At 28.4% G+C, this 144,179-nt stretch overlaps 7 protein-coding genes across 12 annotated transcripts in view; 2 read left to right on the top strand and 5 right to left on the bottom strand.

Moving 5' to 3' along the window:
• The first annotated feature begins 9,603 nt into the window (after window positions 1–9,603).
• On the top strand, window positions 9,604–10,038 carry LOC114129856 (uncharacterized). Its single transcript, XM_027994704.1, has one exon. The coding sequence runs from the start codon at window positions 9,604–9,606 to the stop codon at window positions 10,036–10,038; it is 435 nt and encodes a 144-aa protein (XP_027850505.1).
• Window positions 10,039–11,516: 1,478 nt separating this feature from the next.
• On the bottom strand, window positions 11,517–29,456 carry LOC114129840 (uncharacterized). The gene is made up of 14 exons (XM_050209555.1): window positions 29,388–29,456; window positions 28,505–28,552; window positions 27,804–27,848; window positions 25,710–25,814; window positions 25,427–25,471; window positions 25,224–25,271; window positions 24,467–24,514; window positions 21,371–21,406; window positions 21,135–21,182; window positions 20,691–20,726; window positions 19,498–19,529; window positions 19,399–19,419; window positions 11,944–11,976; window positions 11,517–11,865 (listed from the first exon to the last, which is right to left on the bottom strand). Exons 1-14 carry the CDS (start codon window positions 29,398–29,400, stop codon window positions 11,833–11,835), a joined length of 591 nt encoding a protein of 196 aa, XP_050065512.1. The 5' UTR covers window positions 29,401–29,456; the 3' UTR covers window positions 11,517–11,832.
• A 606-nt stretch (window positions 29,457–30,062) lies between these two features.
• On the bottom strand, window positions 30,063–55,220 carry LOC126549078 (uncharacterized). 5 transcript variants are annotated; one of them, XM_050197484.1, is made up of 13 exons: window positions 55,089–55,186; window positions 54,777–54,821; window positions 49,027–49,077; window positions 39,030–39,068; window positions 37,732–37,758; window positions 37,173–37,205; window positions 35,454–35,501; window positions 34,686–34,730; window positions 34,155–34,184; window positions 33,548–33,577; window positions 32,941–32,970; window positions 32,336–32,365; window positions 30,063–30,954 (listed from the first exon to the last, which is right to left on the bottom strand). In XM_050197484.1, the coding sequence occupies exons 3-13, from the start codon at window positions 49,037–49,039 to the stop codon at window positions 30,926–30,928; spliced, it is 354 nt and encodes a 117-aa protein (XP_050053441.1). In that variant the 5' UTR covers window positions 49,040–49,077; window positions 54,777–54,821; window positions 55,089–55,186; the 3' UTR covers window positions 30,063–30,925. The 5 variants fall into 5 exon arrangements, with proteins under 5 accessions (XP_050053441.1, XP_050053440.1, XP_050053444.1 ...); XM_050197483.1 differs by lacking the exon at window positions 30,063–30,954 and having other exon boundaries at window positions 32,283–32,365; XM_050197487.1 differs by lacking the exons at window positions 30,063–30,954; window positions 34,155–34,184 and having other exon boundaries at window positions 32,283–32,365; window positions 55,089–55,220.
• Window positions 55,221–68,228: 13,008 nt separating this feature from the next.
• LOC114129855 (uncharacterized) lies at window positions 68,229–77,443 on the bottom strand. Of its 2 annotated transcripts, none has more exons than XM_027994703.2 (7): window positions 77,071–77,443; window positions 70,913–71,036; window positions 69,326–69,352; window positions 69,063–69,247; window positions 68,859–68,969; window positions 68,595–68,779; window positions 68,229–68,515 (listed from the first exon to the last, which is right to left on the bottom strand). In XM_027994703.2, exons 1-7 carry the CDS (start codon window positions 77,317–77,319, stop codon window positions 68,437–68,439), a joined length of 960 nt encoding a protein of 319 aa, XP_027850504.2. In that variant the 5' UTR covers window positions 77,320–77,443; the 3' UTR covers window positions 68,229–68,436. The 2 variants fall into 2 exon arrangements, with proteins under 2 accessions (XP_027850504.2, XP_027850502.2); XM_027994701.2 differs by having other exon boundaries at window positions 77,056–77,442.
• Window positions 77,444–79,317: 1,874 nt separating this feature from the next.
• On the bottom strand, window positions 79,318–83,946 carry LOC114129846 (platelet-derived growth factor C-like). The gene is given in 6 exon segments (XM_027994693.2): window positions 79,318–81,019; window positions 81,109–81,216; window positions 81,308–81,492; window positions 81,569–81,595; window positions 81,728–81,851; window positions 83,824–83,946. Coding segments are annotated over 6 exon segments (681 nt in total). The 5' UTR covers window positions 83,923–83,946; the 3' UTR covers window positions 79,318–80,881.
• Window positions 83,947–86,931: 2,985 nt separating this feature from the next.
• Window positions 86,932–93,560, bottom strand: LOC114129845 (uncharacterized). The gene is made up of 7 exons (XM_027994692.2): window positions 93,094–93,560; window positions 89,170–89,284; window positions 88,718–88,744; window positions 87,972–88,159; window positions 87,800–87,910; window positions 87,543–87,721; window positions 86,932–87,468 (listed from the first exon to the last, which is right to left on the bottom strand). The coding sequence occupies exons 1-7, from the start codon at window positions 93,394–93,396 to the stop codon at window positions 87,390–87,392; spliced, it is 1,002 nt and encodes a 333-aa protein (XP_027850493.1). The 5' UTR covers window positions 93,397–93,560; the 3' UTR covers window positions 86,932–87,389.
• An 8,326-nt stretch (window positions 93,561–101,886) lies between these two features.
• The window catches only part of LOC114129834 (cyclic AMP response element-binding protein A-like), a 42,934-nt gene continuing 641 nt past the window's right edge, over window positions 101,887–144,179 (top strand). Inside the window, exons 1-8 of the mRNA XM_027994678.2 lie at window positions 101,887–102,608; window positions 136,189–136,378; window positions 138,149–138,363; window positions 141,502–141,616; window positions 141,976–142,310; window positions 142,441–142,629; window positions 143,128–143,194; window positions 143,554–144,179. The exon at window positions 143,554–144,179 is cut by the window's right edge and continues 641 nt beyond it. Of these exons, the coding sequence (XP_027850479.2) occupies window positions 102,498–102,608; window positions 136,189–136,378; window positions 138,149–138,363; window positions 141,502–141,616; window positions 141,976–142,310; window positions 142,441–142,629; window positions 143,128–143,151 (1,179 nt within the window). The 5' untranslated portion in view covers window positions 101,887–102,497 and the 3' untranslated portion in view covers window positions 143,152–143,194; window positions 143,554–144,179. The remainder of the gene's footprint in view (window positions 102,609–136,188; window positions 136,379–138,148; window positions 138,364–141,501; window positions 141,617–141,975; window positions 142,311–142,440; window positions 142,630–143,127; window positions 143,195–143,553) is intronic.

The raw sequence follows: 144,179 nt of genomic DNA on the forward strand, positions 1-144,179 counted from the left end.
TTAATTTAATACCTATGTCAGTAATATGGAATAACATTCAAATTACCACGTGAATTTAAACATTATTAAATATTATCATTAAGTTAATAAAATTGAATATTCTGATCTGAAGTGTCACTAAAAAAATATATTAATTATAATAATAATTACTTAATATAAATTATAAATGTATACTACTATCTATTACTATTTTTGAAATTAAGAAAGTTTAGTTTTCTTTATTAGTCTTGTTTCTCGCCATTTTAATACAGTACAAAAAAAATGTATAAATAATATGGTACCTAAATGGCTAAATGTAAACGTACGTCAAAAATTCTCTTTTGTGGTTTCGTTTTACCTCTTTTTAACTTATTTTTGTTTTTATAGTACAGTTTCAATTTATTAAATAGCGATAGAAATATAGATAGGTGCAAACAATTTTTTATTGCTCAATTGTTCGTTATATGCTCTGTCTTAAGTTAGTAAGTAAATATCTGCAAAAAACAAACAATTGTAGTAGGTGTACAAATTAAATAAACATTTTTAAAATTAATTAATCCTTCGTCAAAGAATTACGATCATCATGATGAAATTTATTTTTCTCGTCTTTATGTGTTGTTTTCATCGACTTATTATCTTTATTATATATTATTATTTAGGTTTTGTACGGTATAAATAAACTGGGAAATATATTTTAAAAGATGAGATAAAATTAAATTGCTCAAAACTTTAGATTGCAAATTTAGATTACTGTGATCAGTATGAGACATGTGTTTGGTGTCACAGTATTAAAAGTATTAAATATTAACCTATTCACCCTAAAAGAACATGAAATTAACAAAAACAAATTACCAAACTAAATCCAACAATTTTTAAAAATGGGTATGAATATACCATTTTAAGAAAAAATAAATCAAATATTCGTTGGAAGTATTCAAAAGTGACGTGTACGGGGAAAGTTACTACAAACCTTTATGAACTTATATTAACGGAAAGAATGGTATACCTAGATTCTCTCTTAAAATTTAGAATGTCAGACACCAAACAATTTCGTATATTTCTTATTGGTTTTTCACTATTTTTGGTAATAAACACGGAATAATATTATACAATAGTAAAATAAATGATAATTCATATTATTCAACATCGTAAAGAAGAATAATTTTCAAATAAAACCATAAATACGTCAAAAATTGATAGCGAAATATGTGCTATCGGTGGGCCAAGAATTATACTTTTAGAGTACCTATTATTATTTACTACAAAATTTTGGGTGAGGCGCCGCCTCACTTGCCTCACCCTCAAAACCGCTAATGCAGTTTACTCAAAGAAATATCAAATGTAGTCTCTAAAATATTCAAATTTTCATACTACACACATGTCACAGATAGTACAAAATCGGTCAAATCTAAATTAATGCTCTATAAACTAGTACCAATGCATATGGTATTCTTTAAACAATAACACATAATATAAATTGAATAACAATATGTATAATAAATATATTATTTCATGACTGTGAACAAAATTAAATTATTATTAATTTATTTATTTATTAATTTATTCTAACATATCATTAACATATTATTATTAAATATTATATTTTACCTTAGTGCTGTAATATCTTATCGATATAAAGGAACTACGAAAACAAATATTTTTAAATATTAACTTTATTAAAACATTATACGATTAATTTTTGATAAATTTTGGTTTTTATGTTTAGCTTCAGGAAAAACACCTTCAAAGTATTTCTGGCATTAAATAATTTCTCCTTGAGGTTTTCATTATGTTGTAATAGGAAATTAATCGTTCTACATCTGCAGAATGAAGTTTAGCAGCAAATATTCTGGCCTGTAATAATAAAAATAATAAAGAATTTAGAACTAATTAAGAATTATGAAATTAATAATATACCAGTGAAGTACTAAGTGACTTCCAGCTTTCATTTTTTAACACAACTTTTAAAATATTTATTGAAATATGGCCTTTAAGTTCTTCAACCGTGCAAGCCTCTTGATACGATGCAACAAAATCTATTAACTGATTATCTGGGCAAATCAATCTGTGATAATTTTTAATTAAGTTCATCAGGAGTAACAAATTCACTAAACTGTCTTAAAGGTTTTAAATTTGATAATGTAGAAGTATCTAAGCGTTCATTGAAGTAAGTCAAAATGTGTATAGGTAATTGCGTCATGACGAATAGCTATAAAAGAACGACTATCAGACACATACAAATTATGATTTTAATTGTTTTAGTTCTCTTGTTCTTATTCCAGATTGATGAAAAGAAGTTGATATTGATGAACATAGTTGTAAACATTTTTTTAGTTCAATAACATTTGTAGTTAGTGTTTCCCAAGCTAGAGCAGAACGATGGACAGCACACCACATTTTTAAAAAGGGAATTTCAATAGAGTTATCTTCCCTGTCTTTTTCAAATAACGCCTAAAGACCCTTTTTTGACCAATATTAACATTAGCACCATCTGTGACGAAGGATGAAATCATTGACAGCATTTTATTCCATTCAAAGAATTTACACAATGCAATCTTAATTGCATTAAAATGTCCTTTGCATCTTTAATTTCTGGTTCTTCAAAACCAATAAATAACATTTTTGGATCACCATTTTCATTAGTTATTTTAACTAGAATATGAATGTTATCTTTTTGATTTCGATTTAAAGATCCATCAACTCTTAAAGAAATCGCGAGACATTTGTCTAATTTATTTTTAAGATCACTAACATCAGCCTAAACAATACATTTTAAAAACTCTGTGTAATTTGTTGGATTGACATATTGTAAATCGCCTTCTTTCGGAACAAAAGATTAAAATTCTTTAGCTAGATCTAACTTTTCACGTTTTTAAGTCTACTATTTCTTGAGATGGCCTCGACCAAGCACTTAATTTGCCCCACTTAGCATCATTAAATATTGTACACATAAAACGACCAATTTTATTAGCTAACTTTTGGTTTTGTTGAGATATACATTTGTCCATTGGAGCAATTTTTTAAATTTTATCTGAGGTTAATTTAGATAGTTGAAATTCTTTAAGACATTCAATATGCTCAACTGACTGAAAAAAAAGCATAGTGCCTTAAAGTTATACCTATTAATTAATAATACATATATTATATATATTATATCTAGTTATATAAACAATCGATGATCAATGATATATATTTAAATAAACTATAATTTACTATAAACACACTATATAACTATACATGTTTTTAAATAAAGTGGAACCTTTATAAAAAACCAATTTGAAGATTCTTTAAAAAAAAAATTGCTGTAATACAAATTTTGTTAAAAAGAAATAATATTATTTTTATTTATAAAACTCATTTTTAGTGTACAAAATACGTGGAAATAATAATACATATTAGAAAATAAATAAGAATAAATTGAAATTACCTAATTAGTATATTACCTACCTAAGTATGAAAATTATAGTTTTATTTTTCTTTGTGGTCGAAGAACTTTTTGATACCTATTCTATATTACTGTTGTTGAAAAACTTTTGTACCATTTAGACTATAAAAATGGTAACCTATTCAAATAAGTCTGATTAACAAGTGTATACTTCATAAAATTATAAATATGTAACAAATCTTTTTTTAATTTGTTATTGCAGAAAATAATAAAATTAATTCGTTAAAATGTTAAATAGACGTTTTTGAATGAAAAATGTATGATTCCATAAAACATATTGTTATACTACAGAGTTTCGTTAAAGTGTGGTATCACTATAATTGAGAAAAATAAGGTAGTACTTACCATTTAATTTTATTAAAAATGTATCCATTTTGGAAACACGTAGAAATAAAACAACTAAACAACTAAACTCGAAAGAACGTAAGAGCGTGACCGTAAAAACGTACAAAGTTACTAAGTACAAAAACAGTAAGCACAATAAATTACTAAAATACGTCAACTATAGTACTGTCTAGTACTCTAGTGTGTCTGGTACTGGTTGCTGGTTATATTGGTAAAATTGAGTTTAAATAATAATAATATTAAAGTACCAACGACGGATATTGCAGCAGTGTTGGTGTTCCATGTGGGTTGTTCCCATGATTGAAATATACAAGGTTATTGCATATATACCCCTTCTCTACCAAATATTTGATGATAATAACAAAAATGGCAACGTAAAGGGAGCCAATCATAATCGAGTATATATGCGCGGTATTTTCCAATTTCTATGATAAGAAAAATTGATATAATTGTAATTTGTAATAGGTATCCCTATACGCAGCCATTTTGTATCTGATGATAACAATTTTTGTCGATGTGCAATTACCTTGTATATTTCAACCATGGTTATTCCTACATAAACACTAGTAAATATTTTTGTTCTTATATACATTATACACCACTGTTGAAGCCTAATATAACGTTTAATGTTAATTCGACAGACCGATATTACGGCAATTATACGTTATCTTATTATTATTTTATATCATTATCTATATTATATTCTCACGGTCAGGTCAGTTTAACGACGGACCTAAATTGTATCTACAGTTAGTAGCGTCATAGCTAGTAAAGCGTTCAATTATATTATTATGTGTATTATTTATATAAATCTCAATTTTAATTAATAATTCAAATATTTGTGTTTTACGCGTAAATAATAAAATATACTTTTACCGAAGTACGGGTTATTAGTGATTTAAACACCCTCTTTGGCCCCAACAACCACAGAATATTATATACTGCCATTCACTACAACTAAGCTGATAATAATAAAAATAACTTGTTCCCAATAACAATAATTAAAAATAACTATAATAAGAAAATAAGACGTAACAACACAAAATATTGTTTACAGTGTATCTGTGTAGAATGTAGATAATAATATTAAAATGTGGTTTGGAAAAAAACCATTGAAATATTTTTTAAAAATGTGAAGATATAAAATTATACATAGTGTTATTATAAATGTTTAATTAGAATAACACACTTTTAAATTTCGAACTACACACTGCACTTTTCATACTACACAAAGTGTGTCGTACTACATACAATTTTAGGGACTGATCAAATGTCATGGCCGCTTCGGTTTTTTTTTTGTCACCTCCTTTAACCGCTTCAATCAATTGTTTTTTTTGTTTTTGAAATCACCAAAGACTTTTATCTTTTTAAATTATACGCACTCATCAAAATATCTTTACTTAACAAACAATCAAACGATCCTAAAATAAAACTACATTCGGCTATCAACTTGTTAACATACGATAATAGATGATTCAGAAATAACAATTTAATTTTTTCGATAGTAATTCTATAATTATTGAAAATAGTAAGCTAAATTTTTACACGATTCTACAGCAAATTGTTAACGAAAAGATTATAATAAATATATTTAGTAAATAAACTACGAATTACCGAGTGTTGAACGAATGAAACTTTTAATTGTCATGTGATAGTGGCCAGTTTTCCAATAATTTAATTTTGAATTTTCGAGTGTAAATAAATTAATACTACAGTAAACTCTGAATAATTTGAAATGTTAGATAATTCGAAGTTAAAAACAATTACTTTTTCAACAAACAATTAATGTTCAAGATAACGAGCATTAACTTCGAATTATCTAACATTTCAAATTATTGAGAGTTTACTGTAGTGAGATTTGTTGCTTATTTATTCTTGGCCAACGAGCTTTATTATAAGTTAAATATCTTTAATTAAAGCGAATTTAAATTATTTTATATATTATAATTATATCAAATCATAATTATTAAATTACAATATTTTTTGATAAATAGTTTTAAATTATTTGTATAATATATTATATTCTTGTATTTTGTTATAATTACATTTCAAAAAATAAAGCGAGTAAGTGGATACCACTCTGCTGTACATTAGGTGCCGTGTAGATTACTATTATATATATATTATAGGAATATTAAATTTGAATCCAATTATAATTATGATTGTATACGAAAAACGATTCTGAACGAAGATGATTTGTCAGCCAAGGATATAATTTAAAGTGGTTGGTGAAAAAGGTGGTTTATGTTTTAATCGCTTGAATACACCAAAATGTAAGTTCTTTTATAATTATTGTAAGCTAAACTTATGAAAAATCTTGTATTAAATGTTCAACTCTTAGCTACTTATGCAAAATTTTTTATGAATTATACCTACAAAATAATTTACAAATATTCATGATTTTGACAAATTTTTGTCAATATTTGAACTTCAAATACTAATAAAAAAATTGTTCATATAGTTTTTCAAATATTTTTATTGGGCCAAAAAATTTTTATCGACACTTCAAAAAAATTTTTTCAGAAAATTGAAAATTTCCGTTGTCTATAAATAGCTCAAAAAAGTCAAAATAATTTGAAAATTAAATCATATAAAAAAAATTCCAATCTAAATAACTGGTGAAATTACGACTTATATTTTTTGAACAATAACAAATATTTAATATCGTTTGAGGATAAATCGTTATCGTTACGATATTTCGTAAAAATTTAAAACTCAAAGGCACTTAAAATTTTTCCTATAATGATGCTTCGAGTTTTCTCTGTAGATACTCAAAGGAATACTTATGGAATACTTAGTGTTGTATTTTTAATCCTTAGTTATTAACACAAACAATTTTATGATTTTTAAACTTCAGAATTACTTTCAAATTTTCGTGTTTTCTACAGATTTCGTAAAAATTTGAACTATAAACGCTTATAAAAAAAAATATTGACTAACGATTTAAAATTTTTTTTTAGCTACAAGAAGAACAACTCATGAGGAACCTTGTATTATATTTCCAAGTTTTTTTGGTCATCCAAAATTATTTATCGACACTTCAAAAAAAAATCTCATAAAAATCGAAAATTTCAGTGGTCTATAAATATCTCAAAAAAAGTCAAATTTTTTTAAAAATTTAACTGTATATAGATAACACTAACATAAACATTTGGTGAAAAGTTCATGTATTTACAGTGATTAGTTTTTGAATTACAACCACATAAAAAAATAAATGTAGTCGAAAACTGGTTTTGCGTGAAAATTCCCGTTTTTCCGTCACTTTTTTTTGTTTTCTCGATTTTTTTGAAAACTGAAAAGGATATACACTTTTCTATCGGAAACCACTCCCAAAGTTTGAAATTGAAGCATTATTTTGACTAGTTATGCTGTATACAGAAACAAAAAAAAAACACACATCTTTGTAAAATCAATACATTCATCTCTAGGTTCAGAATCTACTCCCCCGACGAGACCCACCTTGACACAGGGGGGGGAGGTCTTTCGGGCCTTTAACTAAGTCTTACTAAGTGGTCCCAATCTTATCTAGGCCTACTCACAGAGCCTTACCTTAATTGGTTGGGCAGACCTGGTCCACCTGCAAGCGCTTGCAAACGGACATAGGTGAAGGCAACACCGATACTAAATCCCCCTGGCGGTAGGGGTAAAACGCGCAGGAGAGGTAGCTCAAGCACTAATGCATCAAATGGTGGCAGAGAAATCAGTCGACTTTTTCATAGTATCTGAATACAACAAGGGAGACTCCATCTGGCAAGTTGACGCCAACAACAAAGCGGCAATCGTTAACGCCAAAGATGCAGCCATCATCAGCTCTTGGACCAGCGAGGCTGGATTCAGGTGGGTCTCAGCAGCCGGGATAAGAATTTATTCCTGCTCAGTAGGCAGTCCCTCGCCGACTTTTAAGACTTCCTTCTCAGGTTAGAAAGAAGTATCAGGCCTGCTACAGAGGGCATCCTGCTCGCAGGTGACTTCAACGTGAAGCATTCAGACTGGGGTTCAAGTACAAACGATCGCAGAGGCGAAGCGCTATCTGATATGATTCATGCACTTGGCCTCCTCGTCTGTAACTAGGGTAACGATCCTACATTCAAGTCCTGCTCCATCATTGACGTCACTTTCTATTCCCCTGGGGTGGCAGGTGCTGTCTCCGATTGGGAACTCTTGGATATAGAGCCCCTTAGCGACCACAGCTACATCCAATACAATATCCACACAGACCATGCCTCCGCTCCCACCATCCCTCCACCCTCGTTCAAGGGAAAGTTTAATCGTAAGAAGCTGGAAGAAGCACTCTCTTCGGAGCAACTGTCCGGGATCTCGGAAACAACAAGTGCCGAGGAGTGTGCTACCTTCCTAACCTCCAAGTGTCACGAGGTCAGTATGACTAAGTCGGTTTTCGGCAGAAAATCGGTTTACTGATGGTCACCCGAAATCAACGCTCTTAGAAAAACGCCAACCATGCGCGAAGGGTGTTCCAAAGAAAGAATAAACGCATGGGTCCCTTAGCTACATCGACGGAAGAAATAGCCACCAAAGAAGCCAAGCTGGATTTGGTCAAGGCAATTAAAGCGTCTAAGGACAGGGCATGGAAAGTGCTCTGTGACCAAGTCGAAAGCGATCCTTTCCTTTGGGGCACTCCCTACAAACTAGTTATGGGTAAACTCAAGCGGCATCAGCCTATCCCTGGCCTGGACTCTCCTGATGTTGTCAGTCGCATTGTCAACGCACTCTTCCCAACCCATCCATCTCGGCCACACGGCTCCTGGTCAAACATACCCGAATCAGACTTCGCAGATGCTTCCATCACGGCCGATGAGGTGCAGCTGGCAGCAAATCACACCGAGAACAATATCGCACCCGGACCAGATGGTATCCGAATGAGGCCTTTAAGTTCTTGGCCGCCAAACGTCCGGAATTATTAACCAGCGTTTACAACCAATGCATCAAAGAGGGTCTCTTCCCGGCCGCCTGGAAGAGGGCTCGGCTCGTACTTCTAAAGAAGGGAGACAAAACCTCTACAAGACCCATCATCCTACCGACCACTCTGTCTGCTGGATAGCGTGGCAAAACTATTCGAGAAGATCATCGACCACCGGATTAGAAACCACTTAGACATCACCAATGGTCTCAACTACCGCCAGTTTGGCTTTCGCAGCGGTAAATTCACCACCGATGCCGTGAGCCTGCTTATGTCCATAGCGCAGGGCAGCTGCAGCGGTCAAAAGAATATGACAGGGGTTCTCACCTTAGACATAAAAAATGCATTCAACTCAGCACCCCGGGCAAAATTACTTGATGCTCTCCGCGATAAGGACACGCCTGCGTACTTATGCAAAATGGTTGATAGCTATTTGTCTGAGCGATCCATCACGTACATCATCACAGGAGGTCAGTTGATCACGGAGCTGTCCATTGGTGTTCCGCAGGGATCGGTTCTCGGACCCACCTTGTGGAACGTTCTCTATTACGATCTCCAGAACGTCAGACTAACACGCTCAGTCACCCTCATTGCTTTCGCCGACGACATAGCCCTTGTGGCCAAAGCCAACGAAAACTACACCATCGAGAGTGACCTGAAGGTAGCAGCCAAACGGTCCTGCGACTGGCTGAAGGAAGCAGGACTTCAAATTGCGGCTCAGAAATCCGAAGCACTGGTCATCACAACCAGAAGAACTCACACCGCTGTGAACGTTGTTGTAGAATGTTTCATCGTGAAAGCCAACTAGAGAATTAGATACCTGGGTGTTCAAATTGACTCCAAGCTTGGCTTTACTGAGCAAGCAAACAATGCCTCAGAAAAAGCCAGCATGGCATGCTAGAAGCTCAGCAGTATCATGCCAAACATAAGTGCTGCCACGTCCAGAAAGAGGAGGCTACTTGGGAACGTAGTTCACTCACTCCTACTCTTCGGCGCCCCAATCTGGGCTGATCGCATGAGCGCCAAGGGTACAGCAGAGATGGCTAAGGTTCAGCGGAAAACGGTACTCAGGGTGGCGTCCGCATACTGCACCGTCGTCTCGACGAACGCGGCACTCGTTGTAGCATCCATGCCGCCGATCGACTTACTCGCCAAAGAACGCCTCTTCATTTACTCAAACAAGGTCGACCCAGAAGCCAGAGGTAAGGCCAGAGATGGCACCCTCGAGTCATGGCAAACGTGGTGGAATAAGCCTGGCCCAGGTAGATGGACTTATCACCTAATCCCGTCCATCGCCCAATGGTTGAACAGGAAGCACGATGACGTCGACTTCCACCTCACCAATTCTTAACCGGCCACGGATGTTGCCCTGAGTACCTGCACAGGTTTGGGAAGTTAGACTCTCCCGAGTGTTGGTACTGTGGTCATGCTGTAGACGATGCACTGCACACCATCTTCGACTGCGACGCATGGGAAACTAAACCAGCCAGAGTCAACATCATGTGCAGAACCACTGTCACTCCAGAAAACATCATCCCAATTATACTGTCAAGAAAAAGCTCCTGAGACACAGTCACAGCCTTCATCCATGAAGTCTTGAAGAAGAAGGAGGATGAAGAGAGACGGAGACAAGCGGCCCAAATCAACTAACGATACGTAGTTAAGTTTACTCTGTTGTAGGCGAAGGCCAACCACTGGGTGGTTAGAGGCCCCCACATTTGTACTACAGTCATTGTGTTATACATTAATATAATGTCGATTGTTATTGCAAAATAATCGATGGTGGCTAAGGGGTGAAATGACTGACGTCGGTGCCACCCTTAGTCTCCGATACCACATGTAAAAAAAAAAAAAGGTTCAGAATCTAAAAAATACTGATACTAATACAAATGACTTAACTAAATTATATTTATAAGCTATACGCATAGATAACGACACATTGTGTTGCCTATCATTGAGGCCGTGAAATTATCATCTGTTAATATGATAAAAAGCTGAACACGAACCAACAATAGTTATTTAATGATTGTTAATATGTCTGACAACATATTATATAAACAATATGATAGGTAATAAATTGATAAATAAATATAGCATGACAAATTAATTTTTTAATTTATAGTTTAGGCAGTATATGTTATTTTTAAGTTTTATTTATTGCAATATTATATTTTTCTGTGCTAAAATAAAATCAAAAATAAAGGTTATTTATAAGGCCCTTTTTTTATAATAAAAGTGAATTAAACTTTTTACATAAAAAATGTCTTTTATATATTTATTTATTATAAAGTTAAATTCAAATATACTCGTAATATTAATTATGCTTAAAAGTTTTAGTTAAAGCACTGTTGAGCTCGGTTTAGACTATCGATACAGACTAGAGCATATTATATTAATTAGCAAACGATTGTCTCCTGCGATAACATTACTAACGTCCAAACGTCTTCAATGCATATTGTGATTTGACTGGGCGATAACGTCTTACTTCTATATTCTAGTACAAAAATACCTTTTAGTATACATCGTGCTTCAAGTGTAGTTAATAATTACAAAAAAAATTAATTGTAAATGTCTACATACATCAGTAACTGTTAAAATTCGCCTATTATGGTCATACACATTACCGTATGTATATATACGCTTATCATTACATTTTGTTGACTATGATTTTGTAAAAAATATGTTTCTCATAAAATTTAAATTATTCAATATCATTTTGACCCAGCATCTGTATTGGTGACCTAGGAAAAAAAGAATATAGGATATCGTTAGAATGAATGTAACGAATCAAATCAACGGTTCACGCAAGTCTAAACAAATACTACGCGATTCGTGTTAAATAATTGAATTGAATTTTAATTTATTGTCTTTAAAAAGTAACATATTAAATATAATAAAATACTGGTAGTTATTATATACCATTACAATAAATATTATTATTATAAAATAAAAATGAAAATTGAAAGGTATGTATTTTAGTATTTATCGTACAACTAAATGTATTATATAATTAAATAAATATTAAGATAATTTTTCTCAAAGAAAATTTGGTACACATAATTATTTTTTGGTATTTATTATTATAACAAAAAAAAAAAAAATTAAAATTATAGATGTTGGATAGAATTAATTCTCTTTAGCTAAACTAAGGTTTAACTAACTGCTGTTCTGCTGTCATCTACATACAAATACAATTATTATTCTCTACAAATAATATCATTCTTTTGTAATGTGATTATATTTATTTTATACTTACCGCCTTTGAGTCAGTTACTTTATCGTCTACAACTTGTAACGGAATTTATAACACGTAGTGTATATGTTATAAATTAAGTACGTTTATTTAAATAATCACAAATAATAATAATAATAATAAGTGTTTTTCTACAGTATTTTCTTTTTATTCATATAGTCATTTTAGACTTACATTGAATCAATTAATACAGATATACATATAAAATTTAATTAATACAGATATAATTATACATATATATAAACGTTATAATAAATAGTAACACACTGACTCAGCGGCATTAACACAGGCGAACTGTATTCCAACTGGAGACAGAGTTATCAGACACTGTATACGGAGGCGTTAATACGGTCTTACCGTATTCCAGCCGTATACAGATGGACACGACAATACAAACAAGTATATATATTAACAATAGGACTTACGGTCACCAACTCACGCAGCGGCATTAATACGGCCGTACCGTATTCCTACTGCAGTAAGTGGTGTCTGGCTGGTAGGTCTCCTCTTCCTGTCCTCCTTGGTCGGACTCCCGGGCAGTGGGCGTTGGATGGACGGCGGGCGGTATCCGGCTGGCAGATGCTTGAGTTTGCTGTACGTTCGGCACACGACTGTCTCCGCGGTAGCGTCAGTTTGCCGACACGAGAATGATACGAGTATAGCGGCGTTAATACGAACGTATCGTATTCCGACTATACTCGGGAATATCAGTCCTCGTCCCGGCGTCTTCGGCTCGGCGGATGAATTCGATTTTTCGGCTGTGCCCGGGGGCTACTTATGCCATGCGACCTCGACCGTAACATCGCAGAATACTGCTTGGGCATAACATGTTTTTTATGTATTTCACCTTCCAGTTTTCAACGTTTCGTGAGTTAAATCACCACCGGTAATTTAACTAGTGTTCAAGAAATATTTGCATTATAAATATTTTTAATAATTACATTTAAATTTATTAAATGTTCATCGGCCACGCTCGGATTATTAGCATGATTCTCACCAACGCGCTCTGTTGGTAGTGTGTGTGTGTGCGCCTACGACTGTCGACGGTACGACAGCCTCACCGCTACCGACTGATAGCGCGCACGCTATATTCAGGAAATAACGATGTCTCGTTACATTGTCCCCTTTTTATTTTAGACTTTTTTGTTTTGTTGAAAAAATTTTTATTTGAAATGAAATAAATAAAGATAAAATAAAATAACTTATCGACCTGACTTAAATGAGGTGTCTTTCCTCCATATTAAAATAATAAACATGTAACTAATTCTTCTTTTTACAAATATTCATTTTTCGGGCCATGTTCCTTCGAATTCTCCAATCCTCTCTCTTGCGCTTCCGACCGCTAAGTTGTGGAGATGTGTCCTGGAGTGGTGTACCTATAATCTCGTTAACTTCCTCTGGAGCTATGTTCAACTCGAGACCTTCTTCTGGATCTGGAATTTTAACACATCTCATTGTAGGTGGGAAGTTGATAGTGGATCCGGCCTGATACTGAGTAACTTCAGCTTCCAGTTCACGCCGATACTCCGCCATTGCCCTCTCATACTGTACATCGACTGGTATTCCTGGTGCGTCGAGCTTATTGATTTTTTCTGTATGTAGTTGAGATATGTCTTCATATAAGTAGTCTTCACCGAACAACTCGCGGTATCGGGTTTCCAATAACTCGTCAAGTGATCGGATCGACTCAGAGCTACATATTTGTGTGTCGTTAGTGTCAAGGGTATCGTTAGTGGCCATGTTAGGTCCGTTCTAAAAAAGAATGTTGATAATAATATAAATGATACATGTTATTTACCACAGTTAGAACTACCACCGACACAACACGAAACGATTAGAGTTAGTTAGTTTTGTGATTTTTTAAGTTCTCCTACATCCTTCCCTGGATCAGGTGGTATGTAAAGTTTGATATTTTTGAAATTATGTATGACTTGATTTCCGGTTTTATCTGCGATCACGACCGTGTTGTTTTTTCTGACTTCCTTAATAACATATGGTCCATGATACAACAGGAAAAATTTATGTATTTCTTTATCCTGTGCTGACGACAGTCGATGTTCTCGAACTAACACTTGCTGTCCTGCTTGATATGATGGAAAACGTTTTCCTTTATCTTTGGCATGAGTCCTTTGTTGTGCCTGTTTTCGAAGTCTATTTCTTGCTAGTTTGATTATACCTTCCACATCTGGTTCGAGTGTCTGAGTGGGTAGTTGAATCAGTTTGTCAATGGATAGGCTGCACTTTTTTCCTGTCATAATTTGCATAGGAGTAAACCCCGTTGATTGATGCGTAGTGTTATTTAACCAGAACTCTATATTGTCTAGCCATTTTACCCACGTAGTGTGTTTTTTATGGCAATAGGCCCGTAGAATACGTCCTATTTCTCGGTTTGCTCGTTCCACTGGGTTACTTTCAGGATGATATGTAGTAGTGTAGGCAGCTTGAATACCCAATTGCTGTAATTGATCTATCCATTTATGTCCACTAAATTGAGTACCGTTGTCGGTCAATATTCTCTTTATTGGACCGTACGTTGGTAAATAATCGTGAATTAATTTGTTAATAATGGTGTCCGTAGTGGCTCTGCGTAGTGCGTAGATTTTAATATGCTTTGAAAATGTATCGATGAGTGCTAGAATATATTTCATGCCTAACTGTCCTCTTGGTAATGGTCCCATTAGGTCAAGTGATATGATATCTCGTGGTTCTTCAGGTTCTGACGACACTGTCGGTCCCCTAGCCCTTTGCGTGTTGATCTTACTCTTCTGACAAAGTTCGCAAGATCTAGTAAACTTCTTTATTGCTCTGTACATATTGTTCAATCGGTAATTACTTCTGAGTACGTGATAAGTCTTGTATGCTCCAGCATGCCCAAAATGTTCATGAGTTTCTCTAATGATCTGGTCTCTCATTTCATCTGGAATCATCACTCGGTATGCGTTATCTTTTCCAACGGAGAACAAGAGACCTTTGTATATTGTGAAATATTCGCTCGGTTTACTTCGTATCCTGTGAATTATTTTATTTAATTTGGTATCTCGATATTGCAACTCTTCTAGTCGTGTAAACTGTTTTTGTAAGTCTTTACTGTATTCATAAAGCATAAGTTTATTAATGGTAATGTTAGTGAAACTTTGTTGATGAATGTCTTGTTCGTTTTGTGGGTACCTTGTGAGTGTATCGGCCACAATGTTTTCTTTACCTGGGATGTAGATTACTTCGAGGTCGTATTCTTGTAATACGATTGCCCACCTGGTAAGTCGAGCATTCAATAGTTGGCACTGACTTAAGAAAATAAGGGCTTTGTGGTCCGTCAGTACCTTGGTAGAGTATCCCAAAATGTAATTTCTAAATTTTTTACACGCGTATACAATCGCTAATAACTCCAACTCCGTAGTATGGTAATTCCTTTCTGCTGCATTCAGCGTTCTACTTATAAATCCTAAGGTCTGGTGTCTTCCATCCTTATTGATCTGGTACAGCTCGGCGCCGATTGCAGTGCATGATGCATCAGTGTTTAGATAAAAACACTCTCGAAAATCTGGATACCGGATTATTATGTCTTCTAAGAATAATTGTTTTATTTCTGTGAATGCCATATGATATTGCTGGTTCCAACTCCAAGTAGTCCCCTTCTTTAATAACTCGCTTAGCTTTGATGTTCGCTTTGACAGATCACGTATGTATTTTCGATAAAAGTTAATGAACCCCAAAAAGGCTTGCAGTTGTTTGCGATTTTTTGGTGGTTGAAAGTTCTGTATTGTCTGTATTTTTTCCGGGTCCATTTTTATACCATCTCTGGATATAATATGTCCTAAAAATAATACTTGTGACCTAAAAAAATGTGATTTTGACATATTGACAGTTACATTATAATCACTAAACCTCTGGAAAATTTGTGTTAAATGTTGTATGTGTTCTTCAAAGTTTTTTGACATAATGTGAATGTCATCCACATATATCGCGATGAAGCTGAGTAGTTCCGGTCCCAAAACCTTGTCAAGTATTTTTTGGAATTCGGCAATAGAGTTTACAAGTCCGAATGGTAATACTTTGTATTGATAATTCCTACCTCGGTACAAAAATGCGGTAACCTCCCTGCACTCTCGTCGGAGCGGACACTGCCAGTATCCAGCTGTAAGATCAATTGAGCTGAGGTAGCGGGCACCTTCGAATTTCATTAAGATTTCTTCTATGTTCATAGGGCATTCGCGATCTGGTATTATGCGTTGGTTAATTTTTCTTGCGTCAATACAGATGCGTATGTCTCCGTTTTTCTTCTCAACTCCTACTATTGGTGAGGACCACGGCGATGTAGATTTTTCAATGATGTCTAGGTCCAACATCCGCTGTATCTCCTTATCCATTTTTGCTAAACGTGTCATCGGTATAGAGTACGGCCTCTGGTATATAGGTTCTCCTTCCTTAACCTTGATTTGACATTGATATTCTTTGATTTTTCCTGGGTTGTTCGAAAATATGTGTTTGTAATTTTCTAGAAGTTGTGTGAACCGTTGTCTTTGCTGATCGTTCAAATTTTGTTCGTCTTCTTCCTCGTTACTTATTAGTTGTATTGTATGCATCTGTTGGTCTTCAGTAATGACCTTCGGGTCTGTATCTGCGAACGAAGTAGTGTAGATGACTTTATTAACGTCCCATACTATTGTCTGATCATTAAAGTTTATTTGTGCATTATATTGTTGTAAGACATCTGCACCAATGATACCTTTCTCATTCAGGTTCTCAACTTGTACAAAATTTGCATATATCGTTGCTGATCCAATTTTACATGCGCAGAAAATTTGCTTTGATACTTTACAAATCTTTTTCCCTACTGCATTGCTTATCTGTACTCCGTTTACTGGTAATACTGGCACACGACTGTTGTTCTGAATAATCTTGTCGATGATTTCCTTTGTTAACACGCTGATTGTCGCACCCGTATCTACTAATAGTTGTACCGGTTCGCCTTCGATTCTGCATTGTATGTACGGACTGACTGTTTTACCATTTATAGGTATATTGTTTACTGCGTGCGTTATTTCATTACTTCTTTCGTTTGTTTTTTCTGGTACTTCTTCGGTTACCTCTACATTAACTTGATTGATTTGTTGGTTATTCTCTCGTGATGAGTATTGATTATCTTTTCTATTACTCCATTTGTTATTTTGTGGTCTATAATTTGTACCACCGTTTTGACGGTTACTTTCTTTTTGATCATTATTCTGTTGCTGTTTATTGCTATCTTGACTGGTGTTGCTCTCTTGGTGGCTCCAGTCACTTTGGGTGTTATTTAGATATCTGTCTTTATACGACCTGTCATGCTCTTCTTCTCCTAAAACTTTCATTGCTGCAAGGATTGTCCTGTCTGGTAATGACACTAATATGGCTCGGAGGTATCCAGGATAGTGTTTGGCAATATGTTTGACTATCTCCGGCTCCGATAATCGTGGAACTTCTAGGTGTCTGAGTTTTGTCGCCCACGTCGCAAAATGTTCTCTATAACTTACATTCTTTGGTATTTGATTTATATTTAGGCACTGGCTCCATACTTGGATCTGGATGTCCCTCGACCAGTATTCATCCATGAACGCATGTTTAAAATCGTCATAGTTACTGAGTTGAAATCTCACTGTGGAAAACCAACTGAACGCTGCACTTTTTAGACAGTCTCCGACGACGATGATTTTCTCGCCGATGTAAGTTTGTTTAATCGCAAAATATTCTTCCAATCTGTTAAGGAAATCCTTTGGGTGTTGGTCTCGATGGTTTCCGAAAAATGTTGGCTTAGAAATTTCCATGTTGTGTAATATTTCTGTTCTTTGTACCTGTGCACTGTATGCTGGTTTCGTATTGATATTCATTGTTTCTATCTGTTCTGATTCTATTAGTTTTTCTTTATAATTTTCTTCAATTGTCTTTATTTTATTCTCACAGCTTTCTTCAAGCTTTTTGATTATGTTGTTACAATTTTCTTCAATTGTTTTTATTTTATTCTCACAGCTTTCTTCAAGTTTTTTGATTATGTTGTTGCAATTTGTTTCAATTTTTTCTGTTTTTTCATCACAAAATTCTTTAATTTTTTCAATTTCCTTTTTGAACTTCCTAAGCATATTTTCCATTGCTTCTAGTCGGTCTGTTACGTCATCTTCATTTTGTTTCTTTTTTCTCGGACCCATTTTCACGATGTAGTTTTTTCTTGATCTCGGGGTTGTGTGGTGGAGACGACGTCACAACGATATAGTATTTTTCGTGTCTCGTCGAGCCTCGCTTGTTGGGCGCCAGTTGTAACGGAATTTATAACACGTAGTGTATATGTTATAAATTAAGTACGTTTATTTAAATAATCACAAATAATAATAATAATAATAAGTGTTTTTCTACAGTATTTTCTTTTTATTCATATAGTCATTTTAGACTTACATTGAATCAATTAATACAGATATACATATAAAATTTAATTAATACAGATATAATTATACATATATATAAACGTTATAATAAATAGTAACACACTGACTCAGCGGCATTAACACAGGCGAACTGTATTCCAACTGGAGACAGAGTTATCAGACACTGTATACGGAGGCGTTAATACGGTCTTACCGTATTCCAGCCGTATACAGATGGACACGACAATACAAACAAGTATATATATATTAACAATAGGACTTACGGTCACCAACTCACGCAGCGGCATTAATACGGCCGTACCGTATTCCTACTGCAGTAAGTGGTGTCTGGCTGGTAGGTCTCCTCTTCCTGTCCTCCTTGGTCGGACTCCCGGGCAGTGGGCGTTGGATGGACGGCGGGCGGTATCCGGCTGGCAGATGCTTGAGTTTGCTGTACGTTCGGCACACGACTGTCTCCGCGGTAGCGTCAGTTTGCCGACACGAGAATGATACGAGTATAGCGGCGTTAATACGAACGTATCGTATTCCGACTATACTCGGGAATATCAGTCCTCGTCCCGGCGTCTTCGGCTCGGCGGATGAATTCGATTTTTCGGCTGTGCCCGGGGGCTACTTATGCCATGCGACCTCGACCGTAACATCGCAGAATACTGCTTGGGCATAACATGTTTTTTATGTATTTCACCTTCCAGTTTTCAACGTTTCGTGAGTTAAATCACCACCGGTAATTTAACTAGTGTTCAAGAAATATTTGCATTATAAATATTTTTAATAATTACATTTAAATTTATTAAATGTTCATCGGCCACGCTCGGATTATTAGCATGATTCTCACCAACGCGCTCTGTTGGTAGTGTGTGTGTGTGCGCCTACGACTGTCGACGGTACGACAGCCTCACCGCTACCGACTGATAGCGCGCACGCTATATTCAGGAAATAACGATGTCTCGTTACAAACTAGAATTAAAAATATATGTATAATACATACGAATTACGTGTTTTCATCCGTATTATACCAACTTGTTGTCAGTGATGGAAATGTAAATAACTGCTGTTCGTCTGTCACCTGTATACAAATACAATTATTATTCTCTGCGAATAATATCATTCTTTTGTAATGTGATTATATTTATTTTATACTTACCGCCTCTGAGTCAGTTTTTATATTCTGTTCACCTAGAATTAAAAATATATGTATATATTATAAATTTATGTATTACGTGTTTTCATCTGTAATAGGTACAATATAAAGAATAAAAACCTAATAAAGAATTGACAAATAGCTATAAAAGATAAAATGCTCAACGTCTAATTTTAATCAAAAGTAATAAATTTCATTTTGACTTGATAACGTCTTATAGATCGATGAACTGCATTCATGAAAATGTATCAAGTTATACTCGTTCGGCTCCGGCTCTATTCGGCTATGTTAATGAGCTTTCCACAACGATAACAATAAATAGTGATGTTAATTCACATTAAACATGCAAAATTTGAATAGATAAATTGTAAAACTGTTTTCAATCACACCATGGTAGATGAACCTGATGAACTTATGGATCTCACGGATCTTCCACTCATAGGCGCCAGGATTTGAAAATATTATGGGGGGCTCACTATTTTATAAACACTTGTACTGAAGTTTCACATAAATTATTTCGTATTAGAGCTACACTACAGCAAAGTTATGGAGGGGCTGTAGCCCCCGAGCCCCCTGTATTCGGCGCCCCTGCTTCCACTGCCTTTAAGGAAATCGACTTTCCAGACAGCCCAACTTTTTTATAATAGGTTAGGTTTGCTGTCTCGGAATTATGAGTCGTAATATCATTAATTTTACATTCAAATATCATAGAATAATACTAAGAAATATTATTTGTTATATTATGATCGGTTTCAAACCAACTAGGTAGTATTTATAATAATAAATCAACCGCAAAAATATGAACACCTGATGGTAGTTTTTTTAGACTTCCAGTGTTCCAGTGACATACTCTTGTCTCTTAATAATATATTATAGTATTTTCAAAATATTGATGACTTTTTGTCTATGTTAGTGAATCTCGTGTTGTTATTTAAGCGAACTTGCCTTTGTTTGGCCTTAATTTTTGACATATTTTTAGTAATGAGTATGAGATGAGTCATATTTTTTTATACCCTATGCTTTAGTTTTATAAATGGTCAAATTATAATTATTTACAGATAGTATGAGTTAAAATATTTTTAATAATGATATTGATATATGGTGCATAACATATTAACCATAGCATCTGAAAGATAACTAGACCAATTTAATGTATAATAAATGTAGATATAATCAATAATAAATATTATACATACACCATTTAATATTACCCGGTGGTAAATTTTCTGCTCCTAAAATAAAAATAAAAAATAAAAATTTAATTAGTGATAAAAATGTTAGGTTATGTTTTGTTACAATATATATACAATTATTTACAGTTATCTTCAGGTACTTATACCAGTATCGTGGAAAAAAAGAGGTAGGTACCTATCACTTGTGAATAAATATAAATCCAGCTTTATTAAAAAAAAAATGTGGTTATAAAAGAGAAAAATTGATCCACACACATCTCTTGTAAATAGTATTCAATTTCGCTGTCAAAGAAAGGAAATATAGATAACCGTTTTAGATCTCTATCTCCCATAAAATATATTTTTTTTTAATCATATGTGCACAGTAAGTAAAGTAATCCAACTTCGTGAAAACATATCTCTTGAATTTTAAATCTAAATTAATATTCCTGTGACACAAACACATACCTTCGTTAAACTTATTTAATATATAAGTCTCATAATAGAGAATAAAAGCTGAAAAAAATAATTGCACCTATTATTTTATAATATTTTCATAGAAAGGTTTACTATAAATATTATGATAACTAAAAATATATAGTATAATATAGCTTAAACTCCATTATTGTAATAATCCAATAATCCGTATAATTTCTAAAATTCTGCTTTCGGTATTTATAGTGCGAGTAATTAAACATACTTACAAGGTTCTCTTTTTACATTTTCGGCTTTTTCGTTTACTGAAAAATATTAATTAATAATTTAAAATTATCAAAGTCTGAAATTAAGCGCTAATCTAAATTATTGTATGAAAGAACGTAGCTATTGAGCTATAACTAAGTCTTTATAGGTGCATGTTTAATTGATTTTTATTCGTGTAAAAGTAATATTGGTTATAGCATGCTATTCAGTCGCATTGCCAGCGCACTTATTAAATCGTGTTTGCATTCCGTCTTTCCACCCTTATTACTATGTGAATTTAATGGTATTTATGTAGATTGTACATGGGCGCCCATAAGTAAAATTTTAGGGGGGGGGAAATAAAAAATTCTCAAATGTAAAGATAATAATTATATTATGGTAATATTTATTGAGTTATAAGTTTTTAACATTTTTTGTCCAGGGGGATGGGGCAAGTGTCCTATCTTGCCCCTCCCAATGGGCGCCCATGAGATTGTATATTTAGTAATTGATTTAACTATTAGTTTTATGATAGAAATATAAGTCTTAATATATAGTTTATTCCGAATTTGAACTTTAAAATTAATTAAAAACAAAACCATGTTTATATTATATTTTTAATTAAAATGTTCTGAAGAAGTCAATATTTTAAAATTGTAGTAGAAAGTAAGTAATAAGTGTACTATAAATTAATGATAGAACAAATATATGTGATTATTAAAGTAACTGCATTTATCCATTTTTGAATTAAACAAAATAATAAAATGAATTATATTAAATATTTATATTGCGTAAAAATAACCAATTTTTTTTCGATTTTATTGCAAAGTACCCTTCATAATAGATTAAATTATAAGCAAAGTGACGAATGAATTGATTTTACAATGGAGTATATTTTTTTTGTTCAATGAAAAATTGAATTTATTTTGTACTTGAAAGAGGTAAACATAAATAAGCTCAAGTATTTTTTAAATAATTTCAATTTCTGACATTTTAACTCTTTTTGAGCTATTTGTAGACAAAATAACGTTGTCATTTCATTTTTTATAAATATTGATTTTTTTAAAATCTTTAATATTTAAAAAAGCAAATAAACATCTACCATCTTGAAAGCATATGTATATTATTTATAGCAGAATTGTAGCAATGACACATAATTGTAAAACCAATACATTCATTGCCCTACTCAGAATCTAAAACTGAAACGTACTAGTGAATCGTTTCACATTCAGCACAGCTGTAAAGAAAAAAAAATTATGTTAACAAATTGAATGAACACAAACCAGTTTGAAAGAAATTTTATAGTTTTTAGTAAGCTTATTGTTTATTTTAAAAAAAATTAAATAAACATATTTGTATTTTGTTCAGGTTGTAAATGCATTGTAAGATATTCAAATTTTTTTTAATTTGCGTTATTGAATTAGTTGTATTTGTCTTACCGCATATAATATACTTAGAAAATGGTTGATAATCGGATAAAACTTTGTGATATTGAATTAATTTAACAACAATCAAATTATTAAATTGTACATAATCTGTATTTAAAAATTATTTTACTGACGATACTTTAATTTTTAATCGACGTCATGAATTCTATGAGTACATGAAATGTTACATTTAAAAAAGTTTATTACTTACCTAAAAAAGTAAATTCCGAAAAAAAACAATAAACTCTTATATTTATTCTTAATGTATTATTAATAGGATTTTTACTCAAATTCTAAAATTGACATTAGAAAATTTGTACATTTTCTATTTTAGACGTTTTATAATGAAATAAGACCACATATTACTTATGTGACATAAGTATATAAGTTAAGTCTTATCTACTTATTTTGCTGTTTTTGAGATAAAAACATTAGCTGTAATGGGTTAAAAAATTTGATTTTAATTTTAAATAGCACTATTTTAAATAAGGACCTATATTAAGTTAAAATACAGAAAATTAAATTTACTTAAAATTGTTTTACCTATATATTACATTTAAGATTAAAAAATAAAATACAATTTAAGTAGTATTCCTTATTATATATTGAAATATGTCTATGAAGGATTATTGACTTCTTCCTGACATGTTTATCCAAGCCTTTCTCAAAAAAATTATTGAATATACAACGTAAAACATATACATCATAAGAAAGACATTTCTGGTATGTTAAAAATTGAAATAGGTATAAAAAATATTCACATTAACGAATTATTGTGTGCAAAAATATCAATCAAAGCTACTACTACATAGAATTTCTTTCAACTTCGTTAAAAATATATTTATTATTACTGTAAAAATCCAAGGTTAGTATAAATACTTACTAACACATACTGAAATTTAAAAATAACCGATTATGAAATATAATTAACTTTTAATCATTGATATATCAATGAATATTTTAAAATAAATAATAGAGGAATGCATGAAAAAATCCATATCTACTATGATTTTCAACAAAATTAGTTAATAATTAATATACATATATGAAACAAAAAAATAATAATAATAATAAATAATATATCACTTTGTTAAAAAAGAAACAAGCAATCGTTAATTTCTAATTTTATTTTTCCATTTTTTGGAAACAACAATTATTTGCATTTAGCATTACATTATATTCTGAAATATGAATGAACTGATTTTATAACGATGGGAGCATTTTTTATTTTTTATAATGTGTCTATTTAAGAGATAATCATACTCAATAAAATGTCTCGATATTTATCAAAAAAAATTTATAAATAAATGATAGTTATAAATATAATAATTATAATATAATTTTCAAAATATTTTACCAATTTTTGAACTAAATATAGATAATATTTTTATGTCTATAAAAATGTTATTACAATTACAAAATATCAAATTTCAGTTCAAGTTTTGATTAAGTTCGTTAAAATGTTTACAAAATGTTTTGCAAATGACAATGTATAAAGTGAATTTCTAATTTTTATCAATCAAAAGTATCAATGTGAGAGTTCTATTTTCGGAAAACATAAATTTTTACCACTTAGATGGTTAGTGAAAATGAATCCATCTGGTTCACACTCAACACCAAAATAATTTTGAAGATAAATAAATCTTAATTTAATTTTATATTTATAAATACATTAAAACCATTTAAAATTACCTTTAAAAAATGTATCTATTATTTCATCTTTATAATCGATTGGCAAACCTAAATTAAAATATGTCATTATTAGTAATGGTTAAATTCTTAAATTAAACCAGTATAAATATAGAGATAAGATAGAATTTATTACATCAGTTATGGTATAACTATTAAATTTCTATAATTCTAAATGTATTACTTTTAATCTCAATGAAGTATTATTGTATTAATATAGTCAATAGATGCAATTTAACTTTAAAACATTATTTTTTTATAATCTGTAATTATTGACAATTTAAAAAAAAGGAATAGATATTAGTGTTTTATCTATGGTATTTATTGGGTTAAAAATAAATAATTTTTTATACGACTGAATACACAAACTTATACTATGTAAGCTTCATAAATAATTTCACCCTCTTATTTTCTTTATTATTTTAAAAGACTTTAAGCGAAATTGTCAAAAAAAAAAAAAAAATTAGGACACACATCTTTTTTTGGAATAATCTACTATTTTCCAGTAGACAAAAACTTTTAGTTTTTCACTAATACACTGCAGTAATATGGGGTGATTAGGGTCTTTGAGGGGAATCGGGTCAAAAACTTTTTTTTTATTATACTCTTGATCATAGAAATTTATGTATTCATAGTAATCAATTTTAGTTTTCACTATTTTATTAACCGGAACATTTTCTGTACAAATTATACTACACGAGATTTTACAAAACTAGTTTTATCAATAGTAAAACATATAATAAAACCATTAAATGCTTACTTTCAAAATTTATTTTATTATTTATAATAAAAGTAGTTATAGTCGTTGCTAAAAAAAAATATGCATAATCATTGTTATAACAATATTATTTTGTTTTCCGACTCATTTTTAATTTCATGTATAAAATAAGCAGTTTTCTAGGCATAAAGATTATTTATTGTACAAAAAAACTTTTAAATCTATATTATTTTATAGTATCTTACTTGAGTTTAATTTACACCAATTCTTTACATTTAGTTCGTAATTATCTATAAAATAACAAAAAACTAATGAATATAGCTTAACACATAACCAGATAATTATAAATAATAAACACTGGATGATTCAAATTTGTAAATAAAATATTTAAAAAAATCAAATATAAATAAATTTATTTTATGATTGGAATGATGGATATTATATAATGCATATCGGTTACATTAAATTATGTTTTATAATAAAAGTGAGTTTAAATTAATTAATTAATCATACAACTATTATAAATACCTTCTTCTTGTCCAATATTGACATTTTGTGTTTTTTCATCAACTTCCATTGTATTGGAGCTATTATTATTTTCATGTATTTTCAACGAGTTAGTTACATCTTCAGCTTGAATCAAAATAAAATACAATGCATACTCATTATTAGATAATTATAATTTTATTAACAGGCTAAAATGCAGTAACGTGGAAGATCTGTAGTAGCTATTTGTTACTATAAAAATAAAAAATTGATAAATATCCTAGAAATAATTGTAAATGAATTATTTATTTTCAATTTGAAGAGATAAAATTGTATTAATTATTATAAATAATATTGTGTTGATCACACCAAACAAATTTTAAAATTGAAGTTTTCTGGTTGTTGTAGCCATTAAATTATTTATGATTAACTATATGTGTCTAGGATGTTTAGAAGTGTATCTGAGCGCACGGCAGTGCGCCAGGCCAAGTTACAGCAATGCCAGTGTATCTTTACACGAACCAATTCGCTCTTTTTTTCTAACCCATATATCTCTGTTTCCTCTTAAGATAAACTTTTGAAATTTAAAACACAGATTAACCTCTAGTAGCTTAGGACGCTGTAAGAAAATGAGCCCTTAATATTGTGCCATTTCAAGATGGCAGGATTTCAAAATTTGCAATATTGTTACTGACTCACTGACTCATCATCAAAATTATAAGACACTTCCCGTATAGCTAGAAACGTGAAATTTGGCACACAGGTAGATTTTACAGTGTAACTAAAGGGAAAAATCTAAAAATTAAATTTTTTTCAAAATTAATGTCTCTCCAGAGTGTATTTTTCTTAACACGTTCAATGCCGCGGCCTATTCGCCGTACGTTACCGCGTCGCCGCAACAAATTTCCGCCCGGTCGACTATTCTAGTATATTATGTTATTTGTCATATATTCCTGTTACACCCTGTATATCATTTTAGAACCTAAACATATATTTTCTTATACTTTATAACTAATAAGATTATTTAATATATTATACTATTTTATTGTAGTTTAATTTTATATTGACGATAAACTGCTGCAGAGATACATATATAATATCATTGAAAAAATTATATAAATATATTTGCTTATAACTTATAAATAATATTTTAATTAAAATCTTCTAGATTGTGTATTTTTAAACGTATGAAGTGGCGCGCTTAAGGCTTAACACGCATAAACGTTTACTTTCAAAGAGCGTTACAATATGGTAATAAGCAATTGTTTGTAGTTGATTTATACAGATATATATATATATATTTATAAAACATAATCATGTTTTCGTTCATTTATTTTATTCAAATACAAAATATAATATAATTATACAAATACAGAATATTTTAATAATATTCGTCGGTTTGCGAACGATAATCTTACAAGGGAAAATCTACGACTAATAAAAAAAAAAAAATTTAAAAAAATTAAAAAAATAAAACAGTAAAAAACTAAATAAATAATAACAACACGTCGTCCACGACGCTGAAGCCCTCAAAAAAAAAAAATGATATCCCCAACAAAAACATAACAGTGAAAAAAGGCCAAGTTCCAGACTCCCCCCAAAAAAGTCGGCCTATCAAAGTAGTGAAATCTACATTATGGCCAAGTCTGCTATTTTTTAATTCATAATCTCAATGCACTCCTACATTAAGGAGCAACACTTTTCTTTTTTTTTTGTATTGTTTAACACTTGGTCAGTTTCTGAATGAGGAATAAAACATCATTATTGAATGTGCTCGCTTATGACTTACGAGGATGATGGGGAGAAGAAGACTCGGAAAAAAGTAAAAGATTTAGACTTCTTCTCAAAAAAGACAGCGAATCATATTAAGTAGTGGTATCTACATTGCGGCCATGTCTAGTTTATTCCTCATTCAGAAACTGACCAAGTGTTAAACAATACAAAAAAAAAGAGAATTGTGCTCCTTAATGTAGGAGTGCATTGAGATTATGAATTAAAAAATAGCAGACTTGGCCATAATATAGATTTCACTACTTTGATAGGCCGACTTTTTTGGGGGGGAATCTGGAACTTGCCCTTTTTTCACTGTTATGTTTTTGTTGGGGATTTAATATAATAGAATTCAATAATACATACTTTTTGGTTGTTGAAGTAGATAATTTTGATAATGTACGTGATAATCTAAAAAATGAATGATAATTTACTATTTTGATAGATACTTATCAGATATTTATCATTTATATTTTTTGACCTAAAGCTTAAAGTAAAAAATGTAATAATATCATACAATATTAGTGTTTACAACAATATTTAAATTTTAAATATTACATTATATTTGGTACTAAAAACGTGTTTAATTGGTTGTAATGTTGTAAATAAATAAATGTCAGTGCTGCTTTATAAATTATTATTATTAAAAGTATATTTTAGAGACTAATAAAATGTATTTACATATACTTAAAATATCAAGTTAATAAGTTAATATTTTCTTAATGTTTTGTTTCCGTCAAAATAAATAACTGTTTTTTTGAATTTTAGTCAAATTGTATCACAAACACAAACGTATTTAATTATCTACCATGTATAGTGATTCGACAACCATAATCGACGTCGTTCATAACGGTATTATAGTTTATACCAACAATGAGTATTATTTATCATATTATATGTACAATAATGAAATAATTCATAAAATTATATTATTATAACAATCATTTAACATAATACATAATCAATAGAGGTTTATAAAAGTCAATAAAAACATTAAAACTTTAGTTTAAAACTAAAATTTAAAATGTTTTTGAAAATTAAAATTCATAAACGTAAATAATACTTACCGTGTATATTATCATAAAAATAAAAGTAATAATGTAAACCATTTTTTACTATAAAAAACAATAATTTAATACTTGAATTACTTTACGTTAGCTATTTTATAGTAAATATACAATCATATAGATTCAACATAAAAGAATTATTTATAACAAAACTACAGTGATCGCTGATTATAGTGTTCACTGGTTACAAGAATGAACTGCTGGTACTCATTACAAATCAGAAGCGATAAGAAATTACTGAAGATAATTTTTAGTCATTGTATTTTTATTTATTATAATATTAAAATATAATCTTCTATACACATAAATGAAGGATGGAATCAACATGCAGCCAAAAATACTGAACCGATTGATTTGAAATTTTCAGTAAATGTACTTATTATTATGCTTAGGCACACTAAGAAAGGATTTTTTGAAATTCGCATTTTGAAGGGTAAAAAGAGCATAAAATCGACATACATTTTGAGATTTCCGATGGAAATTTTTGTTGATACATTTAGGGTTGCTATTAGTTTCAATAATAATAATTATCTGTTTGTCTGTTCTTTGTTTGTTGCCATGGAAATAATTATGCCAAACCATCAATAGGTTGGGCCGATTACTTTTTAACTTAGCCTAACTTCTGCCCATAGGTCTAATATACCTCTGTACCAAATTTTTCGTCCAGCCGTTTAGGAATGCATAAAGAACAAACTAACAGAAATCCAAAGAATATGTTTACGTCGTTTTGTTGCAGTTTGAGACTTTTAAGAGGTAAGATTTTTAACGGGCTATTGAGTGCATGAGTTCATCAAAAAATCTATAGAACCGGATGAACTAATGAAAAAAAAATAAGGATAGGGTAATAACTATACGCATAGCTAGTTAAAATATAACTACTTACAATTTAACTTCATTGAAACGAACTCTTCTAAAAATAAATTTTAAAACAAGTATTAATTATAGAAGTAATATATTTTAAAACTTAAAATTTACCTACGTGCTTTCACTAATGATTATTACTAATACACTGTATTTCAGCAAACAGTTTAGAATAATATTGAGAAATATTTAAAATTTAAAGACTTTTAAAAGATTAAGAACCTATTATAAGAACAGTCGATAAATAAATCAATTATTTAGGTATGTTTAAAAAATAAAAAGTCTTCAAAAACAACCTCAATGATAAAATAATCAAATTATTAGTTTTAATGTTCCAATATAATTTGTTGAATAAAAATACAATAAATGTTTATCAAAATATATTTAATAATTATAATTATAATACTATTCTACACAAATCAATAGGTATATAAATATATATATATATTATAATATTATATTTTATATAATATATATAGGTATAACTTACTCAAGCATTCTAAAATTATATAATAATAAATACAAGTATTATAATTCTAAAAATAATTGAGCACAAAATTAAATATAAGTAAAATTTAAAATACTTCAAAAGTAACGCATACAATTCATTCCTGAAGATATGCACTGTTACATTATATTGCAAAACTACTGATCACTAAATAATTTTCAATCATGGGTAGAAATAAATTAAAAAATTCCCAAAACGTAATTTATTAGAGAAAATATTTCAGACTGTTCTTAGTACAATTACCGGTCATAAAAAGTATCAAATAATAATATGCATAATATAACAGGAATTTAAATCACATGATGAATTTAATTATTTTATAGAATGATTTTTAAGCATATATTTTATAACTTATGTGTACTTTTTTATATTGTATTGTAAAGAACGATCATCATAGACCATAGTATAGGTCACTATGTTATTCGTTATTTTTTTGTATAGCCTATAAAATATAGTTAATAGTGTAAAAAACTTAAGTACGATCATAAAAAAGCAATATATATTATATATATTTTAAATTTTACAAAGAATATGACATTTACACTTACAATCATCTATACTTAATACGCTTCAAGCGCATGATCGTTACTAGTGTTGGGAATAGATACCTAACTAAAATATTATCCAGATAAAGATAATAGATTATTGAGGGGAATTTATCTAGAAATTCCAAAAGTATCTAGATAAAGATAGTAGATAAATATAATTTTATCTAGATAAAAAAATAGATAAAATTGTTTTTGCTGTTTTTTTATACTTGCATACAGTGGCATAGCCAGAAATCTTTTAATGGGGGATCACTAGATTAAATACCATATAATATTTAGCATTTCTTATAATATAGTACAGTACCTAGTACACAGATCAGAAAATGCCAGACCCCTTCGCAACCTTATAAATAGGTCACTGGAATGATGAATTCGATTATAACGATTTATCAATAAATATTTTTCTTTATAATTAATCTTCTCTTTTAAAAAATCAAAAATGTTGGTACGCATATTACCTACATCATTAATTTTATGATTTTAAATTGATGCTTTTACTTAAATTTAATAAATATACTTACTTTTAAATGAACCTATCACATAAGAACTTATTAGTAAATTTAAAAAAACAATATTAATATAACTCTTTTAAATATTAAATATTAATTTGGCAGTGTACACATTTTGCAATTAACTTTGTTACAATATTTGACACAATGTCATAAAATTTGCGTCAAATAAGTAATGGTTGGATAAATTATTAATTGAGGAATGTTTTATTCCCTCAAATCCATCCGCTTCTATTGGTGGTGCACGAGCTTCATAGAGTTGTCCTGGGTCGTCTGTAGATACTTCAGCTAAATCGATAGCTGTTGATACATTTCTGGATTTTTTAGAATCATCCATACATGTTTTAGTTAAAAATCGTTTCATACTTAAATATTGCTGGTCAAAAACCGAAATAAGGATATAGCTAATAGGTAAACAAACAAGAACAGGAGAAAACCACAAATGATGACAGTTATTGTCCACGTTGTATACTCGTATACTTAACTGCGGCATTGTGGTAGTGTTTGTCGTTCTGATAATTAAAACTTTGAAGTAGGTATATCATATTATTATAATATTAACTGTAGTGTATTTGTGTATATTACCTAACAATAATGTATAGATGGATATAATTGGTTCATCACACACACACACACACACATATATATATGTATACATAATCATATATTATAAGACTATATTTTATAACTGCAGTAGTAAGGTAGTTGCACTACTGGCACTACTGCACTAGTGCGTCAAAGTCTGAGGGTATTGTACGAAATACCCGTATATATGTTTATGGGTAATTCCACGGGATAAACAATGGAATAATATTATTATAGGTACGTATTGTAAACGTATATATATATATATATATATATATATATATAGATAAACATAAACTGGTATACGCAGAAATACGAAATATTTACGAAATATTTATAATCTTTATTATAATAATAGTAATTATATCATCATGTTTTTCTGTCGCTGCGGTCAGAAATAACTAATAAGTAATAACCTACAGGAACATTAAAATAAATAATAAACATAAATAACACAATAGCCAACGACCATTTATTTTAATTACTGACTATCAAGATTCAGGATATATTTTATACTTTGAGAATGCTTTAAATTTGTACCACAAAATAGAATTATTATAGAATGGTTTGTACTATGAACCTTCTGTTACAGTATACTATTATGGTTTTTGATAATTATCTAGATAAGTCCCAACACTGATCTTTATGCCTGGTAATTCTATCAATCAATATGTATTATATATATATAATTATATTGATAATCTTAAAGTTATTTTTAAAATCATATTTAAGTTAATTAAATATATATATATACCTAACTCATTTTAACATTATCAGTAAACTCAAAATATAAAAATATTAGATTTTAAACTCATATTACCTAAACTTGTCGGGTCTTTTTTTATAGCAGCTACATAAAAACATAATATAATGTAAGTTATTAGAATATTATGGTATATCAATAATTGAAATGTATAAATAATCAATTCCAAAAAAATAAGTTTTAATTATCAAAAAATTTGATTTTTAAATATAATGAAATAAATAATAATAATCCAATCTAAAATATTAAAAATTTTATTATTAAGACATACAACGGAGTTACATATTCCTTTAGTTCTTATTATTTAATAAATTAGGCAATAAATTGTATCTTCTTTTTACATTGTATGTATACAAAAAGCGTATAGTTGTATATTGTACTGTTTATTGTTAATACTTCACTTATTGTTATTTCCCATTTTAAATTATGGATTACATATGAAAATAAAATATTTTCGTAATCTTGTAGAGTTCTGCTATGTACGATGTATACATTTTACACTACTTACTATCTAGGTAGTAGGTACTAATGTATGGTTTTGTAATTTATGAACAAATTTTTAAAATCATATTTAAGTTAATTAAATATATATATACCTAACTCATTTTAACATTATCAGTAAACTCAAAATATAAAAATATTAGATTTTAAACTCATATTACCTGAACTTGTCGGGTCTTTTTTCATAGCAGCTACATAAAAACATAATATAATGTAAGTTATTAGAATATTATGGTATATCAATAATTGAAATGTATAAATAATCAATTCCAAAAAAATAAGTTTTAATTATCAAAAAATTTGATTTTTAAATATAATGAAATAAATAATAATAATCCAATCTAAAATATTAAAAATTTTATTATTAAGTTATACAACGGAGTTACATATTCCTTTAGTTCTTATTATTTAATAAATTAGGCAATAAATTGTATCTTCTTTTTACATTGTATGTATACAAAAAGCGTATAGTTGTATATTGTACTGTTTATTGTTAATACTTCACTTATTGTTATTTCCCATTTTAAATTATGGATTACATATGAAAATAAAATATTTTCGTAATCTTGTAGAGTTCTGCTATGTACGATGTATACATTTTACACTACTTACTATCTAGGTAGTAGGTACTAATGTATGGTTTTGTAATTTATGAACAAATTTTTAAAATCATATTTAAGTTAATTAAATATATATATATACCTAACTCATTTTAACATTATCAGTAAACTCAAAATATAAAAATATTAGATTTTAAACTCATATTACCTGAACTTGTCGGGTCTTTTTTCATAGCAGCTACATAAAAACATAATATAATGTAAGTTATTAGAATATTATGGTATATCAATAATTGAAATGTATAAATAATCAATTCCAAAAAAATAAGTTTTAATTATCAAAAAATTTGATTTTTAAATATAATGAAATAAATAATAATAATCCAATCTAAAATATTAAAAATTTTATTATTAAGTTATACAACGGAGTTACATATTCCTTTAGTTCTTATTATTTAATAAATTAGGCAATAAATTGTATCTTCTTTTTACATTGTATGTATACAAAAAGCGTATAGTTGTATATTGTACTGTTTATTGTTAATACTTCACTTATAGTTATTTCCCATTTTAAATTATGGATTACATATGAAAATAAAATATTTTCGTAATCTTATAGAGTTCTGCTATGTACGATGTATACATTTTACACTACTTACTATCTAGGTAGTAGGTACTAATGTATGGTTTTGTAATTTATGAACAAATTTTTAAAATCATATTTAAGTTAATTAAATATATATATATACCTAACTCATTTTAACATTATCAGTAAACTCAAAATATAAAAATATTAGATTTTAAACTCATATTACCTGAACTTGTCGGGTCTTTATTTTTAGCAGCTACATAAAAACATAATATAATGTAAGTTATTAGAATATTATGGTATATCAATAATTGAAATGTATAAATAATCAATTCCAAAAAAATAAGTTTTAATTATCAAAAACTTTGATTTTTAAATATAATGAAATAAATAATAATAATCCAATCTAAAATATTAAAAATTTTATTATTAAGACATACAACGGAGTTACATATTCCTTTAGTTCTTATTATTTAATAAATTAGGCAATAAATTGTATCTTCTTTTTACATTGTATGTATACAAAAAGCGTATAGTTGTATATTGTACTGTTTATTGTTAATACTTCACTTATAGTTATTTCCCATTTTAAATTATGGATTACATATGAAAATAAAATATTTTCGTAATCTTATAGAGTTCTGCTATGTACGATGTATACATTTTACACTACTTACTATCTAGGTAGTAGGTACTAATGTATGGTTTTGTAATTTATGAACAAATTATGGTAACCTGATTTAATAATGTTATATACCTGCAAATATATTATAACACCAGGATTGTGGATTCTCTAATTCAGCTAGAATTAAATAAAAAATATCATAAATAATTTGAAGTATTCAATGATACGTAAAATATTTTATGTTGTTAAAATAATATGTACTTATATAAAGATTTTTTCCTGTTTTTGTATTTTTGTATACAATAAATTATTTTATCATATTTCAAATATTTTATATTTTTATACTTAAAATACTCAGAACTTCCCAGATAATGTCTAGAAGTAATGAATAGAGAGTATAGAACAAAATGGGTGATACTGTCATTATAATTTCTCGTCTAAGCTCGAATATTCTAATTTCGTTTACCAGTTTATTGTTGGAGCTAATATTGTATGGACTTAGGTACTAGATATTTGAGATTACAGATATTAGGTGGGAGAACGTCATAGACAAAACTTTTCCTAAGGAGATACACATTCTGAATAACATGAAGGTAGGATTTTGTCCAATTGACTGATGGTACCAGGCACATTCAATTTTTCATGGCGGATCAGTGGAATGAGATAGAAATTACTGTACTTTTAGAATGGAAGGACTGTAAGCATAATATGACATCATAGTATACATACAACACTATAAAGTGTACCTAATACTTACTGTAAGACTATAAAATTATATCATTTTGTTAATTCTATTACGATCATATTCTATTTTATTCTATTTATTGTGTATTGTAATTCATTTTTTTTTTTCATTAATATTAAATATAAATTTATGGACCTTTTATTAAAAAAACATACTTTGATATATTGGAGTTAACATGGCACATTCGTAGCGATACGCCCAATCTAAAACAAATTTGTACAATGATTATTTTAGGTAGTATTATAATGATTCGTTATATGAATCGAAAGTTATAGTTTTACATGGATAAGTGTTTTTTGTTTATGTGTATGTGTGTGTATGAGCTTCTGTTACAATTATAAATAATTAACTAAATACAACTAGAAAAAAAAGTATATTTACACAACACATTTCCATTAAATGCTTACTTAATTTTGCCTAATACTTGAAATTATATATTTTGAATTTTTTTTAAACTACTCATTTGAGTTTTACCTTATACATCTAACTTTATACAAACGTGAAATAATTTATCATTATGAATTTAACTATTTTGTTGAAATTAAAAACAATATAACTTAAAATTATCCTTTAAATATTCCAAAATTACCTAGTTAAATAACTGGTATCTTATACATTACATCATAATTATAATCTGAGCGCACTGTAGTGCGCCAAGCCAAGTTCCAGCAATGACAGTGTATCTTAACACGAACCATGAAAACGTGTGACATGTGTGAAGTGGCGCGCTTGGCAAGCATAAACTTATTCTTTCAAATAGCGTTACAATATAAATATGGTAATAAGAAATTATTTGAAGTTGACTTATACATATATTTATAAAACATTATAATGTTAAATTTATTTTATTCAAATACAAAATATAATATAACTATTCAAATACAGAACATTTTAATAATATTCGTCGGTTTACGGACGAAAATTTCACGTGATAACGTCATAAGAAAACATTGATAAAAAATTGTATACTTTTATGAATAGAATGGAATTAATATAACTACATAATCATTATTTTACATAATATAAATAATTATAAAATTATTACATTATTTCGGAATTATCGAAATAGTCACGACCGTATCGTAATCGCAAAAAAACAACACTTCGTCCGCGATACCGAAGCCCGGAAAAATAAATGATATCCCCAACAAAAACCAAACGGTGAATAAAGGGCAAGTTCTAAACTGCTCCCTCCCAAAAAAGTTGGCATATCAAATCAGTGAAATCTACATTGTGGCCATGTGTGCTATTTTTTAATTCATAACGTCACTGCATTCCTACAGTAAAGGGCAACACTCCTCTTTTATTTGTATTGTTTATCTTTTGACCAGTTTATGAATGAAGCTTAAAACATCATTATCGAATGTACTCACTTATTACTAACGTGGGTGATTTGAAGATAAGAACTCAGAAAAAAGAAAAAAGTTTAGATTTCTTCTCAAAATTCACAGCGGCCAAGTCTAGTTTATGCCACATTCAGAAACTGGCCAAGTGTTAAACAATACAAATTGCTCTTTAATGTAGATTGTAGGAGTGCAGTGACGTTATGAATTAAAAAATAGCACAGTTAGCCACAATGTAGATTTCATTACCTTAATAGGCTAACTTTTTTAGGAGGGAACAGTTTAGAACTTGGCCTTTTTTCACCATTTGGTAATTGTTGGGTTATTTGGTTTATTTATACCTCAACCAATTCACATCATTATACTGAAGTTAAACACTAAACAGTATTGGTTTATATAACAACAAAAAACTATAATAATATGATATAAATAATACAGGTTACAAAATTGTATAATAATTAATAAAATAACTGAGCAAAAGTTAGTTCATATAACTGTATAATGAGTAGGTAGTCATGTAATTAAACTTACTATTTTCAGATTCCTTAAATAAACATTTTTGTGCTAGAAAATACGGGAAAATTATGTGATGTAATTAATTTATCACTAAATTATTGATTACATTATAGCAGATATTGCCATATAAATTAAAAACATATTATCAAATTGTATCGAAATTAAATTTTTATTAATCTAAGTAATCTAACTGAATAAAAAAACTTAGACATAGTTTGTAGTAAATACACTAATCATAGCCGGACATAATAAATGAATTCACTTATTACATAGTTTGTTGTAATTTAAAATATTTAAATAGTAAAGAATTTGAATACTTCCCACTATTAAGTTTTAGGTACTTTAAATATCATTTTGATCAGTAACACATTAGTATTTCCAAAATATTTATGTTAAATAAAGTTATTTTTACTTCAAACCAATTTGTATCAATTTACCGTTAGATCGACAGTATTCAATTACAAATAACAACAAACAGTCATACAATTATATAATATTTTATTAATTTATGTTATTTTATGACAATTGTATGATCAACGTATTGTATTGTTAACAGAAAAATAAAGTTATTTACCATCATTTAATTCTGAACATGCTCGTGCTGAAAAAAGTTGGATAGATTTGTTTAAAAATATTTATAAAATTTAAAATTAGATTTCAGTGTAGTATAATTAGTTTTAAAAATATAATAACTAAATTAATTAGTATTCGGTTTAATTAACACACAGTGCCAAATCTAGTACATTTAACGTCCGAGGCTAACCAAAATTTAGCGCCCTTACAATATAGTCTTAGTGTGAGGATTGTTAACAATTAAGAGCGCACTTATACCAACGGACGCATGAAACTCTGCCAGTGAAAAAAATCAAGTGGTAGTATAAAATTAATATGATATATTATTAAAAAAAAAATTACAGTATTATATAATGTCATATCGTTCACATTAAATATTTGAATCATAGTAAAAAAATCACAATCAATAATCGTTATACCCAATAATCCAAAAATGTATAGTTAAGTATGTCATATATGTAAACTAAAATGATGTGATATAATTTATAAATATTCTTAATCTTGTATTACTCCATTAGTGTATCTATTTATAGCATCCTGTAAAACTATCGTTTTTATTATTTTTTATTTCGAATTTCGAAACTGGCGGAGTTTACATTAGACCTTTTAATATCTTTTTATCTTGACCGGTATTTTGGTGGAGTTTACAATTGCCTATACAAACAGCACCCGGTGCAAGGATACTCACTTACAGGATTACATATTCAAAAACCTCAACTTGGCTCTCGGGTGCTAATGTTTTTTCACTAACCCACATTAAAAAAAATTATAAGACTTTTTCCACAAAACGAGCACATTGAAGATGGGTTGAAAAAAGCACATTGAAGATGGAAAGAGATGGGTTGTGTAAAAATCTGCTGCCGGAACTATAAGAATGCCACCAGGGGCGATCTCCCCCATAAATACGTCACTGCTCCCATCGATCTGGCACTGTTAACATAATACATAAATTCACCTCTCATATTTTATGTAATTTAAAAAAATAAATAATGACAGAGACTTTAAATATTCTCTAATTAAGTTCATAACCTATTTTCGTAATCATTTGCAATACACAATTCAATTTTCTAATTCAAGAGATTAAATAAGTCAAATCATTTTCACTTAAATTAAATAAGATCATTCTATGGTAAATTCGACAGTACCTACTGATTTATAAGATAATAACAAGTAGTAATTGAAAATATTTTATGCTTTAAACCATATACTATTATATTATTACAATAGTTAATACACCTAAGCAAGAATTAATTAAACTTATTCACTAATGTATTGTTAACGGGAAAATAAAAAACTTACCATCATCTGGTACAGGCTTTTCTGATAAACATTTTTTTTCTAGAAAATATTATTAAAACTATGAGGTAGAATATAATCATAGATGATACACGTATAACAGGTATGCCAAACACAAATTATCAACTGTACCAAATATATTGAATAGTTTACTATGTGTCCATGTGGTTAACATTCATATAAAAAAAAAAAATTTCTATAACATATTATTAATATAATATATACAGGTGATTCTTTTAATAATTAAACACTCATTATTTCAGTGTTATTATTATTATTTTTTTTTTTAAATTCGTTTTAAATGTTTTTCTAAAACTATACGACTTTTTTAATTTTTTTCGATTTTATGTTTAATAGAAAAAACACTATGGACTTTTAACTTTCAAATAAAAACCTATATTTAAAATATTATAAAATAATAGGTTTTTTTTATGAATTTATATATATTTTTTTTTTATTTAACATTTAGCGTGTTATAGTTGCTCAAATTTAGGTGGTTTGAGGTTTTTAGATGTTAGTTACAGAGATTATTATGGTTGTGAGGCATTGGTTATAAGTCATATCACATTATTACTTCAAATACCAGTTGATACCAGATGTTATTATTTATCGTATGGTATTTAACAAATATTACAATGCAATACAATAATTATTTACATTTAAAATTTATAAGAATAGAATAAAATAATAATATTTAGTATAATATAATTAGTAAAAACATATAATAACAAAGTAACTTCTATATGGTAGAACGATTTTCTAAAGGAGGATGTCAAGTTTGAAGTGATCTCGCCCAGGTTAGAGCAGCATTAATTGAAATGCATTGCATGTCGTTTATAAATTTATTGAAAGCTCGGATTGGGCAATATTTTATGATATGTTTCATTTTTTTCGAGGTAGGTGGACTCAGTCGCAACTCGCAAGCAGGTGTCTTTTTTCCCCCGCCTTTTTTTCCATGTATAACCGTTACACGAGGGCTGTACTGTTTGCACATTGCTTGACCCCCATGCAGCATGGTTTATCAATAAAATATTTACAGCTTTGTATTTGGGCTCGCACGGGTATGTGGGTGTGTATGTGTACCACAACCCCATGATACCTCACAATATTTAACAAGTTGTCGAAGCCTCAATGGGGATAGTTAGGGCAGAGCCCGCTCTATCCCCTCGCAAACAATGTTTATTTTATTTTAATTTTTGGTTTTTGGTTTTTGGTATCTTCTCGGGCATGTAATAACATGTAATATGATTAAACTTTTTAGCTGTGTTAATTATCAGTTTAGAGAAACGATAGTAATTTTCGTTGGTATGAGATATCCAGCATACGCTGTCATCGAGAGTTTTCGTAAAGGCGTGAATTTGCTTTTACTGCGTGCTTTCTCGCAGTGCACCCTAGAAACGAGTCGATAACCTGTTTTCAACCCAGTTAAAGTATATGGAATCTTAGACAGCAGAGTACCTATGTCTTCAGTATCTTTCGTTGATTTCAAGAAACAACAACAACAACAATAGTCTTTTTCAGGATTCCGTGACAAGGGATTCCAACCGCGTTATGCTAATAAACATAGAACTATAGAAGGCATAAAAAAAAAAGCAAAATCCAAAGTACTGGGAATATTTCTTTTAGTTCAAAATACGTATAGGTGTATTACTTGTACACGGTGCACACGAATTGCGGGGCACCGCCGTTTTCGACCAAAAATGTACCCTTCCCTTTTCGGCCGATTCACTTTTCGACCAAATTTAAAAAAGGTCGATTCCCTTTTCGACCAAAAATGTACCCTTCCCTTTTCGGCCGATTCACTTTTCGACCAAATTTTAAAAAGACTGATTCCCTTTTCGGCCAAAACAAAAATTTATATAATATATTATGTAAAAAAAAATAAAATAATTGCTGCCGCATATAGTTTTTTACAGGTTGCATAAAATATTGTAAAATAATATTATATAGAACATTTTTAAAATATAACAATATTAATACATTAACATTATTTTTATGTTAATATGTCACAATATGTACCATATTATATAAAAAAATTTAAAAATAGTACAAACATTTTGTCAATAATTAGTAAGTATAATAGTAGTGTGTATAATATAAATATAAAAAATAAACTAATAGGTATAGAATTGTTGTAAAATTATGGCAAATATCTATATCAACATTACTTTTATATTTATATATCACAATATGTTTAATATTATTATATAAAATAATAAAATAATAATAATAATAATAATAGGTAATTTTGTCAAAAGATATTATACTATTATTATAAATATTTGTACTGAATAGTACCAAGAAATTTTAATTCCATTTGCAAAACCTTCAAAACTTTAATAAATTAAATTAAATTAACCTTTAGTGTGTGTGTATAATTAATATCGTTTTGTAAATAATTTCGTCGGGAATTATATTTTTACTAATATATTGTGTTTACCAATCTACAGATTACAGTCACATAGATAAGCACCAAACTGAAATGAGTGTATGTGTGTCAGCTGGTGACAAATATAAGGCTATACCTGTATATAAGTATATGTAGTAACTGCAAGACCGATCGTTATACGTATTTTAGAGACACTATCTGACTATCATTTATAGCCACGATAAAATATCAATAACTGATTAAATTCTCACATTACTCGTTTAATTTTTGGAAAATCGATGCTCGTGTAATAGTTATAATATAGTGCCGTGCGTGTATCATATTCGTTTCATCGTTTTTATAAGTTTTTTACGTTCATAATAATATTATATTTTACTTAATATGGCTGAATTTATTGAAAGTATTCGCGGAAAACCATTATTAGTTTTGAATAGTTACAAATTTAGTATCGGATCAGTAAACAAAAAAAATAATTCAACACGTTGGCGATGTATTCAAAGAGATTGTAATGCTAAAGTGTTTACAGAAAATAAAATTGTCGTACATGATCATCGTGAAAATTTATTACATAACCATAATCCATATGATCGTAATACAATATCGAGGCAAATTGTTAGCTCAGCGTGTAAACGGAAAGCAGTCGATGCACCTTCAGTTAGACCAAAAACAATTATTTTAAAAGAAGTTGGTGAAAATATTGAATCTATACAGTTTACTACAGCAGACATTAAAAGGATAAGAAAGAATGTATACGAGGCTCGGCGCAAAGTATTGCCAGCGTGTCCCACGAGTTTAGAAGAAGTACATTTATCATTGGAAAAAATGCACTTAAAAACTAAGCAAGGTGAGCCTTTTTTATTAGTGAATGACAAAGAAAATAATATCATTATATTTTCATGTACCTCAAACATTTTATTCCTAAAAGAAATCGAGACATTATACATGGACGGGACATTTAAATATTCGGCTCGTTTTTTTACACAAATGTTCACTATCCATGGTCTTAAAAACGGAAATTATATTCCATTATTTTTTTGTTTACTTCCAAACAAGACTACCGAAACATATAGTCATACATTTCGCTTGATATTACAGAAATGCACTTCTTTAGGAGTAACATTATTGCCGCAGTATATAACAATAGACTTTGAAAAAGCTATAATTAACGCAGTTTATGAAATTTGGCCACAAACTCAAATTATTGGGTGTAGATTCCACTTAACTCAGGCTTGGTATCGCCAAATCCAAAAAGTAGGACTAGCTACCGAATATCAAGACCGATCTTCGGAAATAGGAAAATGGTTGCGCCACACTTTTGGATTGCTTTTTCTAGAACCAAATAATGTCTTAGATTGTTTTCTTCAAAACTTTATGGCTGATCGTCCTATAGATGATAAAGTCATCAAATATGCTGATTATCTCGTTGACAACTATTTAACAGCAGATTGTGACTATCCTCCAGAGATATGGGCATCAGCAAGTTCTAGTTTACAACGCACTACAAATACCTGTGAGTCCTTTCATGCAAATTTCAATCGAAGCTTTTATAAAGAATCTCCATCAATATTTAATTTGGTTGCGGTTTTAATTGATGAGGTGCAAACTGAAACATATATCAAACTTAGAAGTGTTCACTTGCCAAACGTAACTCAAGATCGATCAATCCGAGAGAGAAAATCCAAAAATGAAAAATATATAATAGATTATCAAAACGGACAACTTGACAGGTATAGTAAATTATTTATTAAAATTTCTAGACTTAAAAATAAATATATCACTAAAATATTGTAATCACATTTTTAGGTATGATTTTGTTAAGTTAGTTTCAAATAATTATTTTAAAATGCAATGAATCAGAGCTAACAAAAATAAGACAATGACAGAACATAATAATTTTATTATATTGACCTTATGTCATTTATTATTTGTGATTTATAAATTATTTTAAACATTTTGTACAACCTATTCTTTTCATAATTTTCTATAAGTATTACATAAAGTATATAACATTAATTATTGTTAATAATATTTGCCATAATTTTACAACAATTCCATATCTATTAATTTATTTTTTATATTTATATTATACACACTACTATTACCTATACTTACTAATTATTGATAAAATGTTTGTACTATTTTTAAATTTTTTTATTTAATATTGTACATATTGTGACATATTAATATAAAAATAATGTTAATGTATTAATATTGTTATATTTAAAAAATTGTCTATATATTATTTTACAATATTTTATGCAACATGTAAAAAACTATATGCGGCAGCAATTATTTTATTTTTTTTTACATATATATTATATAAATTTTTGTTTTGGCCGAAAAGGGAATCAGTCTTTTTAAAATTTGGTCGAAAAGTGAATCGGCCGAAAAGAGAAGGGTACATTTTTGGTCGAAAAGGGAATCGACCTTTTTTAAATTTGGTCGAAAAGTGAATCGGCCGAAAAGGGAAGGGTACGTATTTGGTCGAAAACGGCGGTACCAAAACAGGCAGACGAACCTTTTTGAACGAATTGCGTCCCGGACGCAATTCGTGTTACCTTTTAAGTTAACATTTTTTTTTGAGATTTTCAGTGGTTTCCAAATTAATTTAAATTTTTTTTTTTTTTAAAAAAAAAAAACAAAAATAATTGTAATTATTTATTTATCATTAACATGATAATGTTAAATGAAAACTTATTTTTAGTGGTTTGTACTTTTGGGCCGGAGCTATACATGGCGTATTTGCCGCGTTTCAAACGTTGCGTATTCCGAGGCGTGCCGTGTGTAGTTATAGCTTTATAGATATTTTCGATAAAAATATTAGAGACCATACGAACTTTCCATTTCCCAATCGATAAGTAACTATGGATTACAACCGAGACACTATATTATAAGATAATATAGTATACACTTTACAGCATACCTAATGTATAATGTTAACACCACTGTAGAGATTAGATAAAATTAGATATAACAAATAAAATTAGTGACACCAGAATTCAATTTACCAAATATACCATCCTCTAAAATACTTGTTAGCGACGCGACAATGATTACTTATCGCTGTTACCTAATCGCCGCACGACGGCACCTTTTAATCGCATCTCCCGTCTTCCCCATACTCCACTCCATCCTTTATGTTTTAATTGTTTCATTATTATAATATTATTATACTACACATGTATATTTATTCTCTTTGTTTCCTATTATATTTTTTAACACTTTCAACGCCGCCCGTGATTTCGACAATTATACCACGACGCCGCGTTGTTCATCGCTTGAGGCGTTTACATGATACAGTATATTACAACAGTTATTAAAATTTGTAAATGATAATATTAGTAGAAAAATTCATAATATATCTATTATCTAATATACACTCTGTATACGTTCATAATATGAAATATTAAGTTATTAATAAAGTATTAATAATGTACATTATACACTATACATTGTTCTGGGAAGGCCGTCAAAAACAACGATTATCAGTATCTAAAAATAACGAAAACTCAAACCAATTATAGATTTAAATTTAGAGTTTATTGTCTACAGCCTATGTACATTTCAGAGTTTATTAAAATAAAATCGATTAAATTATGGCGAATACAAACGTATATGTTTCTGACGCGTAAACGCGTCACTGGCCCAATGGAATAAACTCTGTTGACGCGTATACGCGTCATCGGCGTTGAAAGTGTTAATTATTGGTCGACTTTGCCGTTGTTTATTATCATATGGTATTTCTTATTAATTTCTTCTTCTTATTATTATTATTATTTTACGGCCAACACCCTTTTTAGATTCTAAACGGAGTGATGAATGTATTGATTTTACTATGATGTATGTTTTTTTTTTTTTGTGTGTCTGTGTACAGCATAACTTTTCGAAATAATGCTTCAGTTTCAAACTTTGGGGGTGGTTTCCGATGGAAAAGTGAATATCCTTGGTGCATTATAAAGGTAAAAAGTAAAAATTTTCCAACAGTTTTCAAAAAAATCGAGAAAAACAAAAAAAAAAATGATGGAAAAACGAGAATTTTTACGCAAATCCAGTTTTCGACCGAATCGATTTTTTTATATGGTTGTAATTCAAAAACTAATCACTGTAAATACTTGAAATTTTCACCAAATGTTTATGTTAGTGTTATCTATATACAGTTAAATTTTCAAAAATCTTTGACTTTTTTTGAGTTATTTATAGACCACTGAAATTTTCGATTTTTATAACAATTTTTTTTGAAGTGTCGGTAAAAAAATGTTGGATGACCAAAAAGACTTGAAAATTTAATACAAGAATCCTTATGAGTTGTTCTTATTGTGGTTAAAAAAAAAAATTAAAAATCGTTTGTCACAATTTTTTTTTATAAGCGTTTATAGTTCAAATTTTTACGAAATCTGTCGAAAACGCGAAAATTTGCAAGTAATTTTGAAGTTGAAAAATCATAAAATTTTTTGTGTTAATAACTAAGAATTAAAAATACAACAATAAGTTTTCCATAGATTTTTCTTCAAGTAGCTATAGAGAAAACTCGAAGCATCATTACAGGAAAAATTTTAAGTGCGTTTAAATTTTAAATTTTTACGAAATCGCTTAACGATAACGATTTACCCTCAAACGATTTTAAATATTTGTTATTATTCAAAAAGTATAAGTCGTAGATACTTGAAAATTTTACCAGTTATTGAGATTGGCATTTTCTTTACATGATTTAATTTTCAAAATATTTTGAGTTTTTTTGAGCTATTTATAGACAACTCAAATTTTCAATTTTTCTGAAAAATATTTTTGAAGTGTCGATAAAATTTTTTTAGCCCAATCAAAATACTTGAAAATTTTATACAAAGTTCCTCATATGTTATTCTTATAGTGATTAAAACATTTTAAGAAAACATAGGCACAATTTTGTTTTATTAGCATTTGAAGTTCAAATTTTGACAAAAACTTGTCAAAATCATGAATACCTATTTGCAAATTGTTTTGTAGTTCAAAATTCATAAAATTATTTATATTTAATATTTATATCTAACGTTAAATATTCTAGACTGACAAATCATCTCCGTTCATAATTGTTTTTCGTATACAATGATACCTATCATTGCATTCAAATTTAACTTACCCTAGTCCGAGGTTCACCCCACCCCCTTATGTACAAGTGTACAACAGAACGGTACCCACTTGCCGACTTTTTTATCATTACTTATACGTTGTTACGTATATTTTTGTTTTATTATCAGGCGTAAGAACAAATAATACAGATGGTCTTCCGACCCGTGAACATGCCACATATAATTGACTATGGGAAAAACATGGATTTTCTAGATTCAGAACAAAAACTTCCAAAAATTGGCCCTGTGATTTTTTAACGGTCATGGTGAATGCAAGATGGGTCGGAAATTGAAGTCGTTTAAACTCAAACGGCATATCGGTTGGGATTATCGGGATCTTCGGAATGAGAACTTCCTCACCGTCGAATTTTCCTTCGAGTACCGTTGAGTAAATCACTTAGTTCAATTTACTTACCCCCAAAACACGTTCCGTTCCATTCCATCCTGGCTGTGATTGGCTGTTTTATGCCTCGAAGCATGATTACTATGGAGCCATTCTTTAGTCGTAAATTGTGCGTGGTAAGCCAGGCACATTCAAAGAGTGTAAAAATTGATTTGGATAATTGGTGGCTTCATCTTCATTTGTTACACAGTCAATATATTTGAATGAATGCAATTTACCAACGATCTCGTTCTAAATTACGTAGTTTAAGTTATCTACATATTTATACTTAGCCACCAAAATTACTCGATCACTCAACCATTCATTATTTTTGTAGTAAGTAATGATGTTTGGGAATACTTTGTTTATGAGTTCGACTTTCGATGAGACAAAGTTACAGAAATTAGTAGGAATGAAATCAATTCCCTCGATTTGTCAACAGGCACTCTACCATAACCGATAGTCAGCAATTACCTAGAGAATTCTTCAGCGGATGTATAGTTCAGCAATGCAACTCTCATATTTGTTTTCAGCTGAAGTTTCTTCATATGGCACCATAGATTAAATTATTTGAGGCAAGCGTTTATTTCATCGGTAGCAATTAATTTTGTAATTACTAACAGTGTTTGACGAAAATCGCCAGACAATAAAATCATTGCGCCTCCAAAACATCTCAAGTAATTTTATAGAAATTTCAATGTTCGGTTAAGTAATGCACGTTCTAAACCATTGTGCATTCGTTCTAGATGATGATTTTCGATGCTGATAAAACGTTGTCCATTGCGGAGTGTTTTGCAATATTACATGTTAGTTCTTCAATCGTTTGAAGATTTAACGGTAGTTTTAATGCTAAATGAGCCATACGGCATTCTTCTAATTATATGGCTTCTATTTCAGAAGAAGCAACTGCAACCGCAATGTTGGATCTCGCACGAATAATGGCTAAAACTACTGACATAAAGAATATCATAATAGTTCCAAAAGGGGCATCCAGAAAATATAAACTACAATTTCCATCATCAATTTTCTTCATTAATATATCGTACAATTATTTTTGTTGAGGATTCATCAGAGCTGCATTCGATTGAACTACTTAATCTAATTCCAGATGATCATATCACATTCCCGTTCAAATTCTCAATTCAATGCGTCATTCATTTCATTATTTGGTTCTGGCATTCATAAAATGACTAATTAACTACCACACATGAGCTAACACATGTTTATGATCAAGAGCAAAGCACGATTATGTATTTCCTCATTCATTTCAAGGTCACTTGTTGGTTTGCTCGACGATTTCGCATTGCAAACCAAGCCGTTTCACGGGCTGCCTCGCTTTGCTCTTGTGATTCCGAAGAATGGAGTCGATCCACACTAATGTGGCGCTCTTCAGTCTTCACGTGCAATCAATCGCCATGGAAACATTATAATTGGTATTGTAACTAATAACAACCAAACTAAAATATCAAATAACTACAATTTTCATCGTAAATCTCAAAATGCCTGTTTGTGCACCTCCCGGGGGCATAATACATACTTGTACATTACATAAATAATCTGATCTGATATCATACGTTTTTAATTATCATAGAATAAAACCGCAGCAAATTTGAATCGGCCAATCAGAGAACAACGGTCGTGTAGCAATGTACAGTATGTTAATATGCCTTCTGGGGTTGGACTTATTCCTTTAAAAAGTATACTATATCCTTCACCTAGTTCTAAGCTACCTTCCTGCCAATTTTCAGCCAAAGCGGTTCAGCCGTTCTAGAATTATAAAATATAGTATCACAACATTCTTTTATACATATAGAAGATATTATTAAGTGCAGACCACAATGAAATCAACCACGGGCCACAGATTTGACATCTCTACTGTTTACAATATTGATGTTAAAAATATTTTAAAGTTTAAAATTTCAAGAAGTTATTCTTATTTTTGAAGTTATTTCAGTGAATTGATAGCTTACAAAATCTAATCCAAATAAACTAACATCCACATGCCACATACATACTTAACATAACGATATAAATCAAATAATTTCTTTATACTTCAATCGTTTAATTCACCAAATAATTGTAGGTATGTAATTGTTTAAGAAAATCAAAGAATTGTTAACTTACTTTTTTTTAACATTCTATTTTCAAAATCCTTGAAATCATGACTTATGAAGACTTACAAATAACAAAAATAATATGACAATGCATTATTTGTGTGAATAACTTCTCAATTTAGTTTATAATTGGTAACAATATCTATCAGTCTTAATCTATTGATTTATTGTTATACCTTATGAGTTATGATTATGACTTATATAATATTATGTTAATTACCCGAATTCATATTAAATGTCGAATTTCAATATTACAATATTTTATTGTAAGATACCTCAATGGAATTATAGATTTATTTTAGATTTAGACTTTCCAAGATATAAAAATATATTTTATGTGTATCAGATAGGTTCTATTATTTAAAATATAACTGTTAAACAACACTTTTAAACCTAGTAAATTTGTTGCTTGTAACCTAATTTTACAATTACCCACAGAATAAAACCCATTTCGAATTTGAATATAACTGTTCACAATACAAAGGATTCAACATTTTATTATCTAATACAATCTTCAATAATATTTATAACAATTGTAATTTTTGTATACTATGCCGATGTACTCAGTAGTGAATTGACAAGATCATAAGAAATCATAAGAGATCATACGAAATGACTAACGTCTGTAAATCAAATAGAATACTGTATCCTAAATTTACCCTGAACTATATTTTAATTTTCAGTATAAGTAGTTTTATGGGAAGAAACCGAATTGGTTCTCGATTGAAAAAGGTATTTTATAAGGTTGAACCAAGTTGGTTCTCGTTTGTGTTCAGCTCAAATAAATACAATTTTTATTTTATTTTTAATAATTGGTAAAAAATGTAAATTAGATAATATAAAATATAAATGTTTCAAAACCATTCAGTCTTAAATAATAGTAGGTGTAAAATGGGGCTTCTGGAACCTGAGCTTCTGAGCCGCTGAGCCTTGCTGAGCCGCCGCCATAGCTGAGCCGCCGCCGTAGCTGAGCCGCCGCCGCCCCCACCCCCGCCGCCGCCGTCGTCCCCGTCCCCGCCGCTACCATGGTTATCATATTACCGTACTATATTACCGTGCACATATTACCGTACTATATTACCATACTATATTACCGTACACATATTAATGTATATTCAACAGTTATCATACACAGAACTATTTTATCATACATTCAACAGATAACGCTATCTATCCTTGTTGTTATCACATATTACCGGCATATTACCATTTGAAAAATTATAGTATAACAAGCATGTAGAGTCTTGTCTGCATTACAAACAATAGTATTATTCAATAATCTAACATGTTCTGACATGCATACTTTAAACCTGTAGAAGAAATCCCTACCATAAAATATACATGTGAGGGTTTCAAAATCTGAAATGAAATCAGTCTATCACCACTCTTCGTTCGATTAAGTGCGTTGTTTTGTGATTAAATTTTTGAATATGGCTGGTTCGATTGAAAACATGCGTGCTGTTTACCAGAAGAATGTTTTTACATATGTGCCTCCGTCACCACCGGCTAACCTAATCGATTGCAGTAATTTTTTCCTTGATTTTTCATCTCGCAAGTTTTTAAACATCGGACTCGATCCGACAGATGAATTCAACACCGTGATTCACATTATAACACCATCACGTTTTGTAAATATTTCCGCCGATTTTCTCAAACGTATTTTCCGACTTATGGGAAACATTTTATCATTTATACTTGAACAACCACAAAAGTATAAGCGTAATTTATTTTTGGATTCCGATTCAATTACAATATCTAGTATGGTGTACCAAGAAGAGAATATGCTCATTATAGAGTCTAAAATTCAAGACGGATGTCGCATACTGTTAAATCGTAACGATTTATTAAAGTTACAAGATTTAGAGTGGTCAATTTTCGAGATCATCGAGAGAAAAACCAAAATCGTTAAACCGCTCGTAATACAGCAAATTAATCAAATCGCATCATACTTAAAAACAAATACCAAGGTTGAAACTAGAACGCTTGAAGATATGACAATTTGCGTGAAAAGCATTAACAACATTTGCATTGCAACACATGTAAATGACTACAATTTCACAAGTCAGCTTCAATTACATGCAGCTGAACATATCGCACAAAGATGGTTGGACGAATTAGAAAAAGATGAGGTAAGAAAAAAATTTTGTATAAAATTTGTTTAGTATTTGTGTAAAATAAAAACAACTCAGTTATTTTTAAAAAAAAAAAAAAGTTTTCTTTTTATTTATTAATAATAATGTAATAAAAATATTTACAAAGTAAAAATAATATATTTACAAGGTATAAAAAAATAATTACAAGTAGAAATAATATACATATTTATGTATAAAAATTACAGTTTTCTAACATCACCGCTAAACGGGTTATAAGTTATAATCTGATCATGTAAAATTAAACAATAAGCTGCAGTTTTCTCAGGAATAACCGTATCCGTTTCAAATTCTACTCGTAGGTCTATGGTCGATGCTTTTACGTTATCATTCTGATGCGATAAATCGACAACGACGATTGGAACATATGTTTGAAAAACATTTTTTGATAACAATGGTTCAGAATAATCTCTCTCGTAATACGATTTTTGAAAGTCTGTATAGGCTTGATACAGTAAGCTGATGGTATTGTTTTTAAAATCAGCACGAAAGTCTTCATATGGAAACACTTCAGAATTTAAGTGTACCTTAAGATTTTTTAGTTGGCAGTGGTCAAAGCGCCCAGCGTCGTTTTCTATATTTTTTTTTGTAGCCACTTGTTAGTTTTTCGACGTTTATTATCTTGATTAGATTTTGAATTTTTAAAAATCCAGTGTTGAGTAGCCCATGTTTCTGTGTCTACAATAGACATCTCTTTAATCATATATTTGTTATTCGCTCCAAGAATGCATTGAATGTCAATGATGCCTGTAGACATTATGACTTGTCTTTAAAATAAGTTTCAATAGTATTGAGTTGACTATGTATAGCAGGTAATGTTTTTTTCAAATCGTTTACAGCTTCTAGAATAGTTTGTAATGTAACTTCAGCTTTTATCATATGCTCTGTTATATCTAAACACGTTAATTCCAACTTTTCTGTTTGTTCTTCTTGTAATTGAATAGATGTATGATTTTCTTCAATTAAATGTTCAATTTTATTTAATTTATCCGAATATGATTTAATCGAATGTTCAAGATTTGAATTAATTTTTTTTATTTCACCAGACTGAGAACTACCGAACACGTTCATAGTAGAAACTCAACTAAAGTTATTTTCTAGTGTCACTTATATTTATCCAACTATTATGTGTATTGTCAAACCCCAGCCATTTTACAAATATCTGTGTCGCCTTCCTACGAATAATTTTTTCGATTAAATATTCGTTTGGGTAATTTGTTTTACATATTTCCTCAGAGTAAAAACAGCCAGCAATTGGTTTTCCTGTATGATCTTGTAATTGATATGTAATAGGCATGGTTTGATTAATTTTGATAATTTTGAATATTTCCGCAGACCAACTTGGTAAATAACCTTTTGTAAATACACTTTTATATGTACTTATACGAACGTAATCACCAATTTTTAAACTATTTTTTCTATTAATAATTTTGCGTGTTTTTATTTCAACTGATGTTGGATCTAAATCAGCTTGTGTCGGAGTCATCCTTATTGTTCTATGTTTTGTATTATTATACTCATTAATCAATGAAGGTAAAATAGAAATCCAATTGTATGAACCTCGTGCAGTAAACTCTCTAAACATTTTTTCTTTTAATGTACGGTTGAAGCGTTCTACAATACACGCTTTCATGGTTCGAATTTATCGAATGTTGTATTATAAAATTCTTTTCCGTTATCAAGCTGTAGTAGTTTTGGTGAACGTTTGAGTAGTATTTTCGACATTGCATTTGAAACTTCTTTAGCAGTTTTTGATTTTAATGCTATCGCCCATGCAAATTTCGTAAAACAGTCTATGACGCATAGAATATATTTGTAACCTTTATTTTTTTTCGAATATGGTATCATTTCAACCAGATCAGCTTGCCATAGATCATTTTTTCCGTATACATTAACTATACGTCTTATGTAATTTTTTCTAGCAGGTTTGTGTAGTTCAAATGCGATATCTCGCTTAGACATTTGGTATACGTTTTATGTAACCAGCTTCGCGTAATTCTTCGAAAATTGATAGTATTTCGTTGGAAACACCTGTATTGCCAGCAGCTTTTGATGCTAATAGTAGTTTTAAACGGGAAACCAATTCATTCGGATCGTTCCAATATTGAAGTGTATGTTTCTGTAATTGTACAGATAGTCCACTACCAGATGGAAATAATGTTGTGATTATATCTCTGTATTTATTACCACCTTTTTTAATTTGTTTGCTGTTTGACGTTAAATGAGCTGATGTTTGAATTAATATAGATTTATATGTTTTTAAATCGTTTTCGGTATATAATTTCGGGGCTTTTGAAAATATTAAACTACAGAGACCCTGTGTTAACGGGTATGTAGTATCATCAACAATTATCGTATTTCCAACAAGTTTGATTTCTTTTTTACCTAAACGTACCGTTTTATTAGGCTGTAATTTAGGACCATACGTCTTGTCTATGCTGTATGAATCTAACAATTCATCTATTTGATAAAAATGTAAATCTTCAGTGTTGTCTATAGTTTTATCCAAAGTAGATTTTTGTATTTCGTTTAACGGATCGATAATCGGTTTAAATGTTTCTGTTACTATCGATTGAATATCGGTTTTTCCTTGTTTTAATGCAGTATATTTTCGTTTAATATTTTCTTTTGCTTTTATCAATTCTTCGAGTACTTCACCACTGGCGTCCATGATCGTGAATGAGATGTTTTTTAAAAAACGTAAGTTTATATAATAACAAACGTGTCGAAGCCGTGACGATAACGCCCATTATCGCGTTCACACTCTTTGTTTATTACGATAAAGTTGAACCTCCCCTTACGCCAACACGATGTACAGAAATCTTTAAATTCTGTATATGACATGTCACCAGAGCAATGCTCCATGTAAACATGTTTTAAATTAGTTTCATCTTGTTTAAATAAAACGATAAGGTTAGCGTTATCATGCAAAAGTTGTTTTGTATGATAAAATAGTTCTGTGTATGATAACTGTTGAATATACATTAATATGTGTACGGTAATATAGTATGGTAATATAGTACGGTAATATGTGTACGGTAATATGTGCACGGTAATATAGTACAGTAATATAGTACGGTAATATGATAACCATGGTAGCGGCGGGGACGGGGACGACGGCGGCGGCGGGGGTGGGGACGACTGTGGCGGCGGGGGTGGGGGCGGCGGCGGCTCAGCTACGGCGGCGGCTCAGCAAGGCTCAGCGGCTCAGAAGCTCAGGTTCCAGAAGCCCCATTTTACACCTACTAATAATACATCGTAATTTATACTCGTAGGTATACATAAAAATTTGTTTTCGCTCCTACCCGTATTTAAATTTATATTTTTTAATGTTTATTGATTGTGAGTATAGAGTTTAAATTTAGTGCAAATAACAAATTAAATAATTGTTGCTTATAATTTTTAACCGAGTCTGCTTTAAAGTCGATAATCTTAAGCCAATAAGATTATGACAGAAGATGTGCGTATAACTAATCGGGAACCAATACCACTTACCATTATAATACACATTTTTCAAACGAGAACCAATTGCGCATGTCAGCATGTGGGGTTGGGGCCCAGTTACCATTTCGGTAGCAGCCGTTTTATGTAATATTTATGTTATACTTACAAATTCTGTTTAGAAATGCAGTATAATTTAAACGAACAAAAGTACCTAAAACAAAATGTATTATTAATAATTTATATAATATATATATATTTATTTGTACTGAATGAAAATACTATTGCATATAGATTAATAAGAAAGTATTAATCATGGGAATTTTAAAATATTTAATCTTATATTTTTTTATAATTAATTTAAATTCAATATAGTCAAATTGTAAATCTTAACACCTATTAATAAACAGTCTTTCTTCAAATGTTTAGAATTTAAAACTTAAACTAGTTGTAGCAATAATGAATACAATTCAAAATTTACTTTCGTATCCAATTTTATTTAGACTCTCTGTGAACAAATTGCATTGTATTTAGTAGTAGTGTTTTTTTTTTAAAGTTTCAGCAATAATTTAAAATATTAAAGTAGTCTTAATATCAAGGTCATCTTCAGGTAAAGAAGGTATTCGTAAAATAAACTACTAATCATAATTTCCAATAATATAAAATATAAAAAAAATATTACAGCGTATATTACCTACATATATTAGCTAGTAATTTTCAATGTTTAAAATAAACCTTACCAATACATTCTGAAAAAAAAGAATGTGAAAAAAATCTGATATATTATAATTATTCTAAAATATATTTTTCTGGTTTTTTTCTTATTCTGAAATGTTTGTTTTCGGATGGTACACTATTTGGATTACCAATTAAATATCCTTTGTGTTGTTTTCTGTTGAACTACTTATTTATATAATACCCATATAATATTATTAACTTAAAATGGGTAAGTTAAATAATTAGAAGTTACATTATATTATAATATGTGAAGTAAAAATTATAAAATTACAAGGATATTTAATTTTTTTCCCAAATTTTAGCACATTAGTTAAAACCCTTCACTATAATATTTCGTTATGTTACCATTGTTTTTTTTCTGACCACTTCAAACTTTTCCATCTTTTGGAAATTTTGGAATATTAGTACATTTATTTTTTACATTTTATTATGATTCTGTTTAATTTGATTTATTATTTTCAACCAATAGATAATTGGAGTAGAGTCTTTGTAAAATCATTAGTTAAATATAAATGGTAAGACTTCAAGTATTTGTTGTTCTGCTGAATTACGAAGATGCATTTTTTCTTCTAAATCTAAAACTATTTGACTGTAAATAGGTAATCATTTTTTGATTACGTAGAAATATAAACTTTGGATAAAATTATTTTATTGACCAATGCTCAACTTCTTTTATAATTATTGCAAGCAAAGCTTATGGTAAACTTTGTATTATATTTTTAATTCTTAGCTCCTTATATAAATTTTTTATACATTTTTACCTAAAAAGTTATTTGCAAATGTTCCTGATTCTGATGATATTTTGTTAATATTTGAATTATTTTGAACTTCAAATGACAATTCCTAACGGGAACGGTCTATTATACTACATCATCGATATGTTTCTATGAATTTTTTTTTTAAGAATATTCAAGTATTCATAGTTAACTTCTCATATTCGTCTAACATCATAAAAACAAAATCCATTTTGTCAAAATTTGGGATTTTTTTAAAAATTCCAGTTTTTCTTTATCATTTTATTTGTTTTTCTCGACTATAAGAATAAGTGCTTGGTAATTTTAAGTTTGACCCTTATAAAGTACAAACTAAACCCAATTTGATATTCGAAATCACCCCCAATCTTAAAAAATCGAAATATTTTAACGACACTAATAGTGAATTTTTCTATAACAAAAAACAATCATAATAAAATTAATATATTCATTGTAACACTTAGAGATTAAAATTTATATAATGTTTTTATTTATCACAAAATTATTATAATCCGAAGATGATTATGAAAGAGCCTCTTTCAAAGAAGTGTACTCGTAGTAGGTAATTGCTATTTGCTATTGTAGTTCACAAATAATTTATGCTTGTAAGGTCCTTTTAAATAAATTTATTTCTTATAGAGTACCTAGTACTTACGTCAATATAAATAAAACAAATTTTATAATTTAAATTTTATTTTGATGAAGACTTAAGTATTAAATGAAACATTAATTAACAAATATACAATCATAATTTGATATTTACCATCTCGTTCATCTGGTTTTAAAAAAATAATTTTTAACATTATTTGATAAATGAGAGGTAACGAAAATAATAGTCACACAACTAAGATTAATATTTTTGATAAATGTTACATAAATTAATAAATTTAATTTTAATATTAAATTTTAGTTATAAGTATATTTACCAGCATGAATAGTATCTATATTTATTAAAACTGTTATACCTATTAGTATTAATTTAATTTTATATGAATTCATATTAATATTTCAACGTTTCAACGTAATGTGGACTGTTGAATTTCAATAGAGGTATGTTACAAAAAATGAATATCAGAAAATTAAGTTTTTTGGAAACTTATATAATTTGTAGTAGGTTGTTAAATTCACTGTTATATCTGTGAGAAATAACTGATAAAATTGTTTTTATTTTTTGAATATAGTACGTGTTTAATTTTCATTGCCTTCTATAATATTAAGAAAAAACAAGTTTACTCAGTTGTTAAATTTATGTGTGTAATGTTTTTAAGTGAAACTATACCTATTATTTGCTATAGAATATTGAAAACCATACAACACACTATGCTGTATATTATATGTAACTGTTAATATAAAACGCGTAAAAGGATCAAAGTATTGACCTGCTATAGGACAATGCCATATTTATTACTTTTTTGTCTTAAAAATAATACATGCATTTATCATTAATTCGAGTTTTATATTTATTTGAATCATGTATGATTCAAATGAGAATTTAGCTAATGAAATCCAAATTATTGTCTCCAGTAAAGATTTGATACATGATTTAAAAAGTGTACTTTTTAAAGCATGTATTAAATTGCTTGCACTTTCAATGTTTATAGTTAAATTAAGTGTTTAATAGAATTATATGTATAATGTACATAATATTGTTATTATATATTGATTATGTCACAATAATGCATAATATGTTACATTTTAATTTAATAGTAAAACGTTGTATAGGTACTCGTATGATCAACAGATAATCTTAACATGTCTATAAAAGTAAAATTTGTCTATTATTGAATTTTGAGTTAATTAATACTAAGTTTTTCTAAGAAAATTTACGAGAAACCTTGATTTAAAATTTCAACCGTTTTTGTCAAGACTTATAAAAGAAAAACAAAACGTGATCAAGTGGATACCACTTTGCTGTAGGTACATTGGGTATAGCCGTTTTCGACCAAAAACATACCCTTCCCTTTTCGGCCGATTCACTTTTCGACCAAATTTTAAAAAGATCGATTCCCTTTGCCACCAAAATCTTACCCTTCCCGTTTCGACCAAATTTAAAAAAGATTAATTCCCTTTTCGATCAAAACAAAAATTTATATAATACCTACCTACATAAAAATAAATAAAATAATTGCTGCTTTATAATTTTTTATAAGTTGCATAAAATTGTGTAAAATAGGTAATATATTATATACTTAGAGCATTTTTAAAATATAAGAATTAATATATATGTTAATATGCCACAGTATATGTGCAATGTTATACAAAAAATTTAAAAAATAGTATAGAATTTAATTTTAGCTTTTTCAATTTACCTTACAATTGCATCTGGAGAATTATTATTAGAAAAAATACAATTCTTAACATAATTATTTACAGAACGATATTAATAATACACCCACAATAAAAATTATCACTATTATTTCATATATTTAAGTTAGTTTTGAAGGTTCTGCAAATCAAATTCAAATTTCTTGATACTATTCATTACAAATATGTACAATAATAGTATGTTGTATCTTTTGACAATATTACCTATTATTATTATTTTATTATTTTATATAATATTGTACATATTGTGACATAGTAATATAAAATAATGTTGATATAGATAGTCTTAAATTTTAAATCATTTTCTGTATTTTATTTTATAATATTTTATGCAACTTATACTTTTAATAATTTTTCAAAATTACATAATTATATAATTGCCATAATTTTACAAAAATGTTTGTTCTGGCTGAAAAGGGAAGGGTAAGATTTTGGTCAAAAACGGTCTCACCCCTGTACATTAGCAAGAAATTCGTTCACCCATACCGGTGTGTGATTTCGATGCTGGTTTAAGGTTACTATTGTGATACTGATTATTTTATATTTTATACCGATCGCACTAAAAATTCGTTGCAGTGATCGGGATGTCCCTTCCAAGGCTCCAAATCAAATTATCACATACTGTCGTTCCCGCGCATCTTTAATGTTACAAACACGGAATAATTTAATATAAATGATTTTAATTAATAATTTGATAAAATGATTGTTAACAATTGTGAATAATTATTTTTATGGTTGAAAATTAATTGATCATTCGTCTTATGTTACTGTTTGTTATTTTTTTAATAATTTAAAATGGTTACTCATAAAGAATTGGATTCTTTAAAACTCCAATTAGTTTAAGATTTTATGTTAAATAAGAATAAACTTGGTTCTTACGTTGTACAAGGGTTCAATACACTTAAAAGTTAAAAGAACACTCTTTGATAAGTATTTTTACAATACATGTTTTTGCTTTAGTTTAGACCCGAATAACAACATTTATTTTCAATACCTATATACTTACGTTCGTATCCCATTTCGTCACCATTTCATTTCGCCGCGGTACCATTTCGCCGCCAAATTAATGCCACTTTGCCACTGACCCATTTTGCCGCAAATTTTTCAAATAATTTTTTTCGTTTTCCACCACAGTATCGTTAACTTAATTTTTTAGTGTCTCATTTTTCTTTTTCATCTCTTTCTAAAGTAAATAAAATTATTTACAAATTATTATATTATGGCCTCACCAATTTCAAAAACACTACTCTATTAAATTCTATAATATTTTAAGTGCATTATAATGCATATTTATTGTTAATATCAAATATTTAATACATTAACCGCCATATGGATATGACCACAGGCAGTTTTATGGCGGTTCACGTGACACGTGTTAAAATCGGCACATGACCCTAAATGAACTACCTAAATATATTAATTAACTTAATTAATTTATAAACTTAATTAACTAATTGTATTTCAGCATATCCTATCTCCTCTATGTGTGTTTCTATTTCTTGCTCCAGCCTTTTATTTTCGTCCATCAAATTTTGGTTTATGGACTCCAATGTGTGTAGCTTCTGATAAAATATTTTCAAAGTTATTTTTAAGTATATTAACTTCTTCTAAAATGTTCTTTGTATAAAACCTACTAATTATTTTTCAATTTAAATGATAAAACTTACAAAACTTACTTGCATTGTCGACTCCAACAGAACAACAATGGACAAATAGCCCTGTTTATAAAATTCTGATTCGGACACATCAGATACAGTTTTTTTATGAACTTTTAAAAATTGTTCATATGAACTCGGAAATTCATCCATCTTGCCCATATTTTAAAATGAAATAAAATATATAACAGTAACTGTATGTATTTTAAAGAAACGCTGTGAGGTGTTAACTCAACGGAGAACAGATAAAATGTGAAAAACCAATAAAACTATAAATGTAGGAAATGGATTAATGGGTACCTTTATCTTTTTTACCTATGTGAAACATGTCATGTTCATCATTCAATCAATTATATTTTATAGTGATGTGTAGGTATACATATAACTATATAACCATGTAATACAGATAACAAAAATTATATAAATTTGGAAAACCCAATGCTTTATGTTTTATACATATTTAAGAAGATATAATATTGTATAATTTGTTAATTTATTTAAGTTTATTATTTGTTAACTATACATAATACATATGAATGTATTCAATATAATTTATATTTATACATCAGATTTACAAGTAAATTACAAAATAAATATTTTTTAAAACAATATGGTGTATCTTAATTACTATAGCAAATGATTATATTAAACAGAAAACATTTATTCATTTCAAAACAAAGTAAATCAACAATTTTTATGTATTTAGAAAAATAATTCATAAATACAGATACAAATGTATAATTTATGTACTTGGATTCAGGATTTAGAGCCAAATCTAAAGTAGTTAAAGGTCTATTCGCACATTTCTTTTTTAGATTCTGAACGGAGTGATGAATGTATTGATTTTACAATGATGTATGTTTTTTTTTTTTTTGTTTTTTTTGTGTCTGTGTAGCATTACTAGTCGAAATAATGCTCCAATTTCAAACTATGGGGGTGGTTTCCGATGTAAAAGTGAATATCCTTGGTGCGTTATAGAGGTAAAAAGTTAACATTTTCCAACAGTTTTCAAAAAAATTGATAAAAACAAAAAAAAAAATGACGGAAAAACGCCAATTTTTACGCAAAACCCGTTTTCGATCAAATCGATTTTTTTTTATGGTTGTAATTCAAAAACTAATCACTGAAAATACTTGAAATTTTCACCAAATGTTAATGTCAGTAGTATCTGTATATAGTTAAATTTTCGAAAAATTTTGACTTTTTTTGAGTTATTTATAGACCACTGAAATTTTCGATTTTTTTGAGAAATTTTTTTGTAAGGTGTCGATAAAAAATTTTTGGATGACCAAAAAAATTTTAAAAATTTAATACAAGGTTCCTTATGAGTTGTTTTTATTGTGGCTAAAAAAAATTAAAAATCGTTAGTCACAATTTTTTTTTATTAGCGTTTATAGTTCAAATTTTTACGAAATCTGTCGAAAACGCTAAAATTTGCAAGTAATTTTGAAGTTGAAAAATCATAAAATTTTTTGTGTTCATAACTAAGGATTAAAATTATAACACTAAGTTTTCCATAAGTTTTCCTTCAAGTAGCTATAGAGAAAACTCATAACATCATTATAGGAAAACTTTTATGTGCGTTTGAATTTTAAATTTTTACGAAATAGCGTAATGACAACGATTTGTCCCAAACGATTTTAAATATTTGTTATTATTCAAAAAGTATAAGTCGTAGATACTTGAAAATTTTACCAGTTATTTAGATTGGAATTTTCTTTACACGATTTAATTTTCAAAATATTTTGAGTTTTTTTGAGCTATTTATAGACAACTGAAATTTTCAATTTTTCTGAAAATTTTTTTTTGAAGTGTCGATAACATTTTTTTGGCCTTATAAAAATACTTGAAAATTTTATACAAAGTTTCTCATATGTTATTCTTATAGTGATTAAAAAATTATAAGAATACATAGGCACTTTTTTTTTTTTATTAGCATTTGAAGTTAAAATTTTGACAAAAATTCGTCAAAATTGTGAATATTTGCAAATTATTTTGTAGGTATAATTCATAAAAATGTTTGTATAGGTAGCTAAGAGTTGAAAATTTAATACAAGATTTTTCATAAGTTTAGCTTACAATAATTATAAAAGAACTTAAGTTTTGGTGTATTCAGGCCATTAAAACATAAACCACCTTTTTCACCAACCACTGGAAATTATATCCTAGGCTGACAAATCATCTTCGTTCAGAATCGTTTTTCGTATACAATGATACCTATCATTGCATTCAAATTTAACCTACCCTAGTCCGAAGTCAACCCCGCCCCCTAATGTACAGCAGAACGGTACCCACTTGCCCACTTTTTTTTTTTAGTTATACATTGTTACAATACCCCTATCATTTAAAGTTTTTATTTCATTAAAAAAAAATAATTACAAATCAATCTGTGTATACAAAAAAAAAAAAAAAATAGAATAAGTACCTAAGTCATTTTGATTACACAAATAAAGTGACACAACACAAACCTACATCAGACTGATATTACAATGTTTTGTGCATCGAAGAAGTGAGTCCTGTATTGTTAATCTGATGCGAGGCTATTTGAGCCAGTTGTTAATAGTGCCTACCTGACTTTCCATTTATAAATATTAGGTATTTTGGGATATATTTTTTGTATAATGTATAATTTGCATTTTATATCAAAACTATCTTGTGTGTGAATAGACCAAATAATGGACATTAATTCAATACTAAATTATCAAAGGCAATAAACACATTAGTTATCAATAATTTTACTAGAGTTTGAACAAATTTCCGTAGTGCAAATTTTTGCAGGATTTGGGTAAGGTCATAACTAATAAAAAATATTAACACTTAACATGTCCACTACCCTAGATAAATTAATAAAAATTAAATGAACATTGAACATACTTTATATTATGTATTCTAGATTACAACATATTCTTAGGGCTATGGATGTCTTAAAAAATTATTCATTTTTACACTTTTTTTGAAATTATGTTGATTTTTAATTAATACTTTATGATACAAAAATCTTTTAATATTGCATAAAAAATGACACTATCATATTAAAAAAAAATTTTCAATTTGCCAATTTAGGTTAATAAAAACTCCATAGCCCTAATTATGAAAAATAGTAAATCAATAACTTAACTTAATTATTTAAACATATAATTAACTAATAATGTAACAATCAACAAATTTTACAAATGTAGAAGTAATTGGTCTTGATGCTGCGTTGTGTTTTTTTTTTTATCTGAATGCAACTAAAAAAAAACATTAAATTATTTATAGAAATGATTTATTCTACATAATTTAGTATTTACTTAAATCGTATTCTTTGGTTAAACATTCAAAGAATAGTAATTAATTAATAATTGATATTCAATATTTGATAATAGGAAACTGACATTAACGATTAACCAATAACCACGTGTATTCAGAAACAGTTTGCCGGCATTTATTATCGTTTATCAACTAATACGTGATAAGAACGTATACCACGAATCAGTAACTATGTGTAACCATGATGGTAAATTATAAAATGTTATTTTTATACTTTATAGCTGATACAGCCGATGTACATATACAGCCGCGCTGCTGCTGGCTAGTCGTTCACTGACACTCGGTGTTCCGGTGGGAGTGAAGATTGGACATAGTATTGTTTATCTATTGTGTTATTATCGATTATGACCGTTATAGGTATTGTTAAATTGAGATAAAATTTCGTTTTGACTTCTGGTTTTTACTGTTGGGTTTGTGAAATTGCCCAGTAGCAGTAAATTAAACGAATATTGAAGCATTAATAAGTCGCAAACGGATTACTCAAATTAAATTCTATAAATGTTAAAATTATTTTTTCAGTATGTTTATAGATTTTCGTTATCGAAAATAGGTATTGCAATTTGAAAATCAAAAGTTGATAGTGTTTTATTAAATAAGGGAGGAAGTTAAAATTATCAAAATTGTAACACAGTGTAAAATAGTAAAACCTAGAAAGTTTAAAAAAAAAAATATTTTAAAATTCCTAATACTTCCCGAGATATTAACTGGTTCATGATAAAAAAAATCACCCTGTATAGTGTATATATAAAGATAACTATATAGTAAATATTAGATACATACACTAAATATAAATTTATTTATTTATTTCTATAGATTTATAAAGAAGTTGGAACTTTATTTTAAGACGGGAAGGAAATTTTGTAACTCAAAATGAAAGAATTATTTAATCAGTTAGTTATTTAATTAAACACAATGAATAATTTTAACTAGTTTAAAAAAAATTATTAATTATATAAAAATAAATTCAGCGAAATGGAACTGCGAAAAAATAAAGTCGGCGAAATGGTACCGCGGAGTAATGAAACGGCAACGAAATGGGAGCTGACCCATACTTACTAATATTTTTTAGAAATGCATGACCTATACTATGTCTACTTAAAAGTTACTCTGTTATTTTTTTCTTTAGATATTATAACATCGGCATTTAATGTTGACGACGATGACGATGATGAAATAAATAGGTTTGTTAGATTTGAGAGAAAAGTTAGAAGTAAAATAAAAAATTTAACCGAATTAACTGTACCCAACATGTCACACAAGGAATTCAAAATTAATTTTCGTTTAACAAGAGAGAGTATTGAGGTTATACACATATATATAATACTTATTAAATTTATAGATATTTTTATTTTATAACTTATACTATAATGTATAGTTTTTTTTTAGATTTTAATCTTAAATTTGGGTACTTTATTTTCAAAATCGAAATTTAAGTGTTCCATTGAAAAACAAATACTGGTGTTTGTATGGTACATGGCTAATTGTGAAACACATCGGTTAGTATAAACTAAAACATCTAAAAAGATTAAATTAATGAAGTAAGAAGTAAAATTATTTATTTTTAAACAAATAACAAATCGATTTAATCTCTCTGATAGCACCAGTCATGGGGTTGTAATAAATTGTTTGGAACAAATGAATACCCTTAGTAAAGTTTTTATACAATGGCCAAGCGGTCAAATAGAAACTGTGGAAAAATTCAATTCGTTAAGGGGAACTTCTTTTCAAATGTTATTAGAGATGATGATAGCTATCATATTTCCATATTAGCACCTTGAAAAAAGAGAAGTGTGATGCCAAAGTTAGATAGAAATATGTTTTACAACTGTAAACAAGTTCCATCCGTACTGCTCCAGGTTTTTATAAATTTTATAAATAAAAAAAAAATGCATTTAAATCCCACCTCCTACTATACAGCAGAGCAAGTTTTTGGTTTTTTAATTAATGTTGATGATGTAGCTAATTCATTTATTGCTAAAAAATGTCATTAAATTGTTTACTATTTATTTAATGCCAGAATACGTTTTTATTTCTTATTGCAAATTAAAATTTGTTTTGAAGTATTTTGATACATGCAAATGTACTTCTAAGAACATCTTACAACAGTCATATGGCAGATCTAGGGAAGAGATTAGGATGAATAATATCTAATCTACATTGTTAATATTATTTTATGGAATTATCCGATTTTGATGTCTATAATAATATAATTATGTTTTTTAGATTAATTTATAAATAGTGGTAAATTTGACAGATATCAGTTACCAACAATAATTTAACTCTTCAATAATAATTAACATGAAATATACTTGTTTTGATTAAATATTATAAACAACAGGTGTATAGTTATTACTATAATATACAGGTAGAATAAGTTAACTCAGTTGTTAATTTCACGTGTTGTGTATAATTTTTTAACTCAACGTTAAATGTAGGTTACAATACTTCAGCCTTAAAAATTGATTTATTACATTTTTAATAACTAAATAATTTTTAATTATTTAAGATTTTAATGTTATAAATATCAAAAATTTATATCTAAAATCATAAAAAGTCTTTTAAAAAAAAACCATAATAGGTATATAATCACTCCTGTGTCATGATATTAATACTAAGTTTGCTAAAAATAACTATACAATATAAAGGCCTCATGAAACACACACACGAAAATAATATGAATTTTTCGGTTTCTAGGATTCTAAACTTGATCCCAAAACGCTAACACGCATTACCATTACATAGGTTTAAAAAAGACTTACGAAGTGGCTTCTTTCTAAATTTAACACTAATTTATTATAATAAGATACTATTGTGTTATATTTTTACTGAACAATTGACAATTTCAAAATCCTACCTAAATAATATATTATATTTAATATATTTAGCTAAAAAAAATTAAAATATTTTGAAACTTAACTTAAAAATTTGGTGAAAATTTCAACTACCTGTGGTTATAAGTTTTTGTATTACAACAAAATAAGAAAATTAATTGACGAACACTATTTTTGAGAACAACTTTCTATTTTTTTCTAATAGAAACATAGTAGACATTTTTAATTTTTAACTAGGATATCTTAGAAACAATAAAAAAAAAGATCATTGTAATAGCAACAAATTCTGTAAGCAAAGCTCAGGATCCAAAATCGTTTACACAAATCAGTGCTTAGTCCACAATTACTTTTTTTTCTCTCATCTCAAATACTAGAAATAATAATAGACACGTACAAAATAATTAACTATGGGTTTATTTAACTAAATATTCTTTGTTTTTGTATCTTTTATTATATTATTATTAATCTAATACCTATCTAGCATTAATACAGAACTTATTTTTGTTGAATTTCGCTGTCCGTTATGTTGGTCGTGAATAGCTGCGGCGATATAATAATAATTCAAATGTTCTAATAACAAAATTGCAAGATAAATAAACTACAACGCTGGTTATCATAATGGTGGTATGTAATAGCCGAACAAGGTTGCTATTTTTATTCATGTTGGTTTAAATTTACGCTTGTTATTTTATTCGCATACATGTGCGGTTTTTCTTGATACCATAATTTAGAAAAGTTAGGTTAATTTTGAAAAATAAGTGCTTAAAACACATACGTTATTCTATACTTCCTCCGATTTGACTACTCTTCCGCATGTATTCACTTCAAATTGAGCTTTGTCTTATGTCCACCAATCGTCGTAACTGTACTACATGAAATTTGTCCATGCAAATATTTAGTATTTAATTCCTGTGAATTCCTAATCAGTTTATTGTAACTCAGTATACTGCAGAATACCGAAAGCTCAAATTTACGTTTCTTTGTTTCTCTTACCAAAAATTCAAATCAATTTTTTTTCTCTTTCAGAACTTAATTTTTTTAAATTTTTTTATTTTTTACACGAATCCCCTGATATACGTGGAAATTTAACCTCATAATTATTGAGAAAAAAGTCACATAAGCCATAGAACCTATGTATGTTAAATATTTTTAATTCAATGATAAATAATTTTAAACAAAAAAACGATCTATCTATATGATCGCTCTATATTATAGTAAGTATGATATTAAATAGTATGTAAATATTAATTTTGAAATATCATTGTGTGTTTAGAATGTAATAATATAATAATTTTAAATACCCACGAATAAAATATTTTTAAATTACAAAAAAGTTACTAAATTCCTTTTAATATTTGATTTTGTTCAAACTTGAACTTAAAATGTATATAAAAAAAAATAATACCTTTAATATATTTTTTGAATTTTTTTCGTTATCGTATGTGCTAATTATGAAAAACCTTGAATTAAGTTTTTAATTCTTTGCCATAAAAATTGAATATTTTATATATATTAAATTACATAAAATTAAATTCAAAGATTTATAAAATAATTTGATGAATTTGAACAAGGTTTAAACTTTGAACGTTTTAAAAACAAATCATTATTACTTTTAAATATCTATAACAATAATTTATTATGAGGAACCTTGTATTCATTTTTCAAACTATTTATCCAATGATCATTTTTTAATTGGTATTTTTAGAGGAAACCAAAAAAAAAAAGATACTGAATAGAAACCTTGAAAATATTTTTTAAAAAAAAACACAGTTCGCTTTCTTTGTATAAACACTTAAAATTAGATACAATCTAACTTGACTTATAATATTTATTTATTTTAATATAAAAGTTTAAGTCAGGCTATAATTTTAACACGCTTCTGTAAAACAATTAGTATACATATATTATATGTATGTGTAAACATATAGCGTAGTATTGTGTTTTACAAATTAAAAAAGTCAACAACCTCTTAAAAAATAAAGTCGTTTTAGGAATAGTAATAGTTAAAAAATACAATTTATAAAAACAAATATAATTTAAAAAAATATAAATACAGTTTTGGCTTTATATAAATACAAGTATACAACATACATATAAATAGAGCAAAGTATAAAATAAATAAATATATTTAATAGAAAAATTGAAGCTCTATCCTTGTACATAATAAATGATTATTAATTTTCGATAAATGTATTATTTACATCAACATTTAAATTAGGTCACGTTCCTCCCAATGAATATGTATTTTTATTAAATTCATACCCAGTGTTTTTTATTCTTAGTCTTAATGCTTCACACCTGAAATATTTCATGTTTTAATAGTATTTTAATTTATTCGTTACTCAATACAACTTATAGAACAGTGTGAAATAATTACCCGCATGTATTATAATCAAATCCAAATCCTGAAGTGCATTCTTTTATTTCACGACATTGGCATGTGCAAGTCGCTGAATTCCATAGCTTTAAATTGTATTCTTCGTTACACTTATCACGGTCCTCTTCGTTACTACACATACAACGACACTCGTTGGGGTAGTACGTTTGCAAAGGGGTACAATCCTGTAAATAAAAACCATATATTATAATAATCAATCGTTTTAAAAATACGGAGGGTAGCATGGAATGCTATTAATCGTACTTCTTGTTTGACGACGCATCCACACTTGCATTTCAAATGTTGATCAATTGACACTGTTTTTCGACCTTTGAATTCTAATTTCCCCGCATCATTATACTGTGAGACCATTACCTATTTAATATAATTTGACGAAAAATTAATAAAAAGATAAGTTGAATGACTAAAAAAAAAAAAAAAAATTATAGCTTTAGTTTATGTAAGTACTTCGAAGTTGAGGGTATCGACTTTAGTCGGTTGACATGCCAATAAGTCGTGGGCGCAGCAACCTCCACAACGATTCACCCGAGTGCATGTTGGATAATAGTATAAACTTTGATCGTCAGTATCTTTAAGGCTGATTGTTTGAAGTTCAACAGAACAACCGGCTGGCTTAGGTACCAACGTTGATTCTAAGTAAACAAATTATTTAAAATATTTTTTATTGATTGAATTTTCGTAAGTATTTATTACGTAACTAGAATACATACTTCTTTCTACATTTAGCGCAGTTCGGCCTGAAACAGAATAAACAATAACATTTATAGTTTATTAGAAATAATAATTGATTCATAAAGTTATTTATTATTTATTCTTTTTCCTTTGATAATTAATATTATCTAAGAATATTATATGATTTTTAGTTTTTATTTAAAAAACTATACATATATGCTATATGCATTACAAAAAATTACTGTAAATTAATGTATTAAGTATTATTTTATACTCGGGTAAATATTCAACAAACATAATATTATTTGTTAATATTAGTTCAAATTAAAATCATATCAATAATAACTGCCGTGTTTTAAGCTAAATTATATCAAGCTACAATTGTTTATAATTAATCATAGCCACGTAGTCTAATCAATCTATTCAAAATGAAATGAAATAATTTTCTTCAGAAATTATTAATAGATTACCGATATTTTATTAATTTAATACATTTCGTTTAAATGTGCATAACTGTTAACTATACAAAAATCTCTCACAGAAATTCACTCTGGCCATATTTAGATCAAAATTATATTAATTTGTTTTTTCAAATTTAAACACCAAACTAATTCATGATTTATTTTATAAATGTTTTAAAATTAAAGTGCTGAATGTATTGATTATTTTTTTGGGAAGCAACTGTCAACTGGCACTGTCTTAATTTATATATCTAAAGCAAAAATAGAATTTGGTACGGATGTCTCCTGTACTATTTGAAAATTATTAAAATACTAAAATATTTATTTAACCTAATTAATTCTTTTTTATCGAGTGGACAATTTTCAGCTAAATAAAATCCGAAGGCATATTATTGGGTACATATTGGTACTCCACAAAATATTGTTGAACGCAAATCAACAATCATTTAAGCTCCAAATACCTATAAAAGTATAATTAATTAACTCAATCAAAATTTGATTTTTGTATAAAGAAATTCTACAAAATATTATATTATTGAATTTAAAATCTAAAAAAAAAAATTTAAATAACTTAAAAATATATTTACTATTTAGAGACTTACATAAATATTCAACATTAAATTTATTATTTTCCATAAATTTAGTTTTGTAATCAGTTCAAATTATATTAAATAAATATTTATAAAAAAGTTAATCATATTATAACTGACTCATACTTGGAAACCATATTAAAGTCTGAACACAATATTTAGAATATTTTTTATATACACAATACATTTTGGGAATACTATTATCGCAATAAGAAAAATACGTATTCAGAACACTATTTGTTAAAAGTAGGTATTTTAGTATTTATTCAAAATTTTTTTAACAATTAAAATTTTACCTAAGAATAATTGTTTTTTAATGGAATGATAAATATAGTACAACGGTGCTTATTCTTAATATAATAATAATGTTGTTTTTAATTTAATCATCTTAGAACGCTGTATTTTTGTGTATTATAATAAAGTATTGTTAAATTCTTAAATACAAAGTCATTATACGTTGAGAGGTATTGTTGACAATTAGTATACAATACATGTTGTATTTCATTACTTCTTTGAAAATAAGATATATTGTTTTGGAATTATAGAAATACATTTAATTAGTTCATTGACTTACTTTGAAAACCTGTCGTAGCGAAAAGTGTTTGGGCTTCGTCTATATTTGTATCCGGCATGAATTTAGAGAACAGTTCTGACACATTTGTCACCTGGTTCAGTTCAAATATGACACTCAAAGGAATCTGAAACACATAACTTGTGATTATAGCTAAATATTTTACTTTTTATAGTTAAGTGGATATTAAGTGGTGTTGGACAAGATAACTTAAAATTGATGAAAAACACACAGGATAAATTTATATTTTACATAGGTAAATCAATATTTATTATAATTTATATTTAATTTTTTATTTCTATTGATTTTAATTTAAAAAATTAATGTTATAACTTTTTTAAATATATTTTATTAGTTTAAGATTTTGTTTTTTTCTTATATAAATTATTTATTTTACAGTGTATGTAACAAATGCAATACCCAGTGGTGTACGCAGGGGTAGGGTTCTAGCGGTTCTGCCCCCCCCCCCTGAAATTTTTTTATTTTACAAAAAAATCTTATTTACCGCCATTTCAATATTCAATACACAGAATCGATAATTGTTGGTTATTTTTAATAGATATAAATTAAATTATGAATTGTAATTTGTTACAACTAATTATGCAAAAACTGTTAAGCAAATTATTTAAATTATTTACTCATATAAAACCCTAACCGAATTAAAATCCTGCGTACGCTACTGACAATACCTATTAACTATTGAATACAGCTATAGGTACATAAAAAATAAATCAATAGTATGTAATTAACAAAATGTAAATGCATTGATAAAATGTATATTATTTAAAAAAAAACTATGAATTACTTCATTACAAAACATAACTATTTTTTGTGTTCTGAATTTAATCAAGGTCAGATATGTTAAATATTAAAATACCATGATGTATTACTATGTATAACTGTGTAGGCATCTATTTACGTATGTAACGAATGTAACTACAGCACATGAATCACATTGACATTAAAGTACGCTATTTATGAAACTTTTATTATCAATACTATAAAATACTATAATACTCGTATATTTTATAATTCAAAATAATCATACTAAATGCTTACTGTATCTACTCGGTTGTTTAATTTACATATTTTATAACTCTATGATATAGGTAGTACGTACACTATTATATGTATTGTTAAAAAACTATTTAATGACAAATAGGTACTATCTAATTAATTTAACATGACCTTAAAAATATTTTTCCGGAAATAAACACAGCATGGCCACATGGATAATATTCATTATTTTATAATTAAATTTTTAAGTTACATTTATATTTTAAACTCTTAAGTGAAGTTTTCTTCGTAGAATAAATATCTAAGCATAGCTTATGATTTATATAGCAAAGGCTATATAGCTAACTGAATGTCGATGATATTTATAAACAATTATAATTTGTGTTATTTTAATTCTGATACATAATATATGAATGGATTATGGATTTCTGTTATTAAGAAATCGAAAATGAAATCTTTTATAATGCATTTTTACTTCTGTAGCAACAAAGAGTATAGGGAGGTTGCGATAGAGGGTGTTATTATAAACGTAGTACCTATGCAGTTTTAACGATTTGTCTTAAGATTTTGGATTGTTAAATTTGTATTCTATTAATGTTAGTGGATGTTTTACTGACCACAAGAATTATATTCCATATAATTAATACCTAATTATAATTTATAACCTATATTGGTTTGAGTGGCATTTTGTATTTAAGAAGTTTGTTTTTTTAAGTGTACATATTTAAAGGTAAGCAAATATTGTAGTTGGCAGCTTTGATCGATTGAGGGTTTGAAGTTTGGAGTTAATTTGAGGTGGATAAGTATGCCAGTGATTGGAGGTTAACTATAATAAATTAGGTATTCTAATGTAAGAAATTAAAAATTAAATGCTTTTTCTCATGTTATAAATTATGTCAACGCCATAATATGTGTGTATGTAAAAATAGTATTTGTTTGATTATAGATACGTCTTGTATTTAATAATTCTAAACATTACCTTTCAATCAACTTTTAATTATATTATTACCAAAATAATTTTAAAATAAACTTAAATTATAAATATGATATTTTTAATCTGTTTAGCCATATGTTTTTTTATACTATAAATAGTTTTTTGATGACAATTCATCTACTTAACTATAAATATAAGGTATTTATTTTACATCTACTGTCATTACCTAACAATTGGTAGGTACTAAGTAATCCCTACGGTTTTTGAGATAGGCAAGATGTCGCCAATAAATTCTTGTAAGTTGTATGAGTCATGATATAGAAATGTTGGTATTTGATAAGGAAAACTACCATCACCCGTCGGTAGAAATGTTATAATAATATTCTCGTTAGTCATGCTTCCACTAGTAGCTTTTAAAATGTATTAGTTACTTTTCAATGAAATTCTATTGAATGACAAGTTGGTAATCACTGAGACCATGAGTGATTAGTGTCAAATTGTCATTATCACTGCATGGCATACTGCATGTGGCGCCATAAAGAAAGTATGTATTACATCAATAAATAAAGTAAAATACAACGATGTCGGTTAGTAACTAGTAAGTACGAGTACTTGATAATTATTGGTTAATCCATAAATATTAGTTTTTCCTTAATAGTGAATATTTAACTAAGTAGATTTTAATTTGCTATGATATTCGGGTAGACAAAATAACAATAATAATTAATTAATCATCTAACGTCAAACGAATTATATAATATTATGCATAAAATCTACAATTTCAGTTTAAGTTAGCAATATTAAATAAATATTAATTCAAATGGATTTTCCAATGATGATAATATTATATACCTATAACTATTTACTTAGGTAGTTATGTATCACTTTAATAGATTTTCCAATGTTATTATTAACTGTAATTATTACATCCTTCTTCGGTGAATAATTAAATAGATTATTTTGTACACATAATTCCGTATTGTACTTAAAATATAATTATATTTAAAACCTAAAATCTGGATATTGTATAATAAAGCAGTATATTGTTCTTCCAGCCGCCGGCTGGTGACGGAATACGTGACAAAAATACAATTGAAACAAATTTTACAATTATTTTGAAACAATAATCACGTTTTGATACCTATCTTAAAATCTAACACGTTCGAAGAGATTATATTTACTTACTTGTACTCGTATTATATAATAGTAATTTTAAAATATTGATAAGATACTTTCTTCATTTTATTAATTAAATCATTATAATGTATTGTAGGTATAATACCTTGTTGGTAAAATTTACCAGGTAAATATTGGTAAATAGTTCAAATGTGAACATAACTTTGTAAAAATGTCGTATAAACTTATTATTGTTATTTATATATTATATTATAAAGTCTGTAATTAATAGACAATAGTACTTACTCGAATAGTAAAGTTATTGGTCATACTAACTGAATACGAAGTGTTTTGGGAGAACAATACATCCTAAAATGGTAATTTGTTTAAGTAAAAATTCGTAAAACGATACTCACATGACTAAACATATTGTTTTCTTATTAGAAGTCAGAATAATAATAATAATATAATATATTTTATACAAATAATTTATTTTTAATCTTAATTTTTTTTTTCGTTTTGTTTTTGTTAAAAACATGTGCAGCTTGTAAACCTATATTCTTTACAATAAGTATAATTCATGAATATACGGGTAAACAAAATTTAAATTTCAAATAATATTATATATTATTAGGTATAATGATAAATAATTATTGAAACCAGCTAAAAAGGTGCCTATATTTAAAATTACAATTAAACTAATCGAAAATAAGAACGATTATAAATATCTTTACCACTGCAGTTTATAAATGAAAGTGTAATATGTATTTCTAAAATATTTTAAAATTTAAGCGATCAATGTGTTTTTTTTACAATGATTATAAAATATGAGTTTTTTTCTTTTTAATTCATTATTTTAAGTTGTATTCAAGTTTCGGTAATTATTTTAAAAAATAATCAGAAACTAGTACACGTAAACTTCTATGCGCGTGTTAGAGAAATATGGTTAGTCGTGTTTGGAGGGGTTTACAATGTTTGTTTTTGCTGGTACAAAATTACATAAAAGAAGAACATAATACTGTCAAAGTTTGGTATTAAATTCGAAAATGGCATTGCTAGTGAAACGGACTTGGTTTCTCATATGCCTAAAAAAACAACACTTTTTTAATCTATTTAAACAATTATCTTATGGACCTATTCACATCGTTCTATAGGGCACACTGTATTGACATATAATAGTTAATAAAATAGTTGATGTGTTATTATACTAAATAATATTATGAAATATGTAATGGTTTTTTGTAGAATATAGTTTAATGTACCCCATTACTGATAGAAAAATGAATAACCATTAGTAGTTTATTTTATAATACAATTATAAAATATCCTTAGAAATAAAGTCTGTTAAACCGTTTCCCCTTAGAATCGTTTTTCGCATATAATCATTTTTATTGAATTTAAATTTAAGAGTTTAATGCATCTATTACCTACACAATGGAGATAATTACACTACATAAATCTACTATAAGCATAGTGATTTATCCAGTTTTGTTTATCTTGACATTTAACAACATATTAGATATAGGTATAGATATAGGTATTTTACTATTATTATTAATCATATTTTAAGTATAGATACCGTGATACATTTTATGTATAAAATTAATTAATTAATGTTTTCGTTTTCAAAAAATGATTCATTTCAAGAAGTTTAAATCATAAAAAAATAAATAATTGGTTAAATGTAGTGATTCTATTTATTTTATAGAAAGAAGTATGTAGTTGAGGTAGGTTGTTATAAATGAATATAAAATATATTTAATACCTAATACCAAGATAAAATGTATTACTTTTGAAATAAATATTTAGGTTGGTACATTCATAATGTTAATATTGTTCAAATAATTTAAAATAACCATAAAAGTAAATTCTTAAGTCCTAATTAACGTTATTCTTCTGTGAAAATATATGTTCAGTTAGTATTTTATAGTTATAAATATTATATAACAACATAATATTCGTAGATTATCAGTTGACAAATTGCAAATCTTATAGAAAACCAAATGTCATCTGTAAATGATACAAATTTCAGCCTCTACATAGAAGTTATCGACAGGTGGTTGTAGGTATATATTTGTGTATCGAGTGTGTATAGTATTATGAAACAAGAAACTTGTATTGTTAAGTATAACTTGTTTAGGTATCTATTTGTTTTCCGGTAGCCTGTATATAAGTAGATAATGTAGATGTTAGATGTATTATTCAAATGGCTAGATTCACTAGATGTATTCAACAAAAATATTATTATAGTTACCTATTACAAAAAATAACCATGTTGGTAAATGATTATTATGATAATCCCAAAATAATGTGTGTTAAAAAGTTTAAATTTTTGATCGGAGTGCTGGGACATAATGTAATTAACTTAACCACAAATTTATTTCTCGGAATACCTATCATTAAATATAACTCAACGGAGAGAGTCGACGATTGTGGCGAACGCGATTAACCGATTCTCCTACCCATTGCACAGAGTCGGTTTGCATGTGTGATACAAGGTCTGTCGAGTATATAAATTGTAGGTAACAAAATATTGTAGTACGTAGGTATGTCAGTTACGTCGGGTATTCCTATTACAGTGAGGCAACTCGAATACTATTTCCTCTCGATGTGCCGCATAACAAATAATATATTATTAGGTATATGCGCATTGGTTTCATTCAACACGTGTAGGAATATAATAAAAAAATAATATACTGCCCCAGAGTACCTACACAATAATAGTGCGACCGAAAATGTCTTGGTGAGAGCTAAAGGGCAGTGCATGCGTTTATATATACATGTATCATTATCTTTAAATATTAAGATTACAAACATTTTACACTACGTAATAGTTATACGCCGAACGACATTATGATATTATAGGTATCTCTCAATTATACTACTGAACTATTGCTTGTACGAATCAAGAGATGGGAAAGCTCTTTATATGATCGATAAAAATTGGAAATTATGATGACGGAAGCAGTGTTCTTTAAGGACGTAACCAGCAGGAAGACGTTGGCTCGCGGACAAAACACGATAATATAAAAACTGACATTAAGATATTGTAATATAATATGGAAAAAACGTTATTTACTTCACGAGGACCTACGGCCATGTTGTACGATGTTGAGGCGGCGGCTGCCGTAGTGTACGGCCCATTGCAGCACGAAGAACTTCCGCCCGAAGTGATGGAGTCGCGTAAACGCAACCCGCCGCCACCAGTCGTGTGGACGACGTCTTCGCGCCAATCTGCGGCGGTCGTCGGACGCGCCGCGTTCTGTCCGCGTCTGGCGGCGACGGTGACGAGCAGCGCGCAGCAGACTAAGACGGCGGACAGCGATGCGGTACAGGCGGACATGACGGCGAACGGCGAACGGCGTAAATTATTATTTCGTTACGTCCGGCGCGAGCGGAGCGTGTGCGGTCGCGGACTATGTCGCTGGCGTTCTGTCGCCGTGACGGCGTGCGAACTACGGACGGCGGATGGCCGCGAACCGAAGACCACGACCACGGTCCACCACCATACCACCGGTCCACCACTACCACCGCGGTCGCTATATTGCAGGTGAGAAGGAAGGACGAGTGCTGTGCATTCGTTCCTCTCCTATCCGCGGCCGCCGTCCGTGACTCATCTAGCGCCCGATGCAGATAATAACGCAATAACAATACTCTTGTGTGGGCATAGATAATAATATTGTTATAGTCACCGCCGCCGCCGCCGTCGTCGTCGCGGCGCCCAGCATTCTTTTGAGCTAAATTATCGTGGGTTGATTGTTTGTGTCTAGGTTCCTACCTATATATAATATAATTTACTACGACAGATTACAAAAACAATAATATGAAACAATGAGTACTTATAATAATAATAATAACACCGAGCGTGTTCGCTGACATTATACAGAATGTGCGTAAGCCTCACTTACCCGGTAAAAGTATACCGACTATTTTTTACCGAGAAAATTACAAATAGTGACCCTCGCCATATTAAATCTATTGACGAATCCAATATTTATAACGTATAAAAAAATATAATGCAATCGATAAAAATACGCAAAGTTATAAATAGGTATAAGGCCGTAAGGATGATATTTTCTATAATATAGAAGTCAATTATGTATTTTGTTTTTATTGAATAACGTGAAAAATACACACGGAAAAAAAATTGAGGGAAAATAATCACAAAGTTATAACATAATAATGATTCTTCATTTTATCTTACATAATATATTGGCTTTAAAATTCAAATTATATGAACTTTTATTTTATTTGTGTGTGTGTCTTATTTTAATCATTTTCATTAATCAAGATTAATTGCTTAGGAGTAAGTATACAAAATTATAAATTAAGCACTGTACTTGTATTTTACTCAAATTAATCGGAATTAATTTTTTTTTCATCAGTTAGGTATAACAAAAATGCGTAACATTCGTATAGGTTTGTATTTGCTGCATGTTTTGTTTTATCAGGGTGGATTTAGTTTATTTTTTTAGAATTTTTTTCGACTACCATTTTCATCCACCCTTTAACTGCCAATTAACATTTATTAACATTTATAAACATTTATTCTATTCTTAATTTTCCTAAATTATTGTTTATTGACCTATATGTTATTATCAATAGGTAAATTATCAATAATTAACCTTTTCACACTAAGTACCATATAATATACATTTACTTTTTTCAATATGTTTCGATCGTTAGTTATTATAATATGCAATATAAAAAAGGAGTTTTAAATTTAAATAAATATGATCTTCTTACTACAGTAGTAAGAAAACTTGCATAAATAATTTTAAATTAGCTTATAATAATAAATGTGATACATCATACATTTATTGATGAATTTTCAAAAAGCAATAGCTCAGTTGTTTTTAACCTTTATACCCCTGATGGAAAATTTTTAGATATCGAAGACCCCCATTAATTTTTTTCGAATATCTTCTTTTTACATCTCATGTTATCATAACCAAATTATAATAATTATTTTATATTACAAATTACATAAGTAGACATAAAAAAACATACACATTTATAAATATATCTTGTCACGTATTGACGTATGTTATGCGTTAAGGTTTCCACGGACACCGGATCATGAGTATCGCGGACCCCCGGGGGCTGCAAACCACAGGTAAATAAATGTTGCAATAGCTGATATTTATAAAAACTGTATTCATTTTATTTTATTTTTTGAAATAATTATTATCAGTTTAATGACAATAAGTTTGAAAATCAATAGTTTACACAAGATAAATATTTTTGTTGTAGACAACATCATTATTATGTCACAATGTGTGTATTTTAAATTAATACTATAAATAATATTAAAAATGTTTTTAAAAGTTTTTTTTTTTTTTTAGTACACCCATAATTTCTTTAAGATTTTTATACGTCGTAATTATTAACATTAACATATACATTTAAATAATTGTATAATATTAGATATTATGTAAAGCTAACTTTAAAATCAACTGTTAGTTATCAATATAAATCAAAAATTTTCATTTATGTGTAAAAACAAATAAAAATGATTAAAATTGATGTTTAAAAAATTATAAATATTGCAATATCCTGAATTCACAAACTATTTTTATTATTCTTATCATAAAACAAAATGTTTAATTTATTATAATAAATATAATATTATCATTTATCAGTATTTCTAAAAAAAAAATACTAATTTTAGTAAATTGTCTTGCTTATTATATACCTATCCATTTGTTATGTACCTAGTAACGCCGTTAAAATTTAAACACGGCAGACGCAATACAACTAGTTTCCAACGGAACTTCTCACTATATAATTACATCATTGCTTTCATCTACCATTCACACACATGCATAATATAATACTTAACACACACATGTCAAAAAATTGTCTATACATAATCCCTTAATAAACCATGGTTCTCTTGGTTCTCTTTTCTCTAGACCAGCGGTTCTCAACCTGTGGTACGTGGCAAGCTCATAAGTGGTACGCCGTACGCGAAAAAAATCTCCCTTTATAAAAAACATATACGTATACATTATTAATAACCAAAAAAAAAAAAAGCAAAAATATGGTCAAGTGGTACGTAAAAATTTTCAAACTGTGTAGGTGGTACGCGAATACGAAAAGGTTGAGAACCGCTGCTCTAGACTGACCAACAATCAAAAGTGAAATAAATTGAAGGTTGAATATACTAGCAGTGGCGTATTTACGGGGGTGGTCCAAGGGTACTGGAAAAAAAAACCGATACATATCTTTACAGTATAGTAAAGTAATAAGTATAGAAATTGGTATTCTGTGTATTCTGATGACGGTTTCCAAGTTACAGTTAAATATAGTGTGTGATAAAGCCATAAAGGCAATAGGTAATATAGTTCTCATAGTTTATATAGGTAAATTATTTAATTATGTATAAACTGTGGACCCCCCGCCAGAAAAATGTTGAAAATACACCACTGCATACTATAGATTACCAATACCTAGTAATACATAATTTTAAAGTTCGTTTTGTTTATTGCAATTGTATTCCATAAGGGAAGTTGGTAACAGTTATAATATTGTGATACGTTTGTATAAAGAACGTATTTTTTGCACTGCTATAATGCTTATAAACACAATAATATAGTATGTATGCATAAGTTTGATAAATTCAATTGTAAAAGATAAATTAAATCTTTATTACATATACGTAATTGTTATTAACATATTTTAATGAACTTATTTTAGTTTACGTTTCACCTATAATTTAATGTTATGACGCGGATTTGTTAAATGTATACTATGTATAATGTTGTTTATGTTTGTATATAATAAGCATTACGTCTGAAATATAAAAATTGTTAAGTTTAAATTAAGTATTAAAAACAAATGATTTAAAAATGCGAATTCGCCCGCAAGCATAACACTGTTAAGTCTTGAAGTAAATTCTTCATTTACAATGATTGGCACGTACAAGCTGTTAAATTCCACAGTTTTAACCCGTATTCATCATGACACTCATGACGATCTTTTTCATTGGCACACATACAACCGCATTCGTGAGGATTATATATTTGTAAAGGTGTGCAGTTCTGCAAATAAATAAATAATACTTATGGTTATGATTAATAAACAATTCACTATATTCTAAAAATGGAAGGAAAATTATTATAAATCATACTTCTTCTTCAATAACACAATCGCACTTCAAATGTTGGTCAACTGTTACTGATTTTCGACCTTTAAATTCCAATTTCCTCGATTCAGGGGACTACTGTATAACCATAACCTAAAAATATTATATGGATGGCCAAAAAAGTGAAACATTCTATAAATTAACAAACTAAACAAAAATTTCAGATTTTTTGTTATACGCATACTTTGAAGCTGAGGGTTTCGATTTTAATTGGTTGACATGCTAATAAATCGTGTCCACAGCAACCTCCACATCGGTTCACTCGGGTACACATTGGATAATAGTATAAACTAACATCATCAATGTCTTTAAGACTAATTGTTCGAAGTCCAATAGAACAACTTGCTGCTTTAGGTATCAACGTTGTTTCTAAACATATAAATTATTAATAATATTTTGTTCTACATTATTTCTTTGAGTATATTAATACAGACTAAAAACTTACTTATTTCCGAGTCACACGAATTACGATCTGAAACACGGAAAGAAAAAAAAAATTTTATTTATTCATTATTATTAATTAATATTAATTTATTTATTAAATAACAAAAAATGTTTATACATTCAAACTTCTTATTAGATTTTATCACATTAAATAACCTACATTGGAAACCTATAGTGGTGTAAAGTTTTTGTGCATCATGCATATTTATGTCTGGCATGAATTTAATAAACAGTTCTGAAACATTTTTTACTTGACTTAATTCCATTATGACATTCAAAGGAATCTGAAAAAAAAATTAACCATAATTAATAAGTCGTATAGGTATATTTTATATATTGTGTTATGAATTCCATGATTAAAATTCTAATCCTCGCTGATAAAAAATAAGTAATACATAAATATTAGTTTAATAATATGAAATTAATTTAAACCGATAATATTTTGCCATAATTGCAATAAGTTAATAAATATTTTACTTACGTTAAGCGTAATTTATGAAATTAATAAAACAATTTAATCGACACTGGTACCCAACTATGTATAACATTTTTAACTTAAATTAATTAACAATAAATTATTTAGCGAGTTAACTCTGGTGGTATTAAATAAAGACAAAAGTAAATCAATATTAATAAAAACTATTGTATTAAAGTATACAATTCATTCCAGTCATATATGCTTATTGCGTTTTTGTTATTAAATCGACTGGTTTGAATTATTTAGTTCATAAATTTATTTATTTTTAGTTAAAAAGTGTCTACTGTAATATTCTGTGTTTCATAGCAAACTTAGATATTATGATACCATTCATTTGTTTTGTATGTACTTAGTCACTTATTAGTTATTTACTACTTATTTGCAAAGCTTAATACCTAACCAGTGTATCTACCAAACTATAATATAGTATATTATGGTCTCATAAAAGTCACGTTTTTATAAAAGCCCAAGGTTATTATACATTTTACTATAAATATTTTTATTTATTTTTTAGAATTTAACCGAGTAGGTACATATAACATTTACATTAAAGTAAATTTAACATGATTGCGTTTAGGTACTATTAATAATATAATACACGTACAGTACATTGTTGTAAAATAGCAAAAATTAAAGACAGTTACTGACTTATATAATCTATAAAAATTAAAAACGGTATTCCTTCAAAGAGAATTGATCAAGGACAATATGATTATACTTCTGTTTGTAACTTTTCATTCTATTCTATCGTTCTTGTGCGGATTTCCTACTTAAAATAGGTTGTACAGGCTTAAGCGCTATTATATATTATTATATAATTCATGTTGTTTGAATTAGAAATGATTACAATAAATAATAGATAGCGATATACTAACAGCACTGTGGTAAGAAAATATTTTCTGGTTGTTAAATAGTGAGGCTAACAAAAATAATAATGTGTTGGGGTTATATTATAATAGTGTATATGACCCGTAGGTTATAAAAAATTGTTATGTCATTAATTATTATCAATGAAAATTTCGTATCAAATTAAAAACTAAATGATTTCTATGAATCTGCTAATTTTTAATTCGGCTTCTATCTTGGTATAGTTACATGATAAGCAGCCCACCCCTTAAATTCGCTGACAACTCGTTACTGTTCACTGATAACAACTTACTGCAGTAATACGTGAGAGTGGCTGATCTAGTTGAATAATTATTTAAAATAGATATATTATTTATAATATCATGTGTATATAAAAAATGCGTTTTTATTCGGAACAGCATCAACAAGTTGATAATAATTAATATACAAAAGATTATATATGTAACATTATTATTAGATAAATCAGCGACAGCGCCATAATATAACATGTTCAGGTACCTACACGGTACAGATAACCTATGACCTATGTGCGAAATAAGTTACATGCAATAATATACTTGCAGAGTTCAAATTTTTTATTTTTTTATTTTTTCCATTAATTGCACTAAAATGTCTAAAAAAAATTTTTCGCTGGGGTGCTAGGGTAACGTTACCCGAAATGACAGTTACTAATAAAATAGATTTTTAATTGTTGTTGTATTAATTAAAAATTGATTTTTGTACAGGAAATATTTGGTATGATTTCTGGAAATCATTGGCACAAATATTGGATAAAAGCTATAAACAGTCCAGTTAATGGTAAAACAAAAATTCAAATTCAAACATTGGGGTGTCAGGGTATATGGTATATATATACCTATTTTATTATCACGATTGACGAGACGGCATGTAAAAGAAAAACTTCTATTTACTTCCCGCGAATGTCCGGCGTCATCCGCGACGGTGGATTTGGCGAAGGTGAAGACGGACAGTGACAAATAGACAACGGACAGCGCGTAAACAGCCAACATAATTGCAAGTTGTTAATCTGTAATAAGACGGTTTTAAGTGAATCTCAAGCGTCCGTTCTGCAATCGCGACGACGTGCAAATGAACGACGGTGAACAGAGGATACAGCGTGGGTATAACCGACATCGTGTTTAATCAGTTATGTAGTAGCTGTTACAGTCACTCCTGCGTAAGTATATTACATAGTAACATAATTCAATAAAAAAAAGACGAGTGACTTTTTATTATTTTTTTTCCCAACCACAATATTTCGGTAAACATCGTATCAAACAATATTAAAGATGTATCTTTAAATACGTACTAACAAATTTTAACTAAATAATTATTGTTTTACCACCCCAAACAAAAATAGACATAACTAATGATATAAAATAAAATTGTAAATCATTTTTATTAAAATATACAGTTAAATTAAACCATGTTTGTCATTGATTAACGAATAACATTTACCAAAATGTTAGATTTTCAATAAACGTTTAAAAAATGTATGAAAAACGTTGAGTGGAAATTAACAACTTAAAATCTTTATAAAAACCATTATGCACAATATATGTATGCTCAACATGTTTAAAATTCTATAATATCAACTTAACATAAAGAACATATACATTTTAAAATTATAGTCATAGATATTGAGAATTGTTTGAATTTTTAATAAAAAATATTTTTTTTAGTTAAAATTATTTAAACAAATTTTGTTAAAATGTATACTTTAATAATAAAAAAAAGTTTTCCTAAAATATATATTTGACAGTTTTTAATTTTTGTAAATACAACCAATGAAGAATTTTGTACTGCGTATTCAAGTTTTTTAACTGAGCATAATTTTTTTTTTACAATACAATAAAAAATACAGTAAAAACACTTGGATTTTCAAATGTCTATAATTAACTTAAAAATTAGTCTTAACATTTTGGAATTTAACTATATAATGAAAATAATATTACGTATTAATAATTGAATTTTCCAAATTATTTGAGAATAAATCATTATTATGAATTTGAATTCCCAAATGTCGTCAAAATTTAAATTTCTAATAATTTTAAAAATGGGCAGGACCCGTTTTGCCCTGGTACCTGTTTCGCCCAAATTTTGTTTTTTTATGGTTCCCGTTTCGCCCAGAGTAGTTTAGACCGATTTAAAATTAAGTTGGTAATGATTATAATATTTGAGTATCATTTAGCGTTATCCAAAAAACACCATGAGGAGGTGATACTCTTTGTTTTCCAATTTTTTTTTTCACAAAAGTGGTATATTTAAATAATTTAAAATTTAGTCTACAATATTTATAAAAACATCATTAAAAAATCAAATTTATCTTATTATAAAAATTTATACATATAATAAAATCGATTTTAATCGTTTAAAATATATTTTACACTTTAAAGTTAATTTTTAAAATTATAACACATACTTTTAATGAATTCATAGTGAATAATTATCGGTATCTCGTTATTTGTTTCTGATTGTGTACTAGTCTTTAAATTATATTTGCATCTTATTTTGATGTCTGGTATTTCAACGCATTTATGTATATATCTGTTTGGACTAAATTTCTCAAAATTTCCCTTTATAGATTGATCGATTTCAATTCGATAACGACTGGATTTCTTATGTGTTATCTGCTATCGATTTTACATATTATTATTTATAAACGATATTTACTTTGATTTAATTTTCCTAAATTAATTACCCGTAATTTTATTACTATAGATTTTATAACGTTCAATAAAATATAATATTTGACTGAACTATTGCCAACTTAATTTTAAATTGATCTAAGCTACTCTAGGCGAAACGGGAATCATATAAAAACAAAATTTGGGCGAAACGGGCTACGTCCGTAAAAATTATGTCTCAAGACTTTTTTTTGAATTCCAGTAAAGAAATTTGTATATAATTATAATTTTTCAACACACAAACAAACAAAATTGTATCTTAAAAAAGTCAAATAAAAACTAATAAAAAAGAGTCGAACATTATTTCAAATGTCTAAAAATAGTTTTATAATAATCTAAATTATGGTTAAAATAAAATAAACTTGTCTAAAAAATTTAAATATATAGGTATGACAAAAATTAAGTCTTAATCAAGTCAAAAAAAATTACTGTTCTTACCTTCAGAGTAATTTTAAAAAGGTAAAAAGGTACTCGCTCTTCGGATACAATTTAAAAAATACATATTAATGTAAAACCAAGGATATTACAAAATATCATATTGTAAAACCAGCATATTAATTTGTTCCACTTAGTACCTAAAATAATGTTTTATAGTTTGATCAGGTTTTCTATTCTGATATTTTGTAATCATGCAAAATTATAATATCAAACTTGTACATTACATAATACAGACACATTCATAATAAAACACATAAAACGCATTCAAACTGTGAAAAATTATTTGTTATCATTTCTCTTTTTATAAATTCTTATGTTTTATTTGCTATTTATTTATGCTTTAAAATATGATCTCTAACCATAAATATGTTTTGAATAAACACTAGTTTTAAGAATTAAAATTATGGTTAAAAAATAATTTTATCATATTCCTATAAATCTCTAACCATAATGTCTGAAATGTAACAAAAATATTATCCAATAAATATTTTCTTAAAACATTTTCTCAAATTAAAAATTTACTGATTAACATTCGTTTATAAATTACAATCATCTTTGATGTCTTTCAAACAAACTAACATTTTACTCTTAACAATAATATAGGTATAGTGTATGCAACATTTCAACATAATACTTTAATAGTCTTAAATAATATAAATAACAGAACGATCAGTGCTGTATGATTATTGTATAATGTACTGTAATGATAGAGAAAATGGTGGTAAGTTAATCAGGGACTATTACATATTTCTAAATCATTACTTGTCATATAATAAATTATAACTTGATGATATTACCTCTCTGATTCCTGTGTCGACTTGCTTGTTGTAATCGCACCTCGTATTCAAGATATAACGTGATGTGATTGATTTATATAATAAAATAATTACACCATTTTTCCTTAAATTAACTATTTATTTATATTTAACTTTATTTTACAAACACATGAATTATATTTTAACAAATGTTTTACAATTAAATAATTGTATACGCCTTTTATATAACGATCTGCGTAGTCTTTTACACTCGCTTATGAATCCTTATACAAAAAGACGGCAACAACACACAGCGCCCTGACGGCGACTACCAGTCTCCTTATACATATAATTCTTGTACAGATAAGAGTGTGTGCAAGTGTATATGTGCATATGTGTGAGTTTTATCTTATATTTAAAGCTATCAATTATTATAATTATTATACATATGTTATTATTACAATTATTATATATATTATTGTATTTTATTGAATATTATTTATTATACATTTAAAATTTAAGATATATTATGATGGCTAAGCGCACATCATTACAATACAATGTACATAATTGGTATGCTTTTTTGGAGAATTGAGTTCATGAAACTACTAATGAATATTTGTTTCTGTTCAAATGAGTACCAGTATTTTCTTTTCTTATTCTTATAGGCTCACATCTGAAATATATAAAATAATTATAACATAAATATTTATATCTGTATTATATTTATTTAAACTGTTAACAAATCACCGGCAAGTATAATTATCAAATTCAAATCCTGAAGTGCATTCTTTAATTTTGCGACATTCACATTTGCATGTCGTAGAGTTCCATTGCTTTAATTCACCGTTGCACTTTTTTTCATCATCTTTATTGCTGCACTCACATCGGCAGTCTTTGCGATTATACACCTGCAATGGACTACAGTTCTGTAGAAAAAAATAATAAATATGTCATTATTAGACAAAAATTATGAAAATAAAAGGAAAACTAATTATTAATCACACCTCTTCTTTAACGACACATTTACACTTGCACTTCAAATGTCGCTCAATTGACACTGTTTTTCTACCTTTGAATTCGAAATTTCCTGCTCTGTTGTACTGCGATACAAATACCTATAAGAGATTAAACTACTTTTAAAAGTTTCAAATAAACAGACATTTCATAATTACATACTTCTAAGTGGAGTTTCTCGATTTTAGTTGGTTGACAAGCCAATACATCGTGACTGCAACAACCTCCTCCGCATCGGTCAACCCGTGTGCACGAAGGAAAATAATATAAACTTCGATCATCGATATCTTTAAGACTCACTGTTTGACTTTCAATAGAACAACTAGCCGTCTTAGGTATAAATGCTGCTTCTACATAATGTATACACATAATTTTTAATTTATACAAAGTGTAATAGATAGAACTGACTTTTAAAATAACTTTTGTTCTTATTAATATTTTTTTTATTTTTTTTTTTCGTTTATTATTAAGAGACACTTGCGCTACACGTACAATATAAAAAAAAATGTTTTTTTTATTTTTTAATATTAAAAATAAAAATTCAAAATAGCCAATTTGTAAATTTAATTAAAAGAAAAATTTTGATCTAAATCAAAAAAAAAATAGTTTATTTTTTAGAATATTTTAAAATATCGATATTTTTTTGCATAAATTAATTTGGAGCGTTATAACTTCTTTCAAAATATTATTTTTGTAAATTTCCTGAAATGAGTATATTTCTTAATTATATAATTTTCACAATTTTTGTTGTACGTTTAATTAGTATTATTTTATTTTATTTTTTTTTTTGATCAGTTCTATCTGATATATCTTGTATATAATTATATATATATATATACATTATTCAATTAATAAAAATTATTATAAGTATTAAAGTATTTCTTTTGTTATTGAACTAGACATCATACTTCTTTCCAAAATCATCGTAGTAGGATCTGAAAAAAGAACATTTAATGATTATATTAAAATATAATATAATATTATTATTTAGTATTTTTTTTTTTTTTTACTATTAAATATTTTACATTTATTAAAAAATATTAATTCATAAAATTTAAAATATATTTTATTTTGGATAGCTAACAATTTAACTAAATAATGTATTTATTTTAATATTAAATATATTGTTGCTTATTATAAATAAAACCTATTATTGTTATTTCTTAAATATAGGTAATAGTATTTTATTAAAATAGTTATTATAATTGTATAGATTAATTTAGAGGTTCATTCTAAGTATAGATAGCATCATTAAAATGGAAAAATAATTTCAGTATATTATATTGATTTATTCTTTATGTAGTTATGTAGTATTCATTTTTATTTTATAAATTTTTAATAAGTAATCAACTTTGAAAACCTGTTGTGATAAAACGTCTTTGAGCTTCATCCATATTAGTATCTGGCATAAATTTAGTAAATAAATCTGAAACATTTGTCACCTGGTTCAGTTCCATTATAACATTCAATGGAATCTAAAACACAATAATATGTATTTTAAGAAAAAAGCTAAGTATAAAAATTACATAATAAATGGTTTTAATTTAATAAATAAATAGAATAAATCAACCAAAATGCCCAAAATTCAAAATTTACTTTAAATTCAATATCTTCTGTACCGAACTTGAGATACTGTATAATATATATTATCAGTACACAATCTAAATCCAGAACTTAACAAATAAAATAAAAATTATAAGTTTTCTAAAAAAGCTATTTTGTTTTATAACATTTTAATTAAAAATTGTAATTATTTAATATTTTAATAATACATTTTAAGTAGGTACAAGCAATACAAAAAACCTTTATTTAAAAATGTATTAATCCCATGTAATGGCCATAAAGCAAAAGTTGTGTTTCAAGATCGGTAGAAACATATGAAAATAAATTAAACATTATTTAAATACTTAATATTAATATATATATAATATATATATATATATATATATATGTATTATATATTATTGTACAAATGCAACATTATGTATCGTGTATGACACATGGGAGTTAGGTTGTTATGAAAGTACAAGATGTAAATTGTATTATTAGTAGGTATAGTACTATTATTTTGCTTTTAGATTCTAAACAAGTATACAAAACATTTATTAAAGATAATTTATTTAAATGTGTACTAAACGATATTGCATTATATTATATTGTTATAAAATCAAAATAGTGACGGATAGTAACTAATTTTGTATGACCTGCAAAATCTTCATCCGTCTAAGAATGCATCAAGGGCAATATGATTATTTTAAACTCATCACTCTATTTTATAACTCTTACTCTAACTTCCTACTTAAAAAGTAGGTACTACAGGCTTATTTATAATGTTTGATATTATTTATTATTCATATCATTCGTATTATATTCTTAATATCATCAAAATATATCAAAGTAAATTAAAGTTAATAAATATCATAATTATTATAGTTTAGAGTGAGCATAACTGAACTTATTAAACACGGTTAATGTGTATAAAAAATACAATATAATATATTTTCGTTTAAATATTAGCTTAAAAAAAAAAATTATAATTTATAAAATTTGTTTTTGTAACATATAATTTGTATAAGATCATAACAAACGATGATCCAGCGGTAACTAGGATCACCAAGTGTACATAAACATAACTCCTGAGAAAATAAATAAATAAGTTTTTAGGGAGATTGAAAAAAATCTATTTTTAGTTAAATACTTAACTGCGCAAAATAATTTAAAACCATACCCCAATACCAAAATGTGCATCCAATTTAAATAAACTTTATAATAATTTTCTTCAAACGTCTTATCTATAGTTAACTCGAATTTAATAATATCCGTAAGTCAATGGAAAAACCACTATTAGTAACTACTGATGATTTAATTTTAATCCTAAAATGACTAACCAAATGTTCTAACAAATAAGTGAAATATAAAATCCATTAAGGTCATCAATAAGTAGACCATATGCGTGTGGTTACCTAAATAGGTATTTACAAATAGTTATAAAAAATCAGACCAATAGTCAATAAAATTGTAATTGATAGATAATTAATACATTAATATTACCAAGAAACATTACCTTGTAAACAACTGAAACATATCAATTAATTTAATGTATTAAATATGAAAGAATGTTATTAGATTTTCCTGAATCAATTTGATTATAATCTACCATTTACATATTAATAGTGTAACGGTCAATGTTAATACTTTAGAGCCTTAGGTATGCATATAGTAGGCATGTTTTTATGAGCACGATACGATTAGGTGTGGTCCTTATCGGCGGTACCTTTTAAAGCGTACGATTGCGCGTAGTCCTTATCAGCGGTACCTTTTAAAGCGTACGATTGCGCGCGCTATATTATTTTTACTTTTAAGCAACGTTGCCAAATATATAGGTCCATTGATCCATGATATATCCGTACGATACTATAGTAGATAAACTTAAAAATACTTATATTAATGTATGAAAATATTTAATTAGTATATGCGAAAAACAATCACTATTTTTTTAAAATTAAAATACTACACATTAACTTTGAAATTGATGCTATTGGAGCAATAAAAGAAGTTTTCCGGCTGGAAACATGCTGTTTTTCACCGATATTTGTTGTTTTAACTACCCTTATGGAAACTCAGGCAGAAACAATTATTATAAACCATTTCCAAACGAATAATTTTATTAAACCAAAAACGAAGAAAGAATTAAGGAAAATCGAAAATCTGAAAATTGAACACAAACATTATTTAAATAATAAAACACCAAAAAATTTACTTAAGTACCTATTTGGCTATAGTTGGAAATAGGTATCGGGGCTTTAAAATTATAAAATTTAAATGTTGAATTATTATATTTTTTATTTTGTATTATTTAAGTAAATTTAATGATAGTTTTTTTTTTTAAATAACATTTTTTTTAATATTATATCATTCTTAGTTTCTGAATTAATGTATTAGTATCTGTATTTAAATATTAAAAATAATAATAAATTTGGCAACGTCGTATCCAATTTCACGTGCAATCGTACGCCTTTGGGTAATTAAAATTTTGTATTTTGTTATTCTGGCACTGCGCGCAATCGTATACCTAAAAGGATATAACGCGTGCAATCGTACTACGCTGGTTTTTATAATTATTTTTTAATAAAATGTACAATTATTTATACATGTAAACAAATAGATATTAGATAATAATTAGTAATTTATATATAACATAGTATTTTCATTACCTATACTGACAACTAATTGTGAACGGCGTCATTCTGACAAATTAAATAATGCCAGTTAATTTACACTGTTTTTTTTCATTAAATACCTATTTACTACACATCTTTTAAATACATTTTTAAAATTTTGGTGATTTTAATCAAATATTAAATACAAATCTAAAATTATTTATAATAAAAATAACTATTTTATTTTTTATAACCAACTACAACCAAAAAAATATTCGGTTTTGCCAACAAATGCTTGTATGATCCCGTCTTTAAAATACAAAATTTAAAAATTACATTCGAGATGCATATCTTCGAGTATAATATTAAGTATTAACTATAGACCAAATTTAAAAACCATTATTGTGATAGACTTGGCTGTGGATTATATACACACAATAGTACAATACACATTGATTTTATAAATAAATTGATAATATTTCAATACTTCTAAATGCATCATTTTTATTTTATTCAACCACATTTCATGTAATCTGTACTTTTGCATATGATTTATGTTATCTATACGATCGAAATGTTATCTATACGAAATCTATACGATTTTTTTTTTGTTTTTCGTTATTTCACTGACCCATCGTGTAGTTATTTTAAAATAGTTATTAGGATTAGTTCAATTTTTATAAAAATTAGTTGATGGTAAAATAATTGATTTTCTAAACAATTATACCTTTTACATATAATATGTATATGTATAGTGTTAACTTGTTTAATGTATAAAAAAAAACGAATTTAATCTGCTATAAATTATCTCCCCATAAGGGTATAGATCATACAAAACAATAAAACATGCAATTTAAATCAGATATCCAAACAAACGAGATATTAAATTATCCTTTTTTTCTTGCTATCTAATATTTCTGATTTCAAAAAATGCGTATTTTATCTGTTCAATCTATATGGACGACATTATGATTTCTTATACGCAGTACACCCTCATCGTTTATCGTTATATTTGGTATAATAATTAATTTTTTATTGTCTCGGTTCACGTTACACGAACGGTATAAAACAAAATGGAAATGATGATAATATTATATTTAAAGCAGACGGCCTATATTATTTACCTCTGTGGTATTCGCGATTAGGGCTGCAGTTGACGAGGATTGTCCGGTGCAGCAGTGTTCACCGCTGTTACTGCTGGTGGTGGTGTGGTACCGCAGAACGTGGTCTCCGTCATACTGCACCGAATGATCGTTGGAACCGTGTTTTGCGGCGGCGGCGGCGAACAGCAACCAACAGCTGATGGCGGCGACCAGCGCACCTGCGACCATTGTGCTTGTCGTGAACGGTGCCCGTGTAGCGTATACCGCAAGTCGGTGTCGCGTTATCCGTCCTGTCGCAAAGTCGGCGTGCGTGTGAAGACGCATCACTGTGTCGGTGCTGATGCAGGTGCGTTAACGGCCGTTCGTCCCACCACCCACCGGGCACCCGGCGAAATTGTGGGGGTCCCGTTCCGAGTCGTTTGCAGCGCGATCAGCGCCGTAGACCGTTTTGCGCACCTTTTACAGAGGAGATGATGACGTCGTGCTTTTCAATATTATATATCAACGATTACTGCAACACGCGAGATCGACTGTGAAACGTCACCGGTATTAAGTTAAGTCAGGTTGGGTTGGGTATAGTCACCGACTGTGTCATTCTGTATATATTATCGTGATAAAGAACACAGTGAAATAACATATTTTGGATGCAGATAGTATTATAGGGACGCAAGGACGGATTCACAAAGAAGATGAAAATGGAGGGGGTAATCATCCTTGTACGAAGTACAAACATTTTTTACATTACGTACATTTTTAAATATTAAATTAGTACAAAATCCATCGTTCATGCTTATTATTAAATTATTATTTAGGGATCCGAGCATGACCGAGTTATTCTTTAGTAAAACATTTATTCTTTTCATTTAATTTTTAACTTTAAAAGTACACTTGAGACCAGATTTTAAATTATTTAGATTTTTATACTAAAATTATATTTTGTGTTTATGCACTCTTTTTTTTTCAAAAGAGATCAAATTGTTTTATTGTAAATTATTAAGTGGAAGTTTTTTTTTTTTTTTAATTTATGTATATTAAATAAAAATTCAAACAAGTAGTTTAAAGTTATTAAAATATATTTGAAAAAAAAGTTAACAAAAAATAAATAAAATATAAAATAAGTATATACAGAAAATACTATGTAAAATATACTAAGACCTAAGAATAATAGTTCTTCAAATATTTTTTTTTATTAATTGCGACTATCATATGAAAATATTAAGAAAAAATAATAGTTTTGCTTTTTGAAGTTGTAAGATTTGCATGTATTTCTATATGCTTCCACCATATATTGTGTATATAGCATATCAAGTAGCACATTAATTTATGTATGACTTTTAAGAATAGTGTTTCGTAATGTAATAACTATATAATTACAACGATAATAGAAAAACATTTGTTTTCCAAGAAAAAGTATAATATTTGACTTTCTATACTGTAACAAAACGTAGCTTAAAAAAATATTTTACGTAATTTTTGTATATGTCTCAGCACGTAATAATCTTTTTCTAGTGAATATTAGTGTTTATTATCTTATATATTTTTGATATGAAATAAAAATCTAATAGACTAGGTTAATTAAATTGACATCATTTTGAAAATAAATTTTGTTGATTTAGTTTGTTACTATAATTTTTATAACCAATTATTAAATACCATTTTCTATTTTGCCATCTAGCTTGGAGTTTTTCAGTCAGAAAGATTATTTTTAATAGGTATTTTACTCTGATTAAATCTTTTAGGCTTAAGAATTTTAGGTTACAATGTATTTGAACATTAAAAACTTTTCATACATATTTCTTACTTTTTGTCTAGTATAATATTATTCATTAATAATAAATAATTAAGCATTTTCAAATTTTCAAAAATTAGCAATGTGGACAAAATTGTATAGATGCCTACTTTAAACTTTTTACAATATAATATTATAAAGATAGTAAACATATCATTAAATAGCCAGAGCACTTAAAACTAAATTAGTACTAAATTGTACTGCCCAATATTTTGTTTTATCTTGAAATTAAACGGTTATATTGGATTAATCACTATAATTGTATTTGCATTTTGATTTAAGCTGAAAATGTGTTATAATGAAAATCATACAAACTCTGGTTCACTTATTTTTATCTGCAATCGCTAAGAGTGTGTTATCATTTCAGTGAGCATGTTTCATAAATCATTGTGTGCTCAAACGCGTGACACGTAAAACTAACACCTGTTAATAAAAAACAATAATAATTCTATGTAGACACACGTACATCACTCCACGTTTGAAATTTTTGAATAGTGCTTTACATAGGAACGTTTATATTTGGCCTATGAGTGTACGTCAGTACGTGTCTTTCATCCGCAATCCTCTGCTTACAGTACTTATAGTATGTATATTATAATAATTGGTGACAATTCGGTTTCAGTCGAGTACTTCTTTTGCCTACGACGGTGCGTAATTGGAAACGAATATGTCATTGAAAGATTTTTATCCTCTATTTTAAAACACTCTAAAAGCAATAATTTTTAATAACTAATAATAATTTAAAACGGCGAATTAGATAGGCAATTAAAGGTCAGCAATCAATATTTTACATAGACGTACAAGATTTGAAACAAAATATCAAATATTATTTTACTTTATCTTTTGTTATTTTATCACTTAGTTCAGAAGTTTGCCAATAAGAAATCAAAGCTAGAGTAAATACGTAGACCTTTAGGAATTGATGTGTGGACTTGAAATGGATGACTTATTGACGATCCACTATCAAAGAACCGTTATTCTGTTCCGGGATAAAAGCACTATTGTGGAGATTCTAAACTATTCTCGAAGAAATCATGAATGAGAAAGAAGACCTAGAGAAGGAACACGAATCATTGCAGCACTGTCAAAGGAGGTGAAATATGGGCTAACAAATCTGGCCCAAGAATATATAAGAAAGAAGATGCGGTAAACATAGCTTTGAGAGTAACGAGCTATAAGCAGACTTGAGAAGACAAAGCAGACAGAGTATGATGGAAGAACGACTGATTTGTTATCACAATTATTCTGTCAGAGATACCACCAACCATTACGTTCTTGTAATTATTATTAATTATTATTAATGTTAAAATAAAAATGAAAGTTACTAACCAAGCACTTAATTTAAACATTTAATTTTTATACTAAAAATTAACTTATAAAAGTTATTTCATATTTATTTTATAAATCTCTACAATAAAAAATCATTGATAAATGTGTTCAAAAATAAAACGCCTTATCTATATGATATTTAGGCAACACATATATCATACAAGCTTTTAAAGTGTATTATAGATTAAAGTTATATTATTATTACAGCTTAGAATTATTGTTTTTATTTATTATGCCAATACTAAACAGTACACTGTCAAATTATTTGTTATGAAAAAAATTATTTTTTGAAGTAGCATACTGTTATGATGCCAAATATTATATACTAACTATCTTTTACGTATTTCATAATTATTCATATTATGTGTTACCTATACAAATATTTTGTATAGTAATTTTTCGTTTTTAAAACTATTTATGACTCAAGTCTTAATCGTAATTGAATCTTTTTATTTCAAAATCAAAATAATAAGTTTTTCATTATAATTTATTTTAACAATGTATTTTAGTTATCTAATTTAAAAATATTATAATAAAACTAATATACTATAAAGTATCAATAAAGGTAGTGAGTAAAATAGTAATGACGTATTAGAAATTAGATACTATGTTAAACTGAGCATTCTTGGTAAACAATTTCGAAAAAGTAATTTACATTAAAATGAATACAGTCGAAAACAGTAATTTACATTTGGAGTGTGTCACATATTTTCGTGTTTATTATATTGTTTGAATTTTGTGACTTTGCCAAAAAAAAAATCTATTATGTAAAATATAATATGGTTAGTGTATAGTAATTGAGAAAGGTAAACTATATAAAACGAAATAATAATATTATACATACTATTAAGGCGTTAGCTTGTAAATATTATAATCTATTGAAAAAATACTACTTCTATTAATCTGAATATATTATTAAATGCAAGCTCTTAATAATTAAATAAGTAAATATCGTAAGATACTGCTTAAAAAAATAAATTATAATTTCATATAGATACCGTATTTAAGTTGCATGTCAAATATTATATTTTATGTCTTATAGTGTTATTATTTGTTGTAGGAGCAGAATGAAAAAAGGTAAATTTTAATTAAATTCTTTATTTTTAAACATTGTATACAATAATAAATTACGTTGCCGTTCGCGCATAAGTATTGTACATTTGTGACAATCAAATTTCTAATTTAAATAATATTTAACATTTTTAAAATTATTTATTCTGGAACTTTTATATACTAAATACTTATATTTTTTTTTTTTTTTTTTTGATTATGTTCCACTAAATTATGTTTAGTCCACATAATTAGCATATTATTATTTTTGAAACGATAAATAATGTTTTACTAGATTTTGTGTCCTAACATACAAGACACTACTGCATAGTATAATGATAATAATATATAGTGAGATGAAATGATGTGAAACAAATGAGAAACTACTCTACAACCGACAAGCTCTGTCAGAATTATTCCCTTAAATTTGTAAACGTACAACACTATTTATGTGTCTTTTTCATAAATTATTTTAAAATGTTCACGTTTTGGTATTTAGGGATTTTTATTTTTAACTACACCTACTGATTTTCTAACAACTCAATGAGTAAAGTCAAAATATATTGTAAATTAAAACCGAATATCTTGGTACTTGAAGTATTTTCAATAGTTCCATGACGTGTAGACGTTCTATCCACTTGACTGAAATTCCTGATCGAGGTAATCACAGACAACAGTTATGCGTAAAATGCGCCCGACCACCATAATGTTGGGATATTGATTTTTTCTCCAGCTCACAATTTTGTGTTTCTTTTTGATAATATTACTAAATACTTAAACAATAAAATGTAAACTTTATATTATATTATAACTCATTGAATTTCTATTTCAAGATTTTAAACAATAATAATATGATATGTACGTATGTATTAATTTAAGGTAGATCACGATTAATATAATTCATTCATTTAATACATATTAAGAAGTTAAGGAGCGAGATTTGATAAATAATAAATTTTCTTTAAGTTTTCGATCACCATAAATGGGCTATAGTAATTGAACTATTAATATGATTAAACGATTTTTTTTAAATTATATTTTGCAAAATACTTGAACACTGAACAAAAATATTTGATTTGAGTATATTGAAAATCTTACTATTGTTTTGTTCGGTAATTTAACAAATAATATGAAGAAACTACGCATATAATAATTGTGTACATTTTTTTATAAGTTACATTTTGTACGTGGTAAACTGGTATACTAACCTACCTATTGCTTACTATTTATTAGTTATTATGAAATTTCCCAAAGCATATTACTTTTTTTAAATATATGAATTCATTTTAAATTTATAGTATGCTTACAATATACTTTATTGGTTTCTTTCAAACGACTTCTTAGTATTGCTATTATTCACCATTTTCTTTCTATACTTGGAAAATAAATAGGTACCTATACTTATTAGTTATTATAGTGATTATGCATTTATGTCACTTCATAAAATATTTGCATTAATAGCATATTAACTCTATACGAATTACGAATATACCATATATCTACAATAACATAGGTGAAGTATAATTATATTTTAATTTTATAACAGGAATTATTGTATTAAACTGTTTAAAAAAAAGGTTGATTTATATTCATATATACCTTTATACTATAATAAAACATAAATTAACTATAAATGCTATGAAATTAAATAATATCATGATAATAATTGTTCATTTAAATAATAATAATATCATATCATACAACGCCGGAACTATTAACTGGTGAAAAATACTTAATATTTTCAAAACTTGTTGACACTTTCCTTAAATCAGCTATTAAGACTTGTCTTGTCGACCTTGCTATAGAAACACACAATAATATTACCACTGATCTCATAACCTTGTTTTAAACTAAAAACATTAATATTATTAAACGAGAACTATTTATAGCTGGTCATAATGAAATTTCTTTAACACCATTAATTTATTTTTATAACATATTTCATAAAACATTTAGCTACATTAAGTTAATCAAAAAACTATAATATCCTTAATATTTCGATTAAATTGTCATAACATTTGAAGTTAAGTTTATTGTAATACCTATTTATAATACCAATTTCCAAATTATTTTTTATGAAATGAACAATTTTCAAGATTTGTATTTAAGATATTTCAAAACATTTTTATTTTGTTGGTGCATTCAAAATAGAAAAAATATATTTATAATTATTTTATGAAATCATAATATCAAAAATAAAGTAATAAGATCTTCTATTTAAATTTTTATATATAATGTTACTACATAATTAGTGAAGCACACATTTAAGTTGGATATTATGTTAACTGTCATTTATTTTATGCCAATACATATCTATCTGATTAATAAGATAAAACTCTTAGCCTAATAATTTATTTTCTAGGTAATATTATAAAGGAACATAGAAATAAAATATTTACAGAAAAAATTTAAAATTCATTTAAATATATTATATATTTAAATATTATCTTATAGAATATTAACATAAATAATGTTCAATTACATTCTAGTCTAATTATTTGTTAAGCATTGTTACATTGCTACATATTATTTATAATAAATATAGCTGGTGTGAAAAATGAAAACAATAAACATATTAAAATACCTAAGTATAGTATTATAACTATTTAAAAGTTAAATTTAAATTATACCTACTAACCTTGTTATTTGATTTCCAACTATATAAAGAAAAAAACATATTATTAAATTTACAATTTTTCCTTGCATTGGAAAATTAGTTCTTAGTATCACGTAAGTACTTCTATGTCAAATATAAATGTTTAAAATTAAAAATGGTATACTCGATGTGTATCATAAAGTTAGATCAAGACTTTAGTACGCAGGCTTGAAAAAGTTTCATCTTTCAAATTAATGATATGATTATAATAATTGGTTTTAGATATTATAATATAATATATTTATACTTATACAATATTCGTGGAGATAAGAATAGGTATTCATTCGTATGAATGGATTTAATTTCTTATTAGTTTTTTTTTTTTTTAAATATGTACCTATTGTACCTACATACAAATGTATATATTTTAGGATAACAATTAAGAATTTATTATTATTTATAATACCTACATTATACGGAACCATACTAAAATAAATATTATTAAAATTGAACAATGTAATATATTATTTTACAATTATACTGAATATATTATACATAGAACTATAAATTATAATTCATAATAGCATATTATTATACTCAATATAGGCAAATATTAAAGTTTATATACGTATTATGCTATGTTTAAGTCGTTTAACCCGTACCATTCCCATAGCAATAAGTAATAACACATTTAATAATATTTTTAACATATGACTTTTATAAGATATGATTTTAATGACGCTTACTTTATGACTCAAGTTTGTAATATCTATGCATAGCTATTATTCGTAATTGCAATTTGAAAGTATTTTAATTTGTAATATGTTTTAAAATTATTATACTAAAATTAATATAAATTTTAAATATATGTTGCGCTTTAATATTAACACTCAATTGGATGTAATTTCAAAAAATAAGATATTTCCATATCTCCAGTTATAGATGCATAACATAGGATATAGTAATAGGTTATACCTACCAACGTAGCTAATAGGCGCTAACTTGATCAATGTATATAGTCTGTACTGTACAGTCTGAGACTGTACATTTATGATATATAATATTATATTATTACTCTGAGATTTGTACTCTATACTCTATAATAATGCAGTACCTTGATTATTATCAAGCAACAAGTGTTATCATTTTGTTTAAACCAAGTTTTTTTTTATTTTAAAAACGGTTTTCTAATAAATTCTTACATTTATAACTTAGATTTTTTATAAAATCAATATATTATTCATATGATAATAATACAATTCATTACGATTGTATTGGTTAAATCGAATACCGATTAATTGATAAGTGTTTGTTTGTTATTATTATAATTTATAATATTTTTGATAATATTAATCTATAGTAGGTAATAAAACAAGAAATAGCCACTTATCAGTAATCACATTTCTAATAATGGTACACACAAATCTTCTCCTTGACCTGTTTTTTCAGTATTTCTGCCCTATTTGTTATATACATTATTAATACTTCCTTACTCGATACCTATTTTAGATTTCAAACAAAACTAAACTAATTTAACAGGAACTATAAAATATATTCTGTAAATAACTGTAAATAAAAGGAAAATGTGTATAATATTATGAAACAAAGGCATATTTATTAAATTATATAATCATAACTGCTGTGATAAGTAATGATATTATTCGTATAGCAGTATTCGAAAACAATCAACATTTATTACGGAGCTTGATACGTTTTTTATTTTGCACCACCCCACCTATTATAATAGTGTGTAGTTACAGTATAGGTATATCCCCTTGCGATAATGTATACCCTAACCTAACCCCACTGCAGAACTGTTCTGGAAACATTAATATTATCGTATTATATTTTGAAATAATATTGTAAATGCATCGTAACTCGAAATAATTATAATAGATATCATAATACTATAGGTATCAATATTTTCGCCCGTGATACACGGTAGATGGCGCTAGCACGCCGGCAAAACTTCCACCCCCACCCCCCGTCCACCCGACGATCGACGAGCCAGACGCGCCGGATGCACACACGCACGTCCGACGACGCGACGGTCGCCGTACACGCCTCGGCATCAGCAACAGGTCGTCGGTCTCTCGCGCGCGCTCGTACGTTCCTCTCATTAATATCAGACGCGCCCGGCAAACGATTCAGTCCCCACGTTGCGTCCGTGTACACGCGTGTGTGTGGTTTTTTTTTTGTTTATGTTTGTGTGTATGTGTGTCTGTGCATTTATTCTTTCGTATTATTATTAATATTATTTACTTTTAATTACTGTCAAGACGTATAATAATAATATAATCATATATATTTATATATTGTTGCACCGGAAAATGTATAAGACGAACGATTAGCGTGTTCATTCCGAGTTCAGTTCGATCCACTTTTCGCGATATCATAATATTATTCTACACGACATAATATATGCGATTCAAAATATTCAATATACCCCACTAACATATCGTAAATACATACCTATACGTACAATATTGTGGTGGTGCGATTTTATTTCAATTTTCTTTTCGTTGTATATTTGTTTTTGTGTTTTTGTGCTGTACGCCGTTAATATAATATATTACTAAGCGTCGCGCTGTTTTTCTAACTCTCGCGCTGCACCGGGTGAGAAAACGACATACGATCATACGACAGACGCTGTTGGAAAACATGACCATGTCCTGCCAAGACATGGACGCTTTGGGCATATACATGGAACTTAAGCTCGACCCGTTCATCAATGACGACATGAAAGACCTCTGGGATTCGGATTTGGACCAGGTGATTATAATGTTTACATGTTTGATTTTCCCCCGATTATAATGAATATACTGGTTTTTACTTTTATCGATTTCTTGGACCACGCGTTTTCCGAAAACTACTGACTATTGTTCTATAATATGCTACAGTTAATAACGGTTAAACGATCCGTCTATCCTACCCGTTCCATTTTCGTGGAAAGTACATTTTACTTACGTAATAACTATAGCAACGCGTTTTCTTTCAATCGTAATATATAGGTATAGTTCAAAAAACACGCGGACATAAATTTCATACACTATAAAGTATACACATATCTATATGTATTATTATCTAGTTACAAACAACAGGAAGTTAAAATCCAGCTGATAGTGCACAACGTTGACCAAATAACAAAAAAAAAAAAAAAAATCAAACAGTCATTGAGTAGGTACATTATTTTGCAAAATTAAATCGGCCGTATCACATTCCACAATCACATATAGGTATTATATATCTATATATTTATATTATTTTATGTATACAGTTATAACTTGTAATATGTATACATCATTATACATAATACAAAATATTTCAAAATACCTATAAAAAATATAAATAAACCTTCGATATCTGTAGCGATCGAAATGTGTTCAATAAAACCCTAGCTAGCATTTTAATCGGCCGTGTTTTTAATGATTCATATGAATTTCTGGTTTGATACAGAAAACGCCCACGGAAGGAAAAGTCCGATCAGCGTACTAATATATAATAAATATAAGTACCTACCTACCTTACACATATTTCAACCTGTATGCGCATGTGTGAAATGTATATACTTTTATGTTCATTTATTTATACATATATATAAATTACGACTTCCAGTATAATATTATATTCCATTAAAAATTTTAGAAATGTCATTATTGATATAGTGTGAATGTCATTATTGAGAACATAAAACTTTTCTTACCATTTGTAATATAATCATTTTAATTTTGCATAGAAATGAATTTAGCAATTAATATGCCCAATGTGTTTATAATACGCATATTTTAACCGGGCGTATACCGCACAGAAAACCAGTTTTATAATAGCGGGATTAAAATAAAAAATGTCTCTCTATACACCAACACTCTGTGTTGAATTACCATTGGGGAGAATTTCCAATTTTAATAATCGAAAAAACTATTTAATTAATGAACATTGGTCAATATATTTACATAATATATAAATACATCTTATCTCGAGCACTATTTATGCGATACGTGTGACCTTGAGTCGATAGAATTTTTTATTGAATGTAGTATGTACCTACTTACTATTATTGAGAACATAATATGTGGCTGCATAGAAAATGACATTTGAAAGTTAGATCATTCTTTCACCTAAACTTTCTTTATACACCAAAGTGACTGTCAGTAATACAAAGGAATGTTTAATTACTCATACACAATTATTTATAATAAAAAAATGATACTATAATATTATTTATATGCATATTAATTTGTTTTTATACGTAGTTGTCTAAAGTCTAAAATTTGACAGTGTCTTATACTAAAATATGGTCAGAATTTCATATAACAAAAACTTTGAGGAGGAATAGTCACAATTAGTATAATAGTGTATTATGCTCTTACGAATATTAAGTGTAAACACATTTGTAATAATGTTGTATATTATTATACATGTATTATCGACCCGTCGGCCTTTGAAACTGATATAAATATAATATATATTAAATCATAATCGATTTTCGTAGTCATGTATTGCATTTTCAGCGAATACTATCATATAAAATTAGATTTCCCTTATAATGTTGTATACCTATTATATTTGCTAGTGAACTTTTTACTAACGCCATAACAATGTATAATAGTATATAATTTAGGCTGTAAAATAATGTGCGATAATTAGATTATAGCATCCATTATATACGGGTATTTCCGAATCGGAATATAATATGGTCTGACGTGTGCATGGGGTCAAGCACTCATACGCGCGCCTTTATCTATTAAACGGTTCTAATCATAATTTATAAAAAAATAAAAAAGTAGTCCATGGGGGAGCCCTTATCGTGTAAAAATTGAGTTCTTATTATATTATGTTTTATTCTTCAACGAGGCTAATGAGGGCTACTTTCTATCCGGGTCGTTTTATCGCATTTACTACCCGCGAGATTTACCCAGTTTTTTTTTTTGTCTCTATGGGTGGTGTTGAACCCGTCGACTATCGATATAAACGTTGTATGAATTACATTATCATTATCTAATGTGTTCTGCAAACTAAATCGATGCGAATAATGTTGCCTTTCGCAAAAATCGTTAATATAGCAATTTAATGTCGACCGTGGTAACGGTAACGGTCATGACCGGCGAGTGTATAATATATTTTAATTATTATAGTAATTGTACCGTAATATAGTTAGGCCCTCTTGACAAATATTCTGGTTGACAAATCGGCTTCAAGTAGTTCTTCGAAATCTCGACATCATATAATATACATTATCTGTGTAAAAATACTATTGCTAATGGTATGGATATTACTCATAGCGTGCGGCTTCCAAAGAAGAACAAATATTACTTTTTTTTTTTTTTACAAAACTGATATCCGACAAACGGATGGTATCTGCATTCTGTGTACGAGTTTATTTAAGTGCGCGTGTACAGTCAGTGTACATGCTTCTTAGTATAATATGTAATATATTTTTTTTCCCTTTTGTTCCGATTGTCTCATTTTTGTTTTTGCGAAATCACATTTATTTTATAATACCTATACATTTACAATGCATAATGCGGGTCGACATATTACATTATGTGCATTGGAAAAACTACAAACATTTTTGCATTTAAATCATGGCCGCCGCCATAGCCACCCACCGCCCGTTTACGCCGCTATAGTCGTTCTGTATAATCGCGTGCACTTTCCCTTTTTTTCCAGCCGTTTCGCATTACAAACGATGACTGGTCGAAATGATCGAATTACTGATTTCCGGCAAAAGTCGTGTAGGTGGGCAAGTCGACACAGTTTTTTACCGGTAAATTAAATATGCGTTTTCATTATTATTCGCGGAAGCTGAGTGAGAAGCATATTTATTTTACAAAAATACAGTATTATTATAATTATAATTATTATCAGCGAACACTTTTTCTGGACCCATGGTGTGCCCAAATGTTTTACGCATCACTATTCACTATTATTAATTATAAAACGTAAATCTAGTAAAGACTTTATAAAAGATTAACTGCAAAAAAATGTATTTTCTCTAACGTCTTGCCAGAGACTACACAGAAACACTACTGTAACAACAGACAACAGTCAAAACATTTTAAAATGATATTGTAGTGCAAGAATTTTTATATTTAGTGTTAGAATCTTTGCTTAAATTCGATAATTTATCATTTCTTTTAAATTGAATTACCCAATCACAATAATATTATATCTACACTATCATATACCCTGTAGGAATGTGAATAAAACGAAACAAGTGATAGGTACCTACACGTGAAAATATTTACTAGTTTAGTTTATATATTTTGACCTATCCCTTGTCAGACATTCCTTAGATGTATTTTCAAAGACAAATAATACATGTATCATTGATATAGATTTGTCTCTACGCGTTCTCAAAAATATGCGGACATAATATACACCGTCGGTTTGCAGTTGCGTATGATAAAATTATTTCTAGTTATCGTACTCTTGCCACAGTAAGTCGAAAAATTCGTTTTCGGTCATTTGACCGCGAAATCATATTAGATGTTTTGGTTTCCTGCTGATCGACTGCATTAACGGCGACAGACGTTATAATGATGTAGTTGTAACTCGAAATGACCGTTAAATCTGTCTTAAAAACATACAAATTTGTCGAACATTAATAGTTGTGGCCCACTTTCTACGGCGTGAGTTCATCTAAACGATTTCTTTATCTCTCCACCTATAAAGAAAATATCATGATAACATATTATAATATTATGAACTATGATCAAGTTACTCATATGTATGTTTAATGTTTGCTATGTATTCTTAATATATATTTAATATTATGTACAAGTGGACAACAATAATGGTGGAAGACCTGCGTTTATATTTAGTCTTCCATACGTGTATTGATATAATACGAACACAACGATTAATTAATTTGAAATTAATTATCTTTTGTAGATATTCCTGATCTTTAAACCATATTGCACTATAATTTACATTAATCAAATACATTCTCCATATTATTATACAACTAAAAATTGAAATAAAATGCATTATAAGTATATCTCCGTTTGTTTTTATTTTTCAATTTTCATTTTACAATGTCGAATATTACCTAGTGTTGCAGTGACACAGTAAAAGAATTATTTCATAATATGAAACCATTGAAAATAATACTGCTATATTATAACAATAGTTACATAGTATATTTGATGATTTATATTCTAATTGCTATAGTAGTAGTGTACATAAACTTTTTAAATTACAGCTAGGTAAGCAGTACCTGTTCACGAATGCGTTACACATTTTAAAATTGTATTAAATAATTGTTTATTTGGATTTTTGGTTCATATTATTTATTTGTTATACGCTATAGATAGTATCGACTATTTATAGAATGTACTAACTACTAGTTATATATTTTATAACTTATCAATTACCATTTAACATACTTTTCTTAATAATTAGTAATTATTAAAGTAGATATTATTTAATGAATCGATAGTAAATAATAATAATCTTTATGATGTAAAATAAATAATAATATCTAAAAAAATAATGAATCCAGTTACTGCTAGTAGTTCGAATATTAACTGAGAAAATGTGGCATTTATTTGTAAAAGAGTTTCACTTATAGTTGATAATTGAAGTATACGTATTCATTGAACACGAGTTTTTTTTTTTATTTATTAAGCTTTTACCGAGTTGCGATCATTTCTTGGATTAACAAATAAAAAATTATCTTGTCCTTTCATATGCTTATTTTTCAAGTCGGTAACCGGTTAATAAGAATCAGTTATAATATAACGAGTTAACATTTATTTTGGGATTTTACTGTATATTTAAAGAAAAAAATAATTTTTATTTAATGTCATGTTCTAAATACGAGTTTTATAAATAATGCTATATCGTTTAAATGATGTTGCCGACACATTTGGGAGTTCAAATGTATATATTTAGAAACATTATGTAGATTAGGTATATCTAGTGACTAGTACAATAAGAATATTGTATTATAATAGTGACCAGATTGTTGTTTGGCATTTCAGTTGAATAGCAGCGATATCGAAATCTATACAAAACGTCTTCGTAATCAAAGTGTCATAAATTACTCATAATATTATGTGTAAAGCGTTTAAAGAATCAGTCGCACAGGCCTTTAACTATAGTAATAATAAAATGTATAATAATTATCGATTAAAATGTATAGCACCACAATTATTATTAAATGTTTTTACGGGTAACATTCGACGTAGTATAATAGGCATCATAATATACAAGATCTTTCAGATTTCGTGTGACAATTGCACGATTATGGGATCATGTCGGTTCTTACGTGATTCACACAGCGATTTTGTCACACAAAATTCTGAAGACTCTACACGACTCATACACGTAATATTATCTAACCAAGCTCGGTCGCGAGTACCTATACCTTTATTATAATATTATTATAATGCATCATGTATAATATATAGGTACGCTATACCTACATTATTGTTGGCGATGGTCCTGTTTACGACCTGTAGGCGCTAAGTTGCAGGTTGTGTAATAACTAATAACCAATAACACTAGCGCGGCGATGTTATGTATATATTATTGTACAGGCGGTGATAATATTCATTTGATAGCGTTTTAACTGTTTGAACGTTCCAATAATTAGAGTTTACGTAACATAATATTATCATCGTGGAATCCTTCGCGAATGTCATGGGCGCTCCAAAGGTAGGTAGGTACGCCCGCTGTACGTCATATCATATTATAATATATAATACACTGCAGTGTACGCGCGTTTTGTACTAGCGTACGCGAGTGCCTTATCGTTATGTGTGTATTTAGTACGGTCGAAGATAGGATTTCCGCACGAATTCTCGTAGGTATATAGCGCCGGCCGTATAGCGGGAGGACAGTTCTCACGACGATTACACACGCACCTGATGCGAAACGACCGCGATATATAATATGTATATACATAGTACCTAAGTAATATAATATATATGTATATAATGTACTGCGCGGTGTTGTCTGCAGAGCATTTTACGCCACGATAGGAGGTAGGTATACATTATAATATATTATTATATTTTGATAACGGCTATCGGCTTGCAAATGCTCCGCGCGTATATAATATTGGTACCGGCCGATATGCGCCCGGGTCGTCGTTTCGTCGACGGGGTGAATATTCATTATAATATTATTAAGTCCGGTGTTCACGACAGCAGATAGGACTCGCGCGTACATACGAAACGGTATATTATAATATGTTATGTAATAATAATTTATAATACCACGCCGATTGCTGCACACCACCGGAAGACGTGCGCGCGCGCGAGCTCGAGAGTGAGAGAGAGACCCCGCGCGTAAGGAAACGTTAATGGATTTCCAGTCTCTCGCTGCGAACCCATATTACATACACACGCACGCGCGACTGTTTTTTTTTTTTAAGTATATAGACGCGTTCAAACCCGCGCACGTGTGTGTGTGTGGGGCTCATAACGTGTAATGTGTATGTGTGTATGTATTACATATAATGTTGCCATCGCGGGCCGTCCCGCAAGGTCAATGACTCCTGAAACCCGTGAAGCGTACAACATTTTTCCCCCTGGGCCTCATCGAACTTCTCACGTGCGGCCGCCGCGAGTCCGCGGGATTAGAAATATACGTACCTATATATTATTATTTAGAGTCGGACGGATGAGTATTTAATATACAATATATACGGTTTAATATATAGCAATGTAAGTATAGTAAATTAATATTATTATTATTATTATTAGTAGTAGTAGTAGTAGTAGTACGTATAGTAGTAGTAGTAGTAGTATTATAGTCGTACCTAGTAGATGAAGTCGGTATACCATCGTATTTATGAGAAATGAGATGGGAAATATACGTAAAATCCGGTTTCTTTTTTCGGCGGCTGGAAACCGGTCAGGGATAGGTTTTGATTTATTTTTTTTTTCCAAGGGTGGAGAAGTCGATATGTCCGCACACACACACACACGATGACTTTTCGTGCGGTGTGTATGTATATGTGTTTTTCTAGAAAATCCCCGAGTGACGTCACGTCGGTCATTGACGCCGGTGAAGTTACATTTCCAAGGTCTAGCGCGAGCGCGTGCGTGTGTGAAGAACGTTTGGTCGTCCATCTCTCTCGAAGGTCGACTGGATTCGACACTCCTTGGCTTGTAACGGAATTGTCATCACGTACGCAACGCGTATTAATGTATATAATATATACGCGTCTTATACCTGTGCTCGCGAGCGTGTGTGTGTGTATGGCAATGGCTGTGGCCGCCGCCGCAGACGGATCCCATAAGGTGTCTCGTAAAACAATACATTATTGTAGTAGGTAGTATACATAACATAACCTAACCTAGGTTTATACCAGATGTATGTATCGTTATTGTATTAATGGTATTCTCGTCGGCCGAGGCCTGCGAGTGGCGGTCGCCGCCGTCTCGTCGTATATTACGTATATAGGTACTTACGTAGGTACGTGTGCGACAAATATTCGGAAAATGTCTACGTTGAGATCATCGCTTTAATAATAATATGATATACGAGAACGGAGTGGGCGAATCGTGACAAGAATCGCGCGTGTTTACAATACGCATTTGTAAATAATTTTTTAGTCGGCGAGTCTTGAAAATTCGTTAAAAACTCAGTTTCGAAATATCTGCAGGGATGTTTTTGTGACGACGCGTTGGAGTCGTCGTTTGCCGCCGCAAACACCCGTATAATCGATCAGATCACGGTTTAGATAACACCGCAACTATATATAGGTACTTATGTTACAGCCATATGCATTGCATTCGACGAGGCTTTTTCTTTAAAGAAAAAAAACACGTAATCGTCATTAAATAATAATTATATGCAGTTTATGCGTTTTAATATATAGGTTGGAAGTATTTATAAATTAAATGAGTTTACTTATCGGAACGTGTTAATTAGTAGCATTAAAAAAAAAGTAATGTATTCACTATTCATGTAATATAAAAACTTAAAGTTCATAAAAACGGAATGATGTGAACGCACGTCTTCACTAATCGTGGTACGAAACATGGTACGATATACATAATAGTATATAACTAATTATAGTTATTATAAAATGCATTAATTGCAATATAAAATAATATACTTATTACGAATTTAAAATACTTATTAATATATACATATTATGTATGTATACCTTAGTTAATTTTTATGCATCATTTCGTATGATAACAACATTAAAAAAAAAATACACGCGTGGTCTATCTACAGTTAAGGTATATCGTCCTATTTCTTGTTAAAAGTAAACATAAACTATAACATAATTAAAAATTAAAACACCTTCAATTGTTCACTACTATACAGTTTAAAACATTGCAATTTTTAAATTTTTCAAATCAAACAGTAAGAAAATGAAAATAATAAATGTATAGCTTATAATAATATTCATACCATAATACCATATCATATTCGATATTCATTCATTATTTTTTTCGTCTTTCAATATTGTTTGACCATAATATTTAGCTTAAAAAAATAACAGTTATAGTCCATAACATATTTATTTCCACAATATTAAAAATACATAGATACGTACCTATTCATTATTTCAAAAATGTTTTGTTCAGCACTATTGGGAATATCTACACTTCTATTTTGTTTTCATGAATTTGTAGATTTTAAATTCTATATAGAATCTCATCGCGTCAACGATTTAATAGTTAATTTATTCAAATTTACTGTGCGATTCAACATCGTGGATATAAATATGCCATTATGTACATTACTAGCATATTTCATATTATTATAATTATAATAATATATTTTTCGCGTAGTGCATACAGTGGACGTAGATTTGTAGATGCGAATCCGTATCGCGGAAAAAAACGTTATGATATTATTATACGGCGAGTACAATAATAAAACAATCTGAACACGTTCGCTCGAGTATCCAAAGGTTGGGCATCTCGTCTATAAACACCTCGACTATAATTTTATTTATTTATGTTGACTAGATTCCGGGTTATTTTTCGTCGTATTATTATGCGTCGTTTGCGCAGTGCGCATACGGTTTATCATTCCGCTTGATTTGAGTGTCGTGAATGTGATGTTATATGAAGTCCGAACATAGTATTCGTAATCGGATGACGCATAGGTGCCTGTCTATATGTATTTATACGTATAAACGGTGTATACAATACGATAGCGGATCAAAACACATGTCGTAGCTTTCGTGTAGGTAATAATAGTGATCTACGTGCACGATGGGATCTGATTTTATTATTATTATTATATTGGCACCGTATAATACGAAATATAAAACGATCTCAATGGTATTATGTAGAGGAACGGCAATCGCGGGATTCAGAACCCAACCTGTAGGAAACTATAAATTATTATGTTCGTATATAGGTGATGAAAGGGGGAAGTGATACGGTCGATTTTGGTACGACTATGTATACGTGGGTGTAGAAAACTCGGTTAGGAAATTGTCTACGCTACGTTATATAGGTAGGTATATAAATAATAATGATAATATTATATACTTTTATTATATCGACGTCGGACTACAAGTTGACAGTCCGAGGGTGGTGCCGCCACAGACGCACACGCACACTATATAATATACACGGCCGTAAGTATATATTATATATGCTACCTCCCCAAATGGACCCGCACCACCACGCCGCCGCCGTGCCAACGCCTCCGCGCGTCCGACTTAATCCTCCTGTTTTAATACAATGTCGTCGTGGTTGTATATATACAACACGGGTTGCACAGAAATAGCAAAGCGCACATAAAGTAATCCAAAACCCACGCACTGCTGACGTCATGCAGCGATCTCGAGGGACGATGACGCTGGCGAATGACGATCGCAACCCCCACGAGCGTAACAGTTTTCTGGCGTCATCGCTGTCGTCGCCGTCGCCACCGCCATAGATATATAAATTATAAGCCCCTTCACAGACGCGTCTTTACGAAACATTTCGTCTGTGTTATATTTATTATACATAGGAAAAATCAATTTGTCGGTCGCTACGGCCTGAAATGCTATTACAAAATAATATTATTATGAATATATGCGGTTAAAAGTTTTATTAAAAGTCAATTATTATTTCGTGTGTAACGCCCATAGCCTACAGTCGATTCTCGATAATTCAAAGTTAGTCGCAGACTAATAAAAGACTTGGAATCATCGAGCTTTTTAAATTCCTACGTGGTTTCAAAAAAAATTCAAATTATTGCCATTATCGGCAGTTATGAAAAATGTAATACTAAATGATAAAAGTATAAATGAAACAATATTATGTGTATTATGCAATAATGTGTAAAATAATATAATACAATACTATAAACACAACCAATGTTTGTTAAAAGAAAAATTTAATATTACAGTAAGTTAGCATATTATTTTAAAACTTAAAGCTAAAAATATCATCATTAATCGTCCGATTGACTATATTATTAATACTGCAGCACTGCACGAATCATGTATATTATACACGGAATAAAAATATATGAAGAAGTGCCACAAACATTATTTTTTATTCAAAAATAAAATATTCATTGTCCATAAGTGATCAAGAGCTACCCTAACATTCACAATAAATATACACTATACGTTATAACACTGCAGTCGTGTAGATATCTATATAGAATAACATTACAGAAAGAAAAAATTACCAATGCAGATTATCGAGACTCAAGGTCGTAATCATTCGATTTTTTTTTGTATTTGTTTTATATAGCCCACATATTATTATATGAATTGCACTATGTAACTTCTTTTTAGATGAAAACATGAAAAACAATCGTCGAGACACACAATATTGCGTGAGCACCGCGTTGTCGCGTATTCCTTCGTATAGTTCGACACGGTTTATAAAACAAATTAAACAACATAAAAATTTATTATATAAAAAAAAAAAATTTTGAAATATAAAATTATTATTTTACTGTTGTGATGGGTTTGTTTTAATACGTGTATTATGCATGTCTTTAAAGTCTAAATGCACCAAATGCGCCCGTACGCGCAATGCTGAACGGATACGAAACCGGTATATTATGTTTAAACGAATTTTTCGGGGGTCCTGGGAATGAAAACCGGTCGACGGTGGGTTACCCGGCGATTTCCACCTTGCGCGCCCCAAAACGCGTACCTACGTATTATTATATTATTATGTTCCGCGGCGGTGTATATACTTTCGTAAATGAAATTCCAAACGAAAAATACGCTCCGGAAAAATGTCCGCCTCGGCCAGCGACCGTTTGTGCGCGTCATAGAAAAAATTCGCCACGATTCGGCGGAACCGGTTTCCGACGATGATTTGACAATAACCGCACTCGCCGGCCATACGGGGGCCATATCAGGGGATATCAGAAAAATTCTGACCTGCCCTTTTCGTGTGCACGCCGCTGTTACGCGCATACCAAAGTTGACGTCGGTCGTGGTCACTGGTCACATTATATATTATATTGTGCACAAATTTTGTTTTCCTTCCTTGTCGTTTGATTGAATTGCATTACCGTTACAGGTGTACTACATCATTATTATACACCGTAAACCTGGATAAATTGTGATGCCGACCATCGAAACGACACAAAATAAGTGGCACCTATAAAATAGCTGACTGAAATTAATAATGTACGTCGTTTAAACATCGAACATTTCGTTTAAATCGTAGTTTTATAACTATCTACTGTGTTATGTTGTCACACGATTTTCCGTTAAAATGTGTTGAAAATATTATCAGATATTTCATTTTCATTTGAATATTGAATATAGTTGGTGAATCTATATGAGCACGATCGATGATAAAATGTGTTGAAAATATTATCAGATATTTTATTTTCATTTCAATATTGAATATAGTTGATAGATCTATATGAGCATGATCGATGATGTATAGATTTCAATTAACCGTCGTAAATATGCCATTCTATGATTAAGTACTCAACGAAAAAGTAAGGAGTGCGATGTAGGTTTTATAGTATTTACCATATCACTGTACATCGTCGATTTTAATCGTTGCTAAATTACCAGTGAAATTATTAACTTTTGCTGCTCACTATTACACTCATGTTCAAGGTAAGAAATCCAGTCTATATATGTTGGGGCGTAGGTACTTAAAAGTCGTTGAACTGCCAAACAGATCATACTTGCTTTACACGTCAAAATTCTTAGAAATATGTTCTCTATAAAATATACGTCATTATAAAGTGTGTTAAATAAATATAGTAGGTTTAAAATTTACTAAATTATCATTTACCATGAAGTGTATGACAATAAGAATCATTCAATCTTCGTTTCGTTAAAAGTTTAGTTTTGCAATGTGTCATAAAAATAACACTTCAACTTATCATAATAATAATATAAGTATTCAAGATTTGGTTGTATATAAATATAGGTACTCAAACTAATAAAAATTCTGTGAATTTAATTAGCTGTTTTATAATGAGAATAAAGTAATTATTTGTTATATAAAAGGGATAACGTGTAATTGTTATATTTTATCAACGATTTATAGCAACTATATTATTATAATTTTTTTTTTTTTTTATTTTGATTGTTTATTTAATTTAATTTGAAACGTTACTCAACTATTAAACTATTAGCAAACTGTAAACTAATTTTTGAATTGTTAATCTACTGTGACATAAAGAGGTTAGTTACAAACAAAAATTGTGTAATATTATAAATCATTTTCGACTGTTGCAAATAGTGCATGAAATTAAAACAATACTTTTCAACGCTAAAATATGTGTCAACGGCGACGAACAAAATAGTTTTAGAATAATATCGTTGTTGTATTATACTGACGTAAATGATTTTCCCTGTCTCGTACCGTTTGTGTACCGCCTACATAATAATAATGTATAATACGTATAATGCTCAATATAATTTTGTTTACGTAGCATTCAATGTTAATCAGTATTAACTGTACAAAAAAAATTAATACATGATCAAGTAACAGTAATTTATGGATAATACCTATGAGCTTATATTAAATTATTTTTTAACTTTTATATTACAGACATTATATTATGTTTACGATAATATTGTTAGAAAATGTAATTATGTCAACGTGTGTTTCGCTCTTTCAGTGTTTATAATTTATATATACAAACAAACAATATGTCTCCGGTACCTAGGAAGCATAATATGGAACTATTGGTTGAATTAATTATTAGTACTTTATCATTTAATGATGTACGTCGTACGTGAACATGCATAGTTACGTTATAGGATGTTAAATTATGATTTAATATATTTTTCGTGAGGTTAAGAATTAACAACCTTTGAAATTTCTAAGACTCGACATTCAACGCGTTTGGTCGATAATACATATTATACACGTATAAACGGGCATGTAATTATAATATGATAGGGCGAATGATATTTTATATTCAACAATATTCGTTTGTATTAAAGTGTTTCATTTTAATTTATTTATCTTGTGGACTAATTTCCAATGTTTCGTTATAATCGTTTTGTCAATTATTAATTACTTATCCTTCATTTGTAGTTATAAACATTTAAAATTGTATGTCAATCATGGTTATTTTAAATTTGAATTAACTGTTTGTGCATTATATTTAAAATCAAAAAGTTTATTCAATTTAATGATAAAAATTGGTATTAATTTAATTTTGAAAGAACTAATTAACCAGTCAAATAAATATTATATTATGTAATTCATAACTGCAATTTTATATTTGTATACCTAAAATACAAATAAATAGAGACAGACATGCGTTAAAAAAGTTAAACTAAAAACACTTATAACTAGTAAAATTTCAATTTAACCGCTGATATTATCGAAATTGTTTTTTATAGATACTATATATCTAAACGAACTTCATTTTAAGCGCTTATAAAAAAATAATAATAATTCATAATATGTTTAATCAATAATCATATATACGATTATATGTATTAAGTTTATATTTAAAAGTTCATTAAATAAATGCGTATTTAGCAATAATGGAATTACCTCATTATACCTATTTAGATTTTTAATAGATGTTTCAGTAGATTTTTTTTTAGTATAGTCGTTCTATAAGCCACGTGCACATACGCTTTTATTATTTTTATTTTTTTATGATCGCGTTTGCACGTTTTTTTAGCTCTTCATAATAAAACACTTGCTCTAATTTTCCAAACAATCGCACACCTGTTGAGTTAGTATATATACAAATATATAATATATATATATTTATATATATGTATATTGTATATATTATACATATAAATTCTATGTTATAAAATACTTATGTGTATTAGCTAATTAATAGGTATTAATACGTATAAATAATTGATAATTTTTATTATTATTATTATTCTATAATATTATTAAATAAATTCTTCGTTTTTTTTTTCGTATACATTTACACATTTTCATCTTAACTTACAAGAAAGTATCCGATGTATGAGAAGAGGAGGAAAATAATTTATGCATGTATTTTTGGCGGAATTTAGATAAAAGACACTTTTTTATTATAAATAGTAAATACATAATATTTTATTTTTAAAATTTTCAATCTGGTTTCTAACTGTAGGTTTCCTATCAGCGATTACCGATAAATAATACAGTTGTAAGTACTAAAAAATGTAATCATTTATTTTAATTTTATACATACACAGTTTAATATTATTTAAATAAGATAAAATTATTAATTTAATTAATTAACAAAACGCTTAGGTTAAATCATAAAACCGTTGTTCTGAAGTCATTTATTTAGTATTGTGTACAATTTTAATTGTAAACCCTTCTTTAAAAATAAACAAAAACCGTTGAATGTATTTATTATTTATACTCAACTACTAATAACACTATTTTTATTTCTATTTCGTAGCATATCATATTTATATACCTACTTTATAATTTATAAATTAATTGGGAATATTAAAATAATCACTTATATCAATGAATATTTTTTATCGCTGATTTATACTTTCTGTATTGTAATTCAATATAGAAATTCAACAACAAAATTAATTGTATTAATATATTTTAATAACTCACCTTTTAAAAAATAGTAGATAAATAGATAAGTAATGTTAACATTTTATTGCAGTTAAAGTATAAACATTTGGACTGTATAAAAATTTAGAATATTTACTGGTGAAAGAACTCAGAGGGTGAGTAAAAGTTAACCATATTAATTAATTATATTATGAAGATTCGGGATGTAATATCTAACCTATGTGTAGACGTGGATGCGTACCACTATTCGTACTATATCTGTGATATCTGATTATCCATTAGTGTAATAAGGACAAGGGTGAATTATGCTACCTATATATCACAGGTATAACAGTAATAATAAATAATAAAAACCCATTCCCACGAGACTTCAGTGGCCTAGACTTCAATCGTGACCGTGTCTGGATTATAATAGCATGTGAGAAAGGGTGTCTTTAGATGCATGAAAAAGCTTGCCAATTCTGATCCGGTGAAAGGCAGCCAAAGTGAAAGGTACACTGGTGAAAGACCAGTAGAGTGAGACAGACAGGCATTGCAATCGGACCGGCAACTGTATATAAGTGCTTGTAGTGTGTATATATAAAAATGTGAAAGGATCTCTTGGTTGGTCGTGAAGGGTGAATGTGTCTCGTGTTATATTAAAACGTACCTGTAAACGAGAGTGGGTGACTGTGTTTCCGGGTGAATTTGACCTTGGCCCGGGCCATCGCTGATCTCCAATCAGTTTGAAACCCCAAAATCATTTGTAAAATTATCTATTATTTTCATAATTAGTTATAATGACAAATTATTTAGACCAGAGGTCCCCAAATTGTGGGTCGAGTAATGTTTTGGAATATTTGTGTATTATATATAAAATATTTAGCATTAGATTAAAAAATATAAAAATTGCAAATATAGCAAAAATAGGAAACAATAATTAAAGTCATTATAATGTTGTGGGTCATAAAAATTTCATTTTTCAAAATTAGTCGTGCCGTGAAAAGTGTAGTAACGACAAGACTTAGACTATAAAGTAGCTATTTAGAATATGTTTATTTCTAATTACTAACAATTATCTTCTACTTATGTATACTATCATTTTTATCAAGGGCGATACTCATTTTGTATACTACTATAGGTATCCTTAACTGCTGCAGGCATCTAAATTCAATTTTGTTATCTGTAATAAAATGTTAATTGATATGTTCCACGTATATTCTAATAGTACTTAAATATATTTTCTGTTTGTTATAAACAAATAGTTGATAAAAATAAAATGTCTTAATCATTTTAACAATGAATAAAATTTGTAAGAAGAAAAGAATGAATAAGTCCAGATGTATCTTTAAATATCTACTGATACTTAAAACCTTGATTTCTCAATTTTATTGAGGCAATTAAAAATAAATTAAGTCCTTATTGATCTTTTAGATTATTAGAATTGATTACTTTGATAGAATTATTGTACTTAAATATATATTAACATAAACTAAATAAAATTTTTTAACGATTAACGTATTATGTAAAATAAAAATAAAACTCATGTTTCACAAAATATTGGCTTCTATTCAAATTTACTGGTTTAAGTGGTTGGATACCGAATGTACAAAAAAAGTAATGATTCTATCTGAATTTGACCTAAAACCGGAATCAGTACAAATAATACTTTGAATTGTCGTTATTTTAACAACACGTTTTCTTTTAAATCAAAAAAATATAAATATATTCCATTTCCATGAGATCATTATTATAAAGTCAATCTATAATTGAACAACATAGGCAATTGTTAAAACCTTTACAGTACTTAGTATCAAAAACCCTACTGGTATCGTTACTTCAGTATGTGCTCAAGACGTTTGCGTGTAATAATATAAATTTATATGATATATTATTATATACAGTGTATTATATTATGTATAAAATAAGATTACTGCAGTATTAGCAGCACTGGAAGTTATCCAGTGATTCAATCACTCTAATTACGGATATTTTTCCATAAGTAAAACCACTTATTAATATTAATTGTTACAATATTAGTGTATTATTCTTTTATTATCGAGAGTCAATACAAGCATACATCAATACTAATTTTTACCATACATATATACTCGTATATATACATACAGTAATAACAATATTAGTCATTTTTGCGTATTTTTATACAAATCCGTTAATATTTATCATCAACTGATTGTCGTGGTCAACACGATACTTTCTTTTTTTAAAAAAAATAAATTTTACCCACATTGAATAAAAAAACGTTTTCCGCTTGCGTTTAGATATCTTACGTAAATTATATTTTAAGGAAAACGAAAACTCATATTCAATGGTGTGTAAAAACAGGTCACAGATGAGAAGCTCCATCCGCACCATATCTAAAAACCATAATATAGCCCGCTTGCAATGACGCAACTTGCTACCGACGCCGTTGCATCGTCGCCATTTGTTTGTATTGTAGTATATATTTTAGTCTTTTAACACGCGTGCTAATTTCACACACGCCAATATATATGGTCGTGTTTTTTGTGTTGATCGGTTATTATTTTTATATTTTTTGACAAACAAAATTCTATATCCGCTGACCTTATTTAGGATCAAGATTATAATAAAATATGATCAAAAATGTTTTGAATGAACGGGAAACAATAACAAAACAAAATTGTCGTCAACGCAGTATAATGTCAGTAAACACAAATTGCATAATCATGCCATATTGTTTAATAAAATCTTCGGTTTTGAAATAAAACTAAGCAACAATTTTAGATTTCATGTATAAATTAAAATCATTTAGTATTGTTAATTTCTAAACATTGATTTAATTTTTGCATTAAATTATTCATTACTTCAATCAAGTTATATCCATTGTACCATTTAAAGTTTAGTACAAAATACAAGTACATCAAATTAATTTAATAAATTTACATTACATTACATATTCATTTTGAATAATACAATGTATTATATTTAAAATTACACAGCGGATTATTTATAGAACAAAAATTTGCATTTAGAAATACTTTCTAATGTCAAGGTGAAGGATATAACCTTAAAAACGTGGGAGTTTCCTGCATTTTTAATAAATGTTCAAATACTTACAAGCAAAATATACAAATTATTAATTATTAATTATTACTTATTAATTTAAAAGTAATATCCACATTTTAATAGCATATACATAACTAACTATTTATTTTGAAGTTTTTTGGACAAAGTCGTTTTTCTATTTTCCGGAATTTAAAAAAAACTAGATTTTTAAAATGTAGAAAATTGATACCTCTTTGAAGCTATAGTGTATACTGTATAACAATAGTGTTTAACTATTGTTTATCAAGTTATCAATTATTTGAATTATTGCATTGATTATGCATTATTGAAATTATACGATTATCAAAAAACTCGGAAATGATATGTATAAAATAAATGAGTGTACCTTTAATTTCACAGAAGAAAATGAACTTAAGTCTTAAAGTATCCGTTTTCATATATCATAATATATTATAATGATTTATGAATAATATATAGTAAATATCAATTGTTAAATGATTTTCACTTACGAGTCATAACTTCGTTAGATAATATTAATATGTAACATGAACACGGATCTCTTGAACCATTATGATTATGTATATATATAATACATAAATATAATATAATATATAATGATATAACTCGTTTCTTTGATGAATACACGTTAACCGCACAGCTTAAGGATATTGTATATACAACATATACTTCACAAAAGATTACAATATTGGTTGAAACAAATATTCGGCGTTATCATCAGCTTTAAGTATGGTTTCTAATTTCTAAATGTTTGCACGCCTTCATTTTTCAAAATACACATCGTTACTATATATACTGTAAAATTGAAAATATGTAAATAATAAAAAAAAAACCGTTTGTCTGTATTATAATATCTATACTATCACTCGAGCAGAACCACACTTAAAAATCGTTCATCGAACATGATTACAGGTGTATGACCCAGTCTCGTCGTCATTTCTATGTATAGGTTCCTTATATAAAAACCTACTATGTATAATTTGGTCGTTAGGTAAATAATTCAAGAATTAAAAATAAATGTTTCTCGAGTGTATTTTATGTACGGGAATAGTGTAGGTACGATTTACAACTTTATGTACATTTATACATAATAATATGTGTCACAGCTGGTACAATACGATGGTTTTCAAACAAACATATACGAACAAATCGCATCACCCTACGTCAGCGGCTGCCCTATATAGACGCGCGCGGCGGACGTTGGCGCCGGCGGTGACTGATGCTAATGATATTACAAGCAGAGCCGCTCCTACCCCCCCCCCCCCCGAATTCGTGCAATGCGATTTATCTAAAATCTACATCCGATGTGATAGATGGTTCGTTGGATAATGATTCACCAAACACGCCCACCCTTATTTTTTCGTGTTTAATAACAATGAATTAGTTCAAAACTTTTGGAATGTTCAAAATACAATGTATATACTTAGGGACCGTGTTTTCAAATTCTTGGGTTTTTTTCCGTCACCCGTGGCGAACTACATTCTGTTTTTCAAATGAGAACCCTACCTCCCGTTTCTTTTTTTTTTTTTTTACGGCGAGCGTCGTGATTGGTGAACCGTCCTGCGCCGCGTCGGCGTTAATGGAACGACGACGTATAATACAATATGATGTCTATGTAAATTTACGCGCGAGTGGTGTGTATTTCGCGTTTTTCGCGGCGGTGGCGGGCGCGACCCCGAAAAACCCCACCGAAGGGGAGCCTCGGGCAAACGAGATAAGAACATATAATAATAATAATAATATAACGCCTGTCGTCGGGCGGGTGGGGGAGAAATATCGCCGGCGCGGCCGTCGCCTTCGGGGGCACGGCGGTAGACGACCGGACCGGTGGCGGCGACGACGACGACGGCGGACACGCCGCGCGCTAGCGGCACTCCTGGAATGTGGACGGGAATGCGGCCGCCCCGTTGACCCGCGGCCGGTATGCGCCGCGTGCGCGGTGCACAACGCGCGTGCGTGAAAACACCAGTTCTGAATGAACACGCCGCGAACAGACACGCACGCGCACTTAAACATATATGTGTGTGTGTGTGTGTGTGTGTGTATGTGAGTGAGTGTGTTTGTATATATCTATATAGGTACAGTCATATCGAAATACGTAATATTATATTCGACAGGTGTGAATGACCTAGAGTGACTTCCTTCCGTTTCTTGTTGTTCGTTCACCCCGCTCGCTCTCGTGCGCGTATTATAATATATATATATATTATTATATTATATCCCGCCACGTTATGATAATAATATTATATTATTATATGCTCCCGTCGGACGATCACTCGCGTCGCAAAAAATAAAAGACTTGTCCTTGAACGTGTACGCGCGCAGCACGGATCACACGATCGCATATCGTTTTACTATGATCGCTGCAACGCGTGATGTCTTCTTGTATAATATTATCGTAATAAATAAGCGTCGTACCTATGTATATTAGGGGTAGCCAACAAGTCGATCACGACTACCGTTATGTAATTTTATACATTTTTTTTTTTTTTTTTGGTTCATCAAAAGTCCTTAAAAATTGGCCACCTCGGGTATATGACATGACGTATTGATAAGCACATAATAATATGATATCCGCAGTGGCGTGGTGAAGATTGTTTTTTTTTCAGTCCTGTATTGCTCCCTCGACCAAAACGGTATAGATGAGTCAAGGGTGGTCGATCAGTGATATTTTGAAGTAATGAACTATAATAATTAATACAATGTTTAAGAATTATATTTTATAACTTTTATAATTCTTATCGTGGTCCATGATATAACTTACAAACAGTGCAGAATGTTGTATTATGCTTCTATATAAGTTCTTGTCTGTATTTAGGTATTTAGTGCATCATCGTTTATCTATACATAACCTATTTAAGCCACATTCAGAACATTCCACTGCCACATATTTTTAGACATATGATAATGTTCACAATTTTACTATATTTATAGGATTTTTCATACAATTACTATAATAGTATGAATGAGAAGGATAGAGTGCAACGGAGTATCAACACAATAATAAAAAAAAATATATTGTAATATTAGTATATTACTTTACTATATAACTGCAATCCAGTAGATCTTTTCAACTTTTTAACTATTCAAAACTATTCAGTTATTTGTTTATTTGTATATATCTAATTTAATGATAATATCAGATGGAATAAAAAAAATGAAACTAAAATATAAGTAAGTACTGATTTGATCATAAGTGGGTGGTGGTGGTAGATATACCGAAAATTTCTGGGCCTCACCCAAAAAAAAAGTGTTGTATACACGTCACTACTCACAAATATGTAGGCATATACGAGAACGCGAAAACTGTACATTGAGCATAGTATTATCATTGTCTATATAATACTCAATGGTTTATAATAATGTACAATAATAGCGTGTACGAGTCAGTCGACGTGTAGGCGAGTGATTATAATAATAATAATAATATATTCATGACATTTTTCGACAAATACTTTTCGTGTTTTTCTTTTCGCGTAAATACCGCAGTGGTGACTTAAACCATTCGTGGCGCATGTTCGTATTTTATAGTATGTACAGTGTACACCACGGTCTTAGAATAAGACATAAAAGGTGTACACTAATACATAATATTTATAATATTTGGATTCTTCCCGCGTTAACGTATGTAAAAACTAATCTATTATTTTCGTAGTTGTAAATCGTGAAAATTTCCGAAACAAAAAAAAATGTAGACCACGGCCCACACCATTTACCATAATATGATTATAATTTGTAATATTATGCTGCACTACCTAGATGAATGAAGTAGGATGTTTTCGATTATTTCCCATTGTGTTTATAAACATATGGAATATTTGATTTATAATGTTATCTAGTCATCTAAAATATGATACTCACTACCTTATATAAAGATTGGCTTTGTAATGTTACACTATTCGTTGAACATCATGTCACTTGGTTTTATGTGTGAGATGATTTTTAAGTGGATTCGCGAGTTAAAACCCTTCTTAGAATTTTCGCGGACAAAATTATGGTATCGAGTCTTCTGCAGTCAAACGTCCACTTAGTGGTTTAATTATTTTAAAGGTCGCTTAAACAAATTACCGCCTCGGATTCGAACAATCGAGAAAGCAAAACCGGTTTTGAACAAATAGGTTTGCTTGCCAATCACTAGACGGGAAAATTGTCGGATACCGGTCAGAATTTGTTCTGTTCTTAATTTTATAACCATATTCTATAGTCTCCATCAACGATGTCTAGACACCGTGACTTTCGTCTTTTCATCATAACGTGACGTTTTCATGTAATTCCGCAGTTTTCAAATCGATTGACAATAATCGATACATATATTATTGTTATTATTTATTTTTTTTTTGGAACTATTAACTCGTTACACGGTTATATTGAGGGTACGCAAAATGCAACATTTCTTATTTAATTTATTATACAATTAAAAAGACTGTTCAAGTGTTAATCCGGGAAACCTATTTAATATATATATATATATATATATATATATTATATCAGTTTATTAATTGTTTATTTACTATATGTATACCCAGATACCTATTATACACGTTTATACATTGTGTTTTAGTTCATATTGATATAAGCGCGAGCATGCGATATTGTAATAATTAATATGTACATTATCCGCCAATCGTTAAAATATTTGAAATAATTATGTAGAATGTAGGTACCTATATTACAGCTAGAATACGCATTATGTTTAATACTACTCTAATTATTACACATTTTAATTAAAGTATCTTATTATGGCTTCTTAGGGTTTATGCACATGAGTCAAAAACTTTATTACGCGAGACTGTAAATTGGTTGAAAAAACAGTTAATTTTATTATTGCTGCAGCTATATAACATCTTTTAAATAATTATTGAACGCAAACTTATTAATTACCAGTAGTAATTACAGATCGCTATAGAAGTTAATGAATTACTTACAGTTATAAATTACATTTATTAATGTGGAACGATATTTTTTAATATTCTTATTTCCCTTTCGTCCTTAGCTGTGGATTAATTATAGACATTTTAAGTCTTATTTACTGTGTGAAATACGTTTTATAATAATAATGTCCAAGTATAATATTATAGATAATGGTATAATTAAATTATTTTACCGGTAGGTAATACTTAATTTACGCACTGTTAAAGCTGTTATCAGAAGAAAACAATTTATTTCCTTTTTAATTCAAAATAATCACTGCAGTTTGCTGTAGTGTACAATACATCGTTAAAATATGACATCAATTATAACTAACATTAAAATTAAATTATACCTTCAGCGCATATGCCAATTTCAGTGAATATTACGTAAAATACAATATTTTATTTTAAGTTAAACTGCATATAATAGGTACATAATATTATGTAAATTCAATAACGTTAATGTCGTCTGACAGTGATGCCAACCTTGTATTTAAAAATTTTCATAAAATATTTACCATCCTTTACATTTGAGATAAAATGCAAATTTTATACGTAAGTACTAAAGCATGAGAAATACTCATCACATACAAAACATATTATTGTATTAAATTATGACTGGAACCGGTAATGGTAATATGTACAAAATATAAATGATATTTGTGTAAGTATTTATTTTGAATAATCCGGTTTTATATGAACAAATTCTAGCATATTCTCTTCTCCTTGGAACTTATTAGTATAATATTATTAGCTAAATTAGCTAAAATGTCACAGATTATACATGTACAGTCGATATAATTTTGTTGCCAATACGAGTAGTTCTATAATCAAACCACTTGTTCCAACCGTTTTTTTATTCATTTATATGTTTCCATGTACAGTTGCTGCATTTATTAATTTTTATTTCAAATAATTTAAAATGAAGTGGCAACCATACTTGTTATTGATTTATTTTATCACTATTAAATTGTATTTCTAAGTTGATAAAGACAAACTCATTATCAATGGTAACTTTCCATTTTAATTATTGCACATAATATATATTATATATGTTTAAGATATCAAGTTGATTATTATTTATTACTATTACATGTTTAATTTTCCTCGCGGCGTGGATTGCATACCTAGAATATAAAATAAACCAATTATAATTATTTTACACTAACAATCGAATAAATAACGTTTATAATATAAAAATCATAAAGTACTTTTATATAAGTATATTATAGTAATATTGCATTCAAGTATATTTAAAATTTAAATAACCATAATTTAACTTTAAGAGTGTTTGGATCTATTGGACAAAAATTCTGAAATTAAATGTTATACTAGGTAATAATAATTTAAAAAAAAATAATTTTTAAATTCAGTTAGGTTAGAAAGTTTATTTTTTTAACAATTTTATTTTTATTGAAAATTCTTCAATGCTTAATTAAATGGATAATTAAATTGATTTTTATTTTCACATGGATAATGCTTTAATTTGTATTAAAACATTAAATTAATTGATCGGTTCTAATCTTTTATCCATAAAAGGTAGGTACTAAAATTAATTTAACTAATTTCTATTCAACTCATCAAGTGATAAATAAAAAAAATAATAATCAATTACACGATTCATAATATATAACAACTTGTTAATGTTAACTTTGTAGACTACATTGAGGTATAAATTATTATGTATTTATTCCAATGAAATAATATTTTTTTTTTTTTTGCTAATAAAAGTATAATACAAGTAACCAAAATTATTTTCGTGTGTATGTATTTATATGTGTAATATCTACATAATATAGGTTACTACTTTTAATAAATATTTAACAGCGACTTTACAATCTATCATTATACAACCCGCATATTACTATATTAATTATTAAGCTATCGAAAATTGTGGTCGAGAGGTAAGTGACAATCAACGGTAAACCCGCTTGGTTTCCGGCACCAGAAGGAATCTGATTTTATTGAAAGAAAATATTTTTTTTTTTAAACGCTTTTAATTAGTACGTTTAGAGTGCTGTTAGAACGTTTGATAAGAATCCATACGGTACATTTGTGATTTATTCCAATATTAAAACTATAGTTGTAATACCTACGCGCTCATAAATATAGCACTGTTAAATATATATGTACGATGATAAACCCTCCGCACGTTATGTCTATTTGCTTATTATAATTGGTAATTAAAAAAAAAAAAAAAAACCATTAAACCATTGGTTAGGTACATATAATATAAGAATAAAAATTATTATTTTACCATGCAATATAGTACGTAATAATAGTAATAACTAACAAATATGTTTGTAGAAGGTTAATTGTTTCTATTTTTCCCCGTAAAACAATTAAGCCATATCGATACCGGTGAAATCGACTGTGCGTTACAAAACAAATTATTATTAAATAAAACACATTATTTAAAATTGAGTACCTAAATATACAAACACAAAATAATAATAAACTATAACTCATCAAAATGTAAGTTAAATCAGGAAAGATGAATTTGTCAATTAATGAATTGTTGTTTAAAAATTTATAATATAATAAAAAGATAACGAAAAGTATATTATTATTATTGTTATTGTTGTTTAAGTACGTATGCAAAGGCAGAAATGTCATATGGCTATTATAGTGATAAGTGATAATTATTGATACAGTTTAGAGCTATACATATTTGAAACACTGGTAGTATTTAAATTTTATACAGCATAAATAATATATGCATATATCATATATTTATAATTTATATAGGTACATTTTAATATTTCGAGAGCATTTTATTAATGGCATGACGTCGACCCTACTAAACATAAGTATTTACGTTTATTATTTCGAAAAGTTATACATTTTTAAAAAATATTTTTTATATATAATTTGATGCGAAACAACATTTTTAAGTAGTGGTTTAGTATAACCATAACCTATCGGCCTAGTTAAACACTACTTCGCTCGTAAAATCATTAGATAAGTAGGTACATATAAGTAATTAATTACTCGATCGAAAATCGATTTTTATGTATCAAAATCTTTAAATAATACTTTACTTCCGATTATGAGTTTCAAAATATATATTGTATTTAAATTATATTATTTAAAGTTACGATAAAAAAATTGTAAAAATAGAATTATTTTTTTAAAAACCTTGTCTTTAAAGTGATATTAAATTATGTTAAAAAAAATTATTCTTCGAAGTAATAAGTGTAAACACTTACTAAACCATCTTGAATAGTATAATAGTATAATATTACTATGCATTGCTTTTAACTATATTAACTTATCTATATTGTTATCTAGTATCTACGTAACTATATAAATTATAATTTAAGATAGTTAAATTTTGTAATTATTTATGCTTTTATATATATATTTTCGAGTGCAGCAATGGACTAATTAGTAATTTAACATTTGAACCGGTTTATTTGAAAAAAAAAATGAGCACAATAATGTACTTTACCGTTGTGTAGATAATAGTTTTATTAAATATGTATAGGTATATACAAATATTCTTTATTGGTTCTATATGATCTGAGAACACAATATCAGCTATATTATACTGTACAATTCTGTAAGTTATTTTCTTAAACTATTCGTTTGAAACCGTGAGGATTATTATCAGAGAAAGATTTGAAAATATGACTTGAATTTATGCCCTATACATAATATCGAATTAAATAACTCCGAGACGGCTTTTAACTTTTATCATAATACATTTGTTTTTGTTATCGTTCTTAATTAAAGACAATAATTATAAACACAGTATTTATAGTTTTGTCGTTTTTCAAAACAAAGTCCTGTTATAGAAGTTATGTATACATTAGTTATTACTCATAGTTTATGTCGACTCAAACGTATTTCTGTATATCTCAATCGTTATAATCGTATTGTTCATCGTAATCATGTACACATTGTACACACATAATACCTATAAAGTATAGGTGCATAATTGCATAAGGGTAAAAGTGCGTATGATACATTATAATATTAAATATTAATATACGATTATAAAGTAAAAACCGTAACACGACCGATGAATATATGAGCACTCATATATTATATACATGACACGCTGATATCGGTATACGCATAGTATTACAGAGGCATACAGCCTGTAATCGACAGTGTGTATAATAATATAAAACATTATGTAGACAAATCTCTGTCGGTAGCGCGCGACGGTCGTATTTCAAAAACTGAAAAAAAAAATATTTTCCATATTATTTTTCACTCAGTGTTACCTATACTATAATAACCATGATAGGTACCTATAATACTATTATATTCGTTTTCGCCTGATCGTTTCCTGGACAAGCGCGCTTACACGCGGATAATGTTTTTGCCGTTTTTTATGCTGTTATACATAATATTATTATTATGATATATGTATGACGCGTGCGTGTTTTAAACGATTTGATCCTCTTCTGGAACGAATTCCCGTTACGCAGGATATCAAAACTTATATGTATGTATAGAATAGTGCACGGTGATAACAACATCACTACCGGTTCTGCTTCCGTTACGGATAAGGCGACTGACTAAAAAAAAAAATGATTAAAAAAATAATAAACGAATAAAAAATAAGAAAACGTCGTCGTTGTGTGCCATGTGCATAAAACAATACCGGATATGATACTTAAATAATATACAATATTATAAACGCTTCTCCACCCCCACGCCGGTGTTTCGCGACCATCGCACCAGGAACTCTTTACAAATTCAATTACGTCTTATTATTATTATTATTATTTATGATTACCCACTACTGCAGTATGCGATGTATATTTGATACATAGAGTAGACATTGTTGTTACACATAAAAGTATTTTTTATCGTTATCGTATGATATATATTATTATATGATAATATATTAATATCCGCGATAAAAATGGTGCCATGGTAATTATTGGTGAATTTGGTGTTTATTCATTATTGTATTCCCGACCCTTATACTTCAAAATTAATGTGTTAATTATTATTAGTTGTTCTTTTATCAATAACGGAATCAGTTGGTTTCAACTGACAATATGATGTAATGAATAATACGTTTCGTACCGTTTTCTGTCCCATATTTTATCGTTTGAAATTATTAATTGCATTCAAGTCGTAACTATTTATGTCTCGTACTATATATTATTATATAATATATCACGATTTAATTAACACTTTATGTTACAGACAATACTATGAAATTGACTGACCAAATAATTGAATGCTATCAAAAAAAATATTATATATGATGCTTAGCATCATTTCCAATGATATATTATTTATGCTTAAAAAATAAAACACTATAAAGTTAATTTTATAAACATAAGTTATTCGGTAATAATATATAATAGTACCTATACGAATGAACGCAATTCAACCAGCGTATATTGTCATCATTAAACCGTACCTACCAATATACGCAAAGCTTAAAGTTCCGATTTTTAAATGGACGAAATGCGTGGCATATAATTTAATATTTGAAGTACTTAAAAACTACGCCGCTAGCGCGCGCACAATCATTACATACGTATTAAACATAATAATATGAAACAAATTAGCCACAACCATGCCTGCCTACGCCCTACACCTCTAACGTCATACTATACGTTGATACTCGTTGACAATATTTGCATAGGTGCCAAAAATATGTTTTCCGTTTTTTTCTCCTATGTTCGCGAACAATTTATAAACCTACATGGCTTTATAATAATATTTTAATGTATATAGGCGTGTAAAAGCGTATTTAAATATTGTATCATACATATGAGAGCCGATCAATCGCATTGGGATTTACATTTTATCCTCTAAAATCACGAATTTTATGCTAAAAGTATTTTATTTATTACCATAATATATATTATATTATAACGCGTATGCTTATAACTCGCATTATACCTATTACATTATACTATGACTCGCTATAGACGTAACTTAAAGAAGACTCGTTCACATATTTACACTCCAACCCCTTTATCATAACCACCATACGTATTCATAGGCATCCTAAGAAAAAATTGTTACACAAATTTCAAATTTGGAAAAATCTCTATTATTTTAGAAACTATTGAACGATCATTTTTATATACGAGGATGATAAAATAAATTATAAGATCCACTGTAACGCAGGATAGATTAAGTGATTTATTTTACTTTTAAATATAGATATCAAAAATGATTTTCAAACAAAATTAAAAACTACCATATAATATTTTTGAAACTTTTTTTTTTTATTAGACAGACTAGCATCAATTTGTATAATTTATAGGTACATTTTCTTGCTGCATTATAAATAGTAAAATATAAAAAGTATTATTTTTAATAGCGTTATTAATTTATTATTCATTTTTGTTTAAATTATTCTAGTAATCGTAAATCGGAGGAGTAATAGTTATAAGGGTGTGTGGAGATGAACAATTTTAAGACTGTTACAGTAAAGGGCTTTAACTCCTGGAAAAACTTAAAAATTCAAATTCACGATCCTCGTGTTTCTCGTCCAATTCACTCTAATGAACAATTCTTAATACCACGTGTCGAAAATACAGGGTACCATATTATTATACGAGTACTAAAAGTTACCTAATTTAAGTTCTCATAAGTCACGTGCGTGCTCATAATACTCGTATATATATGTATATATATATATAGTACCTTCGTAGATACTTGCTCAAAACGTATTTTTGTTTTCTATGTAGTCTATATTATATACTTATACGTCATAGTATGAAAAATAAACCTGATATATAAACCCAAATTATGTATGACGAGACATGTTGGAGACCGCGTGAGGACAAACATCATAATTCCACCAATCGCCATTTTCGTCACATGAATTTTGTAGTATCGTGTATACCAATTTTTTATACCTAAATATGTTTTTTTAAACCGGGGTGAACACGTCTGTAAGTCGCAGCTCTGTCCCGGAGGGAAGTGTCCTAGATTCTCTATATAATATGCGACGTGTATATAGGACTGTTCACTGTATAGAGTGTAGAATATAATACATTAGTATGTACATTTATATGGACTTAAGTAGAATAACTTCAATGAATTCGTAGAATACGACATTTTGATAAATATAATATCGGCGTATAATTTACTACGATAGTGCGTGCGCGATTAAAACCATTATAGGTATATGGGATTTTGCATTTCTAATAAACACCGTTGCCGCTACACCGCTATTTGAAGGTAGGTAACTGTAATAGCGGACGCCACGCCGCCGCCGACATCGCGGTAGTTATAGGAAACGATTTGTGCCGGCCGGCCCGGAGAAAGGCAAAGAACCGGTTAATCGAGTGAGTGAATATTTGGCAAGGGCGTGGCTTAAAGTCATGTACATTATACATAACTATAAAGCCAATATTATATTATAAATATGTATATATATATATATGTATATATATCAACTTGAATTTAATGTATACATATATAAATTCAACAATAGTGGGCGTGCGGTGATACATATTTATCCCGGTATATAATATTATATATATATGTTTAGATACAGTGGTGGTTATTGGTGGTGTACGGTGAAAGTACACACACACACACACACACACACACACACACACACACACACACACACACATATTATACTCATACTTAACAACAATAATGCAATAATATGCATTGTATGTACCTATCTGTGTGAGCGCACGATCAAACGTCGAGACCATAGTGTAGGTGTACCGCGAGAAGAGAGCGGAGAAAGGCCAGACGATTGCTGCAGACTGATGCATTTTATCCGAACAAATTTATTACTATATACATATTATATTTTTTTAAATATTCACGCCACATTTCCCACCGTCGTCGTCGCCGCTGCAAAATATATCGTTATGAACCGAAATCGTGTATCCCGAAAGTATATAATCGTTCTTTAGATGTAGGTATCTACATATATATTATTAAATGCCCATATATTATGCATAACAGTACTCTACGCCAATAATACTTATGTTCGTGTAGAGTGTTGATTAATTATTATGTTGATCGCTTTACGCTATGTAGTATTCTCACAATGATGTACATCAAATAAATGATAAATTAGTATTTATAATATTTATTTTATTTTATGAAACGGCATATTATGTTTATTTATGGTTTTTTAAAAAATACATGATTTGTAGCTTATTATTCGAGTATTCGAGCTCAGAATTTGGTCTTTAAAGTCTCTTAGTATATGGTTTAATGTATAAAATTTCGAGTCAAGTCCACTACTTTATATACAGGTGTATATAATAATGTAATGAATTTGATGTGCAAAGCGTCTTTTCACATCAATTCAGTCTTCACATGACTATTAAACAGGAAAATTCCCACGAAAATAATGTATTAATATGTACGTAGTGCGAACGTGGTTAGGATGCATAGGCCACGCGTTCAATACAGTAAAGCCAATATAACCCGAGAAGGTAATGAAGTTTCGAGTAGTAAAATATGTATTCGTTTGATATTCATCGACATGGACATGGAAGAATTCCAAACTCAGTTGGATGCCAATTAATGCAAAGTTCTGTAGAGATTATTTCATACTAAATATTATCACATTATATATACTTATTTTTTATACAATACTATTCAAAACATACTCATAAAATATCGAGGACATCTCTTAAAAAAATATTCTGATGTATTTCAATGGGTACATTAAAAAAAAAAATAATGATAATAATAATCAGAGTTATACATTTTTTGCAGCATTATATATATTATAAATTAGTATAAAGTATAATACCTACATAAACTTAAATTTTATTTAGTTGTTGAAAACTGGCAAGAGATAATATTGTATAAGAATACATAATGAATTCAAAAAACTAGTTTTTCACTCTGTTCGGATAAGCAAAATATTTTATATAGTATAGGTATATACATAATGTCAACTGGAAACAAGCTAAACAAAAATCGAATAGCATTAAATTTGGAAATTCATGATTTCGTGTACTCTACGGGATCATTTAAATCATTCGTTATGAAAAAAGTGGGTAACTGTTGGATGCATATTATAATATGTACTAAAAATTATATATTATATAATATTAATATGTTCAATATTTTGTATAGTACCTAATATCATAACTGTACAATGTACAATTATGTACATAGACTAAACGCAATTTAAATTACCTATGTGTGTAATAATATACTTTAATTTGTTGGCTATTGAAGATTATACTAAACTAGTTAGATTTTTATTCATATTTTATTGTCACATAATGATTTTACTTATGTCCTCGTAATATGATAAGAAAGTAATATTATCAATAATATATATTCTATAACGGTTTAAATAATAAATATTTAATAACTGTAAACAGTTATTAAAGCAGTGTATATTATATTCATAAAAAATGTTATATTAATATGTTTAAAAACAATTATTATTTGATATCCTATAGCAATGGTCATGAATTTATGGTATATACGCTTCCGAATAATATTATAAATTTTAATATTATTACATACCAAAATATCACTAAAATATTATATTATTTCATTGTGCTTTGAAATGTTGATTTAACTTCCTGCCTGTAAAATATTATCATATTGTTTTCAAAATACACCCATAGCCAATTTGTAAATACGACGCGATAATATTTTCAAAACACCACAGTAAAGTTATCATTTGGATTTTTAAAACTATCCACACCATTGCATGTATATTTAATATATTGACTTTAAAATTCGTTGTTTACTTTTCGTTGACAAAATACATGTTATTTTTTCTATGCGGTTGACTCTGATATGTTTGCGTCAAAATATATGTAGTAAAGTTATGACATTTTCACATTCAAACATCACGTACGGTTTCCCGTAAGGGGTATTATTGGTTATTAAATTTTAAACGAGGTCAATAACAATATAGATGAACAATTATTATATTATATCGACAAAAATGCATGTAAGTTTTTTTATACAGCTATTAACGATATAAATTCGAGTGAGCGTCATGTCATATTATGCATCGCATGTCAAATTAAATATACTGACAAATTATTAGAAGTTTTCCAATGATGTTTATTCTTCGAGTATATGCGGCCGCGGTGGTTGCACCACTCGTTCGTGCGTCTAGTGAAAATTTCTCCACTTTCTTGGTCGATAATGATAAATAATAATAATAATACATCGAATGTATCTTAATAATATGCATCGATGTATCATATTATTCGATTGACCTTATAAGTACACAGGAAAAATTAATAGTAAAAAAAAAATAATAATAATAGGTAATAATAAACCCAGTCGCAAATGTCACGTCAATCGTTATTATATTTAATATACCTAAATATACGTATTTCTCTTATTTGATTTTGTTCTAACTCCACGGACCCGATAGATCGTACCTATTTAGGTACCTATATATATATATATTCCTAAAAAACGAACAATATAATATTATATTTAATCAATTAATTTAGATATATACTATTAATTATATATACGAGTTATACGGGTACGACCATTATTTTTAACGTCAGCTGTGTTTGTGTTTCGCAGGATCTCGGCGACGCGCTGAGGGCCACAGAGGACGCGTCCGATTGGCTGATCGGCGGAAACGGCCGGTCGAATTCTCACGTGGTACTGCACGACCGTCTGATGACCGACGCGCTGTTGGGCAATGCCCCTATCAAGGCCGAACACTCGTATTGTACCACGCACGGGTCTAGCGAATCGCTGGACGCTATAGGTGAGTCACGTCGCCGCGCATCATTCGTCGCCGGGTTTCGTAATTCGCCATATATATTATTTATATTATTATATGTATATACGTATATAAGCCCGGCGTAAATGGCGCATTCTTCGCCGCATTCCTGCAATACTCTGTACCGTGGAACAATATATAATAACGATAATAATGTAATGCATGCACTCGCCGTACGGCGCGAGAAGAACCGTGAACCGCTTTTGGCGAAGAGGGGGCAACGGCCGTGAGTCATGGAAGACAAAACCCGTTACGTGTTCTACTAAAAGAAAATGGTCATTTGTTTTACACACATATAAAAAATATATAATATTATATACACGAGTTACTGCACGACGACGTGCCACTGATGATGGGGGACTGTTCCTCGAGCAGGAATGTTCCCGGAATATTTCGGAAACGTTCCCCCTTACGCCTATATAAAATAGGTGTAGATACGCATTGGAAATAAGTTAACTTGTACCTACGATGACTTATAGACAGTATATACCTGTTGGGAAAACGATGCTTTTATTTCCGTTGCCAAAAGTTTACCTATATATAGGTATATTCTTATAAGATATTTCTCATTAAAATTATTTAAAGTAAGTTAAATTAAAAACATGAGATTTCTAGTTTGAAATATGGACAACATATACAAAAATTATAATTGTATCCTGATAATTCTCCGGTCTTATAACTACATATATACTCTATATAATTATATACACACCTTATAATCTCGTAGGTACTTGGAGAGAATGTCAACCTTTCATTAATTCCTGTAGAGCAAATATTAAATGCAATTTGTAGGTATAATCTTGATATACATATATTGTACTCGTATAGTACTTAACTTAATTCGGTAAAATACATGATACGTTATTGATTGTCCGGATTGAATGAAGATAATGTAACCCACCACTACCTATTATACATTTAGTTTTGCCCACAGATTTCAGAAATGACTAGGAATAAATATAATAAATACATTAAACGTTTATGAAATTGACGTTTTTTATTTTTCATAGCCATTTCATACATTTTATAGAAACCGTAATGAGTATAAATATAAATTTATCTATCATATACACGTGGTGTAGTTTAGTATATACCTAATTGTTTAACGAAAAAACCACCAAAACAGCGGTAGTATAAAATAACATTTTTTTAATATTAGGCAACAAAACCCGATCTATTTAATTCTGTTTACTTTTAGTACCTACCAGTTGTAAACACATAAAATGACATGAGGGATAAAATAATTTTACAAAAAAAAAAAAAAAAAACGATTTTGATGATATTCCGTATATGCTTTTATATCATATGTTTCTCATTGATTGTCATTTTACGCTAATATTTTTATCTTTTGAATTATTATATTTTCAATTAGATACTTCCCTGAAAAACAATATTTAATTAATGAAAAAACTCTTAAAACTCAATCTCTTTTTCACCCCATACCAATAATACTTTAATAATTGCAATATAGTACTAAAATATTTATAATTTATATACCAACTACATATTATCCACCCAATATATTAAGGGATGTCAAAAACAATGAATGATTATTTGTTATCTACATAATATTTTTTAACAATTTCTCATGTATAATATATATATATACAAATAAAAGTGTATTCCTTTTTAAGATGAAATTAAGTGGATTGATTTATAATGGACGATTACATTTTTTTTTCTATTATATAATAAATGAAATACAAAGTAACACAATTTGTATTGTTAATAATTATGAATATAAATAACTTTTAGATTTGGACGAAGATAGCAGTCAGGACGGAACTTGTAAGCTAACGTTTGATGAAGTTAGATGTGATCGTACAGGTAATATCGAAATGATTAGTATCAAAGAGGACTCAACTTCAGTAAAAGATGAACCGATGAGTGACCAGGAATATGTTGAGACTTCTTCTTGCCCACCATCACCGTGTTCTGCTTCAGACGATACGCCCAGACATTATGGCAAGGTAATATTAAAAGCTAACGCATTTACATTATACACTATACAATTTATTGTAATAACTTTAAATCGATTTTTGAACCGGACCTACTAATGTATTTCGAAAATAAACCATTATTTTTATGGTTATACGACTTTTAATGACTCAAATAAACATTTCAAAGAATAAAATTATTTATTTTCAAAATTATAATTTGACAAATTATAACTCAAATTAGCATTTTCGAATAATTAAACATGTATTTTTTTATTTATTTTTTTTTATACTGTATAGTATATATTTTTTGTACTGTATGCAGAATTTTTAATATTAAAAATTTTAAGTATTAAATGTAATTATAGAAAATGATGTAAATTGAATAGGTAATTAATGAGTCAGCGTGTATTAGGAGTATATTAGATAATATAGTCTATAACATTATTGACCATTTTTTTAGACAAATTAATCTTGTTTGTTCAGATATAATATTAAAAATATATGTTGATTATTTTTTATATAATATACGAACAAGTATTGAGTGCTTTTAGATTTTTGAAACTCGAAAAAAACAATAAGTAGATAAGTACAGAAACATATTTAAGGCTATTTATTTTAATATATACGTATTTTCTAATCAGATTTTCAACTAAATTAAATTATCATTCTTATTTATTTTATTAATAATTAATACTACATTTAGCATGATCAATAATTTACAAACTATGTTTGTATTACTGTCAATGTTAGTCCTATAAATTTTTAAAAATAGAAATTTAAAACATTTATAATTTATACACCTGGAACATTTTTAAAGAGAAACTGAAATCTAAATGATGTATAGTATATAATATTATTATTACAAATAATAGTTCCAAGAAAATCATTAAAAAGAGAGAATATGATAGATATATTTACAATTTTTTTTTATATACCTAAATATAAATATACAAATATTACCATATATAATATACATATATATATTTATCTACCTTTATTAATTTTCATTTACATATGTAACTAGCTCCCATTACTGTAGCTACAATAAATAGTATAAAATGATTACGTCATGTTTCCTGATGTTCGATAAATCATAATTTAACCGTAGAAAAAATATGATATCTTGCTTAATATACTTCATAAAATCTATCAGTTATGAGTTTACTTATTTAGTATTAAAATTTAGTTGTATACAATATTAAAATATCAATTCCTTTAGTTATTTTTGGCAAGACAAATCTATATTCATAAATTTTTTGTACGTTTTATTATTTTAGTACCAACTAAATTTAATAGTTTGTGAGGAACTATAATTTTTATTTTAAATTATTTATAATGCATAAATAATATTAAATGCTTAACATTCTTTGGCACTCGCTAATATAAAAATTACACGACCAAGTAAAATAAACGTGAATTACTAGGTATTTTAAAAATGTAAATTAAAAAAAAAAAAAAAATCTAGAATATTATAGTAGCTAATGAATTAACACTAAAAATTTTATACAATATAAAATGTTTTTAGTTTATGCAAGGTTCAATAATTAAATATTTCGATTGCTTAATAATGGCATATAGTTGTTTAGATACTCCAACACTTGACAATAAAATAATGTAGTAATAACAACTCTTAAAAGTTAAAAGATGGTTATTTAAATATGGATGTTATGAAAAATATGAACGATTTAAATTGATTAATTAAAGCAATTAGTGTTTAGGTTTAATGTGTTTATTATATTTCTTGAAATTTAATATAAAATACTAATCATTCATTTTTAAAGATAAATAAACATTAAATAAAAATAAAATAATAATTGAAGAGCCAATTAATTTAAATTACACACGACAGTTAAAATTATTAATCTAATATATGTGTGTATTATTATTATTATTTTACTTTGGTTGTTTCAATGTTTGTTAGTTTGAGTAAATCATAAAATAAAAAATATTTTTCTTCTAAAATATTTAGTATTTTTACTAAGCATCCAAACAATGACTTACTGAATTATACCATATTTTAATAACACACAAATATCGTTAAGCTTTAATAAACATTATGTCACTTCTGTATTATGTTGATGTGAACTTAATTTAACATGACGCACCAATATTGAACTATTTACTACTCAATAGCAATTTTCTCCCGATTTAACTTACAAAATCAATCTTCTTAGGTTATCCTTTTGGAATAACTAAGTTAATTATTAATTTTTTTATACTTTGATTGAAATTTATGTATCTTGTTATTTATTGATGTATTTTGGATACAAATAAATTTTTAAATTATAAAAGTAAAATTAATTTTAAAAAGACAGATTTTGCTGTCAAAGACGCGACACAGTAAAATAATTTTTTTAGATATAACTAATTTACATCATTTAAAAAGTTGAACTTTAGTTAATAGAGAACATATTTATGATTTTGTTTATTTAAAAAACTAATAACAGTGATAACTTTATGATAATATCGTATGCATCAAACAACAAACAATAATACCACATTTAATTACTATTCATATTAAAATTATACAACAACTAGAAGTAATATAAATAAAAATTAATTTAGATTTGTATTATCTATACTTATTCGTTTTTAAATAACTAAAATAATTAAAAATAACATGTCCATGTTAAATATATTGGTGTAACGTAAATATTTATGCACTCGTATTTTTGTAATTATTTTTTTAGTTTTTCATGGTATTTTTAACAAAATACAGAGAATTTTTTACTTTTTACTCTCTAATAAATACCAAACAGATTGAATATTTTACCGGTAACCACATTTGAAGTTTAAAATTAAAACATATTTTCTGCTCCAAAAGGTAAAGACAATCACAAATGTATCAATATACATTCATCCACCGATGCACTTAAAATCTTAAGTCATTCTGCATAATACACGTTTACACTTTGAATAATATACTGTAATTTATCTTCTTGGACATAATTTTTATACATAATATAGTATTATTATTATTTATTCGTATAATAATGGTATACCATAAATACTACTTTCAATAGCAGCATTACAACCAATGTTCGTCTTTTTACATTAAATCCACACTACAGTTGTTCAACAATTTAATAGTGAATGGACACGATTTGTAAAAATAAAACCGCTATAGGTATATATTTTATATGATAAAATATATTTTAAAATTTTCAGGTACAGAAAACCAGTTATAATGAACCCACCACGGTTGTATTGACCTCCAGAGCTTTCCTCAATCAACCGCATAGATTAATCGTCCCAAACTTCGGTCTGAAAATGGATGGCACAGGTAATATTATAACAAATAACATAATAATATTGTACACATTATACGTAATATGTATACAATATTTAAACATACAATTTTACAATATACAAAATAATAATTTTTTTGTATTATTATATTGTATTATACTCCACGCTTGTATGGTTTCTCGGTATAACAGAAATGCGTAATGCATAATAACACGCGAGAGATAAAACATATTCCTGCGGGGGCGAGGATCTTATGTTTCCACAACCACCCTGTAATTTAAATACACCGCACACACAAAAGCGACATAATATTTTTTATCTCATACGGACTGATTACCTATAAATTATATTACACGCATTCACTTTGTATTTTTGTGTGTTGCCCCTCTATAGGTTTTTCACTGCCACCTACGCCACCTTCGTCTACGTCCAGCGACAGTGAGGGCGGTAACGTATCACCGCACCACCGGTCATCGCCCACCCGGCGGTTGTTCCTGTCGTCATCCTCGTCGTCAGCCGCCGCCTCCACCACAATCACCAGCAGCCGGCAGCCCATACAGACACCTTTGATTAGCTGTCAGCCGAAAGGATCTACCGGCGCACTGACGCTCACTGAAGAAGAGAAACGCACCCTGTTAGCCGAAGGCTATCCGATACCCACCAGGTTGCCATTGACCAAGGCCGAAGAGAAGTCGTTAAAAAAAATCCGAAGAAAAATTAAAAACAAGGTAATCCATCATTTAGAATTTAGACGGTTATATCATCGTACTGGAATATTATATTACTGTGCAACTGTTATCACGCCTGATTTATTTTAACAATAATTTTATTTTTACTACTGTGCTTTTATTTACTCAGATATCGGCGCAAGAGAGTCGGCGCAAGAAAAAGGAGTACATGGATACTTTGGAAAGGAAGGTGGAGATTCTCGTTACCGAAAATAGCGAGTATAAAAAGAAAATTGTAAACCTCGAAGAGAGCAATGGATCTCTAGTCCAGCAACTACAAAAGTTGCAGAAATTACTCGGACTGCAAGCAACCCAAATCGTAAGTTAATAACTTATACTATAGCCGTTTTTATTGTTGTATCTTCATAAATTGTCTCTTCTATTGTATGGATAGTGTCCTTGGCACTATTTGCAACTTGGGTGGTCTCTGTCTAAAGTAATTCACTACGTATATTTTCATCAGGCGTATCGTATAGGCAATATAGGTGCATATGTGCATTGGTTCCTATTTTTCTGTTGTCAACTAGTAATAGGTATATCAATGAAATAACATGTATCTACTGTCTATTATAATATTTCAAATAATCTCGTTACAAAATTAGCCCTAAAATATTGTTGTTAGTACACAATTACATACCGCAAGCATATCTTAGTAATATTGTATTGTATTCATTAAGAACGTTTTAATTTGACTCTTACTGTAACAATCAGTGTTCATAACATTCTATTATAATACTACTATGTGTCTATTAATAAACAATACTAAAACTCAGAATACTACTAAAATATGAAAATAATGTATGTTATTTGATTTCAGAGTCAACAACTGAAGACCAAATAATTAAGAACTTACTAGTGGGGTAAACTGTACATAACGACCAATGGTGAGTAATTGAATATTATATATGTATACATTTATTAATTTATTATTACATTATTTAAATGGTATACTGCACTTGAGTCAATATATTAATCCACTAACGCCATCTACTATTCTGATAACGTCCTAAGTTAATGGTATTTTTTACCCAGAGATGTCAATTTCCTAATATCCTCTGATCAATTTTTATGTTGTGTACTTACGTTGGCACATAATAATCGCATCCATAATAGTATGTTGCGTCCTTGAGGTAGCATACGTTTCACTCTACTGACTAACATATTTTTTGCATGCAGATGCATCGTTAGTATAATAACAATTACGAGTAAAAACTGTTATTTTATGTTAATTTTTTTTTTTCAGGTGCAAATACAATATGTTTAAGAGTTTTAGTTCAATGTCGACAGCTAGTCCGTGATATTACTAAATGCGCTTCTGCGAGTATTCATATTTAACTATAACAATGCATGTATATGATGCGAGCATTGATTTAAACACGCAGACGAGATACTCGCAACGATATAAGATAGAGTTATTAATTTTTGACGTTCAGTCAATATTTTTAATACAAAATTTTGAGTCACGTCTGATAGAACATATGAAATAATATGAAATGCAAATCACACTTATGTCTATACATGATAAACGTATTATTATATTCTGTAAGAAAAAAACGACTGATGAAAATAAACACCAATTATCGGATAAAAGTGATGTTTTTGATACGCATAAGTGTATCATAATAAATCAAAAATAATTAACTTTTAATCTCATTATTACTCGTTGTAAGTGCCAAAATTATAATTATATACATATTTTTCTTTTTTTTTTTTAATCGCTTGTATATCTGTGCGTGTCACATATACATGCTATACAGACGTTATATTTTGTCTATGTTATATATTTATAAATCAATAAACAAACGATAAGGATTGTTTTCCTAGAGTATTAATAAAATAAATGTATAATACAATTTTTTTTGTTTGTAC

Source organism: Aphis gossypii, chromosome 1 (genome assembly GCF_020184175.1).
Source record: "Aphis gossypii isolate Hap1 chromosome 1, ASM2018417v2, whole genome shotgun sequence".
In the NCBI taxonomy this organism is placed as follows: Eukaryota; Metazoa; Arthropoda; class Insecta; order Hemiptera; family Aphididae; genus Aphis; species Aphis gossypii.

Bases quoted from the DNA above. Each gene is read 5' to 3' on its own strand.
- LOC114129855 (XM_027994701.2), bottom strand. From the start codon at position 77,319: ATGTCCGCCTGTACCGCATCGCTGTCCGCCGTCTTAGTCTGCTGCGCG. The intron at 68,970-69,062 runs GTACTTACATAA...TATATTAAATAG, and splicing joins TCGATACCCTCAACTTCGAA to GTAATGGTCTCACAGTATAA. The intron at 68,516-68,594 runs GTAATTATTTCA...GAAATATTTCAG, and splicing joins TTTGATTATAATACATGCGG to GTGTGAAGCATTAAGACTAA.
- LOC114129845 (XM_027994692.2), bottom strand. From the start codon at position 93,396: ATGCGTCTTCACACGCACGCCGACTTTGCGACAGGACGGATAACGCGA. The intron at 87,722-87,799 runs GTGTGATTAATA...TTTTTTCTACAG, and splicing joins AATGTGTCGTTAAAGAAGAG to AACTGTAGTCCATTGCAGGT. The intron at 87,469-87,542 runs GTGATTTGTTAA...TATATATTTCAG, and splicing joins TTTGATAATTATACTTGCCG to ATGTGAGCCTATAAGAATAA.
- LOC114129856 (XM_027994704.1), top strand. From the start codon at position 9,604: ATGCCAAACATAAGTGCTGCCACGTCCAGAAAGAGGAGGCTACTTGGG.
- LOC126549078 (XM_050197483.1), bottom strand. The intron at 34,731-35,453 runs GTATGTTTTTTT...ATTTAATTCTAG, and splicing joins GTTAACTCCAATATATCAAA to CTGAATTAGAGAATCCACAA. The intron at 32,971-33,547 runs GTAATATGAGTT...GTTTTTATGTAG, and splicing joins AAAAGACCCGACAAGTTCAG to CTGCTATGAAAAAAGACCCG.
- LOC114129840 (XM_050209555.1), bottom strand. The intron at 25,272-25,426 runs GTAAGATACTAT...ATTTTTTTTTAG, and splicing joins TTGGTGTAAATTAAACTCAA to CAACGACTATAACTACTTTT. The intron at 24,515-25,223 runs GTAAGCATTTAA...ATTTTAATTTAG, and splicing joins TAATAAAATAAATTTTGAAA to GTTTGCCAATCGATTATAAA.